The sequence below is a fragment of the Ascaphus truei genome, chromosome 6, assembly GCF_040206685.1.
Source record: "Ascaphus truei isolate aAscTru1 chromosome 6, aAscTru1.hap1, whole genome shotgun sequence".
NCBI classification, from domain to species: Eukaryota; Metazoa; Chordata; class Amphibia; order Anura; family Ascaphidae; genus Ascaphus; species Ascaphus truei.
Window position 1 is genome coordinate 8806376 of NC_134488.1, and position 144179 is coordinate 8950554.

Here is a 144179-nt window from a genome sequence, read left to right on the forward strand (position 1 = left end):
GCGGAATGTAAACAAAGCAGAGGGATACCGGCACCCCATAAAGGGGCCTGTATCTCGGGAAGCAAGGGGTCCCCAGACCTACAACCAAAGCGGTTCAGCTCCAGAGACCCCCTGCACATCTACACTATGAATAAAAATGTATTTTAAATGTATTTATTTATATTCATGTATTTATTTATTTATTTAGATTTTTTATTAATTGTGCTGCTGTGTGTGATTTTTTTATTGTGGGTAGCGGAGGTGGGTGAAGGGGGTATTAGCCCCAACGGTGGTTGTTTAGGGCTTGCGGGGGGGTAGCGGGTGCACTTAACCCCTTCACGACCGTAGCGGTATTAACTGCTACGGTCGTGAAGGGGTTAAGTGCACTCGCAACCCCCCCGCAAGTCCTAAACTCACACCAAGGGCCAAATACCCCCTTCACCCACCCCCACTACCCACAATAAAGCGGGCACGGTGGGTTAACCCCTTCATTGCCTTAGCGGCAATCAGCTATGTTAATGAAGCAGCATTTCTGTATTTTTAATAATATTGTGCAGGAGCAGGGGGTCCCCTGAGCTTTGATTTGTGGCTCAGGGAACCCCCTGCTCACTGTACAATATTAATAAAAATACAGTCATGCTGCTTCGTTACCGTAGCACATAGCCGCAAAGGTAAGGAACGAGTGTTTATTTATATATGTGTTTTATTCATACTGTAGATGTGCAGAAGGTCTCCGGAGCTTAACCGCTGTGGTTTTAGGTCCGGGGACCCCCTGCTTCCCGAGATACAGGCCCCTTTAGGGGGTGCCGGTATCCCTCTGCTTTGTTTACATGCCGCGGTCACATGATCGGGACCTTTAAATGCAGAGGGATACCGGCACCTCATAAAGGGGTCTGAATCTCGGGAAGCAGGGGGTCCCCGGACCTGAAACCAACGTAGTTCAGCTTCGGAGACCCCCTGCACATCTACACTATGAATAAAAATGTATTTTAAATACTTTTTAATGTGCCGATGTTTGCGCAGAGAGAGCAGCGGTTCTCTCTCTGCTGCAAACACATCTCGCCAGGGGACGGCCTATAGTATCATTGATGTGCACATACAGTACTGTATGTGTATGTTAGGGGTTATTGGGGTTGTTGTTATACAGTATATACTGTATATATACAGTATATACTGCATTACAATTCATGAATTTCTCGGCTTCAAAGACAACAGTTTGCAAACGCCCCCATGAGTTTTTACACGGCATTGCAGTATTGCAGCCAGCGGGAATAAAATGCTTAAATCGTAGCCGCGAAAATAACACAATACACCCCGGGAGAAAACGACACAAAACCGCAGATAACCGGGATAATCTGACATTCGCGGAGCTAGCCGAGTTAGAATAAAGTTGGTCGCCACTATAGAGATAGATCTCTTACAGGGAATGAGTGTGTTAATTAACACAAGAAAACAGCGCGGCTCCCATAGCGTAATTATGTAAATGATTTTAATATAGGCCCAATGCCCAGATTACGGCTACTCACAATGTAGAAATAAAAACAAGCAAGGGTCTCAATTAGTCAGGAACTTCACCCGTTATTCCATCACGAACTCCAGGTCCACGTGAGGAAGTCGCATGCTGCGACGAAACGCGTAGGGCAAAGCTGAGGTCTCTCTCTATTGATGTGGACTCACTAACTGTACTGCAAGCACACTGCCAGTATTGAAGATACCCATTAACATCTTCCTGGAACCACTTGGACATGGTGCACTGCATGCTGGAAGTTCTACACCCCCGGGACTGATATCACGAGACTTCAACCAGGAAGTGAATCAGTGTGGACGCACACTCCTGGCTCCGTGGCGGAGGTTCAGCGGTATCACCACACGTGGACCCGGTGTTCGTGACGGAGTAATGGGTGAAGTTCCTGACTAATTGAGACCCTTGCTTGTTTTTATTTCTACATTGTGAGTGGCCATAATCTGGGCATTGGGCCTATATTAAAATCATTTACAGAATTACGCTATGGGAGCCGCGCTGTTTTCTTGTGTTGCAGTGTGAAGAAGAAAGTGGAGTTTCTGAAGACTGGCAGCGGCGTCCCAATAGCACTGATTCCGGCTCCATCTGCTCCAGGGAGAGTTGTGGGGCAATTTTTCTATCCTATTTTTTACCTTTATATTTTTTACTTCTGTTATTTTAATCTATCATCATTGTTCCCTATTTGTATTCCCAGGTCTGTCTGTCCTATTTGTCAGTGTTTGTGGTTTGTGTAGTTTGTCATTGTGGTCACCCCAACAGCAAATTCATCACACACTTTATTAACAATTATCACTCACCCACGCCACATAACGACGCAGCCAAGTGAGCGCAGCAGATCATTTTCTTTATATATATATATATATATATATATATATATATATATATATATATATATATATATATATACACACACACACATCAAATAAAAAAACAACCCTCCCCAAGCCCCCCAATACATATAAAATTTCCCCCAAGCCCCCCAATACATATAAAATTTTCCACAAGCCCCCCAATACATATAAAAATTCCCCCAAGCCCCCCAATACATATTTAAAAAAAAGACTTACCTTGTGGATGATCAGGCTGGGTCCAGTGGATGCCGGTAGGGTTGGGGGGGAAGGTGGATGCCATGGGGGGGGATTGAGGAGCCAGCTGGATGAGGCTGGGGAGGGCTGCTGCTGCAGGGCTGGCCCGGTGCTGCAGGGAGGGGGGGGGCAATGCGCAGGGGGTGCCCGGTCCTCCAGGTAGGGGGGGGGGGCGATGCTTCAGCCTGCAGGGGTGGCCCGGCGCTGCAGGGGGTGGGCAATGCGTAGGGGGTGGCCCAATGGTGGGGGGGCGATGCTGCGGGGGGGGGTGATGCGCATGGGCTGACCCGGTGCTGCAAGGGGGGGCCATGCTGGGGGGGCCATGCTGTGGGGGGCCCTCTCTGTCCGGTGAGCCGTAAGATTAGGCCAGCTGCTGACTTCCGGCGCTGCCGATAGGGAGACACGACATTTTTTTTTTTTTTTAGTTTAACTGGTGCTCGGCCGCGCAGGCTGCCCAGGTGGCCGGGCCCCCCTGACTCACGGGGCCCAGGACGCCAGTATCCTTTGTCCCCCCCTCTTGGCGGCCCTGCAACCAGGACGGTATGTGTTGAACTCTAAGTTCATACCACCAGTAAAAAAAACCTCTGTACAGGTTTATATGAACATGGTTAAAAATGATGTTAACAAATTTTTAAAAACACGTCATAGGACATATCACAACCTTACACGGGAAGAAGAGAGCTGCTTAAAAACGCTGAAGGAAAACCCTAACATAATAATTAAAAAGGCAGACAAAGGGGGAGCCTTGGTTCTGCAGAATTATGAACAATATAGAACTGAAGCCCTTAGACAGCTGGGGGATGCTAGATGTTACACTCTACATCAGCATGACCCCACTAAGATTTATCAGCAAGAGATTAATAACATACTATCATTGGGGAACTCGTGGATCTCAGAGTCAGAATTGGATTTTCTGACAATGAGTAATCCTCAACGTCCTGTACTGTATTTGTTGCCAAAAATACATAAGAGTCTCCACAATCCCCCTGGTAGGCCTATTATATCGCTACTAATTCTATAAACCAGCCTTTGGCTGTTTTTGTTGATCAGTTCCTACAACCTATTGTTATGCAGGGTCGTGCTTACATCAGAGACACATTTGACTTCTTAGACAAGATCAGAGCATTATCTGTGCAGGACAAAAAGATCCTACTGGTGACAATGGATGTCACCAGTTTATATACCATTATCCCCCATATTGAGGGGATTGATGTAGTTAGAGGATTCCTTGAAGAAAAACATACTACGCAGCCACCCATTGATTTCATCATTTTATTGCTACACTTTGTGTTACACAAAAATTACTTTAAGTATGAAAACAGCTTTTACTTGCAAACCAATGGGACAGCAATGTAGCGCCCTCTTATGCCTATCAATATATGGCTGATTTTGAAAATAGGTACATCTACAACACCGTGTAGCTCAGGTAGAATCAATATTGTGAGTAAATTTACAACGGCCAGTAGATTCATAAAAGACAGCATCAATAGGCATTGGGGGCTTCTACAGCAGGATGAATCATTAAACACGGTATGTAGGGAGAAACCGAGATTTGCATATCAAAGGGGACGTAATATCAAGGATATCCTGATCTCTGCGGATGATAAAAAATATTATAATACATCACACTTCTTGAAGCCTAAACCAGGGTGTTATAAATGCTATGGATGCAATATATGTAATAGTCTAAACACTGGGGAGGATTTTTGTCACCCTAGAAGTGGGCGGAAATACAAAACCAACCAGAGAATTACATGTACTACTACCAACGTCATCTATACTATTAAATGCCCATGTGGACTAGTATACATTGGTAAGACGAATAGAATGCTCAAAACACATTTTATCGAACACAGTAGCAAAATTAATGCCAAAAAAGAGGAGACCGCATTGATTAGACACTGTACTGAGTTTCATCACACGGTGGCATCATTGAAAGTGATGGGTATTGACCAGGTACAGAAGACCTTTTCTGGGTCAGATAAAGACACTGCCCTTTTGCAAAGAGGAGCGTTTTGGACATTGACGCTTGATACCTTGTATCCAAGGGGTCTTAATGACTTAATCTCCCTAAATAGCTTTCTAAGCATTAGATGATGAGAGTGTATACATCTGCTTTAATTTGAGTTGTTATGGGATGTTGTGGGTGTTAAGTATTCACTACATGATATTATTGGAACATATATATTGTCTTTTGACTGTGGGATGCTGCTGTTGCTGCTGACTTTCTTCACATTGTGTCTCCAAAAAATGTTCATTAGCATTTTGCCTTTGCCTCTGTTTCCTCCTCTACCTGCACCCCTCTTCAATATATTTTATATATTAAGGGAGATTTAGGGTGTTATTGCATGTGTTTTTAATACCGGACTCTCACTGTGGTCCTTTCTCTTCTCTCCTATGCTCCTCAACTTGTCCACTGCCAAATCAACTTCACAGACCCCAAGTATGATATCGCATGAAAAAGAAAAAAGTACTGGGACTGTAATACACATGCGCGAAGTAAAGACATTTTGCATACACGTCTCCATGACGACGGGCATGAGAATTAAAGATAAGGACACCATGGGACAGACGGGCCAATCAGAGACCACGCAATTGCGTAATAACGTAATCTGGAAGGAAACGGGACCTGGATGTGCGCATCCGCACGCGCCTGGATGGGATACCTAGATCTCCAGCTGCGGAAGCATCGCGAGATGTAAGGACCAATCGGGAGGTGGGACTGCCAAATGATGACGTCACTCAGAAGCGACGTGGGCCCAGATGTGCGCGCGCATGAGCATTGGACTGAGAGACTCATGTGGGAGAAACCGGATGATTTTAAGTAATTTCACCTGGGTGTGGGGTTATTAATAGTGGACATTTTGTATTTTGTATTCACTTGAGAAAGACCACTTAGCTGGTTGAAACGTTGTATATATGAGATAATAAATTTCTTTTTTGAGCAAATCCATAGTGCCCTGGAACTTTCCTTTTTTGCTTATCTTGGAGTTTTCACAGACAGGGACTCCCCTGGACCAGGAGTACCGGTAACAGCGAGTATCTGAATGTATTTCATGGTGTGCAGCATTATACTTGTACGTATTTCTCTGGAAATTTGGCATGGGACATACGGACTAGTTTGGCTGCGTGAACCCGGGTGACTCAGAATCCAGGATCCCTCCTCCGGGCCTCACTGAGCAGGCCCTTTCTTCGACTAGTATATGCATATGGTGCAGATGGTAGCACTGTTAGTGACGAGCAGGTGGTAGCTTGGTTGCTGTTAGTGAGGAGCAGGTAGGTAGCTGGGTGACAGTTAGAAGGGGAAGCAGGGGCAATAGGGAGAGGCAGGTCGTTTCTGAGCTGACACATCCCAATAGATTTGCCGTGTTGAGTAAAGATATTGGGAATGTCGGGGCAGAAATGGCAAGGCTGGGGGAGACTAATTCCTCTAGCAGCCAGGGGAATAGTTCCTCCAGCACAGTGGGGACTCAGGATGCTCAGATGCAAAGAAAGATTGTGGTGGTAGGGGACTCCATTATTAGGAAGGTAGATAGGTCAATCTGTTGCCGTGACCGCATGAACCGAACAGTTTGTTGTCTCCCGGGTTCTCAAGTTCGGCACATTGCGGATCGGGTAGACAGATTGTTGGGGGGGGGGGGGCTGGGATTGACCCGGCTGTCTTGGTACACGTTGGCACCAATGACAAAGTTAGTGCCTAAAGAATGATTACAGGGATCTAGGCCAAAAGCTTAAGGCAAGGACCTCCAAGGTAGTATTTTCTGAAATACTACCAGTGCCATGCGCTACCGCAGGGAGACAGTCAGAGATCAGGGAGGTTAATGCATGGCTAAGAAAGTGGTGTAGGAAGGAGGGGTTTGGGTTTTTAGAGCACTGGGACTCCTTTTCTGAGAGGTGCCATCTATATTCTAGGGATGGATTGCACCTCAATGAAGAGGGATCTTCTGTGCTGGGGGGAGAATACTAAAAAGGTTGGAGGAGATTTTAAACTAGGATGGAGGGGGGAGGGGAATGAAACAGATAATGAACTAAATGGAATAGATGAGGATACAAGGTGGTATGGAGGTAGAATGGGGGAAAGTGCGAGTTTGACAAGCAGTGAGACACCAATAGTAAATACAGATAATACTAGAAAACTTCTAAATACTAAACCAAGTGGGTGCAGAAAGGAAGGAGCAGATAAGATAATAGTACAGGCTGAAAAAAACTTAAATACATGCTTGCTAATGCAGGAAGCCTGACAGATAAAATGGAGGAGCTTGAATTAATAGCTGCAAGGGAGCAGTATGATATCATAGGCATTACTGAAACATGGTGGGATGAAACTCATGACTGGGCAGTTAATTTAGAGGGTTATTCCCTTTTTCGGAAGGATCGAACAAATAGAAGGGGAGGTGGAGTATGTTAATATTTTTAACCGGATCTAAAACCTATTATAGGAGATGATGTTTATGAAGGGAATGATGAAAATGTAGAGACCTTGTGGATAGAAATTAGCAGTGGACGTAAAGGTATAAAGAAAATGTTTGTGGAAAAATGCTATAAACCACCAAATATCTGTGAGTTTCAGGAAGCTAAAATACTTTTGCAAATGGAGAAGTCATCAAAATTGGGTCATGTTTGCATAATGGGGGATTTTAATTATCCAGACATAGACTGGGGCAATGAGATTAGCATTACAACAAAAGGAAACAGTTTTTTTTTGGGGTGCTTAAAGACAATTATATGACCCAAATTATTGAGGAACCAACCAGGAGAGGGGCCGTACTGGATTTGGTCATATCAAACAATGTAGAAGTAATAACAAATAATCAAGTCCTTGAACATTTGGGTAACAGTGATCATAACATGGTCTCTTTTGAAATAAATGATCAAAAAACAGATTACTTGGGTTCAACAAAGACCTTAAACTTTAGAAAGGCACATTTTAATAAACTGAGGTCTAATCTACAAGTACTGCTGCGGCCAAGTTTATTCGAGCATTTGCCCGTTCTTGGCCGCAGCAGTAGCCTGGCGCGCGCCCGAAAGTGACGGGCGCGCGCCGAAGCAGCGGAAGAGCGCCCTCCGATCGGGGCGCTCTCCCTACCGCTGCCGGGTCCGCCGGGTCCCCCGGAACCCCCTGCCGCCGTCCCGCGATCGCGGGACACCAGGGCTCCCTCGGGGAGCCCCTGGACGCGCGTGCAGGGGGCGCACGCTCCCGAAGACGCGTGACCGCGCGTCTATGACGCGTGACCGCGCGTCTATGACGCGCGGCACGCCGAGGGGCGGCCACTAGCAAGCCGGGAAATCTCCCGGCTTGCGGTACCGGCCACACTCTAATAAAGTGTGTCGGTAGTGTAATACATTGGGATGATGTTTTTGCAGGGAAAAAAGTTAGAAAAGCACACTTATCATTGTATACCCTTGGGTAATAAGTATAAAAGAAATAAGTCAAAACCAATGTGGCTAAATAAACAGGTAGGGGAGGAAATGGACAAGAAGAGGAAGGCGTTTAGATTCTTTAAGTCAGAAGGGACGGAGACATTGTATCAGAATTATAAGGAATGTAACAAAAATTGCAAAAGGGCAATCAAATTAGCAAAAATGGATAATGAAAAAAGGATTTCAATAGAAAGTAAGGTCAACCCTAAAATGTTCTTTAAGTACCTTAATAACAAAAAAATGAGAAAAGAAAAAATAGGACCCTTTCATTGTGAGAAGGGCAGGCAGATTATTGGAGATAAGGAAAAAGCAGAGGTATTAAACAAATTTGTTGCCTCTGTGTTTACCAGGGAAGAATCAGGTTCAATAGTAGTGCCGCAGGAGGAAGCCACAACCTCCATATTAATGAACAATTGGATAACTGAGGAAGAAATTCATAAGCTGCTTGAAAAAATTAAAGTAAATAAGGCACCTGGCCCCGATGGCATACATCCAAGAGTTCTCAAGGAGTTAAGCTCAGTAATAGCAAAACCATTATATTTAATATTCAAGGACTCCATTTCCACAGGCTCAGTACCACAAGATTGGCGTAAAGCAGATGTGGTGCCTATATTTAAAAAGGGAGCTAGATCACCAGTGGGAAATTACAGACCTGTAAGCCTGACTTCAATAGTAGGGAAACTACTTGAAGGTTTAATACGGGATAATATTCAGGAATACCTACTGTAAAGGAAAACAAAATTATTAGTAATACTGTAGTCAGCATGGATTTATGAAGGATAGATCTTGCCAAACTAACCTTAATTGTTTCTTTGAGGAGGTAAGTAGGAATTTAGACCAGGGTAATGCAGTTGATGTGGTCTACTTAGATTTTGCAAAGGCTTTTGATACGGTTCCACACAAGAGGTTGGTGTACAAAATAAAGAAAATTGGACTCAGTAATAATATATGCACCTGGATTGAAAACTGGTTAAAGGACAGACAACAGAGGGTTGTCATAAATGGAACTTTTTCAGGTTGGGCTAAAGTCGTGAGTGGAGTACCTCAGGGATCGGTTCTGGGTCCCCTGCTTTTTAACTTGTTTATTCATGATCTTGAGGTTGGCATTGAGAGCAAAGTCTCCATCTTTGCTGATGATACCAAATTGTGTAAGGTAATAGAATCAGAGTAGGATGTAATTTCTCTTCAGAAGGACTTGGAGAGACTGGAAACGTGGGCAGGTAAATGGCAGATGAGGTTTAATACAGATAAATGTAAGGTTATGCATTTGGGATGCAAGAATAAACAGGCAAATTACAAATGAAGTGGGGATAAATTGTGGGAATCCTTGATGGAGAAGGATTTAGGAGTGCTTGTAGACAGTAGGCTTAGCAATAGTGCCCAAAGTCATGCAGTAGCTGCAAAGGCAAACAAGATCTTATCTTGCATCAAACGGGCAATGGATGGAAGGGAAGTAAACATAATTATGCCCCTTTACAAAGCATTAGTAAGACCACACCATGAATATGGAGTACAATTTTGGGCACCAATCCTAAATAAAGACATTATGGAACTAGAGAGAGTACAAAGAAGAGCCACCAAATTAATAAAGGGGATGGACAATCTAATTTATGAGGAGAGACTAGCTAAATTAGATTTATTTACATTAGAAAAGAGGCGCTTAAGAGGGGATATGATAACTACATACGAATATATTCGGGGACAATACAAGGAGCTTTCAAAATAAATTTTCATCCCAAGGGCAGTACAAAGGACTCGGGGCATCCCTTAAGGTTGGAGGAAAGGAGATTTCACCAGCAACAAAGGAAAGGGTTATTTACAGTAAGGGCAGTTAAAATATGGAATTCATTACCCATGGAGACTGTGGTGGCAGATACAATAGATTTGTTCAAAAAAAGGTTTAGAAGGGAAAGGTATACAGGGATATACCAAATAAGTATACATGGGAAGGATGTTGATCCAGGGATTAATCAGATTGCCAATTCTTGGAGTCAGGAAGGAATTTATTTTTCCCCTTATGGGACATCATTGGATGATATGACTCTGGGGGTTTCTGTTTGCCTTCCTCTGGATCAATAAGTAAGTATAGATATAGGATAAAGTTTCTGTTGTCTAAATTTAGCATAGGTTGAACTTGATGGACGTACGTCTTTTTTCAACCTCATCTACTATGTAACTATGTAACTATGTACGGTCCAGACCAGGCAGCCATTACTTTGTTCTGCCGAGTGGGCTTCAGAACAAGTACCTGCTGTTCGAGGATGAATTATCTGCTACGGGCGTTTTGATCGTACCGAGCTTTCTGCTTGGTCTGAACCTCCCTGAGATTAGCCTGTGCCAACCCATAACTATTTCTAACCGGTCCCTGAGATCAACACAGATGCATCAGTATTGGCAGTCTCCCCTTCCCATCCCTCCCGGAATAAGTCAAGAGGTCCCCATATCCTGCGACCATATAGCAGCTCGAAGGGAGAGAACCCAGTAGATTCTTGCGGCACCTCTCGGTACGCAAACAGCAAATGCTGCAAATTAATCTACCAATCGTTTCCTTCAGCTTCTTTAAAAGCTCGAAGCATCTACTTCAGTTTACCATTAAACCTCTCACATAGACCGTTAGTCTGGGGGTGGTAAGGGGTCGTGCGCTGGTGCTTCACCCCGTACGCATCCCAGACACTGTAACAATTCATTCATGAATTGCGACAACTGATCAGTTAGAATCTCACTAGGGAAACCTACTGTAGTGAAAATGACTAACAACGCTTTTGATACTGCACTAGCATCAATGGTGGCAAGTGCCTCAGGGTGCCTGGTAGCAAAATCTACCACCGTGAGAATATAACACTTGCCAGACCAACTGGGGATTGTGACGGTGAAGGGTTTAACCAGGCATATAATAAAGGTCAAGCCCACTTGGTTAACCCTGACCACGTGTTAGGGCCTTAGAGTTTCAGCTCTGGGACCAAGATGTAAAAAATGTATTCCTGCAACTGTATACTGATTTTGCGACATTAAATAATTATGGGATTTTTGCCTTTACTGGGATGCTGGAATCGGGAGATTTCTAGGCTATAAGTTTCAGGGTGGGTTTGGCAGAGAATGTCTTTGCAGAATGTGTCTATGTAGCGGGGTTCCAGATTTAGGCGATACCCAAAAAGTTGTATCCGGAGATTGAGCGATATCTTTAGATACAGCTAAGCGCATTACTCCGCCAACCTCTGACCCTTCCAGACAAGGTAAATGGGTATGAAGGGGTAAAAAGATATCTCCAGGTAAACACAGAGTCCTTAGTATAGCATGGGCTCCCCAGTATAGTAGAAGTACCCACGTACATGCCCAGGTATAGTGAACCTAGCTAGGTTATAAAGTTGAGCAGGTTTTAAATTGTCTGAAAATTTAAAAGTATTTTTCTCATGTGTGCCAGGAATGAGGCTAGTGATTTGTAGGGAATATACACTCACTCAATTCATGACACCAGAATAGGAACTCATAACTTTTAGCACACAGAAGACAGGACACAATATATTTTATTAAATGGGTATAGTTTAATGTGTATATATTTTGATAACCTGTAAATGAAAGGTGGGATTTCAAGTCATGGCTACCAGGCTCGGTGTCTATGCGTCTGCGAGACAGCCGGGACTTGAAAGCCTCAGAGATCCCAGTGGTGTGAACTCTTTTGTTAGCAAGGAGGGCTAACTGGAGTACTGATATCCTCAGTTCAAAGGGTCCCTGTAACCTAGCCCCAGACTTAGTGGCATTGAGCCGGTGGGGGGTTTTGAATAGTGAGTGGGCAAGATTGCGGTTTGTGCACAGGCTCTCTCACTGTTCTGAAGCCATAGGTGCCAGCTTTCACAAACCTGGCAAAGTGTGTGAGTGGTTGGAGTTTAAATTCCCACGCCACTGGTTGGCGGGCAAGCGGTGGGACAGCCTGTCCCAATGTTTATAAGACAGCTCTTTGCCCTCCCAGAACTCTCTCTGCTGTTGTTCTTTCTTGGGTGTTCCATGTGTTCCCAAGTGATTCCAGAAGTCCAATTTGCCATAAGGCCAAGAACGGGTTGGACCGGGTCCAGAGACGCCTTGCTGCGATTGCAAGGAGGAAGGCTGCAGGACTTTTAAACCGGAATGTTTTCTAAGTCCCCACTTCATCACTGAACTGTTTTAAAGACTTTATTTTAACTAGGAAAGTCAGTTTGTCAACCCCAGAAAGTGTATCTTTTTCTGTCTATTGTAATTCAATGTGTGTTTGCCTTTTCTATGGAATAAATTACAATTTATTTTACTTATTGGCTTTGCTCAATGATATGATCCTGGTATAAAGGTGTAGTTAGTCAAAGAATGTTCAGTCCGCGCTCTTGCTTCCTTTGGACGTAGAAAAGTAATTTCTCCCCTTTCCTCTTGCAGCTCCTGTGGTTTGGAGTGTCTTCCCCCACTCCAAAGATAGACCCCGGCGGTAGACTCCGTTGGCAGTACAAGATAACCAAGAAAAAAGCACAGGTGCGCACCAAGGTAAGGGTATAATAATATAATGTAGTAACAATAATGTGAAAACTTACATATAATAAAAACTTAGTTAATCTCCAGGTCTCAGCAAAACCCTCACCTGCCAGGCTCTACCATGGATCAGGTAATTGGGCAATGTCTAGTTCCTTTTAGATTACAGTCCCGCGCGCTGGGGCTGACTCTAGGGCACTCACTGCGGTTTCACCTCCGCATGTATCAGCGTGGTGTGAGATGCAGTGCGCATGTGTGGAAAAAGAAGCCCCCTGTTGCTGTCCAAGGATGCCTGTTCGTTGAGGGATCGCGACCGGAGTAAAAACACTTGTGTGTAAACCAGCCACCATGATGAGGGTGAGCTGTTAGCACAATTTGCGACGTGTTTCGTATAACTTGTATACTTATTCAGGCGTAAGCCTTTTTTTAAATTTTTTTTAAAGGTGTTGCTAGCCTGGTCTCCCGTGACAGGGATCATGAGGGGTCCCACTATGTCCATAGCTACCCTCTGGAAAGGTTCCCCAATTACCAGTAGTGGGTTCAGGGGTGCCTTCATATGATCACCCGTTTTACCCACTCGCTGGCAGGCATCACAGGACCAGAAAATATCTGCCACAGCCCCTGATGCCCCTTGCCAGTAGTAACGCTGCAACAGCCGGGCTTTCATCCAAGTGACCCCCTGATACCCTGCTAGTGGTATGGAGTGGGCTACCTTTAACAACTGTTGCCTATACTCCCTCGGTACCACTAACTGTATTCTACCTGTCCAAACTCTATCTGGAGCTGTAGAACCCTGATCTCTATATAAGAGCACACGGTGCCATGAGTACTGATCTGACCTACTGTCCGAGGCAGACTCGGACGCCCGGAGTCTCATACCCTCCAAGCTGGGCAGCTCTCACCGCATCCCTAAACTGTGCCCCTAATTCTGGCCACTCGCCCTTAGTCTCTAAGTCAGTGGGGAAGGGGTACAGGTAAAGGGGAAGGTAAGTCAGCACACTGTCGCGACTAAGTCTGGCTTACCTACCTGGTCTCCTCTGAGACCCCTGGAACTGTTGGTTCCAAATGCAGTGGGACAGAGAAATCCTCAGGTGCAACTCCTGGTAATCACTGTAACGGGAGCCAGTTCTGCCGTAAAAACACACGTAACATACCCCAGGTCATTGCCAAGGAGAACCTCAGCATCTAACTCGGGCAACACCCCCACCTCCCTCATGCCTAGCCCAGCACCCCAATCCAGGAACAACCGGGCAAGTTGGATGGATCGCGGTCCACCATACGGCATGGTTACTTGCATCCCTGTGCCCGGGAGCAAATCCTCTGGCCGGACCATATCAGGTCGGACCAGAGTAACAGTAGCACTGGAGTCGAGCAAGCCGGCTGCTTGGTGATCTCCAATGGTCACTGTGCGTAAATGCTTCTGCCGGACATCGTTGGATTGCAACCCGACTGGCGCAATCTGATGTCCTGCTGTCTCCTTTGCTGGTCCTCTGGTGGCAAGTGTAGATTCCTCCGTCGAAGTCCGTTGCTGGGCTGGTTGGACAGCTGCACTTGGCTCCTCTAGGGTTGCCAGTCGCACATGGGCCAGTTTTGCAGCTGGAGTGCGTTGCCCCTACTGGGGTCTCATGCTTGAATTCTGCAGCTTTGGGTGTGCTTCCCTCAGCTGCAGCCTTGCTCTTCCACTGCGGCGGGCTTTTGGCTCCCCTGGCCAAAGTGGCCGTCTCCTGGATAGCCCCTTTTTTTTGCATCAATGCCCGGCTGGTGACAAATTCACCTGCCATTCTAGCAGCCTCCACATAAGTCTTTAGTTTGTGGTCAAAGACCCATTTCCTCACATTCAAGGGACACGGCTGAAAAAATTGTTCCTGAAATATTAAGTCCAGCAACAAGTGGTACTTAGTAGCACTATACCCCTCCACCCACTAAGTCCCATGCAAAGCCAGACGAGACGCAAACCACATGTAAGAGTCTGAGTGGTGCTTTCCCTCTGAGCGGAACTTGCCGCGGTATGCTTCTGGAGCGAGGGCATACTGGGTAAGTAGCAGGGATTTAACTTGTCCATAATCATTGTCATCATCGTCGGGAATAGCCTGGAAGGTCTACTTGGACGCGCTGGACAATAACAGATTTAGCCGGAACACCCAGTCCTGTTCTGGCACTTTGTAACGGTGACACTGGCTTTCAAAGTTCTTTAAAAACCTGTCAAGTTTATTGGTGCCATCCACAAATTTGCCAAAGCTGTGGTGGTCCACTCAGGGGGGTGTCTTGCTCCCCATTAACCAGGTTGGAGCGCAGGGCTGATGTCCCTTGTGTGGCTGCAAGCAGCCGGACCCTTTCATCCAGGGTAGCCCCCTCTCCCCATGAGGCAAGATGTGCAGCAATTCCAGGGGTGGAGAGTCCGGTAGCCACTAGGGCCACCACTGCTGCACTCCCTCGAACTGTTCCCCCCACAATGTCCATGTGGATGCCCGATCCCTCCCCATGTCCTTCCTCCACCACCGGGGCTGGAATGACGTCCTGCGCCCCGGGATGGCTTTTGACAACTGCAACTGTAGCTGGGGGTGTCCCCCTCGGGTGAAGCAATGCTTGCTTCGTGAGCTTCTAAGTCCTCCTCAAGCAAGGTCTTTGACCAACCGTCCATCGGTAACCCATAGCTCTCACATCGGGCAACAATCTTGGCTCGGTCCCACGACTGCTTCCGGCCTGAACGTCTGTGTATGTTCACCTGATGGCACTGAGCTAAGTGACAATGAGAACCTGTGTTTTCTCTGCCTTGTAAAACGTGTGTATGTTACCACTTGGTTTGGGAGCTCGCAATTTTCGAGTCTCCCTCTATGTTTTAAGACCCCGCAGGATTCTAAAACATAGGCTCAATGATCATCCCACCTCTGCCACCAGTAAATAAGAGTATCGCGGGAGACCAGGCAATTACACCTTTAAACCGGGATCATTCATTGAGCAAAACCAAGGAGTAAAACAAATTGTCCTTTATTCCATTGAAACAGACGGACACACAGTGGATTACAATTATACAGAGGGAAACACACTTACTGGGGGATCAGAGCTAAAAAAACCTAACCTTTCCTAACTCAGATAGTCCTTAAAACAAAGTCTTTGATTGACCGGGATGTACCCGCAAAAGTCCTGGATCTCAACTCGGCATGCGTTACCAGACGCAACTGCTATATCTGCTCCGGAGATTCCAAAATCACTTGACCAAGAGATACTGCTGCGGCTCATCGGAGTCTAACACATCGCCGTTTTTTCCCTGGCTTTTTCCTGGAATGCGACGCACTTCACCTGGAGCATGACGCATTCATTTTGACTTCTCAGCCACGGGTCATGCGCGGTTGATGCGCGATTGATGCGTTTATTGAGAATGGTTCGGATTTAATAGGTTGTAATTCTTCGCGTGTCCGCCAGATGGCAGATATTCATGAATTGTAATGCGCATGCGCTTCAGTAATGTGTCGACTTGCAGGTGTTTCGTTTAAAAAAGATACCACAGTGATCCATTGTAACTTGGCCTTGAGACTGAAGGAAGAGGTTGCAAAAATGTATCAATTTAGGCTTTTCATATTAAAGAACGACAAAGACCAGTTTCGGTTACAGTATTCTCCAGAGACCCGCCGCCCGCCATGAGTGTTCAAGTGCAGCCCGTTTTCCAAAAACCCGACAGAAGTTACGCCTATTTGATATGGGCCGCGATTAATGCAACAGATGATAAGATGGCAACAGTTGTTCAAATTTAGCAGTATTTTATCGAAAACTATGACTTTTACAAATTTTCGCCAGCTCCTCATACGTGGAAGCGTGCAATAAGGAAAAGGTTATGTAGCGATCTCTGTTTTTGTCGTATTGAGCCACAATTTGTTGGAGGGTATTGGTGTGTATCACCGGCTTTTTCCTGTATCTATGATCATGCAGACGGCAAAAATCGAAGGGTCGTGTTAAAACCAACTAAGAAACGACAGTCGCTGCCAAGCAATGCACCAGCACCGGCTTCCAATAACGGTCCCACCGTCAGTGACAACCCTGAGCCTGAGCCGGATTTCGCGTGCAGTTTCGATCAAGCTTGCATGTACCTAAGCAATTTCCAGCCTCATCAGCTGACTACAGGTGGATTAGTCCCGCTGCAAACCATCAACGTGGATGATCAAGAACACTGGACTGGTAGTGGACCGGCGCCGGCACCAGCTGAATGGGAAATTCTATGGTGAGTATTGTTGCCGTATTATTTTCTTTGTTTTTTTTATTTTGACAATACAGTATCAATATCGGTGCAATTCAAAAGTCAAGCGATTCTCCTGTAAGCAATATCATTGGCTGAGCGGCTTCTACAGTACTGTACTGCAGATACTGAACAATTGGTGGAACGCTAGGCGCATGCGCATTGGAACCTTCTTGAAACGCATATGCGTGTCATTACATCGATGGTAGGCGCATGCGCATGTGAACAGGAGACGCCCCCCGAGAAAATTATTGGTGGGACTGGCTGGGAACTTCTTTAGACCATTACAGTAAAACTTTTCTTTTTGTTTTTCCTCAGAAAAGAAAGTGGCTAATGGAGGGATTTCGATGGATAATATCGCTTTGTGTAACAATGCCTGCACATTGCTGAATAGGATTTAAAAACCCACGTACCGGAGTCTACAGTTTAGTGGCCGTTGTTATTGATTAGGATAGAATACTGTACCTGAAACAGTATGCTGATGTTTTCCGGCCGCACAGTATACAATACTTTTTTATAAACAGTATACTGTGTAATAAACCCGAAAAAATAAAAACTATGCATTTATTCTACATGTATCGCAGTACTGTACACACATTATGTGTCTTCTACAGTATACAGTGCCAGTACATCCAGTACAGTACAGTACAGTATGTGTCTACCATTTTTTTTAATACTCATACTGAGCATGCCTACAGTATACAGTGCAGTATGCCTCGACATTCTAGAAACACTGTATTTTGTTACAGTAGCAAAGGAGCCAATGGAACAATGTAAAAAAATCAACATGTTCTTTTATTGGTGGAGTAAGTACAAAAACATTTATTTACAAATACTGTACAATGTAGAAACATTTTAAGTGCACAGCAATTCAAAACATCAACAGGTGTATGTTTTATTGCTACAGTATTGAAAACATTTATGTATAGAAAGTAAAAACATTTACAGTCAGTCAGTATGGTTTACAATCACATGTTTTAAAAACAAATTCTTTATTCATAAAATATACAAAACGCAACATCTCCTTTATTAAAGTCAAAACATATACAGTGGGATTGTGTGCAAAACAGTCTGCACCAGTACAGTCCTCGAGGGCAGCAGACAGGCCCGGTTTTCAGGACAACCTTGAAAACCGTGCCTGTTTGCGGCCCTCAGGGACTGGAATTGAGCAGGTCCTGTGTGTGTGTACAGCAAGTTAAAACATTTCTGTATAAATACAAGTTAAAAAAACACACAACAACATCTCCTTTATATAAGTACAGCAGGTCAAAACATGTACAATACAGTTCAGCACAACAGAGTGGTCTTACCTGTGATGAAAAAAAATCTTTATTCATAAAATACAGTATACAAAACGCAACATCTCCTTTATTAAAGAAACATACAGTATACAGAACAGTGGGATGGTGTGCAAAACAGTCAGTCAGGCCTGCACCAGTACAGTCCTCGAGGGCAGCAGACAGGCCCGGTTTTCAGGACAACCTTGAAAACCGTGCCTGTTTGCGGCCCTCAGGGACTGGAATTGTGCAGGTCCTGTGTGTGTGTGTACAGCAAGTTAAAGCAGTAAGTTAAATACAGTACAGCAGGTCAAAACATCTCCTTTATTTAAGTTCAGCAGGTCAAAACATGTACAGCACAGTTCAGCACAACAGTATGGTCTTACAGTTCCCGTGATTAAACCATAAAGTCCACCACATTGTCCGTCCATGGTCGATTCCTTGCATGGCGCAAAACGCCATTAATGCAGTCTCGAACGCCTTTCATTACAAGATCTGTAATTAGATAAAAGCGCCGCATTTCATCCCGAATGTTCTTTCTTAAATTGTCAGGAAGCGCCTTTTTTATGCGATTTCCGTCGTAGTTCACTCTGAAGGCCCAGTCGCAGTACGAGTAGGGAACATGGTGCTTAAAAAGTAACAAGGCATACTTGTGGGGTGCACCAGCACTCATCACCCTATACTTCTCCCTGAGCACCGGTGGCAGATCGCACAGTGTGATGTCGGGCACCGTATCGATACTAGCGAATGTAGGTCTTCTGCGAGCGGGTATGCTTGAGGCGACGGGCGGTGGTAGGTTGTCTGGGAGGAAGCTTTCCTCCGGTCTTGGTCACCATGTTGTCTCCTGGTGTGGTCTTGACGGGGTTGTCATGTCCTCCTCAACGGCATACACGTACACTACATCTTCTGGTGGAGGGGGTGCGCTTGGTGATTGAAGGGGGTCGATGCTCACATTCATCACATCCATGTCACCCCCTGCTCCGGCGTCGGGAAAACAGGGGCATTAACACCGGGCAAATGATGTATACCCGCTATGTCAGCCTCTATCTTCTCCATCCTTCGGTCCATCCGTTGATCCATATCTAGCATCCGTTGATCCATATGTATCATCCGTTGATCGATATGTAGCATCCGTTGCTCCACATTTAACATGGTCTCCAGAAGCAAATCTATCTTTGCTAGCACAATAGAGTTCCCGGGGAGATCCACACTTATCCCATTCAGCATCAGGTCTAACGAGCTGCTTCTTGTGCATGGCGTGTGGACATCTGGGTGGATAGGTGCAACGGAGGATGAGATGGGGGTTCCATGGAGAGAAGCGACAGCGACGTCGAAGAAGGGTGGAGGAGGTTACCTGTGGATATCCGGTAGAGGAGAAGCAGCAGCGTCGTCGAAGAGGGATGGAGAAAGTGACCTTTGGGTTTCCGGGCGAGAAGCAGAGTCGTCTAAGAGCAAAGGAGAAAGTAACCCGTGGATTTCAGAGGCGGCAGCGTCGTCGGATAGAACCGGAGAAGATGGCCTGTGGGTTTCTGGGAGGGCGGCGGCAGCGTCGAGGACGAAGAGTGGAGAAGACGGGCTGAAGATTTCCGGGACAGCGTGGCAGAGTCGTCGAAGCGTATGTGAGGAAGTGGTCTGCGGATTCGATGGGTTGGCTGCCAATCGTTTTGCGTCGAGAGTACATATATATATTATACATTACAGTATATATTATTAAATAATATTCTTATAAATGTGCATTATTCATGTTTCTCCATGTTTTACAAATGTTTTCTAAATGTTTATCCAATTTCAATCTGCCAAAAGAACTTAATAAAGACTGCATTATGTATTATTCATGATTATTTTTATATTTGTATTTTTTGGTTCCTGATAAAATAAAATAAATATTTATTCACATTCCTGCTAATCATAGTCATTGACAACAACCCAACCCCCCCCACCCCTACAGTACACCAATGAATAAGAATGAATGACAAAACAACATGAATCAGTTAATGTTTTTTTTAACTCTCAATTCTCACAATGCTGTGCAAATTGGATTTACATTTCAAAATCGAGAAGGGATTTTCCAAAGCGTTACCGTAAACAAAGCCTCAAAGGGTTGGGGGGTGGGGGTTGGGGTGCTTACACGCAGGCGCACTGAGGCTTTGTAGCTCGGCTATGGACGGATTAAGAACACAATGGCAATATTCAGAAAATTAACAACTCTGTGGAGAGAGGGGGTTGGGTGACTCATGCGCAGTAAGCAGCAAGCTCCCATCTCTAAAAGGATTAGAGTGCACACAGGCGCAGTGAGGCGTTTGATGCTCGGCTAGGGATGGATTAAAAACACAATGACTAACTAACTTCAGAAAATTAATGACTGTGGAGGTGTCTGTCGATAAGAGTTTGTGTGTGCGTGGGGGAGGGATGAAGGATTAGTCGTGCAGCAGTTCAAAGAAATAACATACTGTACTGTAGAGTACAGTAATTTCAAAAGGCAGTTCATCATAATACTGTAATTTGGTCCCTACACCCCCCAAATACAGAACATAAAAAGCACACAAATCAATCATGTGCAGGGAAACGCACAGATTTAATATCGTAATATCAAGATTGTTTTTGCAGGCTTGTGGATAAAATAACAGTTAAAAAATCATAATTACATTTTTTTTTTTGGGGCACTCAAGCAAGCAGTGGTGGGTGAAGTTACAGGCGCATGAGCAGGAATAAACTAGCTCCCATCCGAAAGAGGATTACACACAGGCGCATAGAGAGGTGATGCTCTGTGCAAATCAAATTTGAGAAGGGATTTTCCAAAGCGTTGCCATAAACAAAGCCTCAAAATTCCCATCTCAAAGAGAATTACACGCAGGCGCAGTGAGGCTTTGTAGCTCGGCTATGGACGGATTCAGAACACAATGGCAAGATTCAGTAAATTAACGACTCTGTGGAGATGGGGGGTTGGGTGACTCATGCGCAGTAAGCAGCTCCCTTCTCAAAAAGGATTACACGCAGGCGCAGTGAGGCTTTGTAGCTCGGCTATGGACGGATTAAGAACACAATGGCAAGATTCAGTAAATTAACGACTCTGTGGAGAGGGGGGGTTGGGTCACTCATGTGCAGTAAGCACCTCCCATCTCAAAAAGGATTACACGCAGGCGCACTGAGGCTCTGTAGCTTGGCTATGGATGGATTCAGAACACAATGGCAAGATTCAGTAAATTAATGACTGTGGAGAGAGGGGGGTTGGGTAACTCATGCGCAGTAAGCAGCTCCCTTCTCAAAAAGGATTACACGCAGGCGCAGTGAGGCTTTGTAGCTCGGCTATGGACGGATTAAGAACACAATGGCAAGATTCAGTAAATTAACGACTCTGTGGAGAGGGGGGGTTGGGTCACTCATGTGCAGTAAGCAGCTCCCATCTCAAAAAGGATTACACACAGGTGCAGTGAGGCTTTGTAGCTCGGCTATGGACGGATTAAGAACACAATGGCAAGATTCAGAAAATGAAAGATTCCGTGGAATTTCAAATCCTTGAGTTGGCGTTCGTGGGGGAGGGGGCTACAGGTACAGCTGCATGAAGTTCAAAGCTAAAGACATACTTTAATTTCAAAAGGCAGTTCATCATAATAATACACCCCCAAATACAGTACGTAAAAAGCACACAAATCAACCATGTGCAGTCAAATGCACAGGGTCGTAGTCAAAATCTACAGCACAGATAGAATATCGTAATACAGTAAGATGGTTTTTGCAGGCTTGTGGAGAAAAATAAAAACAAAATTACAATAAAAAAAAATGTAAATTTTTTTTGGGGTCACTCATTCAGGCAAGCAAGCAGTGGTGGGCGAAGTTACAGGCGCATGCGCAGTAAATTCCTGCTGTCAAGCAGGAATGTGATTGAAACCAGACACACGTTCAAAGAAAGTGACCTTTTGGTTTTCCGGGCGAGAAGCAGAGTCGTCTAAGAACAAAGGAGAAAGTGACCCGTGGATTTCAGAGGCGGCAGCGTCGTCGGATAGAACCGGAGAAGATGGCCTGTGGGTTTCTGGGAGGGCGGTGGCAGCGTCAAGGATGAAGGGTGGAGAAGACGGGCTGAAGATTTCCGGGACAGCGTCGGCAGAGTCGTCGAAGTGTATGTGAGGAAGTGGTCTGCGGATTCGATGGGTTGGCTGCCAATAATTTTGCGTCGAGAGTACATCACCATATATCTTCTTGACATAATAAGGCTGACGTCTATGAAAACCCTTAGCCTTTGGGGTCAGCAGAAGGTTTTCTTTATTGGCCTTAGCCTGTCGCTTTTGCCTTGGCGTGGAAACGGCAACCGCCTTTCGCTTTTTCTGCATGACAAGCACAGCAGAGGCGAGTGGGTTCCTGCGTCCGTAGAATCGGGGTTGCTCCATGGAAGCAGGTGGCACAATGCATTATCTGGACAAGGGCAAGTTCAGATAAAGATCATCGAGTGGTGGGCTATGCAAAGTGTGTAACCTTATATGCATGGCAGCGAGGTGTTGAAAGTGGGCGTACTCTAATGTGAGTCATTACCGTATAAATACACCATCCATTTTGTGGATTCACTGCACTTTGAATACACATCGACTAAACATCGAATATACATTCTTGTGTTTGTATTTCTTTCTACTCGCAGCAATGGTTGTTAAAAAGATTTCAAAGGATCTCAGCATGCGAATTAAGGAGATGTACACGAGCGGACACCAAATTGCTGCTATCCAAAGCTGATTAGCTACTTCTGGCCTCGCTGTGCCAGCAACCACCGTGAGCTATCATGCACATGGAAAAAACAGAGAACGCAAAAGGGCACTGTTACGCCGGAGTAGCCTGCAGACCAGACCTGTCCCTAGAACTGAGGTGGCAGGTATGAAGACACACACTGACAGAGCGAGGGACGTGTCCGGGTTGTGGTATTAGATGGTGCCAGGCAAGATGGGGTGTATTGCGTGAATACTTGCCGGTACCGTTTTCCCAGAAGAATGGTCATTGCTGTTACCGAGTTCAGGGGTAGGAGACGTATGGAGGGATCGATTTGAGTGTCGTGGTCGAAGGGAGCCAGAAGGTACGTAAACAGGAACAATCCGAAGTCGAGAGCCAAAGGGGGTAGTCTGCCAAGCCGCGTCAAAACCGAGAGAAACAAAGAACTGTGAAACACCCATACAAAAACTATGACGAGCAAGGAAGCACAGAACAGAGAGGGTATATAAAGCTGGAACAGCCAACCAGGAGACGGGGCGTGCCTGGAGGAGCCCAGGGAGCTTCAGTGCATTGGATGCTGTTCTTAGAACCCAGGTGACACTCAGCAAGAGCCAGATTGTAACCGTGTGATGTTTGGGGGCGGAGCCTGAGTGGGGATAAGTTCAAGGGCTTTTGTGTGTGCACTGTAAGTCCGACGTGTGCATGAGAGGAAGCAACGTGGGGTGCGCACGTGCGTGCGGGGCGGCGATTCTACGCCGACGGCTGCGGCGCAGTGCGTGGAGGAAGAACCTCGTGGAGCGTCCCACCATGCCGAGGGGTAAGTGATGAAGCTGAAGGGGGCTTGCGTAGTTGTAGTGGAAGGGTCTGAGCAGTGTATGGAGAGAGCCGTGAGCTCCGCCTGAGGCGCTGTGTGCTCACATTCCTAACAGTACCCCTGTATTCAGGATCGGACTCAGGACGATCCAAGAACGGCTTGTCCGGAAATTTCCTCCTAAAAGTCTTCAGGAGGCTGGGCGCATGGATGTCTTTGAGCGGAACCCAAGACCTCTCCTCGGGTCCAAAACCCCTCCAGTGGACCGAAAACTGAAGCTGCCCCCTGGAGATGCGGGAGTCCAGTAAGGCTTGTACCTCGTATTCCTCGTTATTGAGTACCGTGACTGGATCTGTCTTGCTGGTCTGTTTAGAAAAGAAACGATTGGCAATGTGGGGTTTTAATAGCGAGGCATGAAAAACGTCTGGGATCCTCATGGAGGGTGGTAGTTTAAGGCAAAACGCCACTGGGTTAATCTGCTCCACGACGGGAAAGGGTCCCCAAAACCTAGGAGCCAGTTTAGGGGAAGGGACTCTCAAGCGGATGTTTCTTGATGAGAGCCATACTAAATCCCCTGGCTTGTAGTTGGGTGCCGGCCGACGGTGGCGATTAGCCTGAAGTCTAGCAGTATCGGCGGCCTTGTGGAGAGACTTTTGTACCTTGGACCAAATGTCTTTGAGAGTGGAAATCCGTTCGTCTACCCCAGAAGCCAGATTGGAAATGGGTAGGTGGGGAGGGTGAAACCCATAATTGACAAAAAATGGAGATTCTCGGGTGGATTCACTTCGGGCCGAATTGACCGCGTACTCTGCCCACGGGAGGAGTTGGGACCAATCGTCCTGGGAATCGGAGATGAAACATCTGAGGTATTTTTCCAGCGACTGGTTAGTTCTCTCTGTCTGTCCATTGGACTGGGGGTGGTATGCAGAGGAGAAGGAAGGGACAATTCCCAGTCTTTTAGTGAAGGTCCTCCAGAACTTGGAGACGAACTGGGATCCTCTGTCAGAGACAATGGAAGACGGAATGCCATGGATCCTAAAGATATGCTCGGAGAAAATGGCTGCTAGGGCGGGAGAGGTGGGCAGTCCCTTGAGGGGAATGAAGTGGGCCATCTTCGAAAACCTATCTACCACAACTAAAATGGTGTTGAAGCCCCTAGACCTAGGGAGGTCGACTATGAAATCCATGTAGATATGGGACCATGGACGAGCAGGCACTGGCAATGGGAGGAGAAGTCCCTGAGGACTCTGTGGAAGTGTCTTGTTCTGGGCGCATACAGGACAGGCGCGAGTGTATTCTGCAATGTCTTTAGACATACTGGGCCACCATAAGTTCCGACGAATTAAGTCTAACGTCCTTCTGAAGCCCGGGTGACCTGCAGGTTTAGAAGAGTGTCCCAATCTAGGACCTCTGGAATGAATCTGGGCGAGACGAAGAGCCTGTTAGAGGGGATCGCCGTGTTTGAAGGGATCTGTTGCTGGTCCCTTTTGATCTTGTCTAGCGATTTGAAGGTGGAAGTAGCCAAAATTCTTTCGGGAGCTAGGATAGGTTCCAAAGTTGCCTCAGGCCTGTCTTCCGAGGAGTATTGTCTGGACAACGCATCTGCCTTCATGTTCTTCGTTCCCGGGATATAGGATAGGGGATAGTTGAAGCGAGAAAAAAAGAGTGCCCAGCGAGCTTGTCGAGTACCGAGGCGACGTGCTCCTTCGATATAAAGTACATTTTTGTGGTCTGTTAAAATAGAAAATGGCTCCCTTGACCCTTCCAACAGATGTCTCCACTCTTGTAGTGCCATTTTAACGGCCAATAACTCTCTGTTGCCAACATCGTAATTCCTCTCAGCGGAGGAGAATTTCTTGGAGAAATACGCACAAGGGTGAAGTTTATCCTGGGGCGAGTACCTCTGATAGTACAGCCCCTGCACCGCAGTCCGATGCATCAACTTCTATTACAAAGGGAAGATCCGTGTTGGGGTGGCGCAGGATCGGTGCCATGACGAATGCCTCTTTAAGGGCCTGGAAGGCGGAGATAGCTTCGGCGGACCAGACAGAAGGGTCAGCCCCTTTCCTAGTCAACGCCGTGATGGGGGCCACTAGAGTGGAGAAATTGCGAATGAACTTCCGATAGTAGTTCGCAAATCCTAAAAAGCGCTGGATAGCCTTGAGAGTCTCTGGTCTGGGCCATTCCGTTGACGAGGTACTCATAATGCCCACAGCGGGTGTTGAAAGCCGTCTTCCACTCGTCACCCTGCCTGATGCGGACCAAGTTGTAAGCCCCACGGAGATCCAATTTGGAAAATATCTTAGCCCCACGCAGTTTATTGAAGAGTTCCGTGATCAAGGGGAGAGGATAGCGGTTCTTGATGGTGATACTGTTCAAGCCCCGGTAATCAATACATGGCCTCAGAGTACCATCCTTTTTCTTCACGAAGAAGAACCCTGCTCCCGCCGGGGAACTGGAGGGCCATATGAATCCTTTCTCAAGATTCTCCTTTATGTAGCCTTCCATGGGTAAGTCTTGGACTTGGGCAAGGTGTATCCTGGGACCAAATCGATGGGGCAATCATAGGACCGATGAGGAGGCAATTGTTCTGAGCGGACCTTGTTAAAGACCTCGTGGAAAGGGTGGTACACAGGGGGAAGAATGGAGTCCTGAGTCATTGTGTTAGCCAAGAGTTTGGGAGACTACCCTGACCTCGGTTTCCAGGTGATGGGGGTAGGTGAGACCCAGTCAATTGGAGGGTTGTTCTTCTGCAACCAAGGTAGGCCAAGGGTTACCGGTGTACCTGGGGCGTGGATGGCGTCAAGGACCAGGGTCTCGCTGTGGGAGTAGGTAGATAGGAGGAGAGGTACAGTCTGTAGCGAGATAACGGCTGGAGACAGCGAACGACCGTCAATCCCAACCAAGGCAATAGGTTGGGCCTTCTTCACCAAAGGTATCCGGTTCTGTTTGGCGAAATGAGGTCTACATAGTTTCCTCCAGCACCGGAGTCGATAAAGGCAGCAGTAGATGTGCGGAACTCAGCGCCTCCGAGAGAAATAGGAATCGTAAGTTTCTTAGGCAGTGCCTCCTTGGGGAGGGGATGAGAAGAGATAACACCCAGTGAGAGCCCCTCCATACTCACTGAGTGTTCCCATTTCCCGGACGCAGAGGGCATGCAGGGACCAGATGTTCAGGGGATCCACAGTAGAAACAGAGTCCGCCGGCGTAGCGGTGTTGTCATAGTGGATTCCGGATCTGTTTCACCCCTAATTGCATTGGCTCGGGAGGCTCCAGTGCCAGCTGCTGCGAATGAGGCGGTCTAGGAACCAGAGGAGAGTTGGGGAAGGGTGCTTGAAAGGTTAGTGGCCGGGCATGCTGATGCTCCGAGCGTCGTACCTGGATGCGTTGATCAATGAGTACGGCCAAGTCGATGAGCGCCTCCAATTGGTCTGGCCTGGGTTGCCAAGCAAGCTCGTCCTTGATGGACTCCGAGAGACCTTGCCAGAAGACGGAGACGAGCGGCTCTTGTCCCCAGTTCGTCTCGGCGGCGAGCGTGCAAAATTCCACTGCATACTGTGTCACCGATCTTCGCCCCTGAGTTATCTGGAGGAGGGAAACAGACGCCATCTCCCGGCGTGCAGGGGAATCAAAGACTTGTCGGAACTCACCCTTGAAGGCTAGGTAGTCTTGTGTCAGGTCCGGGTGCAAATCCCAGACTGGCGAGGCCCATGCCAGCGTGCTGCCCGTCAGTAGGTTGTACACGTAGGCTACCTTCTTCCGGCCGGTGTCGTACTGAAGGGGTGCCATTTCAAATTGAACCTCGCACTGGTTAAGGAAACCTCTGCACTCCTGCGGGTTGCCAGCGTACGGCTTGGGAGGCGGTATTTTCACGTCCTGACTGCTGGGTCTGACTGGTTCTGCAGCCTGTAGAGGAGAAAGAGGAACAGGTGCTTCCGGTACCAGAGCCGAAAGTTTGGCCATTTGGCGTGTTAGGGCCACAATCTGATCGGCCATGGCCTGGTTTTGCTGTATCAGTGTAGAGATTGCTTGCCTCAGTTCGGTCTGGTCTGCGTCTTGTGGGCTCGTCATAATGTTACGCCGGAGTAGCCCGCAGACCAGACCTGTCCCTAGAACTGAGGTGGCAGGTATGAATACACACACCGACAGAGCGAGGGACGTGTCCGGGTTGTGGTATTAGATGGTGCCAGGCCAGATGGGGTGTATTGCGTGAATACTTGCCGGTACCGTTTTCCCAGAAGAATGGCCGTTGCCGAGATCAGGGGTAGGAGACGTATGGAGGGATCGAGATGAGTGCCGTGGTCGAAGGGAGCCAGAAGGTACGTAAACAGGAACAATCCGAAGTCGAGAGCCAAAGGGGGTAGTCTGCCATGTCGCGTCAAAACCGAGAGAAACAAAGAACAAGCACTGTGAAACACCCATACAAAAACTATGACGAGCATGGAAGCACAGAACAGAGAGGGTATGTAAAGCTGGAACAGCCAACCAGGAGAGGGGGCGTGCCTGGAGGAGCCCAGGGAGCTTCAGTGCATTGGATGCTGTTCTTAGAACCCAGGTGACACTCAGCAAGAGCCAGATTGTAACCGTGAGGTGTTTGGGGGCGGAGCCTGAGTGGGGATAAGTTCAAGGGCTTTTGTGTGTGCACTGTAAGTCCGACGTGTGCATGAAAGGAAGCAACGTGGGGTGCGCACGTGCGTGCGGGGCGGAGATTCCGCGCTGACGGCTGTGGCGCAGAGCGTGGAGGAAGAACCTCATGGAATGTCCCACCATGCCGAGGGGTAAGTGATGAAGCTGAACGGGGCTTGCGTGGTTGTAGTGGAAGGGTCTGAGCAGGGTTAGGAGAGAGCCGTGAGCTCCGCCTGAGGCACTGTGTGCTCACATTCCTAACAGGCACCAAGGGTAACTAACGCATAAGTATATTTATAACACTTTAAAAAAAATTAGATCCAAAAATGTACTGTACATCTACAGTACTGTATCTAATATTTTTGTTATTTCTGTAGATTTATATTACTGTACAACAGTATATATATTTTGTATATTTATATTTATATTACAACAGTATACTGTACTGTATATATTTTGTATATTTATATTTAGATTAAAACAGTATATGTATTTTGTATATTCATATTTATATTACAACAGGATGTAGTGGAGAGAAACCTCTCTCTAACCCCTGGTTGGTAAAAGCGTGCTGCCTAGGGATGTAGAAAATAGAAAAGAATGTGTACCAAAGAAGGCACACTGAAGAATCCCCTTATAGGCGCACCGCAGACCTTTATAGTATAGACGGTCAGGGGTGGATGTAGTAAGTAGTGTAAACTTTAATAGACAACTGTGTAAATGTGTAATAAAAAGGTGTATAGTGCAATACCATACACTAAGCTAAAAGATAGACAGTGACGTCTATACAGCTCTGCCAAACCCCTCACTGAGCTCTATAGTTCAGGTCTAAGTAGTAACGTAACTACACAGAGTACCTGTTATTCTATAAGTCACATGCTCTGTGGTACAGGTAGGTATATGTGATCAGGTATTGAAATAGATATACTCAGTAAGATCACTATTGGTAATATCCTTAGGTTTCTACTGGAGGTGTACAGTAGATAATGAAGTATGTAATCAAGGTAATAGGTAATGAAACAGCTCTGTCCACAGACAGAGATAACAGACACCTGGGGCTGTGTAGTATTAGTACCGTTTGTTAAAGAATCAGTGGGCAGAAACAGAGAATAATTCTCCAAAATCTGAAATATTATATGATATTGATTCTAATAATGCCAGTAAACTGAGGTGTTGTTAAGTGATCCTGTTAAGTATACTATCCTGTCATATATGCATTCATAGATATATAAGTAGAAGTGCTCCTCAAATAGCTAGTACAGAGGGTAGTGTTGATGGTGTGCGGTAAGATAGGTACTCCTAAAATAGCTTTGTAGACAGGGGATTAGTAAACCAAAAATATCTTTTCCCTCGGTGACACAGAAAATGTAGTGACACTGTGTCTATACAGTATACCCACGGAGTATGTTAGTCCGCGCATGCGTCGTGCGCAGTGCTCAGTGTGTCCCTGGGATATTTTTATGAATTTGAGCTGCGCATGCGCCGAAGCCGTGTACTATCCTGTTAGTTCTCCGCGGCTGGTGCAGAGGTAGGTGGCAAGCACATTGAGCACTGGGTTTAATGTGCTAGGTTCAATGGTGGTATAGGATATACGTATAGTTAATCGTTATAGTTCAATGTTAAGATGCCAAGAGGCAGCATGCCAAATAATGCTCGTGTGATCCGAGCTGCGCATGCGTCACAGACGGAGGTTTGAAAGCTCCAGTAGTACCCCAAGGGGAGCAGAATGCGCATGCTCCCGGACGGGGCTATACTTATGGTGTACGATATATATAGACAATAGTATGAGGGAGGGACACAGTTCAAGATATATTTAGTTGGGTAAAGTTATAACCACTTCGCAGTAGGGCTGTTGGCTGTAGCGATGTTATAGACGGTGGATCCCCTACACTCTGGGCGGAAGTTGATCAGCTGTTAGTAATGCATATGTAGCCCGATGTATTATGGTGATTTGTGCACTTCAGCCAAAACAAGAGTGTAGATACACTTAATCTACAGTGATCCTGTTAAGTATACTATCCTGTCATATATGCATTCATAGATATATAAGTAGAAGTGCTCCTCAAATAGCTAGTACAGAGGGTAGTGTTGATGGTGTGCGGTAAGATAGGTACTCCTAAAATAGCTTTGTAGACAGGGGATTAGTAAACCAAAAATATCTTTTCCCTCGGTGACACAGAAAATGTAGTGACACTGTGTCTATACAGTATACCCACGAAGTATGTTAGTCCGCGCATGCGTCGTGCGCAGTGCTCAGTGTGTCCCTGGGATATTTTTATGAATTTGAGCTGCGCATGCGCCGAAGCCGCGTACTATCCTGTTAGTTCTCCGCGGCTGGTGCAGAGGTAGGTGGCAAGCACATTGAGCACTGGGTTTAATGTGCTAGGTTCAATGGTGGTATAGGATATACGTATAGTTAATCGTTATAGTTCAATGTTAAGATGCCAAGAGGCAGCATGCCAAATAATGCTCGTGTGATCCGAGCTGCGCATGCGTCACAGACGGAGGTTTGAAAGCTCCAGTAGTACCCCAAGGGGAGCAGAATGCGCATGCGCCCGGACGGGGCTATACTTATGGTGTACGATATATATAGACAATAGTATGAGGGAGGGACACAGTTCAAGATATATTTAGTTGGGTAAAGTTATATCACTTAGCAGTAGGGCTGCCTACTTCCTGAGATACAGGCCCCATTATGGGGTGCCTGTATCCCTCTAGTCCCGCGGTCACGTGACCCACAATTTTAACATGGCGGGGATACCGGCATCCCATAACGGGGCCTGTAACTCGGGAAGTAGGGGGTCCCCAGACCTGAAATCAACTTTGTTCAGCTCAGGAGACCCCCTGCTCACGCACACTATGAATAAAAATAAAATGTAAGCAGCTTCATTACCTTAGCAGCTACCGCTAAGGTAAGGATTTTTTATTTGGAGGGGGGGGGGTTTATACTAGTGTGGGGGAGAAGGGGGTCTTCCGAGCTAAACAATGTTGATTTCAGCCTTTGGGGAACCCTTACTTCCCAAGATACAGGCCCTGTTATGGGGTGCCGGTATCCCTCTGCATTGTTTAGATTCGATCCCACAGGATTTTAACATGGCGGGTGTACCGGCACCCCATAACGGGGCCTGTAACTCGGGAAGTAGGGGGTCCCCGGACCTTAAATCAATGTGGTTCAGCTCCGGAGACCCCCTGCTACAAAACTGTAATATTAGAATTTTAATAAAACCCCCGCGATCGCCTGTGAGATGCGCGCAGTTAGAGTGACTGATTCAGACTCTCTTACTGCGCGTCTATTACACAAAGGCAGACGCCAGTAGCATTCACACAGCAGGGGTCCCTGCTTTGGGCATCTAATGCAATGCGGTCATTTCTTTAAACACAGCGAACTTTGTCCCCGTTGTGAACACGGTTTCCCGCATTAATTACCGCGTTAAGTGTTCGAATAACGGCCGCTGCATCAGTAAGTCCCTCATCCCCTAGGATCTACTGAAAAGACGCGCAGGTTCATTTTCAGAGCTCCTAGACCTTCCTATAAAAAGTTTTAATAAAAGTTGCTTCAAATAATGCTTAGGTTCATTTTCAGGGTTGCTTCAATTGTACCGAAGCTGGACTTAGAAATAATTTTACTCTCGCAACCTTATACATAGTTGGATATACCTCGAACCCCTATACCAGGTCCAGGGGTTTGGGACATACCATGCGAGACTCCCCCTAAACCAGGGAGCCCTGACTATACCCAGGATGCACAAATCACTATGCCCCTTTTTACCTTTCTGGTCTGTGCTGAAGCAGGGACTCCTGGAGGTGAGCTGCAAGAACTTTTTAGGGTAGGAGTTTGACCGGAGCATTGTGCTTCAATGTAGCTGAGAATCTGATTCCTGGGTACATCTTTGGGATATCCGGTAACTCGGGACCCCCGCTACTGTACATAGCCACAATCTGTAAAGACTTTCTCCATCAAACCCACCAAGAAACTCATAGCCTCGCAATCTCTGCTTGCTGGTACTCCTGGAAAGGCAAAAACACAAAAAAACTTTATTGTCGCATATTCTCATACAATACATAGTAGTACATACATGACAGCTAGGTCCAAGAGCTGACACTCTAGGACCCCACCACGTGACTATGGGGCAACCTAGAGGGTTTGAACTTTATTAGTGAGGCTGTTTACCCCCTCACCATCACAGGCCATAGAGTCAGGTTAGCAATACTATAATACTATATTTAATAGTGGAGCCAATTAATGCTTTTTTTTGTTTGGTCTACTGATGTTAAATAGAGGTTAAACTAGGATGAATGTTCTTGTACTCAATCAATATGACTTTATTTCACAGTAGGTTAATTTAAAAGGTTAGGGCTCCAGGACATTAACAGCTGCATGAAGCTGTTTGTCAAGAATACATTTGCATTTACCTTCAGCTAAAAATAAGAGAACCCCATCCTTGCAGAGAGAACCGCAGCTGCTTTGATTTATTAATATTACCTTCCCCAGCAGGCATTATCTGGATCCACTGAAAATGTTTGCAAAATGGTTAACTGTTAAATCCTTTAGATCAAGGGACAACATTTACATAGCAGGTTTAGTAACAGCATTTCCAGACCATAACCTCTTCCACTCTCTGAGCATGTTATTATCACATGATGTGTGGATGGTTACATTTCTAATCTTGTATACACTTTATTGCTCTGATGACTGTGGAGTTACTGCAAAGCCTTCAGACACATTTGGTCCATGTAAATAGGCCAATGTAAGGTCCAAATGAGTGAGACTTCAGTTACCATTTAGTAAACATGGCACCGTGCCCGGGAATCAGCAAAGCGTGATCCACATTATGGCGTCCATATTGGCGATATCAGCTATTTACTTTGATGGCAGGTATTGCTTAATGCTCTTTGATGGCTCCCGTCTATGCATCATGAAGACACCTTTATCCATTACTTCTTCATACTGCAGTACTCCCTGATATTTTTATTATATATGTCTATTGGAAGTATATAAAATTATAGGAAGAAATTTGCTACGTAATAATTAATATATTATTTCTAGGGAGAAATTTAAGATTTTTCAAGTTCTTTGCTCTGTTTATCTCGCATATTTTTGGAGAGTAGTTCCACCTCTAATTCTCTTTACTTCGTATCTTGCATCTGTGTATATCATTTGTTGAGAGACAGTGAATTGATTTTATAACTATTTATTTAATTAGATAGCTTTGGTTTCTTTCTAACCTCTCAAGTAGATCTGTGTATGGAGGCTCATACAAAAGAGAGAAAACTAGCCAAGGAGTTGATGGTGGTTTCTAAAATTTGCTAGCAGCCAGCTGAGAGAACACCTGGGATTTTATAGTCAAAGATGAAGCTGAAATTGATTAGCCTTCTTCAGGAGGGCATACAGCGAGCCCCTTCATGCCAAAAACATGTGTTAGTCTTCAAAATGTATTTATTTTTGGTACATACACCAGGCTAATATCAGTTGCTCTACATATTTCAAGATAGCCAAACCTTGGAGACATGGAGTCTGCAAACATCTTCTTTTAAAATGAAGGATGGTTTGCGAGTTCTAAATTCGAACATCTGGAACTTCGAAGTTTGCTCGGAAGCTTGAAAACAATCTTTAGAACGAACTTTAGAATAAGAGCAAAATTTGAGCCAAAAACAAGTCTCATCCTCAGATGAATTGCTTTTGGGGGGGAGAAGGGCGGAGGAGGGGAGGGGGTGGCCAAAACAAAACATTAAACATTTAGAATCAAAAGAAAAAACAACCTTTATTAAATATATCTTTATTATAGACATTTTAAAATAACATTTTAGTTTTTTTTTAAGGTAAGTGTTGTTTCTCACACAGAGATACCAACTTCTCAACAAAGGAAAGAGGGACACTTGCGATTATTGTAAGCTTGCTGTTGCCAAGTGCATTTTTTGTTACTGTGGCCACCATTGCACAATGTCCTGTAAATCTTAGTAAATCTAATTTAACCCCCCATCTAAACAAAGAACACATTATAATGAATAAATACAACTGCTGTCTTATTTATTTTTGTGTAAAATGACGGTGGACAAATATTGGATTCTATATTGATATATTTAGATTTCTATGTTATAGCCCAATTACTAAATATGTACATATTTTACCATAGTTACTGAATGGGGGGGAGGGATCTGCGGTTGTTGAGAAAAAGGGTGGATGGTTTTGCGGTTGTTAACCAGAAGGGTGAGGGGTTCTGCAGTTGTTGAGTGGAAGGGTTGGGGGTTCCGTGGTTGTTGAGTGGAAGAGTGGGGGGTTCTGCGGTTGCTGAGTTAAAGCATCGAGGGTTCCACAGTTGTTGAGCTGAAGGGTGGGGGGGTTCCGCGGTTGTTGAGTGAAAGGTTAGGGGGTGTTCTACATTTGCAGAGAGAGGGAGGGAGCGCTACTACTGCCAGGAGTGACCGCAGAAGTTCTAATGTAATCGGCCAGGCCCGTTCCACCCCAGTGCAAGGGGGACAAGTCCTGACTCTCCCCCTGTTGGCAACCCTAGCTCTGTAACCTATTTAAAGAACAGGTTCACCTTCTCACACTATTCCGCAAAAAACTAATTCAAATACACAACAATAGTACCCACGGTGATCTACTAGGTCAACATAAGTTAAAACTAATTAAAGCATAAATCTTCAGTGAACTGGATTAAAACTTTAAATGGCATTGCAGAGAGATTTCATTTCTTCACGGATCTGTGGTTCTCTGCAGCACTCAAGGCATTAATACGTTTTTCTCAAATAACATAACTTTCCTTTTGCTGTTACCAGGATCGGGTACGTTACATCCCCTGGTAGATTCAATTTTTTAAACTGACAAATGGGAATTAGTTCAACATTCTTCATTCTGCCCCCTGCTGTGAGTGTGCGCTTTTGGGAAGCAGTGTACAGTAGCTTGTAGATCCCTCAGTATCTCTGCCTTTATGAGTCAAACTTTCAGTCCTAATTTTAAAACGTATATAATATATCTTAAAGTAGTAATTTTTTATTAAAAAATAGTTATTTTTGTCACTTGAAGTGGATGATCCTGTTTGCTTTAGACCATGTTTTCCATATCTTTGTGCCAATTGTCATTCCCAGATACTGAGTCAAAAAACTAGTGACAGGTACTCTACTGTACTGTATATTAAACTGCTCACTAGTGACTACTATGAAAACGACTGTGTGCATGCATATGAGCAACAAAGTTTCGACTTGCAATATCAGAGCTATATAACATCTCTGACTATTTTGTAAATGTGTGAGTGTGCATATTCAAACCTATAGATATTGTGTTTAACCCCTGGGTTAAAATTACCAGCTGTATGTCTATGGTTCTGTTGTGTATAGGTGCCTTTGAGGCTCATTCTATATGTGCTGATGTGGCCAATCGGGCTGTTTTCAACCAAAATTCCCCATTGACTTCAACTGGGAATTTTGGACAAAAACAGCCTGTGTCTATTTGCTGTGTCTGACTCCTTTTAACTACATAAGTCAAGGAATAGTTGTGTAACGGTATTTCTGGCCCGGCCTGACCCACCCAATCTCACATTGGCCCCTGTGGTCTAACCGGTCCCCATTACAGTGTGGTAGTGTCTGGTGGTGCACCTGTTGGCAATAGGACTCCTGAGTCTCCCACATGATGGTGTGTGGGGAGGACCGTTCAGACAGGCAGCTGAGGTAGTGTGCTGAGTCTCACCTAGTTCCAGTGCAGCGCCTCCACCTCATCAGGGTCCCTGCGTCCGCATGGGGATGGTCCTGGTGAGGAACTCCTCGGTGGTGCAACCTCCTGTGTAATCATACTCTCACACACAGGGGTCTTTCTGATCAGCTCCATCTTTATTGTACTGGTGGGCATAGCTGCCCTCCACAATGCGGTGTACTTAGCCAATCATTTTCCAGCCGCTTCCCTTTGGTAGGTATGTCTCCTAGATTAGGGATTCACTGCTCTGTGCCCGGTCCCTGGACACAGACTCCTAAATCAGCTACTATAGCATAACTGTTAACTATTCTCCGAACTCTGCAATATCTCTACTCCTGATAGAACGGGAACGCTGCAAAAACCTTGCAAGAACTAACTGTTAGTCACAGTGCTGTGTCTTATGTACTCTGGGGGCTGACACAACTCTGACATCACCAACCAGGGAGTCAGAGTCTGTGACCACTCCCATAGCTACACAGGACACCTCACCAGGGTGCGAGGGAAAACCTCCATGATTACTGCTGGCATGCCCACACTTACCAGGCCTTGCTGCCAGCAGGAGAGATGACTGTAGGCATTTTACATGACCGCTACATTCTCCCCCCGGTGAATCCCATCGTCCTCGCTGGGACCTAAATTTGTATACCTCTTTCCAGGAAGCACTGTAACAGAAAACATAATCAACATCACACGATTCAAATACAGTATACATGAATACAGTCATCCGCCAAGCCCGCCCCGACCAGCAGCCACGGACCCGCGTAATGCGCAGTACCACCTAAAAATAGTGACAGGGGTCCGGCTTCCTTACTTCCCTACCCCCCATATCTAGAACTGTAACTGAGTAATGCCGTGTTAATCCCCTCTCGGGCCTATATGTTACCTTGTGTTTGTGGATATTTCTTCCAATGGCCCATATGCGGATTAAGTGCTCTATCCGTTCCTCGGCCTTCTTCCCCACCACATCATTCCCCTTACTGACTAAGTGCATCTCAATATTTTCCCTGAGCCACCTATCCCTGTTCTCCTCTATTTCGTCCATTAGTGGCTCAGGGACATATGGGTACTCCAACCCGTGGGATGACTTGTAACGAGCCATTATGGCCCGTTCGGCCCTACTGATCCTAGTCAGGTCCGCCCTACCTGCCCTCCCTGGTAGCACCCATGATAGGGGTTCATCAGGGTCCACGGGGTCTGACAAGATGCTGGGACCCATAGGTTCTATCTCCCTATGCTCTATTTGCAGCCACCGCTCTTGCAACTCTCTGTCCCTCTGCTCAGGTGTAAACTCTCCCACAGCCCACCAGTAATCCACTACATCTTCTCGCCGGATGAGGAACCGAGTGCGGTCCATCCAGGCGGAGTATCCTTCGAATAGTGGGGCCCACCAACGGGTCTCTCTAAATTTATTTGACCCCCTTGACTCCCTATCATCTTCAAGGGAAAATACCCCCGACGACCGTTACAGACCACCTAGAAGATCCCGGGGCCTCTTTCACCGTCGCAGGAACTGCAGGGGGCAACCACCGGCCTACCGCGGCCTTGCCCAACTCTCCCCCTCCCCTGGAGATACCTTCCGTAGCGCAACTGCGCTGTCTTTCCCCAGTCCATCTCACCTCCTCTTCTGAGGGTATGTCCACTGATTCCAGGCTAGGCGGGGAACCCGGGGACCGTGTGACAGGGGTAGGGGTTTTAGCTAGGGCATGGGGTTGGGCATACGGATGGGGTAGCGATTGCCACGGGGCTGCGACCCGTTCCCGGCTGTCCGTAGATATTTCAAAGGATGATACTTCACCCTCCTCAGTCCTCAGATCGCCCGTCCAGCTTCTGAGCCGTCTTTGACTGAGCCTCTGATTGAGCCACCTGTGCTGAAGCTGGGATATCCAGAAAACTTGACCTGTTGGGGGGACATGAGGACTGGAGTTCAGCACCCCTGGGTTAAAATTACCAGCTATATGTCTGTGGCTCTGCGGTTTGTAGACAGTTTGGTATATTTATATCCTACAACTTCCAGACATAAATAAAACTCACAGTAATCTCTTCAAATAGAAAGACTCTTCATCCTTCCTAATCCCCAAATCTCCTCGGAGGAATTCTCGCTGAGTCCTGAATCTCTTTCCCTGTTCACAAAATGCCAGCTCACTAACGCCAGGTTCAAGGGGAAACAGGTTCCTAGTCAGCAGTATTATGCAAGACGTGGCCTCGTGGTCCAGCGTGGGGAGGATTGTTGACACGGTTGTTTTCCTTTTTCCTTCCAGCTATTTGGCCCACATTTAAGCAGTTATATTCCATAACACAGGGGTGCTCAACTTCAGTCATCAAGCCGCCCACCCCTCCCGACAGGTCAGGTTTCCAGGATATCCCAGGTTCAGCACAGAAGGTTCAATCAGAGGCTTTATCATAGACTGATTGAGCCACCTGTGCTGAAGCAGGGATATCCTGAAAACCTGACCTATTGGAGAAGCTTGAGGACTATAGTTGAGCAGCCCTGCCATAACACGTGTTAGCGAACAGGCGGTCCCGGAAGGCACTTGGAAATAAGAAGGAGCTAATGATGAAAACAAAGAATGTATATGCATGAATGAATTCTTGATAATAAATGGCAAACTTTGATATGGCATTTCGACTGATTTGGGATTCGTATCCCTATTAGAAGTGAAACACCCACACAAAATCAAGTTAGGACTAAGCACATCATGTGAAAAACGCCCAATTACAAGTACTGCAATATTGATTTCCCTCGACAACAGAACAACTTGAAATTCTAGTGACTTTTTTCATTTATAGGATTCCTACTGTATCAGACTCTATGGCCACAATCCTCTGCTTGTCTCACCCTCTCTGTATTTTGGTTTTCCATCCCAAATGAGGACATTGACATAATCAGACTGGAATTAAAGCGTCATTTTATTATATTCTGCAATGTTGTTCTATCCCAGGTAGTAGGGAGTTCTTGGGAGTATATGAAAGGCTTTCAGGAAACGTGTGTCCATTCACATTCCTGAAAGGCTTTCATATACTTCCAAGAACTCCCTACTACCTGAGATAGAACAATTCAGTAATTCTCACTACATTTAGGGAGAGAACATTGTCTATTAGTCTGTTTCAAATGGGTTCAAGTGGCTAGTCATTTGTTTTGATTCACTAATTGGATTATATTTTAGAAGTATTTATGCAGATGCTATAAAAACATAAATGGAGATTACATTTTCATCACTGCTTTTGCCCACATAATTTTATCATGTGCATTAGATCTGCCAAAAAATGTTGTACTGTGTCGAAACTACTCTCCAGTGTCCACAAGGTGGCAGCCATGCTTGATTTTCTCTCTGCAGTATGAATATTAGGAAAGTGAACGTTTGTGCGGTTATGTCAGGCCTGCATTCTGAAGTGCTACAAATAATTGAAGTATTGTGCAACATACAGATTTCAAGATTTTTGCATCAATTTATTATCTTTCATTATACAACTTCAATAGGGCTTTATGACCACCGTCAATGTATCAAGCAGACTATATTAATGACATACAACACAAGTGATTTATTATTGCTTGCTTTAGCGATTTTAACTTTTTCCCAGGTTTGATGCAATGGGTTTCGGATGACCAATTCACACAAATAGAATAATGACAATACATATTACATTTTTTATTGCATGTTTTCATAGACTGTGTTTAGCAGGGTACTATCAGCGGTTCATTCCCAACTACTCGGAAGTTGCATCCCCATTAACGGACCTCACAAAAAAGTGAGACCCTACACAAGTGGTATGGTCAAGGGAGTGTCAGAGAGCCTTCGAGGACATAAAAAGGTGTCTATCAGAGGGTCCCATCCTTAGAAGCCCAGACTTCAACAGGCCTTTTGTAGTTCAAACCGATGCATCAGAGATAGGGCTAGGGGCAGTGTTGTCACAACAGTTTGAGGGAGTGGAACATCCGATCCTTCTTCTGAGTAGGAAATTGTTCCCGAGGGAAAAAAACTACTCAGTGATTGAGAAGGAGTGCCTCGCAGTAAAGTGGGCAATCGAGGCTTTGAGGCATTACCTGGTAGGAGTCCATTTTACTCTGGTGACGGGCCATGCTCCATTAAAGTGGTTAAATAGCATGAAGGACTCCAATGCTAGATTGACCAGGTGGTATATGACCCTCCAACCCTTCTCATTTGAGATTCAGCACAGGCCTGGAAAAGAAAGTGCAAATGCTGACTTCTTTTCTATAGAAGGGGTGGAGGATCGGGCTTCAGCCGTGCGTGGGCCCAGCCACACACTAACAGGGGAAGAATGTGACAGGGTGAATGAACGTCACCAGCCATATGCCTGGAAAACCTATGTTTAGGCTTGCAGTGCAGCAGTGACGAGGTTAAGTTGAGAAGGGCTGCTAATTAGTCTGCCATGGCAACTTGACATCATTCATTTAAGTATTTGGAATCAGTACATCATTCTTAACTCACTAAATCACTAAATTGATGCACTGCTTAGCGGATCACTACATTGATCACATACTGCACCGACACACTTTATTCGAGCAAATACCCAGTATGTACCTGGCAGATACCTGGAATGCGCCGCTCCTCACCTCTGACAAGCCCCGTTGCGTTTGCCTTCCCAGCCATGGTTCATGCCTGGCTGACGGGCGGCTGATCTGTTAAATGATAATGATTAGGATTTAATAGGCTGCAATGCTTCGCGTGTCTACCAGATGGCATAAATTCATGAATTGTAATGCAGTATATATATATATATATACTGTGCAGTATTGCAGCCAGCGGGAATAAAATGCTTCAATCCCTGCCTGGAAAATACCTCAATGCACTCGGGCAGAAAACAGTCACAAACCTCAATACACCTGGGTATACCCGAATTCGTGGGACTAGCCGAGCTCGAATAAAGTGTGTCGCCAGTGTACATCTTATAGAGTCCTATAAGAAGTTGTGGTGTTACAGTAAAAAAAAAGTGCTGTCGCACAGGCACAACAATGTAAGCCGAGTGATCAATAATCATGAGTGTTTCTAATTTCTTTATTTGAAAGTTGATATTTCTATTAAAGACAAATGCCGCTTGGGGAGTTTGGATCGCACACAGTCCTATTTTCAAGAAGAAAAAAAAAGAATTAGCTAGCTCTGCTTTAACTGCTCCTTTCCCACATAATTAATAGTTTTTCAACATATATCATTAAGTGTTTCATTTACAATTTATATGAACACTTTAAAAAATATATAGTGTTAAATTCTTACATTTTTAGTATTTCTCCTAAAAGTAATCTTATAAGACGGACAGCTGTTTTAAAATCAGAATAAATAAAGTGGGCAAAGATACAGTATGTGCATTTATTGAATCAATACTCCCATGTTACAGCTTCATAAACACATGCTTGTGTTAGCTACTTAAGTAAAACGCGTAAATAGAGCACATTGCACGGCAAAGTACTGAAATCCCATTTGGGACAGTGGAGGTTAAAAAACAATCGTAGCCCTCAAATGCAACAACATATTTGGGATGTTGCGTGTGTTTAATCCATCACCCGCTTAGCAAGAATGAGGAGTCCTAAACAGGCACTACTGTTGCAATAGGGCCATATGGGAACTTTGGCCACTTTCCAAAAGACTACCATAGTAAAGAGGCCCTGTGGTATACTTTGCTGGGTATTTTGTTTACAATGGAAAAGTACTAAAGACATAAACTTTAAGAAGCGTCGCCAAAACTGTTTGTGCTTCTGGATGGGTGAGGGATTTTTTTTACTTAAGCATTAGGCATATTACATTGTATATATTGTGTACCTTGTTCCTTAATTATGTATTCCTTAATTAAGAATCTTTCAGAACTCTCCAATTGAAAAACAAAAGGCAATAAAAACGTAACCCCGAAAAGCATAAGAAGATATTTGATGTAATATATAATATAATACATACTTATTTTATTAGGACCTACAGTAGTTGCAAGACATTGGCTGGAAAGCCAGAGGGGCCTTCAATGTGCAGGTTTCTCTGCTGCTGAAGAGGTTAGTGAGCTAAGAATGCTCCAGTAATTCCAATGATCTGGGCTTACTCATAAGACATTTCTCTGGAGCTGAGAACTGCTAGAGGGTTTGTCAGAGAATTATGTGATTAGGCCAAAACAGCAGTAACAAAGAAAAGGTTTCTTTACTTTAAGGGCAGTTAAAATGCAGAATTCAATATCCAGGGAGACAGTGATGGCAGATACAATAGATATCTTTTTAAAAAAAACACTGGACACCTTTTTAGAAAGGAAAGGTATACAGTGATATACCAAAAAAAGTAAACATGGGAAGGATGTTGATCCAGGGAGAAATCTGATTGCCAATATTTGGAGTCAGGAAGGAATTTATTTTTCCCCTTATGAGCTATTATTGGATGATGTTTCACTAGGGATTTTTTGTTTGCCTTCCTCTGGATCAATATACTGTACTGTAAGTACAAATATAGGGTAAAGTATCTGTCATCTAAATTTAGCATAGGTTGAACTTTATGGACATATGTCTTTTTTCAACCTCATCAACGATTTAATTATGTAATAAAGGCAATTTCTAAAAAAATAAAAATGAACTGTCTGAGTGGGACTGTGGCATTAAAGCTGCAACCCCACATAGTTAGCCAGTTGAATTTCTTAGAGGAATGCAGAGCTTTTTGTCACTCCCAGTGTTTTATTTACCCTTATGCTCCCCTATCCTTATTGGAGAACCAATAAAGCTACGATGAGGTGGGGGACTCTGGCTGCACAAGCACTTGTTGAACACACACTAATATCAAACAAAAAGGACTAGCCAGAGGAACTGAAACCCCTCCCAAGTCTAACTTTTAAAAATAAATAAATAATACTCATAGGTTTAAAATTTGGATAAAAATGGTATCAATTAACCAGGTGAGATCCGTTAAACATTTCATGTAATTAGTTCACTTTGGTCCTAAGAGGGATAACTCTTTTAAATGGGATGAAAGAATACTTTTGTTAGGTGCTGTACTACATAGAAAATGACTGCAACCCAATCCTATTTTTATGCAGTTTTTTATATTGGAAAATGATTATGGTAATGAAAGACTAGGTTGACAAAGCTGCATCAAGAAATAAAAGCACTAGCCAAACAATTAAATAAATAAAAGCACTAGCCAACCAATTAAATAAATAAAAGCACTAGCCAACCAATTAAATAAATAAATGAAAGCATCTAGTGCTAGTCTAGTAATCTAGTAATGGGTTGGCTAGTGCTTTTATTTATTTAATTGGGGTATTTAGGTGCTTGTGTATATCTTTTATTATTGTGTATTTTTGGCCTTCATGCTTTTTTATTAGGGTGAACATTGACTGCTATAGTGGCCTATCATGCCCATATTATATGGGTATGATGTACCACTATGTCAATCAATGGGTAGAAGATAATAGTTATTTTGCCCATTACTGTACTGTATGTGTTGGGGGGGTGTATTTATTTCAATGTATTGCAAAAAAATTTCCACAGGATTGGTACCGCAGGCCAGAGGGGACACCACCCGAGGTCCCACAGACACACGCAGCGACTACCTTAGGACCCCCGGACACATGCGGGGATCAACTGAGGGCCCACAGACACCCATGCCCTTGGACCCACAGACACCCGCTGAGGTCACCCATGGCCTCTAGTATCAATCATGTGGGAGTAGAGGAGGTGGGTATTAGTGTTTATTGTGGGTACTGGTGGTGGGTGAAGGGGGTATTTGGCCCTTGGTGGGTAGTGGGGAGGAGCTAACCCCTTAATTGCCTTAGTGGTTAGCCCATAAGGTAATGAATTTGCCTGTAAATGCATTTTTATTGGATGGGATTCATGCCGGGGTCTCTGGTGCTGATATTAATAGATATCAGCTCTGGAGAACCCTGACATCAATCCGATGCAGGAATTTTTTTTTTTTTGTTCTAAGTCCTGTCTCGCTGCCTCTCAGCAGCTTCTCACCAGCATCACACCAACCTTTCCTGGCATGAGGCTTTTTGGAGAAACTCGCCATTCTAGAGCCACGATTAGCCTCGATAACCTAATCGTGGCAACTAGAATTGCACGAGTTTCAGAACCTGCCAAGAAGTGGCTTATCGCTGCTCACATGCGATTTTTTTATGATAGGAGTAAAACACAAAAAAGACTGACCGGCGCTTCCTTGTGTAATACTACAGCACCACCTAATGGTGGATAAAATACAGAGCAAATGCTGGAAAATATATATACATAAAACAAATACAATGTCAAGTAAACAAGTCTAATGACCACTCAACCTCATGAGGGAAAGCCACGATCCTCTAGAAAGCCAGGTACACGAGAGATGAGGGAGTGTGTCATAGATTGACACAATGGTGATGGCAGTTGCTTGAAGTAGTGAGCTGCCAGGTAGCCAAGCTTGAGTAGATAGGGAAGAAGCAGGGTAGGGAGGGAAAACAAGAAGGGGCTGATGGTGTGGTAAATTACAAAACACCTTTAATACATGCAAACATATTAAAAGCCCCCCTGAGGGCGTACTCACACTTTGTACAACCACTCAGGGCACGTAAGGGTATCTTTACAGCGATATGCTGTCCGGTGTGCGTTTATTTTGTCTCTGTCTTCCGCTGGCGGTCCCCACAAGCGGCCGGTGGGGTTTTCGCGCGGTTTGACTGAAGTCGGCGTCTGACGTCACGATGTACCGGGAATTAAGTTCCTCCTCCTCTTCCACTCAACGCGTTTCACAAGATAGGGTTAACTTGCTTCGTCAGGAGTGTAACAGTTTCTCCCCTTTCTACTCTTAAATATACATCACTGGTCTCCTATTGGCTAGTAGGAAAACCAGAGCACATTTACAGAATAAGCTGATTCTACACACAGGTATGAGGCTCAATGAAATTCAATGAGACCACAAATAAAGAAAACATAGCGAGCGGTCATCCAATATAGAAACACATGTTCACAACAATTTAAACGTAAAATCTGCACAATATGTAACTATCTTTCTGATTAAAATTGCAATAAATCCATCAACAATGACCTAACTTCTCCTTTAGTATACATAGTCAACTAAAAAGCTATTATAGTTATACCTGCAACACCTCACTTCAATACACGGACTATATATACAGTCCCCCTCCCCATTGGGTAATGGCAAAAATACATCATAGGTTAAGAAGTGTATATAAAATATATGTCAATACATAAAAATATTCATAAAAATATTCATAAAAATATTAAAAAATACCGAAATATCTAATAAATACTACCCTCTCTTACATAAACAACATAATTCAGACGACCGATAATCATGTTCCCTATAGACTAACTAAAAAGGGGTCCAGGATGTCCAAAGTCTTCGTTCCCTCAAAAGAAATGTATAAGAGAGAACATAGTCAGTGTAATAAAATCATCTCGTTCTACAATCAAACAGTACCTCTATCTTCAATTCTTTTGGTACATTTAAGATGCAAACAAGTTCAATATGGAATGCAACAGATGACTAATATATCTGGGGTTAAACTATGCAGACTTTTGGTCAGCTGAGACCACTTAAAAAAGGAAAAAAGACAAAAAGAAAAAATATATATATAACAAAAAATATATATTAAAAAAAATATATATATTACGAAAAAGTCAGGGACATAAAAAAATCTAAATATAAAAATATAAAAATGTGAATATACCAAAAGGATAGAGCTGAGGTTATATACAGCATCACAGACTGCACCATGGGGATTCTGATTCTAATAGAGGTTTTGAGACCAAAAACTACTACCCAGAATAACATTCTTATCATAAGAACACACCCAGTTCTATATCTATATTAAGACCATTACGAACTAATGTTTTTAATCGGTGTATCCAGAAAGTTTCTTTCTTGGTAAGCTGGATATTCCTGTTTCCACCTCTCCAATGTATTGGGATCTGTTCAATTCCTTTGTATGTTAGTCCTACAGCATCACCTTGATGGAAATCATTGAAGTGTTAGATACACTGGGGCCTATGCAATAAGCTCCGTTAATTAGTGCTGAAATGGGTTATATCGCTCTGCCGCAAAAGGCTGAAACCATAAGCGCTATTCACTAAGGTTGTTTGGCGCGTTTACGGCCTGCCTTGCCCAAAATGGCCATAGCGCGCGATCACCTTCTCCCCTCCCTGATATCGTGCTTAAAGTTATTTAGCACGATAACTATTATAAACAAAGCAGCCTGTAAGAACTGCATGGAGATGCTGCGTCTCAATGCACGGCTCTTACACGCGATCGTGCTGTACAAATATGATTTTTAATACTAGTGTACATGAGCAGGGGGTCTCCTGAGCTGAACCGCTTTGGTTTCAGGTCCGAGAATCCCCTACTTCAGGAGATACAGGCCCCGTTATGTGGTGCCGGTATCCCCTGCAGAATTTAAATGTCCCGGTCACCGCTACAGTCATTAAGGGGTTAAGCCACCCTGACCCGATACCCACCCTTCACCCATTTATTTATACACATATATATATATATATAATTTAATATATACATATATATTATAATATATATACACACACTGTATATGCATGATTAACCAATATACAAATAAATACTGTACATAGCCAAATACAGATCTCTCCAAATATCAAACAGCACCAAGCAAAATCAATATCTAAGAAATTCAATTACAAACACTGAATTTGACAATGTGTACATGATACAATTAATCTGTGCATCATGTATACTATTTCAACCAATGTTCCAAATCAAATACACTAATCCAAACAAGATACAAATACAATCATTAAAGAAAAACAAAGCATCAACACAATTAAAGTACCATCAATTAATCCAATCAACAATCAATTACAATCCAAATCAATTACACACTTCAAATCCTACAAGCAAACCATTGTGAAAAATAATCTATGTCAAAGTAACTATCACACTAAATTTATTTTCCAAAAATAAGCCAATAAAATAATCTATAGCAACCAGCCTTTAAATAAACATTTGCGGAGGTCACGTGACGACGGGGAGGTGAATGGCTACTTAGTACCTGAGCTCAATTCCCACCGGCACTAGTTATTTAAATAACTACAGCAAAATCGCGACAACAGCAACACAATCAGCAGTAAAGAATCTCTAAATATATCAGGATGGCATCTAACAAAGCAGTCCGAAGAAAAACTCAGACAGTCTCTACTTATTTAAAAAAAAGGGGAGGCAGCACAGGGAGAAAGGCCTGAATCCCCTGCACAACCCATCATGGCAGACCCTGAGGGAGAAAATGCAACTACTACATCGGTCGACCTGGAGGTAATGAGGCGCAAGGATATGAAAGCCTTCTGCGCTGAAATGAAGCAATTTTTTAAAACGGAACTTTGGGCTCTCAGGAAAGATATTGATGCCCTAGGTGAACTGACAAATTCCCTAAAGGCTAAATCTGTTGACACTGTCACTGCACAGGCACAAACCCAGAAACAAGTGACTAAGCTGGGGGACCAGGTCAGGTTCCTAGAGGAAAAGATCGAGGACTCTGAAAACAGGGACAAAAGAAGTAATATTCGTTTAAGGGGGGTCCCTGAGTCTGTCACCGATCCGGAGGAATTTGCCACCAAGTGGCTGGAACAACTCTTCCCTGACAAGATGGACCATGAGCTTCTGTTACACAGATGTCATTGCGCCCTTAGAGGGAGACCCCAGACAGGGGATCCCCCAAGAGACATTGTTATCAGGTTCCACCATAACCGCACAAAAAAGAGGTCTGCAAGATCTCACGGGACACTAAACATATGGAGTTTGATCAAGTGAGATTCCAGGTGTTCCAAGACCTGTCCCCTGCCACATTGGACAAAAGAAAATCCCTAGCCTCCATTACAAAGATTCTGAGGGACCAGCAGATAAGGTACCGGTGGCTATTCCCATGTGCACTGATGGTGCTGCGGAACGGGATAGCTCATACCTTGAGATGCCTGGAGGACGGCGAGGGATTCCTCGGCAAGCTGGGAGCAGTGGAGGTTCCGCAGGCATCCCCACGAGCAGAGGCAGGAGATGCGGACGCACCCTTGCCCACGTGGAGCAAAGTGGGGGCTCATCGATCAGCTGCAGGGGAAACGGGAGCAGCGGTCGGCCCACAACTGAGTCCTCACCCCATCCAGCGGGCTGCATGGCTTCACCCAGAAGGAGGCATCAAAAACGCATCCTCCGGTGACCCAGCTATCCCCCAGATCCTACGGTTGCCCTTTTGGTCTCGAGCGGGTCCGACGCTGACTTTTGGAGGGCAGCCATCTTACCTCGATCCTCCCCCATGCTCGGCGGGAACGGCTCTGGCTTTCGCGGGCTTTGCCGCTGACGTCACTGTCAGGCGACGAGCCAGGAGCCGTTCGCTCACGAGAAGACGGCGCGGCCCATGTGACGCTGCACGCACGGCGGGGAGACTCTGCCCAGGAGGCAAAAGGAATCCACAGCTGTGTGAGGACTAAAGACACTCACAGAAGAGTGGGGGGGGGAGGACGGAAGGGTGGGGGAGGTTGACCCACATCACATCACATTACATACACATACACATGGCAACCCCAAAGCACTGTGTCAGCTATTATAGAGCAGGATGCATGCAGGGGTGAAGGTACATGGCTATATGATATATAAGCCATAGTCTAGCTGGGTTATGTACATCCAAGTTTGTAAGTTGTGTGTGCTATGTGCTGTATGTGTTCTGCATGCTGGGTGTATGGGTATGGACATGTAAATATGCATTCTCTGTGGTATATAGGTGTGTTGTGTACATGGTACCCTTAGGGCTCAGGATGAATACATACAGATATGCTTCTGTATGCATGTACATACGGTTACATGGTTACATAGACACATAATAATTCACACTCCATAGATTCAGTTTACTTGACACCATCCGACGTTGAGCCCTCCCCAATAAAGTTTCAATGAGGCTATGTCTGTTATATGGTATAGAATATATGTTGCATCTGTTGTATATGTTTTAGGTTATATATGTTATTTATGGTTCATATGTTGTATAGGGTTAATAGGTTAAATATGTTAATTATAGGATTATAACTGGATTCATTCAAATGCTGGGTATATATATATATATATATATATATATATATAGACATACTGTATAGATATATGGATATGCACTCATTATAACTTATGTACTGCTGTAAGTCGTTATGAAGTTAAAAATCGCGCTGAAATTTAAGGTTAAGTTGGTTATCAGTTCTGCGCCGGTGGGATTCACCCACGACGTCGTACATGGGTTCCTCACATAGGTTCAGTCCCGGGAAGGAAAAGCCGGCCGTTTCGGAAGGTTGGGCATAACAACCTGCCCTTTGTGCATCAGAGTCCCACTCGGGGGACCCCGAGGGGAGCTCTGTTTTTTCTATTATTTTTTTTCATTATTACAAAGTTGTTTAATTTATGTTTTGAAATTTGCTTTACCCCTTATGTGTTTTCCCTTGTACTGTCTCCTTTTTCCTCCCTACCCCTCCCAATCCTTTCTCCATCCGGACGGGGAAGGTGCCGACCTGGACGGGACACAAGAACTCTGCGGGATGGCAACACCAAAAACGTCCGCCAGCTGACCAAGAGACAAAGTGGACAGGGTGAGTCATCAAACGTTAGCTTGTTACACTTCTCACATATTAAGTGATGCGTTAACCCTTCTATCACATAACGTTAAGGGCTTTAATAGCCCAACCAAGAGAAAAATAGCTTTCACTGACTATAAAAGAAAACAAGGTTAAGGTGAGATAAGGTGCTCAAAAGTATCCTATACACAGGAAAGAGGGGAGTACATTCTGGATATTGAATTGTATTAATGCATACATTTGAGTATCAAAATTGGGGCACCAGATACCCTGAAGGTCGGGGTAGGTAGTCCAAAGACAGCCTCCTCTACCTCATTGGGTTGGCCCTGAGTACTCACTGTATTATCAATCTTGATAAAGTGCTAGACACGAAACACGTAGAAGGGTTGCATCCCTTGATTTTATGATGCTTCATTAAAGATTACACATTTTTGGCCAGACCTGTTCTTCTTTTGGATCGCGGTGCGCTGCATCACTCTCTACATTGCTATAAAAGAAAACACGCAGATGTCCTAATGTTACAGGAGACTAATTTTAGCAAGACCAATGCACCTAAATTCCTATACAAAGACTATGCCCAGTTCTACCTTTCCTCCGCTCCGGTTAAAAACCGTGGGGTGGCCATCTTGTTCCATAATAAAATCCCATTTGTAGCCCAAACTATTAAAAGAGATGCAGAGAGACGCTTTGCTATCCTAGTGGGCACGATACGGGAGCAATGCATCACAATAGCCACAATCTATGCCCCTTGCGAGCAGGACGCAGCCTTCTTTGAAGACTTTTTTCATACTCTACGCGCCTTTGCGAAGGGCGGTGTAATACTCGCAGGGGATATCAACATGGTCATGCAACCATATGGGCACGGTACATAAAAAAGCGGGGACCTCTTTACGCAAGGCCCTCAAAGACAACCAACTGACTGACATATGGAGAGAACTACACACGACTGATAGGGACTATATGTTCTATTCCCATCCTCATGGCTCCTACAGCAGAATCGATTACTTTTTCATCTCTTGCCAACTGGTTCCTCTGGTCTCCCAAGCTGGGATCCATGATATTTCATGGTCTGACCATGCACCGATAGAGCTAAGGTGTGAACACATCCGAACAGGCAGACCAGGAGCGAACTGGAAGCTCAACGAATCAATCCTAAAAATCCCTGAGATTTATGAGACGATAAAGGAAGAAATAGTTAAATTTTTCCACACAAACACAGGCTCTGTAGATTCCCAGTTTGTATTATGGGAGGCTCACAAAGCGACGCTGAGGGGCATACTAATTAGCACCACAGCTAGGAGAAAACGGGAAAGGGACTCTAAAATTATGAAGCTTCAATCGAGATTACACTCCCTTACATCACACCATAAGAGTAACCCAGACCCTCAAATCCTACAAGAATTGAACGATACCAAAATTGAATTGAACATGTTGTTGACGTCCAGGGCAGATAACTCGCTGAGTTGGTCTAAGAGGAAATTTTACGAAAAAGCAAACAGGCCGGATACTATGCTGGCTCGAGCGTTAAGAGACAGACAAGTGAAGTTTAATATCCAAGCTATACCCTTAAAATCAGGCACCCCCACGGCCAATCCTAAGAAAATAGTAGAAGAATTTGGTTCGTTCTACGAAACATTATATAATGGAGAGATAGTGGCACACAATGCTAAAATGAGCGAGAAGCTGAGAGATTTCTTAGCCAGCTCAAAACTCGGGAGATTGACAGAGGCAGAGAGAGAGGCCATGGGTGCGGATTTCTCTATAGAGGAGGTGTCACAAGCCATTAAGGAACTCAAACCCTCAAAAGCCCCAGAGCCAGATGGCTTCTCGGGGATATACTATAAGAAATTTGCCAAAGTAGTAGCCCCTAGATTGCTCCACGTGTTCAATGCAATATTAGCAGGAGCCCCCATCCCCAGAGAGATGTTACAGGGTAATACAGTACATCAGGGCTTTCCATCTCTCCCCTTCCAAATTAAGAGTGGCACGAGACAGGGATGTCCATTATCCCCTCTTCTGTTCGCTCTATGTATAGAACCACTGGCGGCGCAAATTAGAGGCAACCCGAACATCTCAGGGTTAAATGCATATTCTCAAACACATAAAGCGGCCCTGTACGCAGATGATATCCTACTAATTATCTCAAAGCCCCTCACCTCCTTGCCAAACCTATTGGATTTATTGGACAGATTCTCGAACATTTCGGGATTTAAAATAAATCAAGCTAAATCTGAAGACCTCAACATCAATCTCCCTAGACACGTAGAGAAGTTATTGCAACTGAATTTTAACTTCCACTGGCAACAGAAATATATAAAATATCTAGGAGTCCACATAACCAAGAACATCAAAGACATTTACAATGCAAATTACCCCAAACTAATTCGGACGTTGATACAGTAGCTGACCTCCATAAATGGTCCTCTATACACTACCGACACACTTTATTAAAGTGTGGCCGGTACCGCAAGCCGGGAGATTTCCCGGCTTGCTAGTGGCCGCCCCTCGGCGTGCGGCGCGGTCACGCGTCTTCGGGAGCGTGCGCCCCCTGCACGCGCGTCCAGGGGCTCCCCGAGGGAGCCCTGGTGTCCCGCGATCGCGGGACAGCGGCAGGGGGTTCCGGGGGACCCGGCGGACCCGGCAGCGGTAGGGAGAGCACCCCGATCGGAGGGCGCTCTTCCGCTGCTTCGGCGCGCGCCCGTCACTCTCGGGCGCGCGCCAGGCTACTGCTGCGGCCAAGAACGGGCAAATGCTCGAATAAACTTGGCCGCAGCAGTACGAATATCCTGGATAGGTAGGATACATAGCGTCAAAATGAACCTACTCCCCCGTATCCTATACCTTTTCCAGACGTTACCAGTGCCACTCAGAGTGAAGGATTTGCTCTCACTTCAGTCTGAAATCTCTAAATTTATCTGGGGAGGGAAAAAAATCGAGAGTCAACAAATTAAATATGAAAAGATCTGTCCTAGCGGGGGGCCTAGCGGTACCCTGCCTGCTCTCATACTATAAGGCGGCTCAATTAAGCCAAATTGTTCAATGGCAATCCAATCCACATCTAAAACAGTGGGTGGAATTAGAGAGATTGCTGCCTGCGCTCCTTTAAAATTACGCAACTTGATTTGGCTACCTAAAACAGCACGACGATCTGCTGACATGCCGCTTTCCTCAATGACCAACTCATTGTCTATCTGGGAGGCTAATAAGACTAAATATTCCCTCACAACGAGTAATTCTTCAATAGCCCCAATTTGGAACAATCCCAAGTTCGCTCCTAGCCTACTAGAGGGAGATGCATCAATGTGGAAACAAAAAGGTTACGTATGGATCAAAGATCTGGAGGGATACAATAGAAAGATTAAAACGTTTGCTCACGTCAGGCTAGAAAAAGATATACCCCACTCAGAATTTTTTAGGTACCTCCAGCTCTGAGCATTTTATAACAAATTTTCCCCATACCCCCCCTTGACAACATTTGAAAAGCTCTGTCTGGCAGAGACCGACACAAAGGGACTCACATCACAACTGTACAAGGAAGTAGTTTATTCTGCTAGCTCTAGACAACAACCATCGTCATTTAGAACCCAATGGGAAAGAGACCTGGGAGAGACATTAGAAGACGACGAGTGGAACACTTTATACCTGGCCACGGCAAAAAGCTCCATATGTACCACACTCAAGGAGAACGCATATAAGGTTCTAATGCGGTGGTACCGCCCCCCAAATAAATTAGCCAAGTTCGTGCCTGGATCCACACACTGCTATGCCCCATGCAGTGTGTAGGTTCGGCCGATCTGTTACATATGCTGTGGTCTTGCCCGCGGATCCCCCACTATGGGAAGAAATCAGGAATTGGATACAGAGGGTCTTCGACCTCACTATTCCCCCAGACCCATGGCTATTCCTCTTGAATAGACCACTAACGGCCCGGTTCAAAGCAAACAATAAACTAATAGCACATTTTGCAATAGCCACGCGGAGCGAGATCGCAGCACTATGGAAACGAAATTCCAAGTATCCCAAAGATTCGAAATCGAATGTGGATTATCTGCCAGATGGAAAAGTTGGCGAGTCTAGTTAACAGCACTCGCACCAAATATCTCAAAGTATGGACGCCTTGGTTGGCGCAGACGGATATCCCCGGGGTTGAGAGGAACACAATCTGGCTATGATAGATGCAGATGCGTTCTCCTTTAGGAATGGAAACTCAGCTCACAACGACTACGCAGACAAATAGACAGCCTACAGAGGTGATAAACTGGAGAGGTCGCAACCCACGAAGAGCCTTACCAGGAGCAGTCCACGCCGCCCCTTACTCCCTCCATACCCCCTCCTCTTTTTTTTTTATGTTTTTGGTTTTGTCAATTTGAATTAATTGTATTATGTGAATTATGTTATTATCTTTACTAGCCCACCCAAAACAACCCGGTAAAGTAGGGCCCGAAAAACCGGGATATATCTCACGAACTGACATACGGTACTGTCTATAGTGGAGATCAACACTAAGAATGTATGTAATGTATACCGTATTTTGTATCACTTGATTGGAAAAAATGCAATAAAATCTAAGTTACAAAAAATAAATAAACATTTGCAAAAATGAAATGTACATTGGGACATGGTTAGCACTTATGCGCTGACCCGTGCTGAGCCGTGCTGAGCCGTGCTGAGCCGTGCTGCTGCAATGAGAGCGGCTTTAGCAGGGGCTTGCGCACGCGTCAGCACACTTGGGGAAGAGTGTGTCTGACGGCGTTTTGAAATCTCCCCGCTTGCCGGAGCGCTGGGCCGGTCACGTGAGCGGTTCGCCCAATGAGGGCGAACCAGCTCCGTGACGTCACTGGCCCGCCCCCGTCCCACCCTCGGCCCATTCCCTGATGGCGCGCTGTGTAAGGCCAGGGAAAGCACCGCTTTCCCTGAGCCTCAGCACGTTTGGAGGCACTATGTCCCAGGCCTTAGAAACACATTTTTACACAAAGCAGCAAATTGCAATTCCAAAAAACATAAAACAAGGCAAGCCAAAAAGTTTTTATTATACCTGTATGTATGTCCATCTATAGTTTACAGACATAAATACAGGTGCAATAAAAGAGCATCAAAAACAATTGAATCACAATAAAAATCAACATACAATACAACCACTGATTTGTCCTGTACGTATGTATATCCATAGTGATATACATAAATTCAGGGCAAATAAATGGACATAAAAAAAAGGAACGTCAGGAAAAAAATTCCAAAAAACCTGTAAAATAAAAATAAAATACATTTATTTTGTTTACTTACCATTAGATTAACCAGTCACAGAAATCAAGGGGAACCGGAAGCACTGGAGCAGCTAATCAAACAACAGGAACCAGGTAACCATAAAATAAAAAAACCATTACAATCCACAAGTGTCTGTATCTTCTTTCTTCAATTTGTAATCCATAGTGGGGGTCTTCTCCATCTTCTTCTGTCTTCTTCCGGGGTCTTCTTATCTTCACCTGCCACGCCCTAGTCTTCTTTCTTCCATAGGAGGTCTTTCCTCCTCAGCATCTAGCTTCAAAATGAGACGACATAGGCTTTTATAGGCCTATGACGTCACATTTTCATCATATTGTTCTCACGGTCCTGATTGGGCCGTGAAAACCATGTGCTTTGTTCGACAAAAAAAAAATGATGACGTCATTTAAAGGCAATGAAAACACAGCCAATCAGAATGGCTGTGCTTCAATTGCCTTTAAGATGACGTCATGAAAAGAAAGATGGCCGGACTCACATGGTACGGTAGCCAATCAGAGCGTGGGGAATACATCCCAACTCTGATTGGCTCAAGTACCATGTGACAGGCTTTCAATAACGTCACATCCGTTCTCCCCAAAGCCTCTGTCACATGGTCTACTTGAGTCAATCAGAGTTGGGATGGAGTTCCCACGCTCTGATTGGCTACCGTACCAAGTGAGGTTTTTAAGTGATAAAAACAGTTAGACTACAGTTAATATATATATATAGTTAATATACTCACTTTCTTCATGCAAGACCAATAACCAATAACCTCAGCTGATATGACATGGATCTAATTGCATTCTCTTCACAGGTATGTTCCTGATGTTGAAACCCTGTGTATAAGGCTGAATCTGGCCTTGTTGAATTGATATATAAGTATGTTCCTGATGTTGAAACCCTGTGTATAAGACTGAATCTGGCCTTGTTGAATTGATATATAAGTATGTTCCTGATGTTGAAACCCTGTGTATAAGACTGAATCTGGCCTTGTTGAATTGATATATAAGTATGTTCCTGATGTTGAAACCCTGTGTATAAGACTGAATCTGGCCTTGTTGAATTGATATATAAGTATGTTCCTGATGTTGAAACCCTGTGTATAAGACTGAATCTGGCCATGTTGAATTGATATAAGTATGTTCCTGATGTTGAAACCCTGTGTATAAGACTGAATCTGGCCTTGTTGAATTGATATATAAGTATGTTCCTGAGGTTGAAACCCTGTGTATAAGACTGAATCTGGCCTTGTTGAATTGATATATAAGTATGTTCCTGATGTTGAAACCCTGTGTATAAGACTGAATCTGGCCTTGTTGAATTGATATATAAGTATGTTCCTGATGTTGAAACCTTGTGTATAAGACTGAATCTGGCCTTGTTGAATTGATATATAAGTATGTTCCTGATGTTGAAACCCTGTGTATAAGACTGAATCTGGCCATGTTGAATTGATATAAGTATGTTCCTGATGTTGAAACCCTGTGTATAAGACTGAATCTGGCCTTGTTGAATTGATATATAAGTATGTTCCTGATGTTGAAACCCTGTGTATAAGACTGAATCTGGCCTTGTTGAATTGATATATAAGTATGTTCCTGATGTTGAAACCCTGTGTATAAGACTGAATCTGGCCTTGTTGAATTGATATATAAGTATGTTCCTGATGTTGAAACCCTGTGTATAAGACTGAATCTGGCCTTGTTGAATTGATATATAAGTTAGTATGTTTGAATGTAAAAAGTATTTTTTTTATTTTTTCCTCTTAACTCTGTGCTGTTAATTGACCAAATGGAACAAGCTGACTGATTGGGGAGGGGGAGGGTCATGTGACTGTTTTTTGTGTATAATACTAACACCTTTGCTGCATTGGGCAGGAACAGCATTAGGCAGTGAGGCATTTAAAGTGAGGTTTTTAAGTAATAAAAACAGTTAGACTACAGTTTGACTAGAGGTGACTGGGGACTGGATCTACTGCGCACTCTTTTACTCAAGACAACAAACGGTAAGCTATTCAGATCACACTATGATCCCATGCTTGTTAGCCTGCATAGTTTAACCCCCCACCCCTTTACAACTTCTTTCACTGCAGCCTCTCCCAAAACTGACTGCACAAAACACTGAAACCCTAAATTGACCCTAGCATTGCAATGCAGCAAAACACTTGAAAAGGTACAGGCCCACCCCTGCTGTTTAGTCTGCACACACTCACTCTGCTCACAACAGCTCCTTGCAGCACTGCCTACCTCTGGCATCATGAACCTGCTATGTCTTCTAACTTTTTTCTTTCTCCTGGCCTCATGGAGATGTTACTCCCTCTATCCACTACAAACTCCTCCATCCTGGCCCACACCCAACATCACCATACACCCTGGACTACTCAAAAGCCTTGCACTATCTACTGAATGTTGGTGGAGAACTCTAAAAACCAGCACACCAACCACTGCTCACTCTAATGGAAAACACCACAAATTTACAACTTGCAAACAACTACCCAAATTTCTACTCATACTATTACTCTCTCTAGCAGGTGATGTTGAAACTAACCCAGGTCCTCCCATTTCAGCTCTGTCCCATGCCCCTGAGAATTCCACCTTTAAATTCCAAAAAGGGCTATCTGTCGCCCATATAAACATCCGGAGCCTGCTGCCCAAACTGGATAAACTAAGGGCATGGTGCCTTATGCATAAACCCAAAGCCATCGTTCTTACAGAAACATGGCTATCCTCTAAAACCCCTGATGCAAATATCGCCATTCAGGGATACTCCATTTTTAGGAGAGATAGGTAAAAGAGAGGAGGAGGGGTGTTATTTTATATTGCAGACACCTTACAATTTACACTGTTACATTGCCCACCAAGTCCACCCTCTTTTGAAACTCTAGTTGGCAAAATCTGCCTCCCCTTTTCTAAGCCCATCTTGCTTGCTGGCATCTACCGCCCCCCTAAAGCCCCTCTACAATCCTTGACTGATATCACCCAATTTCTTGCCTCCATTTCCTCTCTGAATGAGAAGAGTGAGCTGCTAGTTCTAGGGGATTTCAACTTCAATTGGCTTGACCCTAAAAACCACAAAATCCAGATACAACTCAAGTCATTTAACCTATCGCAACTCATTTCCTAACCCACACGAATAAACCTGAAGTCGCATAACCATTCCTTGCTAGACTGGATTCTCTCCTCAAACCCCAGCAGAATCCAATCCTCTGGCATCCTTCCTTATATTTTCAGTGACCATGCAATAGTGTACTGTGTAAGGAAAATTAAACCGCCCCATTCAAGCCCTAAAGTTCTCCTCACTAGAACATTTAAAAACTTTAACCCACAACAGTTTCTGGATGACCTTACCAACTGCCCATGGCACAGAATCGATTTAATTCCCGACCCTGATTCTGCGCCCGACTATTTCCAATCCGAGTTCTTAAAACTCTGCGATACCCATGCTCCACTACGCAAAATAAGGGTACGGGGGGCCCACCTTCCATGGGTTACACCTGACCTTATAGCACTCTACCAGTTCAGGGATGCCTTGTGGAAAAGCTACAAAGTAACTGGCACTACCAAGGATCTCAATCACTACAGATGCCTGCGGAACGTGTGCACAAGGCAAACAAGGTATGCAAAGGCACAATATTACTATGACAATCTCCACCAAAATACATCAAATCCAGCTAACTTCTGGAAGGTTATCAACAATATATTCCAGGCTCCTAACCATCAACAACCAAGTAATATCACTAAGGGGGATATTACTCTGACAAACCCCACTGACATTGCAAATGCATTCAATGATTACTTTGAGGGGTGTGCCATTAGTGAAACGCAGCACAAACCCCAAACATGAATCTCATCCTGGGAGTATCCCTACAGTCCCACCCCCTCCCAACACTGCCCACAATTTTCAATTTAGCCCAGTATCTGAAGAGGAGATTACACAATTACACAAGCGCTCCTCAAACTAAAACTAAGCAGCCAATGTGGACCCGACTTACTACAATCTAGGTTCCTACGACTTGGTGCCCCAGCCATTGCCAAACCAATTGCGTCCATAGTCAACTCTATCCTGTCTGCAGGCCATATCCCTAAGACCTGGAAAACTGCCAGAGTTGTCCCAATCTTCAAAAGTGGGGACAAAAACACTGTCTCAAACTACAGGCCAATCTCCCTTCTCCCAATCCTCTCCAAAGTCATGGAAAAATGTGTCCACTCCCAATTAAGCGATTTCTACACCAAGACAAATTTCCCTAGCCAATTCCAGTCTGGGTTTCGTCCCAAACACTCCACCGTAACTACCCTGCTAAAAGTTTGCAATGAAATCCAGTGTGGAATGGAACGGGGACAACTCACTGGTGCAGTATTCCTAGATTTTGCAAAGGCTTTTGACACAGTTGATCATGTTATCCTGCTTAACAAACTCCAGAGCTCTGGAATAGGGAAACATGCTTTAAACTGGTTTCAGTCCTACCTATCAGGAAGATCCCAACATGTGTCCATCTCAGGCTCTAACTCCAACCCCCTGGATATCACCTGTGGTGTCCCGCAAGGCTCTGTTCTGGGGCCCCTACTCTTCTCAGTGTTCATTAATGATCTTCCCACAGCTTGTAAGGAAGCCTCAATACACATGTATGCAGATGACACAATCATGTATGCACACAGCCATAGCCTCTCTGACCTTCAACACATACTTCAGTCTGACTTTTTGAGACTCGAAAACTGGATTTCCCAAAACAAACTGTTTTTAAACACTGACAAGACTGTAACAATGGTATTTGGGACCAAGACTAAATTTGTAAAGCTTCCAGTGACTGAGCTCCTGATTAGAACCAACGATAAAACCACCCTAACACCTGTCAGTAGTTTTAAATACCTGGGCTTATGGTTTGACTCCCACTTAACATTCGGGATGCACATTGATACCCTGACAACCAAGACCTATGCCAAACTAGGGGTACTTTACAGGAACAAATCCTCCCTAAGTCTCCTGGTCAGAAAGCGTATTGCACAGCAGATGCTAATGCCAATTATTGACTATGGAGACATAGTATATGGCTCGGCTCCTCAAACCCACCTTAGCAAACTTGACACCCTCTACAATTCAATTTGTCGTTTTGTTCTCCAATGCAACTACAACACACATCACTGCGAAATGCTCAAAGAACTAGATTGGTCATCACTAGAGTCTAGGCGCAAAGTTCACCTTTCCTGTCTCACCCTCAAATACTTTCTGGGCAAGCTACCCAGCTACCTGAACAAGCTCCTCACCCCTACCACATGCAGTACCTATCACCTGAGATCAGACTCCAAAAGACTGTTCATGGTCCCAAGACTCAACAAAGTATCCGGACGTTCCTCCTTCTCCTTCCGTGCACCCCAAAACTGGAACAACCTACCAGAGACTCTCATATCCACCACCAGCTTAAGTTCTTTCAAATCTAAGGCTGTCTCACACTTTAATCTTGTCTGTAACTGTTTCATACGCTCATAATATATATTTTCTTTAACTGTGCATGCAATGTCTCGTATATAATGTATACCTTGTTCATTTATGTAACTGTATTTGTAACCATGTATTATTTTGTTTTACTCTGTGCCCAGGACATACTTGAAAACGAGAGGTAACTCTCAATGTATTACTTCCTGGTAAAATATTTTCTAAATAAATAATAAATAAATGTGAGGCCGGCCATCTTTCCCTTTTTCCTCTTTTCTTCCTCCTTTTTTTTCTTACCCACGTTTATTATCAGTATTTCACTGTTTAACTTTGTTGCTCTTGCATTTTTTATATTATAATAATGCATATTTGAATGGAGAAGTGATTACTATTGTATGGTAAGGAAATGGAGGGTACTGATGAGGGGGGGTGGCCTAGTGGTAGGCATCCGATCTGCATTTGGTAGCCCTTGTGTTCATTCATTTGGTGGGTACTGTGAGGACTCGGGGGCCACGTCGGTCGCAGCGTGACCTCCCCTCACCTCTGTCCACACCAGCGGCTGTGCGGCCCCGTCCTCGCCGCTCCCACCCGGCCTCTGTGGTGGTGGGGCTTCCCCATCCTCCCCATCACGCTGCCGCTGGCCCGCGCGCGGCTGGTGCTTGGGTGCCTGCCGTTGCTCCTGCGCGCGCATCCCCTGCGCATACCAGCACCAGCTAATTTAGTGAAGCCACGCCCCCGCCCATACGCTGGTTACTAGTTAACCCTAACCCTTACCATCTGGCAGTCTATTATGGAGACCAATCCTGGACTGCTCCTAGGGCTCCTCAAGGCCTGCCTCTGTTACCCATTGGTCAGCCACAGTACTTAATGCCTGTTCTGCCTCTCTCACACTGCTCAACATAGTCTCTGCTACAGACATCTATTCTGGCTCTCCCTTTGTCTTCGTGCATTCAGGTAGTGACCCGGCTTGGCAGACGTGCTTATCTGGCTCTGGATCCCGGCTCCCTCTTGACCCAGCAGCTTCTTCCATCCCTCGACCTCAGCTTGGACCTCAACCTTCCGGATCTCTCTCTCCCCGACCTTAGCTCACGGCAACGACTTCGCCTCTTCAGTACCAGTATGGGCAAGTATTGCTACACCTGTTCACACCTGGCCTGGCAACGCCAAAAACACCACACTCCGGACACGCTCCTTCTGCTGCGGGTGCGTGCACATATACGTCCCCACCTCAGTATAAGGGACGAGTCTGGTCTGCGGGCAGCACCGGCGTAACAGGCACATCGGAGTCTCTTGGGGGCAGTCTCCGTGTCACTGGCCTCCTCCCTCTTCAGTGCCTGTGACGTAGCGACGTTCTGACATAGCCGATGCTCGCGCATGCGCATTCGTGAGGTAGAGTGGGCCGTGCCTGGGGGTATGACGCTGATGACGATGGCCTCCGTTACTAGGCGGAGGGCGGCCGCCGAGCGTCATAGTTACACAGATTCGGAACCGTCTTTCCACGATATGCGGCTCGTGGGATTGGTGCAGTCATGGGACAGTTGCATGCTGGGTAAGAATGTTTTTTTTGGCGCGAAATTCTCTATTACGAATTGTGTATAAAATGTTTGTGTTTTTAAAATCAGGTAACTCCTTGATAAAGTGCCTACAAGCACGAAACGCTTAGGAGGGCTGTGCTCTTGCCGTTTTTTAATGCAGTTTCAATAAAATTGATTTTTTATTTGCTACAACCTGTTTTTTGTTGCTGTGCACCATACAATATATTTTCTCATAACTTCCAAATGAATGGGAAGTTATACACGCATGCGCATTAATAATCAACAAGGTAACAGGTCCCAACCAAAGAGAATTACACGCAGGCACAGAACTGTGAGAGCAGGCTCGGGAAGATTAATGGAACGCTGCTCTGTGTACTGTATAATACAGACATTGAATTGCTGTTGGATTTTTATGACAACAACTTGCGAACGCCCACTTGAGTTTCTCGACGGTATTGCAGGCAACGCTAAAATGCCCTTTTCTGACCCGGACAAAACGATAAACAAGCCGCGTGTTTAAGTCGGCACGATTCAGATAAATTACGCGCCATCGATTGGGTATTCCGATCTACACACTGCGTTAAATGTTCGAATAACGGTCGTCCCATCAGTAGATATAGAACTGGGTGTGTTCTTATGATAAGAATGTTATTCTGGGTAGTAGTTTTTTTTCTCGAAACCTCTACTACAATCTGAATCCCCATGGTGCAGTCTGTGATGCTGTATATAACCTCAGCTCTATCCTTTTGGTATATTCACATTTTTATATATTTTTTTTTAACAATCTTTTTTCCTTTATTGGAGACAGATAAAAGTTGGTACATTCAGGGGTTACAATCAGTACAGTATTTAACAATCGGATAGGATTAAGTTGACTTGGTTGTGTTCTATGGAGACAGTCTCAATAAAGCCTTTTCTCAGTTTTATGTTAAAAAAGAGATGGGTAGGGGGAGACTCAGGTTGGGGGGGGATAGATGGGAACGACAAAAGATGGGTTGGGGGGGGGCAAGTTTCGGGGAGGGTCGGAGGAGGGGGGGGGGAGGCGTTGGGGAGTTCCTCTCTTATTGTCAGTGCCGGGGGGTAAGTGAGGGGAGATGGGTTATTTTATGTAGTTGGGTCTAGTCTGGTGTCGAGATTCCTAGACTTATCCATGGTTCCCAGGTGTTGTGGAATTGTGGCATTTTTTGCCTGAGCATTGCTGTTAGCCTTTCCATGCTCATGACTAGGTTTATTCTGTTTACTACTGTCCTTCGTGAGGGTGCTTTCAGTTGTTTCCAGGCTGCTGCAACTGTACATCTCGCGGCCGTGAGTATGGCCGACATCAGTCTGGCCTCGGGGGCCGGGATGTCCTCCATTGGGCTGCCCAGCACGTATGTCAGAGGGTCCAGCGGGACCTCCAGGCCCAGGGTCTCGTCTAGCAAGCTCTGGATTCTAGTCCAGAATTTCTGGATTTCGGGGCATGTCCACCATATGTGGGCCATGTCCCCTTTCTGTCCACATCCCCTCCAGCACAGGTCCGATGCACCGGGGAAGATCTGGCTCAGTCTACTCGGGGTCAGGTACCATTGAAATAGTATTTTGTATATGTTTTCTTTTGTTACTGGGCAGATTGAAGTTTTGGGGGCTGCCTCCCAGATGTCCTCCCACTCCTCGAGGTCTAGGGGTACACCCAGGTCTATACACCATTTTTGCATATAGGCATGTGTGGGCGAGGGGAGGGAATTTTCAATTATTCTGTAAATTGACGTAATTAGTCCCTTCTGGTATTCTCTCACTTGGCAGAGGGACTCAAATTTGGTTATGAGGGGGAATTTTGAGGACGCGGACAGAGCTCTGAGAAAGTGTCGTAGCTGTAGGAATGCAAAAATGGGGAGGTGGGGGGCCGCTAATTTGTTTTTGAGCTCCTGGAAGGACAGAGCTTCATTATTCTCCAGCAGATCCGCTACCGTGCTAATATGAAGGTCCTGAAATAGACCGATTTGGGCTTGGGTGCATCCCGGAGGCAATTCAGGGTTCCCAAGTATGGGGGTGAGTTGGGAGGGGGGAGAAGTTAGGCCATATTTCCATCTGTTTTTGGACCAGATAGACCACGTGCATTTCATTGCACCTAACTCAAATTTCCGGGGAGGTTTTCCTTTATATTCTGGGGACCATAGCAATATAGGGAGGGGGAGAGGGGATATATAGCTAGCCTCCATTTCTAACCAGCAGGTTGTACTCGGGGGGCTGTTCCAGACTACTGCTTGTCTGAGCTGGGTCGCGTGGTAATATCTGACCACATCTGGTACCCCTAGTCCACCCCTCGTTTTAGCTGCTAAGAGCACTGACCTCGGGACTCGGGGTTTCCGATACTTCCATATAAATTGCATTATTTGCTTTTGAATATCCTTTAGGTCGGCTAACGGTATTGGGATTGGGAGGGTTTGGAAATAGTATAACAGTCGGGGAAGGATATTCATTTTAGCGGAGACGATTCTGCCGAACCAGGAGATCTGGTATGTATTCCATGTCTCTAGGTCTCTCTTGATTTGACTAAATAGGGGGGGATAGTTTGTTTTATATAGCATGGAGTACTTTTTAGTGATTTTTATTCCTAGGTATTTTATATGGGACAAGTTCCATCTATATTTGTAGTTTGATTGGAGAAGTTTCCATGTGGCTTCTGGGAGGGATATATTCAGTGCCTCAGATTTGTCCCTGTTTATCTTGTAGTCTGAGGCCTGACTAAATTCATCTAATAATTTGTGGAGATTGGGCAGGGAGATATGTGGGTTAGCTAGGGTCAGAATGACGTCGTCCGCGAAAAGGGATATTTTGTAGTTTTTGTCAGCTATAGTTACACCTGTGATGTTCGGGTCTGCTCTAACTTGGGCCGCCAGAGGTTCTATTGATATTGCGAATAGCAAGGGGGATAGGGGGCAGCCCTGTCTGGTTCCGTTTCTAATGTGGATCGGACTGGATTGTCCTCCTGGTAATTTTAAGTATGCCGTGGGGTTCTGGTAGAGTGCTCTGACCCCCTCTAGAAACGGGCCTGAGAAGCCGAATTTGAGCAGGGTTTTGTCTAGGAAGGTCCATTTGATCCGATCAAAGGCCTTCTCGGCGTCTAGACTGAGGATCATGGCTTGAAGTTTGTTGAGATGCACGTGGTCAATGATATTAATAATCTTGCGGGTGTTATCAGAGGCCTGTCTTCCTGACACAAATCCCACTTGGTCTATATGAATTAGTCTGGGGAGAATAGGGTTTAACCGGTTTGCTAGGATGTTGCTAAAGCGTTTCAGGTCTGTGTTAAGCAGGGAGATTGGTCTGTAGCTACCGCATTGCAGCGGGTCCCTTCCTTCCTTGTGTATAATTCCTAGGTTGGCAGCTGTAATTGTGCCTGGGATCGGGGCTCCTTCTAGGAAAGAGTTGAACATATCGAGTAGAAAGGGGGAGAGCGGCATGCTAAATTTTTTATAATAGGCGTTTGAGAAACCGTCTGGACCAGGGGTTTTGGCTATCTTAAGGGTGCTTATGGCTTGTGCCAATTCCTCCTGGGTGATCTTACCATTTAGGGCTTTGAGTTCCTCTTCCGTGAGAGATGGTAGATTACATCTTGCTAAAAATTGCGACATATAGTCTACGTCTACTGGGTCTTGGTTGGGGGGGTGGAGATTGTAGAGATCTGTATAATATTTTGCAAATTCTTGGGCTATTTCTTTTTCGATGTAAGTGGTGTGGCCTCCTTTAGTGTGGATTCTAGTAATTTGGCCCCTTGTTTTTATGCCCCGAAGTTTTGATGCTAATAGTTTATCAGCTTTGTTGCCTTTGTCATAAAACTTCTGGTTGGACAATTTAAGTTTTCTCTCCACCTCCTCTAATTGGGATTGTCTTAGTTCGGTCCTAGTTTTTTCAAGTATTCTGAGTAGTTTCTTGGAGGGTGACTTTTTATGCTGGTGTTCCAAGGTAGTTATTTTTTCAGTTAGCTCTTTTTGCATTTTTAGTTTCTGCTTTTTTTTATAAGATGCTAGGGAGATTAGATCCCCTCTGATTTGAGCTTTGTGGGCTTCCCACAGTGTTGACGCTAGGGGGACTGACCCTTTGTTTTGTTCAAAGAACATATTTAGTTTGTGTCGAATCGTATCTACTGTTTGGGGGTCGTTCAGTAAGGTATCATTAAGTTTCCAATTATAGGAGGTGTGTTTCACAAACGGGAGAGTTAGGGTCAAATCTATCGGGGCATGGTCAGACCACGTTATTGGTCCTATATTGGAGTGGGAGGACGCCTGGAGGACATTTGTGGAACCTATGAAATAGTCGATCCGCGAGTATGATTGGTGCGGCCGAGAAGAACGTATAGTCCCTCTGGCCGACGTGCTGGGCCCTCCAAATATCTGTGAGGGAGAAACTTTTTAAGACCTCTCTAAGTTTTGTCGCTTTTTGTTGGGTCTGGGCTACATATTGGGTGGACGGTTGGGTGGTTCTATCCTGATCTGGGGATAGGGCCATGTTGAAATCGCCAACTATGAGCAACGAAGCTAGAGCTGATTGATCAAGGGAGTCTAGCCTTGGGAAGAGATTTGTGTTCTCTAGTTTGAGGAGCTTTGTGGAGGTGGGGGGGGGGAGGACAGGGAAGGGTGGGGGAGGTGAGACGGTTGGGGGGGAGGGAGCGGGAGGGTGGGGAAGTGGGGTGGGGGGGTGTGAGGGGGGGGAGGGGAAGGAAAAGGGTGGGGCAGGGGAATGGGACGTTAGGGTGCAGGGGAGATCAGGGATATCTCCCATGATTTCCTCGCAGTTCCCTTCGTAATGATATGTCCTTTATAGGTTTGCATTACTAGGCACCTGTGTTTAAAGTGCTTATCAGACGCCTGTTTCACTCTGTCTTAGCCATTGCCATGATGGAGTGGGGAAGGGGGGGGGGCGGGGTAGGGGGGGGAGGGGAGGGGGTGGGGTAGGGGGGGGAAGTGGAGGGAGGGGGGAAAGGCTGTGAAGTAATCAGGCTGGGTGGGGGGTGATGGGGGGGTAGTGGGGAAGAGGAGGAGTGTGGGGGGGGAGGGGGAGAAGGGAGGGGGGAGAGGATGTGGAGTAGGCGGGCTGGGTGGGTGGCAGTGGGGGGTAGGGGGGGGAGGGGTTGTAGGGGGGGGAGGAGAGAGCTTGGGGTTTAATGACCTGTTCCATTTCATCTACACATTTCACTGCAGTGCACTATACAGACTAATGGGTTACATTGCTAGACACAGGTAAGCGCAGAAAGGAAAATCACCACCATGTTAAATTCCAGACTTTCATTCCCTCGTTATTTCTCTTTTTTTGTCAGAGAGGAACTTCAATCTCACAATATTTGAGAAATACATTTTGACCGGGTATGGGTGTGCATATGCTGTATTTAAGAGCCCGTTGCTCTGAATGCTTATCCTGATAGGGGAACCGGGGGGAGTAGGAGGGGGGGGGGGGAAAGGCAAGGAAGGGGGGTAGGTGGGGGGGGGAGCTGGCTTATCTCTCTAGGCGTAGGTAAATTTTTCAACTTATGGGAAATCTTTTTGGCCGTTTGTGAGTGCTGTAAACCCTTGTTATGAGTGTTTGTTACTCATTCTTTAACCAACTGTGGGTCTTTGTCGCCCATTACTAGGCATTATATCGGTTGCGAATTCTGTTCTTTCAGGGGGCGGGGGGGAGGGGGCAAGGGGAGACATCTGGACACACATTTGGGTTTGCATATCACGTTGTTAGGGCATCTCCTATATGCGGCAGTTCGCGACCCCATGAGGGGTCAATTGAGTTCTTGCCATTGATCGGGGCCTCAGCAGTTCTAGGGTCCCAGGTGTATCGGGGGGGAGGACAGGGGGGGGAGGGGCACTTGGGTGAACATCCACGGTACCTTTAGGGGTTGTCGGAGGGGGGGGGAGTGGGGGTGAGGAGGTGAGGGTGTTATTTTCATACGACCTGTCTCTTGGTGGTTTCAGCTTGGGAGGGAGGAGAGGGGGAGGATTCCCTTGCCCAAAAGGAGTTCAGGGGGCCGGCGGCCCTGTCCACGCGGGCGCCTCTGTGCTGGGTCTCCTGGCTTTCGGGATGAATGGCCGGGGGGGAGAAATAGTATGAGGGGGGGAGGTAGGGGGGGGGGCTTCTTTTTCTCTTTTTTTTTTTTTCCCCCCCTCCTTTCCCCCCCCCCCCCCCTCGGTGGAATTGCGCCATTGCGCACGTGCGGGCCTTGTCGTCCTGATCTTGGGACTCGTTCCTCGGAGCTGATGACGTTAGCGACTTCTCCCTGTCCCATGGTGGGCCCGTTGGCGGATGAATCTACTTTGCTATCTCAGCGGAGATAGGCCCGTCATCTGCTGGCTTATGCTGGGGCTCCGGACGGCTCGGCTCGGGGCGGGCAAGGTAAGGATAGGGGAGGGGGGGGGAGTGAGGGGTGGGGGGGAGGCCAATAGGGAGTGGGGGGAAGGGGAGGCTTGGGGGGGGGGGGAGAGTGGGGGAGGGGGGGGAGAGTGGGGGGGGGGCCGGGGGGGACTGGGTTCTAGGGGGGAGGGGGATGGGGGAAATTCCCGGTGCTTGTGGTAAGGAGGGTTGAAAGAGGGTAGTGCTGGAGGGATAGACTAAGTGGGGCGAGAGGTCAGTGTGGTATGGAGGTTTGGTTGAAGCACGCGGGTCAGCCATCTTGTTCTTGCGAGGCAGGCTTTGTTGCTCCCTGGGTCTTTTGGCTGGCGATTCGTTCCGACGCTCTTGGTGTTTCCGCCGGGTCTGCTCGTAGTGCTCTGGGGGGGCTTCTCTCTCTCTCCCCGTCTCTTCGGCTGGGGACTCCTATCGCCTCGAGGAACTCCTTGATGTCGTCAGGATCGGTGATGGTGAAGAACCGCCCGTTCCTCGGGACAACGAGCTTGAAGGGGAAGCCCCAGCGGTAGGGGATTCCGCGATCCCTGAGAATTGCCGTGAGGGGTTTCATCCCTTGTCTTTTCAGGACGGTCCATCTGGAGAGGTCGTTGAATACTTGAATCGTGTAAGTATCCATTTTGATGCCGCCGTCCCTTCTCGCAGCTGCAGAGATCTTTTCTTTCACCGTGTATGTGTGGAACTTCATAATGACATCCCTTGGGCGCTTTGGGTCTGGCGATTTAGGGCCAAGGGCTCTGTGCGCCCTGTCGAGTTGGAGCTCGTGTTCTGTGAGGTCAGGTACCAGCTTTAAGAAGACGTTTTTGAGGTAAGTTGGTAGTGATTCTGGGGGGACTGTCTCGGGGATACCTCTGAACCGCAGGTTCTGCCTGCGGTCCCTATTTTCGTGGTCTTCAATGGTGGATTTTAGCTCGGCAATTTCGTGGCCCATTCGCGCCATGTCATCCTCCAAGTTTGAGTGGGAGTCTGCTATCGTTGCCATTTTCGCCTCCACTTCGTCTGCCCGTGAGTTCAATTTATTCACATCCTCTCTAATGTCCTTTAAAACCTTCTCGAGGTCTTGAGTGAAACCTTTCCGCATTCTGAGGAGTAGGGCTTCAAAGAAAGCCGGGTTGAGCTCTTGCTGTTGTGCAGGACTGTGCTGGGGCATATCGGCCGCCTCCGCGGCGTCCTCGTGCTCTTCGTCGCCATCTTGGATGTTTGCTGCCAGCTCCATCTGTCTCTGTGCTGGGTGGAAGAACTTAGTTACAGGGTTCTGCGATTTCCTTTGGTTCCTCCCCGTCATGCCTGGGTACCTTAGGGAGGCTGTTAAACACTTTTGGGGGAAATTCGTTCGGTTTGGAGTGCTGTTCTAATAGCATTCTGGGGTGGGTGTCGGGAGTTCTCCTTTTACCCGTCCATTCACGGAGGATGGTGGGTTGTGGCACTCTGAGGCTCAGGCAGTAGGGCCAAATTTTTGGCAATTGGGACAGGCAGCCGTGTACCCCTTTAAGGGGAGATATTCCTTTAAGATGGCCGCTTCCTCCTCTGCAGCCACGTGGTGGGACCAGCAGTACCTTCAGTGAGAGGGTACTCTCCCTGTGCTCTCCCCTGCCGGGATCGCCTGATGGGGTATGGAGGTAAATTTATTGATTGTCTCGGGGGGGGGGGGGGGGCACGCGGGGACCGCAGCGGAGTGTTGCTGCTCAGGCTTCCTCGTGGGGCTATGGGAGGCTGCCGCAGACGCGCCTCAGTCACCGCTCACAGGGAGATCGGGCACCGCAGGACACCCGGAGCTTAGCTCCACCGCCCCTCCTACCTCCCGCTCCGCTTCTCCCGACGGCTCCTCCGATTTTGTGTGTGGGGCAGGGGGAGACTTCCACCGGGGGTCGGGGCTCCCAGGAGGCCTCTCAGAGCGCCGGCAAGCCCACTACAAATGTCAGGAAAAGGTGAGTCCTGTGCGCAGCTAGTCTTTGGGGTTCTGGGCTGTGAGGTTTGGGGGGGGATTTGTTTATTTTAATGCTGTATCTTAGTTTATTCGTTGGAGGGGCAAGTCTCTCAGGCAGCCATTCCTCGTGACGTCACAGGAAGTCTCCACATTTTTATATTTTGATATTGATATTTTCATTCCATATTGAACTTGTTTGCATCTTAAATGTACCAAAAGAATTGAAGATAGAGGTACTGTTTGAGTATAGAACGAGATGATTTTATTACACTGACTATGTTCTCTCTTATACATTTCTTTTGAGGGAACGAAGACTTTGGACATCCTGAACCCCTTTTTTGTTAGTCTATTGGGAACATGATTATCGGCCGTCTGAATTATGTTGTTTACGTAAGAGAGGGTAGTATTTATTAGATATTTCGGTATTTTTGAATATTTTAATGAATATTTTTATGTATTGATATATATTTTATATACACTTCTTAACCTGTGATGTATTTTTGCCATTACCCAATGGGGAGGGGGACTGTATATATAGCCCGTGTATTGAAGTGAGGTGTTGCAGGTATAACTACAATAGCTTTTTAGTTGACTATGTATACTAAAGGAGAAGTTAGGTCATTGTTGATGGATTTATTGCAATTTTAATCATGAAGATAGTTACATATTGTGCAGATTTTACGTTTAAATTGTTGTGAACATGTGTTTCTATATTGGATGACCGCTCGCTATGTTATCTTTATTTGTGGTCTCATTGAATTTCATTGAGCCTCATACCTGTGTGTAGAATCAGCTGATTCTGTAAATGTGCTCTGGTTTTCCAATTGGCCAATAGGAGACCAGTGATGTATATTTAAGAGTAGACAGGGGAGAAACTGTTACACTCCTGACGAAGCAAGTTAACCCTATCTTGTGAAACGCGTTGAGTGGAAGAGGAGAGGAGGAACTTAATTCCCGGTACATCGTGTCGTCAGACGCCGACTTCAGTCAAACCGCGCGAGAACCCCACCGGCCGCTTGTGGGGACCGGACGAACTAAACGCACACCGGACAGCATATCGCTGTAAAGATACCCTTACGTGCCCCGAGTGGTAGTACGAAGTGTGAGTACGCCCTCAGGGGGGCTTTTAATATGTTTGCATGTATTAAAGGTGTTTTGTAATTTACCACACCATCAGCCCCTTCTTGTTTTCCCTCCCTACCCTGCTTCTTCCCTATCTACTCAAGCTTGGCTACCTGGCAGCTCACTACTTCAAGCAACTGCCATCACCATTGTGTCAGTCTATGACACACTCCCTCATCTCTCGTGTACCTGATTTTTTTATAATGGCTGAAATTTTTGACGATTCATGCCTTGATCGGCCACTTATCGTGGCTTACTGAATAGCAGTAGGCATTTTGGCCGATAAGTGCTTAATAAGTGGCTTATCAACGCTTATAGCATAGGCCCCAATATCTCTTAAGAACTTCATATTGTCTAATAAAGGTTACTACAACCCACAAAAACAATAAAGCCACAGGAACTCTACTGTCAATTTTCCAAATTGACAAACGGGGTTCATTTGATAATAGGTAGTTTATTTCACATGTATGATCATACTCATTCAAAAGTCTACAAGAATCTCTCTGCCAGGGAGTGTCCAGGCAGTAACCTTTATACATTTTTGGTTCCTTTATCTAAACTGTTACTATAGTACAGAGAGAACTCAAATGAGATGGGTTCAAAGCACCCCACTATTTGCACTCATTACCAAAGTACACAAATAGATTCTCCTTTATGCCAAAGAGTCAGATCCCTTACAGGGAAATGTGAGCGACGAAAACAAAAAAGTTTTATTACATAGATAATTATTCACTCAATAGTTAAAATTATAAAATTCCCCACGGAGGAGTGGTGGAGAAAAGAGAAGGGATTTTTATACTGAATTGCTACATTAGGGTCAGTAGTCAGAAAAAATCCCTTTCTTCCCCTGCGGTTTATAGAGTCATGCGGTATCCACTGTCTATTGACAGTGGGAGTGTTAGTACATTCAATGGCAGATGGGTAATGGTATATAGCAATCTATTATTGCCTGTTGTCAAAATATAGCTTATAAAGAAAAACCTGGCGCCAAATAGTCAGTGGAATGTCCTGTACTCCTCAAGGGATCCGCACACTTGCTCGACAGACCATGCAAAGAAAAGAACACAAACAAACAAAAATCATAGCGCAACACTGTAGGGTAAGCAGTACTGCACTAATACACACAAACAGTTAAGAATCCTAGCGATTATTAAAATAATTATTTATTAAAAAGAACTATGCCAAGACCGACAATGGCAAATACAAGGAACCGCAGGTCATCCGGAGCACAAAAATTGGAGCCCTACTTACATACAGCAAGGTTCAAGCTCGCATGGTAGGAACAAGTCCTAGGTAGAGATGATCTCCCTGGCGGGTGATGCCTCTGCTCCACTGCGGCTCAGACACCAGTCAGTCCTTACGATGGTAACCGGAACAGCTCCGGCCGTGGGGGCTGGTGTGTGGGGTCCACAGCTCTGCACCGCGTGTAGACACACGCCTCACTTCCTCCTACGGAGCAACAGGAAGTCTCTGCGCGCCCGCGCGCGATAGTGCCCGTTGCCTTAAAGGAACAGCTGGCAGGCTGAAGGGAAAGTTGGGCTCCAAGGCCAAATGTCCTTAAACGTCCAAAGTCAGTCAAATAGTGGCTGTGCCACTAGCCCTACGCGTTTCGTAGATGTCATTCTGAGGAAGTAGAGACTTCCTGTTGCTCCGTAGGAGGAAGTGAGGCGTGTGTCTACACGCGGTGCAGAGCTGTGGACCCCGCACACCAGCCCCCACGACCGGAGCTGTTCCGGTTACCATCGTAAGGACTGACTGGTGTCTGAGCCGCAGTGGAGCAGAGGCATCACCCGCCAGGGAGATCATCTCTACCGAGGACTTGTTCCTACCATGCGAGCTTGAACCTTGCTGTATGTAAGTAGGGCTCCAATTTTTGTGCTCCGGATGACCTGCGGTTCCTTGTATTTGCCATTGTCGGTCTTGGCATAGTTCTTTTTAATAAATAATTATTTTAATAATCGCTAGGATTCTTAACTGTTTGTGTGTATTAGTGCAGTACTGCTTACCCTACAGTGTTGCGCTATGATTTTTGTTTGTTTGTGTTCTTTTCTTTGCATGGTCTGTCGAGCAAGTGTGCGGATCCCTTGAGGAGTACAGGACATTCCACTGACTATTTGGCGCCAGGTTTTTCTTTATTTTGGTTTATTCTGTTAGTACTGGCAGTATCACCGGGCAGCCATCCTTTATTATAAGTTTTTTAATATCACACTGTGTATTACACTTTAGCGCTAGTTCACATTTTTTTCTTCACCAAAATATAGCTTATACCAAACCACGGATTTCCCTTATTGGGACAGTCTTATTACCCAGGATTTACCAAGAGATTATTGACGTGTACATTGTACCTCATAGGATACTGAATTAGCAGTTTATGTCAAAACTGCTCTATAGTGTGGATATATCATAATACAGCAGCCAACAGGGTGTACATTCCCAGGTAAAGATATATGACTGTCAAGGTAAGTTATTAACCCTGTCTATAACACGTGATCTTAGTAGAGAGTAAACCAACAATATGTTACCGAATCATAGCATCTCTCTGTCATATTCAAAATACACATACATAGCCTGTTCATTTATACCAAGGTTGTTACAGCCACTAATAGTGTAGATAAATACACAACAACACCGGGTTACAGCGAACCCGAGAGGTGGACAAATGGTATACAAGCCGTGTATTGCTGATCTGCATCAACCGCATGAACCGCCACTCCTGTGTGACATCACTCTCGCGACATCCTATTCAGCCCAACATATGTTTCGCGCGTTCTACACGCTTCTTCAGGGAGAGGAGTCTACTCATCAAAACCTGACGTCCGTATTTATGTGAAGGTCTGTACTCTGATTGGCTGGTCAGGAGTAAATCATCTTATTTGAATAACTGTAATTGTTTAACCCTGTCAGACCGGGTCTATTCAGGTGACATATTGCCATGGACAAACTTATTTATAGTATTGGGATCCCCTACTTACATGTCACTCTCCAAACGATATGTTTTGGTTTGTTTTCTGTGTGCCTTTAGATGTCGTTTTTACCCAAATTTAATGCCTCAATATTCAGCTTGTGCATCATTCATCATATATTCATGGTGTAGGAGTGTATGAACAGTTAATATGATCCGCCCCTAGGGTCAATACGGATCTTGTCTGTATTAACCACTGTATACCCGGATCCCCAGAGTATATAGATAAATAATCCAAAAAAAGAATTTAGGTATATAAGGTTAGATAGAACGGAATCACTGTCTTGATCTATGATACGGATATACCCTGAGTAAAAGGCACTACTAAGTTCTTGTAATTGATGTTATACGTTAGATGCCTAAATTCCCTCAGTGATATTCCCTAATATAGCAAGGCTTGATTTGGTAATTGCTATAGGTATGCAGAATACATAAACCCTTCATTCAATCCAAGGGGTGACTGGGCCTGCAGTAAGAATATCCATCGACACTCCCGCTGGAGCAGTATTTTGTCCCAGTCACCACCTCGTGGGCTGCGCTGTATATGTTCAATTGCTGTGAAGCTCATAACATTTTGATTCCCTTGATGATGTTCAATGATGTGTCTAGCTAGGGGTGTGTCAACAGAATTTCTGACGTGCCTATGTGTTCTAGTACATGTGTCTTGATTGGTCTGTGTGTTTTTCCTACATACCTTTTACCGCATTCACAAGTCATTAGATATATAACTCCACATGTCTGGCAGCTAATGAACACTTTTATTTGGAAAGTTGTTGTTTGTGTGAGGTTCGAAAAGGATTTAGTAGTCCTCATGAATGGGCACGCCTTACATCTCATGCATTTAAAATAGCCTTTTGGTTTTTCTCCCAAACAGGTCTTATTTGGCTGTGACTGGAAATGGCTGCGTACCAGTCTGTCTTTGATGTTACCACTCCGTCTGCAGCACATGTTGCTCTGTAGTTATCTGTTTGGCTGTTACAACCTTAGTGTCTGTAACAACCTTGGTATAAATGAACAGGCTATGTATGTGTATTTTGGATATGACAGAGAGATGCTATGATTCGGTAACATATTGTTGGTTTACTCTCTACTAAGATCACGTGTTATAGACAGGATTAATAACTTACCTTGACAGTCATATATCTTTGACTAAAAAGGAGGGAGAGTAGGGTCAAAAAGGTGCACTCAAATGCTGAATTATGAAAAATAGAAATGGACTTTATTAACAAAGAGTATAAAAAACACAAAAGACAGACCCACACAAATCACATGTCAGATCGCTATGCGACACAACGTAAAAACATCAAAGAGGTACAATTGGTCTGATAAGAGCCAAAGCAGGGTAACAATATATCATTACAAATATAACATAACAGAACTAGGGGAAAAATATTTCTCCCCAAGTAATGTTTACTGAGATCAGCCGATCCAGAACAAGAGTAGCAATGAATATAAATGGTAAGTAGATACAGACCACAAGAAAAAGATTGGATATATATTGTAGTAAATATACATAAACCTCTTAATGATGATGAGAGATAGTTAGGCACATAGCTAGAAATACATAAAGTTGTGACCCTTAAATGTGCTGTAAATCAGCTGAATAAAGTGATGCCCAAATTGAGCTGCACATGTAAGATAAGTAGCAGCAGTGGTAGATCTATAAAGTGCACTGGTAGCGCTCATATAAAGTCCCCTGAGATGCAGAGCTCAAAAATAATGAGCAGTGGTGGTGTGTGAATAACACAGGGACATAGAGCACTGCTGTGTGTGGTGTGCACAAAGCACTGAGGAAATCCAGTGATAAATACCAGCGTTACTCAGTTAGGCAGCAGGAGAATCAGATGATAAAGACCAAAGTCTTGCAGTGGGACATCAGCAGTAAAACGGAGGAAAGTCTCACGCAGTATGGTAAGGCACACGGGTCACAGGATGGAGGGGTGCTGTCACAGCTCTGCTCCTACGGCCGTTTCGCCAAAAAGGCTTCTTCCGGGAGCATACAGTGTCAGCATAAACAAACACTCTTAAAGGGCTCCGTTTTCCCGCCAAAAGTTCACTCGTGACCAACAGCCAATAAGAAATTCTGAAAAATAGAACCGTGTCAGCTGTTGCTATGTGGAAGTGAGCAGAACTTTGGAGGCAGTAATCCTTAAAGAGACAGACATAAAAAGACACAGGAAGTGGCATAATGTGATTAAAAATCAGCATAATTGCTAAGCAGAGTGTTGTAAAGCAAGGAGGCATGAATAAAAATATAAGTAAAGCTAATTTGAAGAGTGATTAAATTGACAATATCTTGAAGAATGTCCAATGAAATGGCATTATACTAAGTATACTAACAAACTTGCTCCTAACTTATAATCAGATAAGTCTCGATTAAATTTACCCTTTTTCATCAATTCGATTTCATCTTCATATTTATCGAGTTCAATTTCAATTGTATCAAAAACACTTTTATCCATATATTCCATATCCTTACGTAAAGAATCAATTGCAGATGTAGTTTCTGTGAGACTTGCCTCATCATTAACAATTAATGTATTGATAAGTTCAACAGAACAGGTGTTAAGAGCACATTCCCAGCGTTCTTTCAGACCAGGGTCATTAAAGGCGAATGATGGAAAAGTTTGTATTCTGAGCCCTCTAGGTATCATTTTATAATCTAAATAATTACATAGGGCTATTTTATTCCACCAGACTCTTAATCTTTTCCTCATTAATAACGTAAGTTCCCTGATTTGATCCTGGTCTGAAGTCACACTGGGATGCTGTGTCAAATCCACAATATTATCAGTAATAGAGAAAATCCTTGCAGCATTAGCAAGACGCTTAGACTCTTTGCCAGCAAAGTCCATTGTACAATGGAAAGGGTAAATTTGATCGAGACTTATCTGATTATAAGTTAGGTAAAGTTTATAAATGGAGCCATTCCAAACCAGGCTACCGCAAGAAAAAGAGGAATCTCAAATCAGGAACCTCTGTATCAGCATGATCTACTACCTCAGAAATGGACTCCTCTGATTGTGACACAGTGAATCCAGCATCTACGGCAACGGGATCAGTTCCTTTTTTATACCAAGGACCAATGGGCACAGGAGGAGGAGGACGAGGCGGGGGAGCAAGAAGCCTAAGGGACAGGGACCAGTTTGGTTACAAGTTCCAGAGGGGCAAGCATCAACGGAAGTAAAACCCCTTGCTGTCGTTAATCTATCTGAAACAACGCTCAGTCCAATTCAGATCCAAGTGTTAGAACGTGGCTTATCGTTTGCTCCCACACACTATTGTGACGCTTTTGAATGGATTAAGGATGTCCAACTTTTTTGCAGGAAACTTCTGCTTCACAAGCATTTCCTTAAAGTACCTACTGAGGAGGAATTATTAGAATCTGGGAAAGTTATTTCATCCTTAGGTTCCCTGCCGTCCCTGCAAGATTCAGATGTGGTGATCCCTGATACCAATGAACTCGGTCCTGTGTCTAACTTCAAGGCAAAATCTGTCTTCTGCCCTCCTATCCAGGCAGTATCACAGGTGGAGGTATTTTCCAACATGGTAATCCGTGATATTAATGATTTATCTGATTTTGCAGGTTCAAGTAACATTTCTAGGCAAGAATGGTTAGCAATTAAAGAACTTCAATCTCTGCCAGACATAATAATTAAGCCTTCCGATAAGGGGGGCAATATTGTTTTATGGCCTAGAAGGTTATATGAAGCGGAGGCATTCAAACAGCTTCGTAACAAACAGTGTTACAGGGAATTGCAGGGTGACCCTACCACCAAGTTCAAGGAAGAGCTTGACGCTCTGGTTCATGAGGCATTGACTGAGGGTGTAATTACTAGACGTCATTATGACGGTCTAATTACTAAGTACCCAATTACACCGACATTATATCTTCTGCCCAAGATCCACAAAAACCTCTCCCACCCCCCAGGAAGACCAATCGTATCAGGTATAGGAGGGCTATGTGAGCCCATAAGCCGTTTCATTGATGCATTTTTACGCTCATCTGTAGAAACTTTACCTTCGTATCTCAGGGACAGCATGGATATACTCTCAAGGCTTGATAACGTGTTTGTTGACAACGACACTATATTAGCCACCTGTGACGTTGAAACGTTATATACTTGTATCCGCCATGAAGATGGCATCTTTGCCACAAAATTCTTTATATCCATGCTGAACCTGAGTACAAATTTAACAAATACATTAATACATCTCCTGGATTTTGTACTAAGACATAATTATTTTTTATTTAAAAATACTTATTATTTACAGATCAGAGGAACGGCTATGGGTGCAACATGTGCGCCCTCCTATGCGAATCTTTTCCTGGGGTGGTGGGAACGTGAAGAGGTCTTTTCTGAAGCCAATAGTGAGTACACGTCCCATCTGCTGTTGTGGTTGAGATACATCGATGATATTTTCATTCTATGGCAGGGCACTGCATTAATGTTGCAACAGTTCATCGATGTTCTCAATCACAACAGCATTAACATCAGGCTCACCTACACCTCGAGTACTACTAATGTTAAATATCTTGACCTCAGTATTAGCATCGCCTCTGATGGTCGTGTAGTGACTGACATTTTCCGTAAAACGACATCTTGTAACACCCTACTGCACGCCAGCAGCTTTCATCCTGCTCATCAGATAAGGGGCATCCCCAATGGCGAATTTATCAGACTTCGCCGTAATTGCTCAACTATGGAGACATTTAATACCCAATCCATAGATATGAGCAAAAGATTTAAGGCAAGGGGTTATAGCCAATCGGCCATAAAACGGGGTCTTAACAACAGTCAAAAACTAAACAGACAAACTCTACTGCAACCTAAACCTAAACCAACACCAACTAAAACAATAAGGTTCATTGGAACTTACAATAATAAATGGAAAAGTCTCAAAAACATCCTTCAAAAACACTGGGACATACTTTTGGCAGATCAAGATCTCCGGGCTATTCTGGGTGACAGAGTTAGCCTCACTAGTAGGAGAGCACCTAACCTAAAGAACCTGCTGGTCAGGAGTCATTACACTACCCCTCCAAAAGTTACTTTCCTCAATCAAGTAAGCTTAAAAGGTTTCTACAAATGTGGACATTGTTCCGCGTGTAGACACATGAAGCAGACTGATGTCTTTCATAACTCAAAAGGCACCAGAAACTTCAGAATCTTTTATTTTCTAAACTGTAAATCCAAGAATGTCATCTACCATCTGAACTGTCTCTGCGGTCTGATTTACATTGGCATGACCACCAGGGAATTTCGTGTAAGGGTTTTGGAGCACACACGTAACATTAAAAATGCAACTAAAGACCTGGCGTGCTTCAAAAAAATCACCAGTGTGGCACGCCATTTTCGTGATGTGCACAACTCTGACCCCTCATCCCTGGTGGCCTTTGCCATTGATAAAATCAACATAGGTATCCGCGGCGGTAATGTGGAGCAGCTCCTACTGCAAAAAGAATGCAGATGGATAGTTCAATTAGGGACCATGATTCCAACTGGATTAAATGATTACCTCAGTTTTGCAATGTTCCTTTAGCTTTTCACTCATTTAGAGACTCTGTCTTGTTTTATGTAACTTACCCTGTTTTCCCTAGAAATCTTTTATTAAGTCTCAATCACAGCTTATGGTTCATCTCTCCTTTGATCCTCCATATTTTATGTCTCTGTGTAGTATTGTCAATACTTGGTATCTAACTTAGTATAATGCCATTTCATTGGACATTCTTCAAGATATTGTCAATTTAATCACTCTTCAAATTAGCTTTACTTATATTTTTATTCATGCCTCCTTGCTTTACAACACTCTGCTTAGCAATTATGCTGATTTTTAATCACATTATGCCACTTCCTGTGTCTTTTTATGTCTGTCTCTTTAAGGATTACTGCCTCCAAAGTTCTGCTCACTTCCACATAGCAACAGCTGACACGGTTCTATTTTTCAGAATTTCTTATTGGCTGTTGGTCACGAGTGAACTTTTGGCGGGAAAACGGAGCCCTTTAAGAGTGTTTGTTTATGCTGACACTGTATGCTCCCGGAAGAAGCCTTTTTGGCGAAACGGCCGTAGGAACAGAGCTGTGACAGCACCCCTCTGTCCTGTGACCAGTGTGCCTTAACATACTGCGTGAGACTTTCCTCCGTTTTACTGCTGATGTCCCACTGCAAGACTTTGGTCTTTATCATCTGATTCTCCTGCTGCCTGACTGAGTAACGCTGGTATTTATCACTGGATTTCCTCAGTGCTTTGTGCACACCACACACAGCAGTGCTCTATGTCCCTGTGTTATTCACACACCACCACTGCTCATTATTTTTGAGCTCTGTATCTCAGGGGACTTTATATGAGCGCTACCAGTGCACTTTATAGATCTACCACTGCTGCTACTTATCTTACATGTGCAGCTCAATTTGGGCATCACTTTATTCAGCTGATTTACAGCACATTTAAGGGTCACAACTTTATGTATTTCTAGCTATGTGCCTTACTATCTCTCATCATCATTAAGAGGTTTATGTATATTTACTACAATATATATCCAATCTTTTTCTTGTGGTCTGTATCTACTTACCATTTATATTCATTGCTACTCTTGTTCTGGATCGGCCGATCTCAGTAAACATTACTTGGGGAGAAATATTTTTCCCCTAGTTCTGTTATGTTATATTTGTAATGATATATTGTTACCCTGCTTTGGCTCTTATCAGACCAATTGTACCTCTTTGATGTTTTTACGTTGTGTCGCATAGCGATCTGACATGTGATTTGTGTGGGTCTGTCTTTTGTGTTTTTTATACTCTTTGTTAATAAAGTCCATTTCTATTTTTCATAATTCAGCATTTGAGTGCACCTTTTTGACCCTACTCTCCCTCCTTTTTAGTCATATTATTCCTTTGGGTCGGTAGCACCACCAGAGGGTTACCTTTTACCTTGACCTCTGGTTAACTGATTATTTAATCACACAAGGGTGATTTGATTGCGGCATCTATTGTGTGTTCCAGTCATATATCTTTACCTGGGAATGTACACCCTGTTGGCTGCTGTATTATGATATATCCACACTATGGAGCAGTTTTGACATAAACTGCTAATTCAGTATCCTATGAGGTACAATGTACACGTCAAGAATCTCTTGGTAAATCCTGGGTAATAAGACTGTCCCAATAAGGGAAATCCGTGGTTTGGTATAAGCTATAATTTGACAACAGGCAATAATAGATTGCTATATACCATTACCCATCTGCCATTGAATGTACTAACACTCCCACTGTCAATAGACAGTGGATACCGCATGACTCTATAAACCGCAGGGGAAGAAAGGGATTTTTTCTGACTACTGACCCTAATGTAGCAATTCAGTATAAAAATCCCTTCTCTTTTCTCCACCACTCCTCCATGGGGAATTTTATAATTTTAACTATTGAGTGTATAATTATCTATGTAATAAAACTTTTTTGTTTTCGTCGCTCACAGTTCCCTGAAAGAGATCTGACTCTTTGGTATAAAGGAGAATCTATTTGTGTACTTTGGTAATGATTGCAAATAGTGGGGTGCTTTGAACTCATCTCCTTTGAATTCTCTCTGTTCTGTATACATTGTTTACCTCCCTTGCACCTACCTTTTTACAATTACGTAGGACTAAGATTATATAGGCGAGCAGTTATACCAATTTATTCTAAACTGTTACTTGACAGATTGCACTAACCACTCCTTAATTCTTAAACCAATCATCTTACCGCTCATTAAACTTGGTTTGAACTGGCCTCAAACAGCCATGAATAGGTGCTTGGTACACACTATCACAAGAATATGTGCGTTACTTTAGTCACAGTCGTAAAACTACTTAGAAGCGAAATCACCCATTTACACACCACATACACATTCCTTCACACAAAATGGATACTGAAAACGACAGATCACAAAATGGAAACTGAACATCACTTTCAATCCTTCTCGTCAGACCCCCTCAGTCCATTTCAATAATATATCAACAGTATCTTAATTTCAGCAATATTATTTCGTCACTACGCATTGATTATTTTCAAGGTTGACCATATTCAGCCTCTGAAAATAGTATTGCCAAAAAATATGGGATGATTGCACAACAATGAAATGTAATCAGCAGGCCCCAAGAAAATGCACTCACTCACTCTCCATAGTCAAGTGCATTGTTTCACCTGGCGGAAGGTAATAGCCCTGATCTGACTGACAGCCATTGTATGTATACATGTGTAGTCTCAGGATATAAGGCAGCTTTCTGTCCAATTTATAACAGAAAGTGCAGATATTGTGTGGATGTGATCCACCCCACAGATTCATAGTCACTAAGGCTGGTAGATAGGAAATCCATACCAGACTTTACAATGGTTCTGGTTTCCCTCACCTGCTCTTCTAATTCTGCAACAGAAATATTTTGCAGTGAGGTTTGCTGCTTCAGTCTCTCTCCTAGAGCCTGGGAGGAAAACTGCTGCTCCCCAGTATCCAGTTCGGGGTAGATGGCCCCCTCACATGTTGCAGGATCTGAGGATCTAATGGGACGCTGTTCCCACAGTTAAGTACTTAATGTTATCTCTGTGTGTTATTTTAAGTTGGTAATTGGCTTAGCCAGCCAATATTGCAGATAGGGCTATGCATGTGAGTTAGACTCCTGACAGGAGTAGATGTTATTTTTATTAGTTTGTTTTGACTTAAAGTGACGGTGTTTAAAAATATGTAGTGTCACTAATGGAAGAATAAACCACTGAAGGTTGAGGGCTGAGTGTCTCTTGTGTGTATACACGTGTTTGTCCCCCTTTTATACAAACCAAACCCTAGAAGACTGTGTCTCGAAGAGCCTTAAAGAGCCATAAAGAGCTACATAAAGGAAGCAGTTGCCACAGTATGTATGTATGTACAGTATGCATGGTCCAGATGAAGCCTTCACCCAGTTTATGGTGGACCAAGACCCATGTTGGTGGTTGTGTCCAGCACAGCATACTCTGTACAACTGTACTGCACCGACACACTTTATTCGAGCAAATACCCAGTATGTACCTGGCAGATACCTGGAATGCGCCGCTCCTCACCTCTGACAAGCCCCGTTGTGTTTGCCTTCCCAGCCTGGGTTCATGCCTGGCTGACGGGCGGCTGATCTGTTAAATGATAATGATTAGGATTTAATAGGCTGCAATGCTTCGCGTGTCTACCAGATGGCATAAATTCATGAATTGTAATGCAGTATATATATATATACTGTGCAGTATTGCAGCCAGCGGGAATAAAATGCTTCAATCCCTGCTTGGAAAATACCTCAATGCACTCGGGCAGAAAACAGTCACAAACCTCAATACACCCGGGTATACCCGAATTCGTGGGACTAGCCGATCTCGAATAAAGTGTGTCGCCAGTGTAAACAGACCAATAATGAACCTTATATTGCTCCAAATTAGGATTAACATCTAGCACAGCAACTCGACACGACCAAAGGAGCAGTATTTACATTTTGGTGAATGACCGAGAGATACTGGAGATGAGAGACATGTCCTAGTTATCAAGTTTCCACATGGGGCTACAATATGGAAGTAAAAGCAGATGCAAACGTCTAACTGCAGTAGATGATTTTTGCTACAACAATGATCTAGATTGAAGGAGAGAAAACCGCGAAGGGAGAGGAGTGGAAAGAAATTCAGTGAATACTGAGCAGCAGGGGTCGGAATAGTGGAATATGCAACCTAACCATACTACGGATGAGAATCAAAAACACCTCTTTAAAATCTGGTTGGAGACGACATAGTAGTGGAAATCTACCAGCAATGATCGGAATGGTAAGATGTGTAACCAAAGCATGCTGCTGCAGGTTGTATAGGGAAGCATCAAATAGCTATTAGAGTTTTAAAAGGTGAATAAGCGGTACTGAACACAACAGTGGATAATTACAACTTGCTACACACTCCATTTCTATTTCTTTTTGAACTTGAGAACATTATATAAGACGTTATCTATAATTATGGACAATGATGCCTATTAAGAGTTTGCTGTGGATCATACATGGCTCTGGACATGTAAGACTACATATAGTATTTTATATCATATTTTACTGCTTGGAATGGTACATTTGGTCGCGGCCATTTCTCCACGAGAAAATCACGCCTGCATTTGCTCCCACACCGACCCTACGCCGCTGTCAATCCACCGCTGGAATCCCCACTACCGGTCGCTTTTAACATTACTTGTTAGGGTAACGGTTAAATTAAGGGTTTCTAATGCTTAGCGTAGGGGGTTATTTTAAGGGTTTTAGCGGTTATGGAAGGGAGTTTTATGGTAAGAATTTAGGGTAAGGGGTTTTAGGGTAAGGGCTTAGAGTAGGGGGCTTAGGCACTTACATTAGCGGCAAAGTGGGCGGGGGCGCAATGAGCGAAGGGCCGGTCGGTCATTTGGTTGCGGCGAAGCAGCCGCAAACAAATATACTAGACCGTTTCCTAGACCGCCATCTTATATTCTTCTACAGTATGTTAAGCACTTCAGATGAATGTACGGTATTGGTATGTCCGGGGAATATAATACATTACCTATTTATGTATTCAGCACAAGCACTTTACACATTTTTGTATATTGCCCAATTTTTTTGGCTAAAAATTGTTAATAATAATAATAATAATAATAATATATATATATTTAAACCTTTGAAATTGTTGTCATTATATTTTTACGGTAATATTATCTATATAGAAAACTGGGTCCTATACAAGTGGGGACTTGGGGTTTTGTTATTTTATTCTACTCAGAGTTATATTTTCTTTGTACTGTACTACGATTTTATATATTTTTAAAATATAATAAATAAAAGTTAGGTTTTAATTATTTTTTGTGAAAGAGGATTTCTGACTTTACCTGTTTTTTTTAAGTGAAACTTCTTAGCTGGCGGTTGCTCATCGGAAAATCTCATGTGGTATATTGGATTGAGTTGCGACTTCCTATGAAACAAAAGTAGCATACTGTGTATGTGCAGACTGGGGTAGCAGAAGGGGGCACAAGTTCTCTGCACAGACCTCAGACTCGCTCTCCTCTGCGATCCTGAGAAACGAGGACAATTGGGGTTTGGCTAGCCATTGGTCTGGTATTTGGTTCCTTCAAGAGCGACTCCCTTCCCACTAGGGAGAGTATTTTGGCTCTTTTGTAGGATCATGTCCCCTTCGTATAAGGAGGTGTTTCTGTTTGGGGGGACCTGAACGGCGCTCCAGTGGGTTGGGGGGGAGAGGGAGAGAGGGGACAGGGTAAAGGCCTGCCGGGACAGAACCGACAGGAAGAGATAGTATGAAAGGAGGGCCAGAAGTGGTCCTCTAAAGGTAGTACCAGTGATACTGACCGGCGTTTGGGCTTAAAGCCCAATGGGAGGGGTCCGTTGACTCCTGAATGGGGGTGCAAGGGGGGGGGGGGGTTCGCAGACTCAGAAAGACTTTATGGGTTGTATCCTTCCATGGGTACACTAGGGGGGTGTGGTTGTTTCTTGTTGGGGGCGGCCAGAGAGGACATGTAAAAGAAGGTGGAATGGAGGAGGAGAGCGGGGGAAGGGAAGAGGCTGGTTGGAAGGGAGGGTTAGGCATGTGGGGGGGGGAGGGTAGGTGTGAGGGGGGGAGGGTAGGTGTGAGGGGGGGAGGGTAGGTGTGTGGGGGGGAGGGTAGGTGTGTGGGGGAGGGGAGGGGGTGGAGAGAGGAACTGGGAGGGGATGGTGGGTGCGTTCCTTTGTGTTTGACAGTCATGCTCCTTGTGAAAGGGGGAGGGGGGAAGGGTGAGGGGGAAGGGGGTTCTTTGATTCTCCTCACGTCATGAGACCGTATATCATTTTTAAATTTCCGGACCCTGGGGGGGGGGGGGGGAGGAGGATGGGAGGTGGGGAGGAGGGGGAAGGATGGAAAAACTAGTCTCTACTCGCTATGTTCTAGGCACCAACCCTCTAAATGGTGGAGGTTGTGTCCCGTGTGAATGTGTGGGTTATGTAGACTAGTAGCTTTGGGTGAGGGGGAGGGGGAGGGGTGGGGTGTAGTGGTTAACAGGTTCAATACATGATCCCCATCTTGATACATACTTTCTCAGGTTACGTCAAACATGTTATTGCATCATCAACTTATAGTGCAAGTGCATTATTCCAGTCCTGCATCACTTTACGTTTTTAGGCAAAGCTACAAATGACAATTTGAAACCTTAGGTTCCCTCTCCCGGGCGGGGTAGAGAGGGGGCCCTTCATACCTATAACGTTACAGTTCAACTGTTAATGGAGCACATAAACATTGCGGTGGTATTCCTCTTAGTTCACATACTGGAAATATCGTGGAGAGTTCAGGCTGGCGTAGCCACCAGAGCAGATGTATGGGAATTAGGTCCCAGTTGTATGCAGGGGGTATAGTGCCTTGATGTCCTGCGCCTAGTGAGGGGGATGGGGGGGAGGTGGGTGTGGGGGGGACAGGGGGAGTGGGGGGTGGGGACGGGGGGGGTTAGGGAGGTGGGGAAGGGGAGAGGGGAGGTGGGGAAGGGGAGGGTGGTGGGGAAGGGGAGGGTGGGGGGAGGGTGGAGGGGAGGTTAGGGGGAGGTTAGGGGGAGGGTGGGGGGGAGTGGTCAACCAGTTCAAAACATGTTCACCATCTTGATGCATACTTTCTTAGGTAACAGTCAAACATATTATGGAATCATCAGCTTATAGTGGGGGTGCTTTTTGCAAATCCTCCGCCCCTTCACATTTTTAGACAAAGATACAGATACCAGTTTGAGACATTTGGTACTCTCTCCCTGGTAGGGTAGAGAGGGGGGTCCATCATTCACATAACGTAGCGGCTCAGCTATTAATGGAGCACATAAACATTGCAGTGGTATTCCTCCTAGTTCACATACTGGAAATATCGTGGGGAGGTCAGGCTGGCGTAGCCACCAGAGCAGATGTATGGGGATTAGGTCTCAGTTGTATGCAGGTGATAGAGTGTCTTGATGTCCTGCGCACAATGAGGGGGATGGGGGGGAGGTGGGTTTGGGGGGCGGGATGGGGGGAGTAGGGAGTGGGGACGGAGGGGGGGGGGTAGGGAGGTGGGGAAGGGGAGGGGGGTGGTGGGGAAGGGGAAGGTGGGGGAGGGGGGGTGTGGGGGAGGGGGGTGGGGGGGAGTGGTCAACCAATTCAAAACATGTTCACCATCTTGGTGCATACTTTCTTAGGTAACAGTCAAACATATTATGGAATCATCAATTTATAGTGGGGGTGCTTTTTGCAAATCCTGTGCCCCTTCACGTTTTTGGGCAAAGATACAGATAACAGTTTGAGGCATTTGGTTCTCTCTCCCGGGTAGGGTGGAGAGGGGGCCCTTCACTCACATAGCGTAACGGTTCAACTGTTAATGGAGCACGTAAACATTGCGGTGATATTCCTCTTAGATCACATACTGGGAATACCTTGGGTGGGTCAGGCTAGCATAGCCACCCGAGCGGAGGTATGGTGACTGGGTCTCAGTTGTGTGGACGGGGTATAGTGCCTTGATATCCTGCTTACAGTGAGGGGGATGGGGGGATGGGGGGGTAGGTGTGGGGGGGGGAGAGTAGGGGGAGGGACGGGGGGGTAGGGAGAGGGGGGGGGTATGTGGGGTGATTATGATCGCTATCTGGGTGTGGATATGGGCCTGTTTCAACGGGGCCTATGGGGGCCTTCTGATTCTTCCCCAACCGTTAATTAAGTTCGCCCGGGGGGTAGGCTCAACTGCCCGGTCTCTTAGCGTCTGCTTCGCTACTCCCTCGTTCGAGAGCGGTCTCCGGACCCATGCAGGGGGGGGGGGGGGCAAGGAGGGTGGAGAATTACTCACAGTTCGGATGCTTCCGTTTTGTTGTCTCTCGCCCACCCCCTCCCCCCGCACCAAGCGAGATCCAGGCTCTTCAGACCGCAAAGGCCTCCCGGCCGCCGCGACAACACCCTGGAGGGCAACAACAACTTGGGCAACTTTTCAAACTGGGCTTGCTAAGGGGTCGGTGTCTGTAACTGAGGACCTCCCCTTGCTAACTTTCAACAGGCTCGTGGATTCCGCTGCCGCTGGGTTTCCTCTCCGGATCCGTAGGCTGTTCTCCCCGCAGGTCTGGCGATGCTTGTGCGGAGTCGAGCAGCTCGGCGCGGCAAGTGTTGGGTGAGCAGAACGACGCTTGACTGTCATCTCAGCGCCTGTTTGTTTTCAGGCGTGCTGAAGCCTCTCTTCTTCCCGGCTCGTTGTTATCATCTGGCTCCTCTCTCTGTGCTGGGGTCCGTTGTCGCTCGGGTGCCCATGAGGCTGGTGGAGTCAGTCCCAGGGCCCGCACATATGGATCCATATCTTCCGGGAATCTGATCATCAGATATTTGCCTTTGTGGTTTGCTGTTAGTTTGAAGGGGAATCCCCAACGATATCTTATGTCATTTTCCCGGAGGAAGGTTGTTAGGGGTTTCATCTCCCTTCTGCGGATCACCGTTGTCCTGGACAGGTCGCTGAATAGTTGGAGCTGTTCCTCCATGAAGGTAAGCGATTCTTTTCCTCTGCATGCTACGAGTATGCTTTCTTTGGTGGTGTAGCTATGCAGTTTCACAATCACATCGCGCCTTCTGCTCGGGTCTTCTGATCTGGGCCCCAGAGCCCTGTGGGCCCGATCTATTTCAAGGTCTCTGTCCTCCAGGGATCCGCAAATGAACTTAAATAGGTCGAGTAGGTATGGGCGGAGGAGGCCAGGAAGAACCGGTTCAGGGATATTTTGGATGCGCAGATTCTGCCTTCTATCCCGGTTCTCCTGGTCCTCTAATCCGTCTCTGATCCATTGGAGTTCTTCTTTTAGTTTAAAGATCTCTTCCTCCGCTCCGGTTTGGCGTAGGTGGGTCTCCTCCATTTTACTTTCTAGCGTGGTGATCTTTTCTGCTAGGCCATTTATCTCCTGTTTGAGGTCGTGGACCGCTGATTTTATCTCTGACTGTAGGGAGGTATACAGCTTAGTGTGCATCGCCGCCATCAGCTCCTCCATGTAGGTTCTAGTGAGAGGTTCCTCTGAAGCGGAGGTCTCTTTAGAACGGGGTGTTTTCCCCTGTGTAGCCGGTTCTCCTCGTGCGCCGCCGCCATCTTGTTTTTACGGCTGCGGCTCGGGGCTCTTCTGTTGCGGCGAAAAGTACTTTGAGACCGCTTGGGTCACAGGCCTCTTCTGTTGCCTGGACATTCTCAAGTTGTTACCCCAGCCGGGGAGCTGCAAATCAGTTTAAATTATTAGGTGAAAGGGTGCTTTTGTCTGCTGTTAATCAGGAGAGTCTGCAGAGCTCCCGAATTACACCTCCATGTCGGGTGACGACACCGGAAGCCTCCGGTATTTATTTATTTAAATGTATAGGACAGGTTTATTTATTTTAAATACAGGGTTGTTTCCTTAGGTCTGCGGGGACCTCTGGAGACCACCTGAAGACCCCCAATGCCCACGGGTACCAGGTTGTGGACCTACGGGGGACACCTGCAGGGATGAACCGAGGGCCCCCCAGCTATGGGGGCCCGCAGACCCTTAGAGACAACCCGAGGTCCCCAGACCCCCGTGGGAACCACCCGAGGACCCTCAGACACCTGTGGGGCTGACCCAGGGACCCTCATTGGGGAGACCCCATTTGTGGCCCACAGTAACCCGTGGGGACCACCTGGAGGCCTACAGCACCTGGAGGGGACCACCTGCAGGCCTCCAGACCCTGGAGTACTGGTACACTGTGGGGCCTGCGGACACCCACCAGGACCACTGGGGACTCTCGTGGATCTGGGGTATTAACCCTGAATATAAAAGAATAAATCATGTATTTATGGGGGGGCACAGGGGGTGGGTTATGTATTGTTTATTAAATATAGTGATGTTTATTGTTGGTGGCGGGGGAAGGGAGTATTGTCCCCAAGCCAGGGTGGGTAGGCCTCCCGGTGGCTGAGGGTGGTTAGGCCTCACTGGGTGGATAGGGGGGGAGGGTGTTTAGGCGAGTGGTGGGTGAGGGTGTGTTTTGCCCATTACTATACTGTATGTGTTAAGGGGCTGGGGGGGAGTATTTATTTATAAGTATTTATGTGTTTTTTAATAATTTTTTGGGGGTACAGAATTGGTACTGCAGGCAAGCGTGGACACCTGCGGGGAACACCCGAGGGCCACCGCCAGCCTATAGTATCATTGCTGTGCATCCCAAAAATTACCTATATGTTCTGTATATTTGGCGGGTTTAGGTTTTGTTGGTGTTATATATATATATATGGTGTCACGATTGTGCTCGCTACAAACCAGGACCGGACCGCGGGGCTGAGGCTGGTTTATGAAATCACAGCCTTAGACCGCGCAGACTGGTCCAGAATGCACAGTTCATAGTCAAACAGGCCGGGTTCAGGACTGGAGATAACAGCATAGTCGTTGGACGAGCCAGAGTCGGGATAGGAGATATCCGGGTAGTCGTAGTCCAAGCAGGGAGTCGGCAACAGGAAATCAAGCTGTTCTTTTTGCTTCAGCGCAATCGCTGCAGGTCGGGAACGAGGTTTGCGAGAGTGGCGTTCACGACCCATGGCGCCGGTCTAGCAGAGGGAAGACTGACCGCAATGGGCACATCGCCAGGCAGCACTGGTAACCCTGTGTACAGCGCAAAAGTAAGCAGGTCTCTAAGAACCAGGAACTCAGCATAGCAGCAGCAGGCCTGAAGGAAACTGGACGAGTACAACGAACTGGAACAAAAACAGAGAGATACGTAACGAGAGAACAAGCCAGGGCTTGTGGCAGAAACACATGTAACATCCCATAAGGATCTATGCTCGGCAGAGATGGATTGTGGGAATGCAGTACTTAAAGGCCAGCGGGCCAATCCCGGGAGGAGGATGTGAGGGCACTGCTCCAATGACTGAGCCCAAGGTGGGACTGCAGTCATAGCATGCACAGCTGCTGTAGATACCACGGGGAGTGTTCCAGGACTGCACAGGTCTGCAAGACAAGGTTAGCAGTAAACTGAGGTGTGGATTCCTTACAGTACCCCCCCCCCTTCAGGTGAGACCTCAGGGCGAACATAACCACTCCTAGAGTTGGGGGACCTGGAATTGTTCCGGAATTGTCTAGGATGGAGAGTAGAGCTGTGGTCCAGAGACTCGTGGGCACTCATTGGTCTCGGAGACATGGAGTTATTCCTAAATTGTTTTAGGCGAGCAGGGCATCCGTAATCCAGCAGTTCATTGGCGAGTACAAACTTAGGTTAGGAAAGTGGTGGTAGAGAAATTATTGGTACGTGGCTCGCCACGCGAAATGGCTTGGAAATCCAAGGCTGTGAAGAACCAGGGGGTTCCGGAGCAGAAACGGCAGAAGGGCCCCTGCTGGGAGCCCAGTCCCTAGTAATGGTACCAAAGTTCAGGACAAGAGGCACCAATAGTTGAAAGAGTATATCAGGGCGACCTTCCGGACAGACAAAGTCTTTGCTGACATCAGCACGTGGGAATTTGAGAGGGTCTTCTCCTCCAGAGGTTTTCCGGGTAGCGGTCAGCGAGGGTATAGGGTGGGTGGATGCATTGCCAGGTATGGGTATAGTAGATGACAAGGTGAACAGTAAACCAGGCTTAGGGACCGAAATCTTGAGGTGCGAACTGAGTATTTCCAACACAGAGGACACAGGCACAACAGAAGGTTCCGTGAGGGATAACCATGGATTCGGTGAGGCAGAGAAGCAATTAGTAGTGGAGCGCCCAAATACTGTTGAACGCTCAGAGAGAGACAGTATAGTCTGTGATCTCCACTTCCCAGAGTCCAAGCCAGAGACAATAGGGAGAGAAACCCTATAGTTAAAGTCATACTGAGGTACTTCAGGGGCCACCGAATGGTCCGTGAAAAGAAACTGCCCTCGCACACCGGGGATTTGGAGCGCGGCAAGGGTTACTTCGGATATGGCACCAGAGTCCGGTGAAGGTATACTGGGCCTTGCAGAGATTTGAACCACCGCATGAGCGGATTACGTGCTGAAACGAACTCCAAGGGCATCGTACTTGTCATAGGAGTGGGAGTAGGCTCTGGAGCTTTAATATCTGGAACTTGACAATCAGGCAGTGCAGGGGCAGCGGAGGGAGGGGAGCTAGTGTCTGGAGCTGGAGGCTCAGAATCTGTAACAGGGACATCTGGCACTGCAGGGACACTGGTAGAAAGAGAACTAGCGTCTGAAGCTGATGCCTGGGAATCAGTGACGGGTACTGCGGAAGTTAGAGGGTCAATAAACGGTAAGTTGGAACGGGGAAAACTCTTAATAGCAGAAACATTAGATGGAAAAAGAGTTTTATCAAAAACTGCAAGGGCCCTAACTGGGGTACTTGTCATGACAAAATCAGAAATAGGTATGTTTACTAGTGCAAAAATTCTGATAACGGAACTGCTAGCCAGTGATGTGGGTGTCTGGGTTTCACTAATAAGATAATCAGATACTGTAGAAAGTGACTTAGGACTAATCACGGAAGTTCTAAGTTTGCAGGATATGTGTGAGAAGGTACCCTTTAACACAGGGGTTTTAATCTTAGCCCTGAGTAACCCAAGAGTTGCTGGAACACATTTAGATGCAGTGCTAAAGGACTGAGGTTTAGCAAGTGAAGGAAGACAAAATAGCTAAGATTTATACATGTAGTGTAATGTAATGTAGGCAGGGTGGTTTCTGACTGTACTAAGGGGGTGACAACAGATACGCTGATCTCTGGAGGGGTTACTTGGGAAGGAGTGTCTGGGAAATCAGAAAAGACTTGGTACACACAAATAGACAGACAGAGCCCCTGGTGGTAGCACTCTATTCCAAATTGATATGGTGATTTATTAAAATAACTTTATTAATGATAATAACGTTAAAATATTGGGGTCTAAAATAAGGATTAAATATTCCAAGTGTGTGCGTCTCTATTGGATAGATGTGTCCAGAAGAGTGTACATAATTGGGTTAATGTCCAGTGTTTGGGTAGATCACTGGCCCTAGTGTTCCTCGTGTAGAGTGAATTGACTAGAGTACTGTTTGATTGTCAGCAGTTTGAGCCACATATGCAGTGCCCCAGTATATTATACTAGTTGGTGCTCTTAGGTATGGGACCTATGCTGTGCTATTGTGTGATGGCATAAAGCATATTAAAGTTGTTGTATTAAACAAAACTTGGTCAAAGTGCACCTGTTATATGTTTCCGTCACCTCCCTATACAATAGATGGTATGTTGAATAGGGTGTATGGTGCTAGGTACATAAACATCTATGGCTGTTGATGTCTGAAGTAGCTGTATACTAGTATTGATCAAACTTATACTGTTGTGTAGTGTGGCACTGCTACAACTATGTTCTAGATAGATACCAAGTTAATAGCTGAGTAGTGTACCTTTTGGGGTTGTATATCGGTCAAATGACAGACCTGTTCCCATTTGGCACAGTGCTTTGCATGTGTGGTTGTATTCTGGCACTCTAGAGGTTAAATGCTGGTTTGGTATGCCTATTGCTAAATCGTATTATACCCTATGAGCTGCTTGCTGTATCAGGGAATAGCATTGTGGCATCCTAACATAATAGATTATACAGTGTTGTGCCAGATGTAATGGTTGCCTTTATTTGAATGTGACTATTGAGTCCATTGGGACCCTAATAGTCCTTTAATGTGCACTGGAGGCGCCACGCTGACTCTTAGTATCTTTGAGTCAGTGTATATGAACTCGAGCACCTCCGCGTGCACGTGGTCACGTGCTTGCCGACGCGCGCGTTTCGCGAATGCTTTCTCAAGGCTGGATAGTCAGTGGGATTCCTATGTCAGAGCAAGGTATTTATAGCTCTTGGATTAACCTAAAGTAACCCCATTGGCTGTTCGCGCATGCTCTCTATGAGGCTAGTATGTGTCTGAGATTGAATTCAGCTCCGTGTCTCACTGAATATGTGGCACTTAGAAAATATTGAGGCATGCTGGTTTATTGCTTCCTGCTTGTGATGTTTAACAGAATGTCAGTTAATATGTTTATAGTTGCTTGCACTGTTGTGACACCATGTTTTTTGTGTATCAATAAATAAATTCAATATTATTTGTGTTTGCCTGGTTTGTGAATAGTGCACTTGTTTGGTCAATCATTTCATGGACTTAGATTAATAAATTGTAAATTCTTTAGATGGTACAAATTGAGTCATAAGTAACTGGATCTTATTCATATTGAATAGAACTTTGGTGTTATTAGTTATAAAGGTGTGTGAATTTTATTAGTAGTTTTATATGAAGGGACTATAAACAAAACCTTCATTGAGGCCCTTAGGTGTTAATGCTTTGAGAATATAGATCCATCGAGCTTCCTTCTGTAGAAGCACAGTGTCAATGTCCCCTTTTCTCTGCCCTAGGGAGAATTGATCTATACCTGTAAACTGTATAGATTTAAGATTGCCTTGTTGACAAGAGTTAACATGCCTCGCCAGTGGGGTGTCTACATTATTCCGTATTGTGCCTAAGTGTTCCAATACCCGTTGTTGGAATTTACATTTTGTTTTGCCTATGTAGATCTTCCCACATTTGCAGAGGCCTTGGTATATCACGCCGAAGCTTTGACAAGTAATAAATTTCCTAATCTGGAACATTTTTGAGTTGTCCCAGTTTTGGAAAGTTTTAGTGGTTTGGACGTTGGAACATGCTTTGCAGTGATGGCATGAATAGCTGCCATTCGGTTTAGATGGTAGCCATGATTGCATGGGGACTTCCGTGTAGTGGCTGTGGACTAGGATGTCTTTAAGATTTTTTGCTCTTCGGCTCACCATTGATGGGTGAGCAGGAATGACTTCCTTGATGTCCTCATCTGCCTCCAAGATATGCCAATGTTTTTTGAAGATTCCCCTGGCTAAATCCCACTGTTTGTTGTACGTGCCTACAAAGCGTACCACTTTGGGTTCAATGGTTAGGTTTTTATCAGTTAGCAAGTTTGAGCGTGGAGAGTGTTTAGCTCTCTTGTATGCTGTTTTGATACTCTTGTTACTGTATCCTCTTGTTTTGAAACGTTGAGTCATGATCTTGGCCTGCGCTTCAAATTCTGCAATCGTACTGCAGTTCCTCCTGAGGCGTAGGAATTGGCCTACTGGTATTCCCCTAATTAGAGTGTTAGGGTGATGACTTGAGGCTTCTAACAGGTTGTTTGTGGCTGTGGGTTTACGATATACCGTTGTTTCTATCGAGCCATCTGTCCCTCTTATTAGTTGTAAGTCTAGGAAGCAAATGGTGTTTAGATCATACTCGAGAGTGAGGTGTAGATTAAGTACATTCCTATTTAGGATGCCAATGAATTCTTTTAGCAGCAAAGGTGTACCTTGCCACAGCATGAACACGTCATCTATGAAGCGCGTCCAGAGTATGACGTGCGACGTGTACTGTTCCATTTCTTCAGTGAAGACGTGTTTTGCCTCCCACCACCCTAAATAGAGGTTTGCATATGATGGTGCGCATTTCGTGCCCATGGCCGTCCCCTGTATTTGATGATAGATTTTAGTGTTGAAAAGGAAATAGTTCCGTGTCAGAACAAACAATATATCAATGTTAGACGATGGTGAAAATGATAGTCCTTTATTAAGTAGGCTTATGTGATCTTTGGTGAGTTCAAAATTTGAAAGATTCACTATAATGGACTGGTTTGAATTCTGGGGAGTATTTAGTATCTGTGTTGTTTCCCTCTCCTTTTGCCCTGAGTCTGTGTATTTCCGCTCCGCAAAACTCTTCCCTTTTCCTCTTCGTGTCTTCCTCTGCCTGTTGTCCCTAATAAGGCCTCTCTTTGTTGGTCTAAAAAATGTGGAACCACAGTATAATATACTGGGGCACTGCATATGTGGCTCAAACTGCTGACAATCAAACAGTACTCTAGTCAATTCACTCTACACGAGGAACACTAGGGCCAGTGATCTACCCAAACACTGGACATTAACCCAATTATGTACACTCTTCTGGACACATCTATCCAATAGAGACGCACACACTTGGAATATTTAATCCTTATTTTAGACCCCAATATTTTAACGTTATTGTCATTAATAAAGTTATTTTAATAAATCACCATATCAATTTGGAATAGAGTGCTACCACCAGGGGCTCTGTCTGTCTATTTGTGTGTACCAAGTTACATGCCCCTTACAGCACCACTCCGTGTGTAATATATCCAAGCTGAAGCGGGGGCACACCATAAGTTTCTCACTGTATGCATAGGGGTCAAGTCTACCCCCTTCCTAGCCCCCAGCTCGCATCAACAACACTATGTCTGGTTTTCTATCCACCTTGCCAAACTATCAAGAATGGCAAATTGAGTCAGATAAACTATTTTCTTCAGAAAATGTACCTTTGGAAACCATCTCCACACCCAATATCTCAAACTACTTCAATGACCTAGACAGAACACTCAAACTTCGCCTCAAGACTTGGTGGGAGGTCAGTAGCTTTGAAAACTATTTGAAAGCAGAAACTATCCCAAGGGGCCTACGAGCTAATGTAGCACCAGCCCACTATATAACTGACCCCGAATTCCATCGCTCATGGGAATTAATACTTAAACAATGTTCTATCATGCTCATGCAGCTGCTAATAGAACACCAAAGGACGAGGCTTGAAACATTTAGCTTAGAGCTAGAGACCAAATTAAAAGAGGCAGAGAAGTGGAAGGAAAATTCGAAATTTGACGAACTGGAGAAAAAGTTAGAACTAAACATATCTAAATTTACAGCAGAACTGAAAGAGAGGAAACGCAGAAAGTTTGAGAGAGATAAGAAGGATTTCAAAGAGGGAAAAATATTTAGATATAAGTTTGCCAAAAAGAACAAGTATAGAACTAAAGCAACAGACATACAAGAGTCCTCAACAGAGTGGGAAACATCAGACACAGAAGAGACAAGATTACCAAGTGGTGAAGGCACCTCAGGCTCATTCCTCACGTCCCTGGTTCCACATTTTTTAGACCAACAAAGAGAGGCCTTATCAGGGACAACAGGCAGAGGAAGACACGAAGAGGAAAAGGGAAGAGTTTTGCGGAGCGGAAATACACAGACTCAGGGCAAAAGGAGAGGGAAACAACACAGATACTAAATACTCCCCAGAATTCAAACCAGTTCATTATAGTGAATCTTTCAAATTTTGAACTCACCAAAGATCACATAAGCCTACTTAATAAAGGACTATCATTTTCACCATCGTCTAACATTGATATATTTGAATGGGTGAAGGACACGAACTTATTTAGTAGAAAATTAAAACTACACAAATTCCATCGCCTACGAGCTCAAAGAGCCAACCAGTCCCAAGACACTCTGCCCCTTAACCTCCAAGAGAGTGAAGCCATCAACGACCTCAACTCCCTATTAGAGGAGTCTAACAGGACACCAGGAGAAGGGCCGTTCACACAGCTAAGACTCAAGTCGAAGTTCTTACCTTTTGGGGATAGATTTGCCAACATAGACGTTTTCTGCGATCTAGTCACAAGAGATCTCGAGAACTTACCTAAGTTCAAGATGACTGACAATTTGAGTATCTCTGAACAACTAGCTCTGAAGGAACTAACATCAAATAAATCTATAACAATAAAACCAGCAGATAAAGGAGGCAATCTAGTCATACTTAATACCACAGATTACAAGGCTGAAAATCTGAGACTCTTGTCAGACCAAACCTGTTACGAAGTTCTGTTGAGGGACCCCACCTTTGACTATTTAACAGAACTCCGCACCATTCTGGATAAAGGACTCCTAAACAAAGTTATAACGCAAAGAGAGCATGATTTCATACTCAACAAAAACCCAAAAATTGCCACGTTCTATAGTGTTCCAAAGATACACAAACGGAGAACACCTCCACCAGGCCGCCCCATTGTGTCTGGGGTGGGAAATGTCAGTGAGAATGCTAGTAGCTATATAGATCAAGTTTTGAGACCCTTTGTGGCATCACTACCGTCTTACTTGAGAGATACTAAAGATATCCTTCAGAGACTCGAAGGTATAGTGATCACACCAGATACCATCCTAGTAAGTCTTGATGTAGAAGGGCTATACACTAGCATTCTCCACAACGTTGGCCTAGAAGCCACCAACTACTATTTACAAACTAGAGGTATGCATTTCTCCACCCATTCCAAATTTATGATAGAACTATTAAGGTTTGTTCTGACACGGAACTATTTCCTTTTCAACACTAAAATCTATCATCAAATACAGGGGACGGCCATGGGCACGAAATGCGCACCATCATATGCAAACCTCTATTTAGGGTGGTGGGAGGCAAAACACGTCTTCACTGAAGAAATGGAACAGTACACGTCGCACGTCATACTCTGGACGCGCTTCATAGATGACGTGTTCATGCTGTGGCAAGGTACACCTTTGCTGCTAAAAGAATTCATTGGCATCCTAAATAGGAATGTACTTAATCTACACCTCACTCTCGAGTATGATCTAAACACCATTTGCTTCCTAGACTTACAACTAATAAGAGGGACAGATGGCTCGATAGAAACAACGGTATATCGTAAACCCACAGCCACAAACAACCTGTTAGAAGCCTCAAGTCATCACCCTAACACTCTAATTAGGGGAATACCAGTAGGCCAATTCCTACGCCTCAGGAGGAACTGCAGTACGATTGCAGAATTTGAAGCGCAGGCCAAGATCATGACTCAACGTTTCAAAACAAGAGGATACAGTAACAAGAGTATCAAAACAGCATACAAGAGAGCTACACTACCGACACACTTTATTGAAGTGTGGTCGGTACCGCAAGCCGGGAAATCTCCCGGCTTGCTAGTGGCCGCCCCTCGGCGTGCCGCGCGTCATAGACGCGCGGTCACGCGTCATCGGGAGCGTGCGCCCCCTGCACGCGTGTCCAGGGGCTCCCCGAGGGAGCCCTGGTGTCCCGCGATCGCGGGACAGCGGCAGGGGGTTCCGGGGGACCCGGCGGACCCGGCAGCGGTAGGGAGAGCGCCCCGATCGGAGGGCGCTCTTCCGCTGCTTCGGCGTGCGCCCGTCACACTCGGGCGCGCGCCAGGCTACTGCTGCGGCACAGAACGGGCAAATGCTCGAATAAACTGTGCCGCAGCAGTAAACACTCTCCACGCTCAAACTTGCTAACTGATAAAAACCTAACCATTGAACCCAAAGTGGTACGCTTTGTAGGCACGTACAACAAACAGTGGGATTTAGCCAGGGGAATCTTCAAAAAACATTGGCATATCTTGGAGGCAGATGAGGACATCAAGGAAGTCATTCCTGCTCACCCATCAATGGTGAGCCGAAGAGCAAAAAATCTTAAAGACATCCTAGTCCACAGCCACTACACGGAAGTCCCCATGCAATCATGGCTACCATCTAAACCGAATGGCAGCTATTCATGCCATCACTGCAAAGCATGTTCCAACGTCCAAACCACTAAAACTTTCCAAAACTGGGACAACTCAAAAATGTTCCAGATTAGGAAATTTATTACTTGTCAAAGCTTCGGCGTGATATACCAAGGCCTCTGCAAATGTGGGAAGATCTACATAGGCAAAACAAAACGTAAATTCCAACAACGGGTATTGGAACACTTAGGCACAATACGGAATAATGTAGACACCCCACTGGCGAGGCATGTTAACTCTTGTCAACAAGGCAATCTTAAATCTATACAGTTTACAGGTATAGATCAATTCTCCCTAGGGCAGAGAAAAGGGGACATTGACACTGTGCTTCTACAGAAGGAAGCTCGATGGATCTATATTCTCAAAGCATTAACACCTAAGGGCCTCAATGAAGGTTTTGTTTATAGTCCCTTCATATAAAACTACTAATAAAATTCACACACCTTTATAACTAATAACACCAAAGTTCTATTCAATATGAATAAGATCCAGTTACTTATGACTCAATTTGTACCATCTAAAGAATTTACAATTTATTAATCTAAGTCCATGAAATGATTGACCAAACAAGTGCACTATTCACAAACCAGGCAAACACAAATAATATTGAATTTATTTATTGATACACAAAAAACATGGTGTCACAACAGTGCAAGCAACTATAAACATATTAACTGACATTCTGTTAAACATCACAAGCAGGAAGCAATAAACCAGCATGCCTCAATATTTTCTAAGTGCCACATATTCAGTGAGACACGGAGCTGAATTCAATCTCAGACACATACTAGCCTCATAGAGAGCATGCGCGAACAGCCAATGGGGTTACTTTAGGTTAATCCAAGAGCTATAAATACCTTGCTCTGACATAGGAATCCCACTGACTATCCAGCCTTGAGAAAGCATTCGCGAAACGCGCGCGTCGGCAAGCACGTGACCACGTGCACGCGGAGGTGCTCGAGTTCATATACACTGACTCAAAGATACTAAGAGTCAGCGTGGCACCTCCAGTGCACATTAAAGGACTATTAGGGTCCCAATGGACTCAATAGTCACATTCAAATAAAGGCAACCATTACATCTGGCACAACACTGTATAATCTATTATGTTAGGATGCCACAATGCTATTCCCTGATACAGCAAGCAGCTCATAGGGTATAATACGATTTAGCAATAGGCATACCAAACCAGCATTTAACCTCTAGAGTGCCAGAATACAACCACACATGCAAAGCACTGTGCCAAATGGGAACAGGTCTGTCATTTGACCGATATACAACCCCAAAAGGTACACTACTCAGCTATTAACTTGGTATCTATCTAAAACATAGTTATAGCAGTGCCACACTACACAACAGTATAAGTTTGATCAATACTAGTATACAGCTACTTCAGACATCAACAGCCATAGATGTTTATGTACCTAGCACCATACACCCTATTCAACATACCATCTATTGTATAGGGAGGTGACGGAAACATATAACAGGTGCACTTTGACCAAGTTTTGTTTAATACAACAACTTTAATATGCTTTATGCCATCACACAATAGCACAGCATAGGTCCCATACCTAAGAGCACCAACTAGTATAATATACTGGGGCACTGCATATGTGGCTCAAACTGCTGACAATCAAACAGTACTCTAGTCAATTCACTCTACACGAGGAACACTAGGGCCAGTGATCTACCCAAACACTGGACATTAACCCAATTATGTACACTCTTCTGGACACATCTATCCAATAGAGACGCACACACTTGGAATATTTAATCCTTATTTTAGACCCCAATATTTTAACGTTATTGTCATTAATAAAGTTATTTTAATAAATCACCATATCAATTTGGAATAGAGTGCTACCACCAGGGGCTCTGTCTGTCTATTTGTGTGTACCAAGTTACATGCCCCTTACAGCACCACTCCGTGTGTAATATATCCAAGCTGAAGCGGGGGCACACCATAAGTTTCTCAAATCAGAAAAGACTACAGATTCCATGACAAGGGAACTATGTGCTGAAGCAGGGATCTCAGCACTCTGAGTGACAGACTGGGTCAGCGAAATACCTGAGAGTGGGGATTCTGCGAACAGGCTTAGGGAAAAACCCGGTTCCTGAATATCTTTAACTGGAACCAGTATTTTAGCAGAAGTTTCAGGGGACACGGCAACGGAAACTTGAGCTGAAGCAGGGGGATTATAGTAAAGAAAATCCAACGACTCCACAAGCTTAGGAGAGTCATTCAGTGCAACCTCTGCTGTCAGACTTGGGGATTCATTCTCTGATGCTAGAAAGAATGCATTAGCCTGGGGGCAGCAAGGATTTACAGGGGTCAATGCAGATAGTACCTGAGAGTCAAAAAGAGGGAGATTTGCCTCTGAAATTGAGGATAAAAGGAGTTCCTCCTCTGGAGCCAAGGATGTGGCCTTAGCTGGTGAACAGGGGATTACCAAAGTAGGCTCATAGGGCTGACCCGCAGGGGTTAATATAGGAATGAGCTGGGGAACAGAGCTTATGGATTCTAACTTAGAATGTTGAAGCAGAAGGGATTCCTTCTCTGACATGGGGAGCACGCAGAGCTGCCTATCAGGGGTTAAAGCAGAAAAAACCTCAAGGGCAGGAGTTGGGGATTCTGAGTTAGAAAGTGAGGGTAGATTCTCAGACCCTAGGGCCGTAGCTTTTGAAACACAAGTATACTCCACGGGAACCTCACAGACCTGACAGGCAGGGGTTAACGCAGACATATCTTTGGGATTTAAGCAATGGGAGGTGCAATCAGGGCTAGAAATCATGGCAGCTTCTACCTTAGGGGGCAGTGATAGTGGGTTGGTTTGGACATTTTTTTGGAGAGGGAGGTACCCCCACAGCTTTAACAACAGGACTGACAGAAAAGGGTTTGTGAATAGTCTGTGCGTAGGCAGCAAGTAGAGGTTCACGCTCACTTATGTTCCTGTCAAATTCCAGGAATAATTTAAGGGTGGTGTCTATGGCCTGAACCAGTACCCCAAAATCCCCAGTTTCTAGTCCCGGAGTGGACCTAAGAAGGAGCAGTTGGGAGTACTGGGCTTGAAACATCTTCTTTAACTCTCTACATTCCTGAGATTTAGTCAGTATTTCTTTACGAGTCAGTCTTTCTGCAGGGGTTAACCCTTCGTACATACAAGCAAGATTTGTCGGAGGCAGTTTTTCAAACAAATACTGTTCTTCAAACAGGGACTGGTCTGCAGCCTGGGACATATTTAGGGGTTGGTAAATTTAGTTACACATTTACCAACCCCCGCAACAGCGCGGTCCGGTTTTGTGGGGCCGAGCATACTGTCACGATTGTGCTCGCCACAAACCGGGACCAGACCGCGGGGCTGAGGCTGGGTTATGAAATCACCGACCTTAGACCGCGCAGACTGGTCCGGAGTGCGCAGTTCATAGTCAAACAGGCCGGGTTCAGGACTGGAGATAACAGCATAGTTGTTGGACGAGCCAGAGTCGGGGTAGGAGATATCCGGGTAGTCGTAGTCCAAGCAGGGAGTCGGCAACAGGAAATCAAACTGGTCTTTTTGCTTCAGCGCAATCGCTGCAGGTCGGGAACGAGGTTTGCGAGAGTGGCGTTCACGACCCATGGCGCCGGTCTAGCAGAGGGAAGACTGACCGCAATGGGCACACCACCAGGCAGCACTGGTAACCCTGTGTACAGCGCAAAAGTAAGCAGGTCTCTAAGAACCAGGAACTCAGGAACTCAGCGTAGCAGCAGCAGGCCTGGAGGAAACTGGATGAGTAAAACGAACTGGAACAAAAACAGAGAGATACGTAATGAGAGAACAAGCCAGGGCTCGTGGCAGAAACACAGGTAACATCCCATAAGGATCTATGCGCAGCAGAGATGGATTGTGGGAATGCAGTACTTAAAGGCCAGCGGGCCAATCCCGGGAGGAGGGTGTGAGGGCACTGCTTCAATGACTGAGCCCAAGGTGGGACTGCAGTCATAGCATGCACAGCTGCTGTAGATACCAGGGGGGATGTTCCAGGACTGCACAGATCTGCAAGACAAGGTTAGCAGTAAACTGAGGTGTGGATTCCTTACATATATACAGTGTTCGACAAATACGCATAACCACACGCCCGTGGCGAGTGGATTTAGGCCGCTTCGAGCCGTGCTGCTGCTCTATGAATTCCCCTGCTCGCGCCATTTAAAAAAAAGTAATAATCCCCCTCCCTGATAGGTTTGACGCGGGGAAGAGGGCCAGCTGGCAGCTCTGGGTTAGCCCTTCCCCCGATCTCCTCTCCCCCTGCCCCTGATCTCCTCCCCCTCCTGCCCCTGATCTCCTCCCCCCCTGCCCCCCGATCTCCTTCCCCCCTGCCCCCGATCCCCGCTTGCTGCCCGGGGCGGGAGGTAGTCTGGGGGGGGTCCCCGCTTGCTGCCTGTGGCGGGAGGTAAGCTGAGGGGGGTCCCCGCTTGTTGCCCGGGGTGGGAGGTAGGCTGCTGCGGCAGTGGCGGTGTCCGCCTCTGGAGGGGGTGCGGCGTCCGCTTCAGGGGGGGGGGGCGCTGCGGTGCTGTGGCGGCGTCCGCTGCGGCGGCGGTGTCTGCCTTAGGGTGGGGGGTGCTGCGGCGGTGTCTGCCTCTGGAGGGGGGGGGCTGCCCCCCCCTGCCGTGCAGAGGCCCTCCTGCCGTGCGGAGGGCCCTGCTGCCATGTGTGACCACCCCCTACCTTGCAGAGGCCCTCCTGCCGTGTGGAGGGCCCACTGCCATGCAGAGGCCCCACTGCTGCCATGTGCGACCCCCCCATGCCTTGCGGGTGGGTGTGTATGAGTGACTGTGTGAGAGTAACAGTGGGTGAGTGTATGAGTGTGTTACAGTGCGTTCGTATAATATGTGGAAAAAACACAAACAGAATTATAGTGCAGTATTCCAATATGTCACTTGAAGACTGACATATGAGCCCATGACAAACACAACATACAGGACAAGACACTAATGACAAACAAGACTAACAATACAAACACTAGCAAGGCTAATATGAGTAAAAGCTAATTTGATAAATTAAAAGATTAGAAGATTTTCGGATGACTGAGAGATCGCCAGGTCCGGATGTGGTAAAAGCAGGACCCTACTCACAAGATTTCAGATGCAAGAAGGCAATAGAAGTCGATACTGGAATGGAACTGTTTCTCCTGCTGGTCTTGCTACGGAGCGTTGCTTGTGAACCCTCCTGTAGTTCCCCGCGTGTCTGGGGCGGATGGTCCGTCACTGGGGGGCGGACCTAATGGATGAGCGCTCCTGCCGTCTCAGACTTGTGTCAGCCGCGTCACTCACGTGTCTCCTTCACAAAAAGCTCTAAAAACTTCCCTACGCATTTCGTGTGCTTGCGCACACTTCCCCAGACACGCGGGGAACTACAGGAGAGTTCACAAGCAACGCTTTAGCGCTGATTTTACACCGTCTTTTTTTCTTTTGTCTAGTGTGAGACAGACTGTGTGTGTGCGTGTGTGCGTGACTGAGTGACTGTGTGTGTGTGTGTGTGTGTGTGTGTGTGTGCGTGTGTGTGTGTGTGTGTGACTGACTGTGTGTGTGCGAGTGTGTGAGTGTGTGTCTGTGAGTGTGTGTGTCTGTGACTGTGTGTGTGTCTGTGAGTGTGTGTGTCAGTGAGTGTGTGTGTCTGTGAGTGTGTGTGTCTGTGAGTGTGTGTGTCTGTGAGTGTGTGTGTCTGTGAGTGTGTGTGTCTGTGAGTGTGTGTGTCTGTGAGTGTGTGTGTCTGTGAGTGTGTGTGTGTGTCTGTGAGTGAGTGTGTGTGTCTGTGTGTGTGTGTGTGTGTGTGTGTCTGTGAGTGTGTGTGTGTGTCTGTGAGTGTGTGTGTCTGTGAGTGTGTGTGTCTGTGAGTGTGTGTGTCTGTGAGTGTGTGTGTGTGAGTGTGTGTGTGTCTGTGAGTGTATGTGTGTGTCTGTGAGTGTGTGTTTGTCTGTGAGTGTGTGTCTATGTGAGTGTGTGTGTCTGTGAGTGTGTGTCTGTGAGTGTGTGTCTGTGAGTGTGTATGTCGGTGAGTGTGTATGTCTGTGAGTGTTTGTGTGTCTGTGAGTGAGTGTGTGTGTATCTGTGAGTGTGTGTGTGTCTGTGAGTGAGTGTGTCTGTGAGTGAGTCTGTGTGTCTGTGAGTGTGTCACCCTGTCTGTCACCCTCTCCCTGTCACCCTCTCCCTGTCACCGTCTCCCTGTGTCAACCTCATCCTCTCCCTGTGTCACCCTCACCCTTTCCCTGTCATCACCCTCTCCCTGTCGCCCTCACCCATCCATGTCGCCCTCACCCTCTCCCTGTCGCCCTCACCCTTTCCCTGTCGCCCTCACCCTTTCCCTGTCGCCCTAACACTCTCCCTGTCGAGGGGGCGGGGTGGTACTGTCAGGAAGCAGGGCTCACGCAACACCTCCTTACCTGCCTCGGAGGTTGTTGCTGCCGCCCCTCTCTCCCCGCTGGTGTATCCCCGGCGTGGTGCCCGGCGATCCCGCCTGGCACTGGCTCATGCGGCCGCCATCTTGTCAGGGCGCGCGCAATAGGAGCTTACACGGCGCGTGCCTCCGGCGGTAATTTATTCACCCCTCTGGGCTTCTGGCCATGCCCCCCGTCAACAGCTGCAGTCCCGCTCCTGCCTTTACGCTCCATAGCTGAACACAGGCAATGATTACAGCCTGCACCTATCGCAAAGCGCTCCACGGCACACCCCTGCTCTATCTCCTTCTCTGATTGGTTCACCCACATTTATTACCCCTGTTCTCCCTGGGAATCATTGCTCTGCATAGCTTCTGCTAGTTTGGTTGGTTTTCGCTTGTGCTCTTCTTCTCTCGTGTACCCGGCTTGGCTTTCGACTCTCCCTCTCTTGCTCTGGACCCCGGCTTCCTCCTCACTACGCAGTCTCTCTCCGCCCCCCGATCTCAGCTCGCTCCTCTACCTCCCGGAGCTCTGGCATCCTCGATCCCTGGCTACGGCAATCACCACGATTCTTCTATCTCCGGACACGACAAGTACCTTTAGTTACCTTACTAAAGTCTCCTGGCCTGGCAGCGTATCTACCACACTCTGGACATGCTCCTCTGCTGCGGGTGCATGGTATTATACTTTCCGCCTCAGTCTAGGGACGGGTCTGCGGGCAGCACTACCGTGACAAATCCATACTTGTTCAGTCTTTTTCTAATTGTACTGTCATGAACTTTAACATTTAACATGCTAACTGAGGCCTGTAGAGTCTGAGATGTACAGTAGCGACATATCTTATTGCACTAAATACCGGCGGTATGCCGGGATCTGCCCCAGCTGCCGCCAGTAATGCACGCGCGCCGCCGCGTTCCCCCTCCTCCATCGTGTGCAATTTACACACCCTTCCGGACCCCTGTACCCCTTCTGCTCTGCCACTCTGCTTCCCCGAACCCCCGCTTACCTTAATTTCATCTCCAGGGGTGTCGGGGAAGCCTGGGGAAGCCGGGGAAGACGGGGAAGCCGGGCGCGCATGTGACTGTGACGTCACAGTGCGCCGCCACGCGCCGCGGCTACCCGCTTCCCAGCCACATACAGCCAGCGGCTTTTGCTCGAATAAGAGCTGCCGCTGCTGTAACCCTTGGGTATTCTGCAATTTCTCTGAGCATTGCACGGTCTGACCTAAGGGTGAATTTGCTGGGATGTCCACTCCTGGGAAGATTGGCAACTGTCTTGAACGTTTTCCACTTTTGAATAATCTTTCTCACTGTAGAATGATGGACTTTAAATTGTTTGGAAATGGCTTTATAACCTGTCTCAGATTGATGGGCAGCAGCAATTGCTGCTCTAAGATCATTGCTGATGTCTTTCCTCCTTGGCATTGTTAACACACACCTGAATGCTCCAGACCAGCAAACTGCAAAAAATGTGGCTTTTATAGAGGTGGTCACACTTGCTGATGATCAATTAATCAAAGGCATTTGATTAGCAGCACCTGTCTGCTATTTAGCATCTTAATTCCTATGGAAGCAGTAAGGGTGTATTTCGTTTTTCACACATAGCATCTCCACAAAGTATCCGGCCGTTCCTCCTTCTCTTACCGTGCACCCCAAAACTGGAACAATCTACACCCTCTCACTCTCACATCCACCACCAGTTTAAGTTCTTTCAAATCTAAGGCTGTCTCACATTTTAATCTGGTCTGTAACTGTTTCATACGCCTATAATATATATTTTCTTTAACTGTGCATGCAATGTCTTGTATATAATGTATACCCTGTTCATTTATGTAACTGTATTTGTAACCATGTATTATTTGTCTTAACTCTGTGCCCAGGACATACTTGAAAACGAGAGGTAACTCTCAATGTAATACTTCCTGGTAAAATATTTTATAAATAAATAAATAAATTTTGGCTTTATTTTTGTTAAATAAATCATGACACGGTGTAATTTGTCATGTGTTGTTTTTCATCTGAGGTTGTATTTACCTAATTTTAAGAACTGCTAAGGAACAGATGATCATTATTATGTCCTGATATGTAAAACCATGGAATTCAAAGAGGGTGTAGTTTCTTTTTCACACAACTGTATATATATATTGTGTTTAGGCCTTGCGGGTGGGTAGCGGGTGGGTTAACCCCTTCATTACAGTAGCGGTATTAACCGCTAAGGTAATGAAGGGGTTATGTCCACCCGCAACCCCCCCGCAAGCCCTAAACACCCACCAAGGGCCAAATACCCCCTTCACCCACCCCGCTACCCACAATAAACCTGGCACGGATGGTTAACCCCTTCATTGCCTTAGCAGTTAGCCGCTAAAGTAATGAAGTGGGCTGTAAAAATCAGGCCTTTTTCCTGCCTCGGATGCATGCTGGGGGGCTCCGGTGCTGGTATTAATGGGTATCAGCTCCGGAGACCCCCAGCATCAATCCGAGGCAGAAAAAAGGCCTGATTTTTTTCTAAGTCCCGTCCCTTCCGCCCTTGCCGATACTTCTCCCCACCAACTTGATACTTGAAGTGGCGGGACGGATTTGCGTGAAAATCTAAATTCTAGAGCGGCGAGTAGCGGCGAAACGCTGCTCGGAGCTACTAGAATTGAGCGGGTTTGAAAACCTGGTGAGTAGGCTTTTCGCCGCCTCTGCCACAAAAAAAAACCCGCCAAAACATAAGGTGCTTTTTTCGCTTTTCGCCAGCTTCTCGGGGCTTACTGAATCGTAGTAGGCATTTTTGGTGTCAAACGGGCGAAAAATGACTTTTCGCCGCCTAGTGCATGACCCCCTATGTGTTTCTTCCGCTAAGGACGAAATGCGTAGAATGCTTTGAGTAAACCCCTGTAAATATTTTGTATACCTTGTTTTATGGTGGCAATATACAATACAAGTCTGAAGGAAGTTGCAGTGTTTGGTGTTGTTTTTTTATTTTTAACACTCACTTTGTGTGCTGTGAGATGGAGGCTCCTCCCTAACATTGGGATACTGGGAGATTAGAGCAGAGCTGGTGCACCTGTTACTCCAAACAGGAGGTGTGCTGATGAGAGGAGAGAGGTTCCCAGTATACTAAGTGTAACATTGAGGCTAGTTTGGAGCTCTAGCAGGTGTGCATACAGAAGGAGATTTATGAGGGAGAGACCCTGGTGCAACTGAGTTTGGCATGTTAAAGATTGGAGTGGAACCTGTTTACCGGCTTCCCGACGTGTTCGGGGTCACATAGTATAAGAGGGGGCGACTTGGCGAAAGAACCGAGGCGCGGAGAAGCCTCAATCTGTCGGCGTAGTGGACAAGCAGCGTGGTCCCATCTCCATGAAGGTCCCCCCCCCACCACAGTGAACCAGGAGCAGGCAGCCAATTCTCTTTCCAGCACAAGCCACGGACACATGCTATATTTTCCAATATTGGAGATCAAACTCTAAGCAATAAGGTACTTTGCAAATCTGCTCCAACACAGAGACACTGAGAAGACAGAGGAATTCTCCTCTTTTACTTTTTCCACTTATTCCCATATCTGTTACATTGCCATTTGTTTTTAACATTCTATCTACAGGCATACCCCGGTTTAAGGACACTCACTTTAAGTACACTCGCGAGTAACTACATCTCGCTCAATAGGCAAACGGCAGCTCACGCATGCGCCAGTCAGCACGTCCTGAACAGCAATACCAGTTCCCTACCTGTACCGAAGCTGTGCACAAGCGGGGAGACTATAGAGCCTATTACACATGCGTTATTTACATCAGTTATGCGCGTATATGACTATTGCAGTACAATACAAGCATAGATAAGTGGAGAAAAGGTAGTGCTTCACTTTAAGTACATTTTCGCTTTACATACATGCTCCGGTCCCATTGCATACGTTAATGTGGGGTATGCCTGTATACTGTTTCTTTTCCAGATACATTGAGATATAATAGTGTCTAGTTCTGTGTCCTAGTACAGTGACCCACTATCAGTACATTTTATATCCTGTTGTCTAATAGGTTCCATTCCCTTTGGGACCTGGTTATGTTTTTGCACCAAATGCAGCATACATTATTCACCCTTTTGTTTTTGCGCACTTGATTATATATATATATATATATATATATATATATATATATATATATATATATATACAGTGCTTGACAAATCACCCAAAAATCTACTCGCCGAACCAAAAAATCTACTCGCCACCTAGTCCCGCCTCTAATCCCGCCCCCAACCCCGCCTCTAATCCCGCCCCCAGTCCCTCATTTTTAAAAAAAACAAATTCCTAGTAAGAACATTCGTTTTTGACATTAGTTTATTTATTGTATTACATTATACTACAATTAGGTGTGTGTGTGTGTGTGTGTGTGTGTGTGTGTGTGTGTGTGTGTGTGTGTGTGTATAAATGTCGAATCTAGAAAAAAAAGCCAGAATATTTAAAGCAGCAATCCCGCCTGGGATCTTACCTGATCCGCAGTCCCTCAATGTCCAGGTACCCTCATTCCCGCAATGTTATATATTGGAGGGGATGTGTTCCCTACCTGTCTTCTGGGTTAAGGGGGGGGGGGGAGTTCCGATGTCTTCAGTGTGAAGCTTGAGTCAGATCTGGAAGTAAGCAGTATAGGTTATTTCAGTGTAGTATAGAGCAGTTAAGATATATAGGGTAAATAAGATATCCAGATCCCGAGTGTGAGAGAGTGTGGGGGAGAGAGAGAGAGTGTGGGGGAGAGAGAGAGAGTGTGTGGGGGAGAGAGAGAGAGAGTGTGGGGGAGAGAGAGAGTGGGGGGGGGAGAGAGAGAGAGAGAGTGGGGGAGAGAGAGAGAGTGGGGGAGAGAGAGAGAGAAAGAGAGTGGGGGAGAGAGAGAAAGCGAGAGTGGGGGAGAGAGAGAGAGAGAAAGAGAGAGTGGGGGAGAGAGAGAGAGAGAGTGGGGGAGAGAAAGAGAGAGAGAGAGAGAGAGAGAGAGAGAGGGGGGGGAGAGAGAGAGAGAGAGGGAGAGGGGTGGGAGAGAGAGAGAGAGGGTGGGAGAGAGAGAGAGAGAGAGAGAGAGAGAGGGTGGGAGAGAGAGAGAGAGAGAGGGTGGGAGAGAGAGAGAGAGAGAGGGTGGGAGAGAGAGAGAGAGAGAGAGGGTGGGAGAGAGAGAGAGAGAGAGGGTGGGAGAGAGAGAGAGGGTGGGAGAGAGAGAGAGGGTGGGAGAGAGAGAGAGAGAGAGAGGGTGGGAGAGAGAGAGAGAGAGAGGGTGGGAGAGAGAGAGAGAGAGAGGGTGGGAGAGAGAGGGTGGGAGAGAGAGAGAGAGGGTGGGAGAGAGAGAGAGAGGGTGGGAGAGAGAGAGAGAGGGTGGGAGAGAGAGAGAGGGTGGGAGAGAGAGAGAGGGTGGGAGAGAGAGAGAGAGAGAGAGAGAGAGAGAGAGAGAGAGAGAGAGAGGGTGGGAGAGAGAGATAGGGTGGGAGAGAGAGAGAGAGGGTGGGAGAGAGAGAGAGAGAGAGAGAGAGAGAGAGGGTGGGAGAGAGAGAGAGAGGGTGGGAGAGAGAGAGGGTGGGAGAGAGAGAGAGAGAGGGTGGGAGAGAGAGAGGGTGGGAGAGAGAGAGGGTGGGAGAGAGAGAGGGTGGGAGAGAGAGAGGGTGGGAGAGAGAGAGAGGGTGGGAGAGAGAGAGAGAGAGAGAGAGAGGGTGGGAGAGAGAGAGAGAGAGAGGGTGGGAGAGAGAGAGAGAGAGAGAGAGGGTGGGAGAGAGAGAGAGAGAGAGAGGTGGGAGAGAGAGAGAGGGTGGGAGAGAGAGAGAGGGTGGGAGAGAGAGAGAGGGTGGGAGAGAGAGAGAGGGTGGGAGAGAGAGAGAGGGTGGGAGAGAGAGAGAGGGTGGGAGAGAGAGACGGATAGAGAGAGACAGAGAGACGGATAAAGAGAGACAGAGAGACGGATAGAGAGAGACAGAGAGACGGAGAGAGAGAGACTAAGGCTGGGGCCATAGAGGGGTGAGCAGTTCGGAACCGCGCTGACGCTGAGGCTCGCCTGCTGAAATCTGCGCGATTTCATGCCCATGCAGGCGAGCCAGCGGGCGCGATCGGGAGACGGGGGGAGACTGACGGAGGCGGGGCAGTGACGTCGCTGGGCCAATCCCCCGCGACGCACCGATGTCAACGTCATGGCGCCGTGACGTTGACGCTGCTCCGCGCTGATTGGATGTTTTCAGCCGACAGTGCTCTGAAAAACAGTTTTGCTGTCGGCTGAAAACTCCAGCGCCTCAGCATGCCTGCGGACGCTCGCGTGAGCCCCCTCTCAAGGCATCCTCATTGAGGATGCAGGGGCTCAGCACGGAGCGTCCGCATGGCTCAGCGCGGCCTGTCCTTCTATGGACTCGGCCAGAGAGCCAGAGAGAGAGAGAGACAGAAAAAGAGAGAGACACAGAAAAAGAGAGAGACACAGAAAAAGAGAGAGACACAGAAAAAGAGAGACACACAGAAAAAGAGAGACACACAGAAAAAGAGAGACACACAGAAAAAGAGAGACACACAGAAAAAGAGAGACACACAGAAAAAGAGAGACACAGAAAAAGAGAGACACAGAAAAAGAGAGACAGAGAGAGAATGTGAGACAAAGACAGAGAGAGTGCGAGGGCGAGAATGCGAGGGCGAGGGCGACACAGGGAGAAGGCGAGGGCGACACAGGGAGAGGGTGACACTCACAGACACACACACTCACAGACACGCAGAGACACAGACACGCAGAGACGCAGACACGCAGACACGCAGAGACGCAGACACGCAGAGACGCAGACACGCAGAGACGCAGACACGCAGAGACGCAGACACGCAGAGACGCAGACACGCAGAGACACAGACACGCAGAGACACACTCACGCAGAGACACACTCACGCAGAGACACACTCACGCAGAGACACACTCACGCAGAGACACTCACGCAGAGACACTCACGCAGAGACACACACTCACTCAGGCACACTCAGGCACACACACAGGCACACTCAGGCACACTCACTCAGAGACACACACGCAGAGACACACTCACTCAGAGACACACTCACTCAGAGACACACTCACTCAGAGACACACTCACTCAGAGACACACTCACTCAGAGACACACTCACTCAGACACTCAGAGACACACACTTACTCTGACACACACACAGACACACACACAGACACACACACACAGACACACACACACAGGCACACACACACACACAGGCACACTCACTCATGCAGAGACACACTCAGAGACACACTCACTCAGAGACACACTCACTCAGAGACACACTCACTCAGAACACTCAGAGACACACACTCGCTCTGACACACACACACACACACACACACACACACACACACACACACACACACACACACACACACACACACACACACACACACACACACACACACACACACACACACACACACACAGACACACACACACAGGCACACACACACAGGCACACACACAGACACACTCACTCACAGACACTCACTCACAGACACTCACTCACAGACAGACACAGACACTCACTCTGGCACTCACACACACACTCACCGGGTCGCACGCGGCAGCAGGCCCCTCCGCACGGCAGCAGGCCCCTCCTTAAGGCAGCAGGCCCCTCTGCACGGCAGCAGGTCCCTCCTTAAGGCAGCAGGCCCCTCCGCACGGCAGCAGGCCCCTCCTTAAGGCAGCAGGCCCCTCCGCACGGCAGCAGGCCCCTCCCCCCCCGAAGCACGCTCCCCGAACACCAAGCGGGGATCGGGGGCAGATGATTAGGGGGAGATCATGCGCAGGAGGCGCGCACGGGGGAAGCTGGGTTGGCGCTTCCCCCTCCGTTCCACGTGGGTTGCGCGCGGGGCTTGCTTTGGGCTTCCCCCTCCGTCCCGGGGAGGGAGCGGAGGGGGCTAGATTGCGCGCGGCGCTTGTTTTGGGCTTCCCCCTCCGTCCCACGTAGGGAGCGGAGGGGGGAGGGAGCGGAGGGGGCTAGATTGCGCGCGGCGCTTGTTTTGGGCTTCCCCCTCCGTCCCACGTGGGGAGCGGGGGGGGGGGGGAGGTGAGGGTGCGGGGGATTCTGGGTTGCTGGGGGGAACAGGCAGCGCAAATGGCAGGACACTCTGCTTGCCCTGTGCACGCGCGCCGGGACCAGACCACAGGATTTGCCGCCATTTTTTTTAACTTTTTTTTTAACCCAATCAGGGAGGGGGATTATTTATTTATTTATTTAAAAAAAAAAAAAAAAAAAAATTGGCATGAGCAGGGGAATTCATTGAGCTGCAGCACGGGTCGCCAGCTGCCTAAATCCACTCGCAACGGGCGACAGGTTATCATTATTTGTCGAGCACTGTATATATATATATATATATATATGTGTGTGTAGAGGTATCAGTACCGTGTTAGCCAAGCTTCAATAATCAAAAAATAAATAGATGATACCATTCTGTGGCTAACGAAATGCTTTTATTTGTGCGAGCTTTTGTATCTCGAAAGCTCGCACAAATAAAAGCATTTCGTTAGCCACAGAACGGTATCATCTATTTATTTTTTGATTATATTTATATATATATATATATATATATATATATATATATATATATATATATATATATATATATGCGCACGTGCGTATATATATATATGTACATATATACACACACACGCGTTCTAAGTCACACTTGCTTTGCATTTTGTCACAAATTATATTTTGATTTTTATCATTTTGCATGAATGAAAGATTTTAGAGAGTGACAAAATGCTAAGAAGTTTCACTTCGTACATGTGTGCTCTGCACACACACCCTTTTTTTTTTTTACCCCTTTTGAATGATTTGATCTTTCCTGTAAGCACCACCTTTGGAATTGAGAGGATATATTAAGGCTATTTCGGGTTGATCGTAATCCTTATTGAATTTATGATATAACCTCTGTATCGGGACTCTTGTAGTTTTGTTTATAGTACTTACATCGAATTCCTGAAATATATAAACATTGTTTTACACTAAGAATTCTGGGACTACTTTTTAAAACTCGCATGATTATGCAAAGATGAAAAACAAAGGGTTAAGTGCTAAATATTTCAATTTTGACTAAGACCCTTATTCGGTATGCTCTGATATTTACTTCTACAGTGGGATAATTTATACCCCTACAATTACGGTTATTACATACTACACTCTGAGTACAGCTATCTGGGTTCTAGTGTTAACTTTCGTCTCCAATATATGTATATATCCCAGCGCACCTGAGTTCAATATCCTATGTATTATGTGAGCGTTGTTTCATTCCCTAAGTTGGTTACAATCTATTTTTTGAACCAGGCTCCCCTGCGTTAAACTCAGCATTGTTGTTGTCATGAGTCATTGCCTTTACTCACTGAGCCACTCATTCATCCCTATACAGTAGCATAGGGTCAATTTAATAATACATGAAATTGTTACTCATTGTTTACTAAAATGGAGTTATTTGTTATTAGGGTGCATTAACAATGTACAGCTCAGTGAACGCATAACACATGTCCTTATTTATTAAGCTGATATACTTCAGAGTCAGTGGTATTTTCCTAGTGATCACACTGCGATCAACAGTATCTCAGTTTGCATCCGTGCATCTAAAAGAATGAGCATGCTCACTGATATAGTATGAATAAGTGGTAACAACAAAAGACAGGGGTGGTAAGTTAAATACTTCAATAATAATATTTTCTTGGTTATTTAGTTAGATCCTTTGGCCAAAGCATCATAAGCCTGCATACCACGCCAAATTATAACCGAACTTTGCAGATCCTACACTACACTGTGAACCCTCCCTTTTACCTCTGTATGAGGGGAAAGAACCGTAGTAGATCCTGTTCTTGCAGCAAAATGAAAAGACCAACAAAGTTAAAAAAGGTGAGGAGTAGTGAGCTGTGGGGGGAGGTGCCACCTACCTCCATTACAACTGTTGCCAGTCAGAAATTGATTAACACAGCTAGCTGGGAATGTGTGTGTGAATAAGTGGTAACACTGAATTGGAGCGAGGACTTCCCAGCTCTGGTATGGTTGCATGTAATTTCATATAATATATTTTTGTGTTTTCTGTATTTGTAATTTTTTTAAATATATATTTATTTATTGGTAGGCTTCAATAAATTACAATGACATCTATTTTCACATTTAACATAATTGACATGAGTTTTAACATATGCTTATTTGACGAAATAATGCAGGTTAACCTGATACAAGCGTACAATATGTCATGTGGATATACAGGATATATTTTAAAGCGATTTTTTATTTATTTATTTTTAAATTGAAGAAACTTGAACTTTGAACTTTGGCCCCCTCTTAAAATGCAAGTCTTGCGTGAAGAATGAATAACAGAGAAAAGAAAAGGGAGAAAGATCAAGATCTCAGTTATACCAACAGAGTAAATCGCATAATCAGAACTGTTTAGGATAAAATGCGTGTTTAAATGGGCGCGATTTTAAGATTTGATTTAGTAACAGAGCTTCTCACGGGTTCCACTTGTCCTTGTGAGGAATCGGGGAACGCGTCCCTTGCGACGCGTTCCCTCCTCGCTTACCTATAGTGCGGCAGCTGGCGAAGATCCGCACCCGCTCCTTCTATGCATGGTCACGGATCATGGCTCCGCCCCCTCGGACACACCGCACCTCCGCTGTGCACTGTACATGCGCATGACGGTACGCTATGAGCCCTTGTCTCCTGCAGCCTATCTTTGGTATCTGCGGAGGCTCCGCCCCCTTTCCTACTGGTTCCTGTCTCCTATAAAGGACTGCAACATCTCCAGTCCTCCTAGTTAACGGGCTTTTCCATTCCCCCTGTACCTGCTGACAGTTAGTTTAGCCTGACCCCCTTCCCTGGGTCACAAGCAGTACCCACTGTCTTTTACTTCCTGACACTGGCCTTATCCTTTTCACCTGCCCTTAACTACGAAGCACCTATAGAGAAGCACTCTCCCAACACTACATTACATCCACAAGTGCCTGTATTCACTGCTGCTTTTCTAATAAAGTGAAGGAAATATAACAGGACTTTCTGTGCTTTGGAAAGGGGCCTGAGTTGAAGCTATCTGGGTCCATTCATACCCTAGACATGACCCTGGGTCCAGAATACTCATACCCAGACCCACCAACGCTGATAAACCACCTTCTGGACATGCCCCCGCTACTGTGGGTGCATGGCATAGTCCTTCCCACATCAGTGCCGGGGTCAGGTCTCGTTTGTGGGCACATGCAAGCGTTACAGTATGCTTAGCCCAACAAACATTTACCCCCCAGAGGTGGGCCAAGCCATGACTGCCATTACGGAGCATTTCCAGTACTTAGACACACGACTTACTGAATTAACCCAGAAATTGGCCGAAGTCACCTTGTTACAAACTCAGTCTCGAATCATTAGGCCAGCAACTTTAACTGCTTCTGCCCCAATGGGAAATATGCCTCAGGAACCACGTCTGCCGACGCCCAGTCGGTACGCAGGGGAACCTCTTGGATGCAGAGGTTTTCTAAACCAATGTGACATTCAATTTGAATTAACCCCCTCTCGCTTTTCTACTGACAGATCAAAGGTGGCTTACATTATTGCTTTATTGACCGGAGATGCACTGGCGTGGGCATCCCCCATATGGGAATTGCAACCTGAACTCACTCAGAACTTTTCTTCATTCAAGAAGGAGTTTCAGCAGGTTTTTGATACCCCCGGTCGTAAGATTACTGCTGCTTCCTCCCTTTTTCATATATCACAGGGTCACCGGACTGTGGCGAGGTACGCTCTCGAATTCTGGACTGTGGCAGCAGAGACCTGCTGAAACAACGAGGCCCTGACTGCAGCTTTCTGGCAAGGCCTCTCTGAACCCCTAAAGTATCAAATGGCCGCACGTGAGAGACCTACTGCTCTGGAGGACCTGATTGCTACTTGTATAAGAGTAGACCAACGCCTCCAAGAAAGACGAAACTAACGCCATTGTCCACGTACATCTGCCACTATGTCTTTTCCTCCTACTACTTCTCATTCTTATGTTCCAGTTTCTGATACATCCGAACCCATGCAATTGGGTAGTCATCAGCTGTCTTTTGCGGAGAAACAGCGTCGGAGGATTGAAGGATTATGCCTCTACTGTGGGTTACCTGGACATGTGGCCTACCGCTGTGCCACGCGTCTGGAAACACGCCAGCACCCAATGAGGTATGAGGGAATCACATTGGGTACTGTTACTTCTCTCCCCTCTTCTATGAAAAAATTACTGAAGATACACTGGCGACACACTTTATTCGAGCTCGGCTAGTCCCACGAATTCGGGTATACCCGGGTGTATTGAGGTTTGTGACTGTTTTCTGCCCGAGTGCATTGGGTTATTTTCCAGGCAGGGATTGAAGCATTTTATTCCCGCTGACTGCAATACTGCACAGTATATATATATATATACTGCATTACAATTCATGAATTTATGCCATCTGGTAGACACGCGAAGCATTGCAGCCTATTAAATCCTAATCATTATCATTTAACAGATCAGCCGCCCGTCAGCCAGGCATGTACCCAGGCTGGGAAGGCAAACGCAACGGGGCTTGTCAGAGGTGAGGAGCGGCGCATTCCAGGTATCTGCCAGGTACATACTGGGTATTTGCTTGAATAAAGTGTGTCGGTGCAGTAATTCTTTTACCTATTATATTGGAGGGTACTGATTTTCATGTTTCTGCCTTGGCCTTTATCGATTCTGGGCTGGGGGAAACTTCATGGACAAGGACTTTGCTACCAATAATCGGATCCCATTGCTAAGGAAATCCTCACCTATAGGACTTGAAGCTATAGATGGACTTCTGCTCCAGCCAGCCTTTATCTCCCTGGAGACCGCAATCCTGATTCTTTCTACGAAGGATGGACACCGGGAACAAATATCGCTGGATGTCATCCACTCCCGATCGGTACAGGTAATCTTGGATCTTCCTTGGTTACAAATACACAATCCGGTATTTGACTGGACTGATCAACAACCGTACGATGGTCTGTTCCATACATTCCTTCATGTCCCTCTAATTCTCCCTCTCTTGCCAGCTTGGAGACTGCTGATCTCTCTAAGAGTCCCCTTCCAGAAGTTTACCACGAATTCATAGATGTTTTTGATAAGATCAGTTCTGAAATTATTCCCCCACATCGACCCTTCGATTGCCCTATAGATTTGATCCCTGGGGATGTTCTGCCTAAAGGCAAGTCTTATCCTTTGTCCCTTCCTAAGTCCCGAGCCATGTCTGAATATATTCAGGAGAATTTAAAGAAGGGCTTTATAAGGAATTCCACTTCGCAAGCTGGGGCAGGATTTTTCTTTGTAAAGAAAAAGGATGGATCCCTCTGACCCTGTATAGATAATAGGGGTTTGAATAAGATCACACTGAAAAATCGCTATCCATTACCACTCATTTCAGAATTGTTTGATCGTCTGCAAGGTGCCTCCATTTTCTCAAAGCTTGACCTCCGCGGTGCTTATAATCTAATATGCATAAAGGAAGGTGACGAATGGAAAACGGCCTTTAATACTTGGGAAGGCCATTGTGAGTATTTAGTAATGCCATTTGGACTTTGTAACGCTCCGGCAGTATTTCAAGAGTTTGTTAATGAGATTTTTTGTGATGTTCTCAATTTATTTGTCATCGTGTACCTTGATGATAGTTTAATTTTTTCTAAATCCTTGTCTGAACATATCCAGCATACCAAGCTTGTACTCTCTCGTCTTCGCCACAATCGTCTTTATGCAAAGATGGAGAAATATATGTTTCATAAAGATGCTACTTTCTTCCTTGGTTATATAATTTCAGAGAAAGGATTCGCCATGGACCCTGAGAAGTTGAAGGCGGTAGTAGATTGGCCCCAGCCCACTTCGCTTAAAGCCATCCAGCGATTTCTTGCCTTTGCCAATTATTATCGTAAGTTTATACATAAATTCTCCACGTTGGTTGCTCCTATTACTGCTTTGACCATGAAAGATTCCGATCCTATCTCCTGGCCTCCGGAGGCGTGTTTTGCGTTTGAGTCCTTAAAAAGAGCTTTTACCACCGCCCCCATTTTACATCACCCCGACACTTCTCTTCCCTTCACATTGGAGGTTGATGCCTCGGACATCGGAGCTGGGGCAGTGCTCTCTCAAAGACGTTCTTCTCAAGATCAGCTGCATCCATGTGGTTATTTTTCTAAGAAATTCTCCCCTGCCGAAATCAACTATGACGTTGTAATAGAGAACTGCTGGCAATCAAACTAGCGCTCCAAGAATGGAGACATCTCCTTGAAGGTACCGAGAAGCCTATTCTGATTCTTACGGACCACAAGAATTTATTGTATATAGAAGGCGCTCGACGCCTTGGTTCCCGTCAAGCTCGATGGGCTCTCTTTTTCCTGAAGATTTAATTATGTAATTTCTTATATTCCTGGTTCTAAGAATGTAAAAGCCGATACTCTATCTCAACAATTCATGTCTAAAGATATGTCCGATGAAGTCCCAGAGCCTATTCTTCTTCCCTCAAGATTTATCATCGCGGCCAACTCCTTCAATATCTTGGATAAAATTCTTGACGCCCAAACTCAGATTCCTGACGGCCTAGAAGTTCCCGACAGATGTCTGTACGCAGCAAATAAGTTCCTTCAAAAGATCCTGGAGTGGGGTCACGCGTCCTAGTCGGCTGGTCACCCAGGGATCAGGAGAACCACCGACTTGATTCAGCGTACCTTTTGGTGGCCAAAGATGATAAATTACATTAAGGAATTTGTTTCGTCTTGCTCCACATGTGCTCGAAATAAGTAAGTTCGGAAAAAGCCTCCTGGTCTGCTACGTCCACTTCCCATCCCAGAATGTCCTTGGTCACATCTATCCATGGATTTTATTGTGGAGCTGCCTATCTCCAATGGTATGAACACCATCTTAGTCATTGTGGACAGGTTTTCTAAACAGGCTCATTTCATTCCCCTCAAGAGCCTCCCCAACTCTGCTACTCTAGCAGACATTTATATCAGGGAGATCTTCCGTATACATGGGGTTCCTGTATCTATTGTCTCGGATCGAGGATCACAATTTGTATCAAAATTTTGGCGTGCTTTTTCCCAGAGGCTTAATATTTCTCTTCTTTTTTTCTTCCGGGTACCACCCACAAACTAACGGACAAACTGAAAGGGTCAACCGATCCTTGGAACAATACCTAAGATGTTTTATTTCAGATACACAAGATAATTGGGCAGATCTGTTGCCATGGGCCGAATTTGCACATAACTCCCTTAGAAATTAGTCCACCAAAGAGTCACCGTTCTTTATCAATTACGGCTATCATATGAATACCCTTCCTATTTCTTCTAACATTTCTGGAGTCCCTGCTGCTAATGCCAGAGTCAAAACTCTTCAAGAGTCTTGGAGGAAGATTCGGAGAACCCTCCAGGAATCCGTTCGGAGAAAGAAGAATCAGGCAGATCAACATTGCGTAGAGGCCTCCAGGTTCAAGACAGGAGACAAGGTATGGCTCTCTTCGAGGAACATCAGACTGAAGACACCTACCTTTAAATTGGCGCCCAGATTCTTGGGACCCTTCAAGATTGTGGAACGGTTAATCCTGTGGCCTATCGCCTGGATTTACCATCATCAATGAAGATCCCTTCTGTTTTTCATGTCTCTCTCTTAAAACCTGTCAAGCAGAGTCCCAGGTACCCTGATGTTCTTCCTCCTCCTCCTCCTCCTCCTCCTCCTCCTCCTCCTCCTGTACTGGTTCAAGGTCAAGAGGAATTCGAGATCCAGTTAATTATTGATTCCAGATATTCCAGGGGAAGGATACAATTCCTAGTGCACTGGAAACGCTTCGGTCCGGAGGAGCGTTCTTGGGTGCCATTCAACTAGATCCACGCTCCCGGCTTACTTAGATGGTTCCACACCAGATATCTGCAGAAGCCGTACTTGGATTGTCCGGAGTCAGATCCTCAAGGGGGGGGTACTGGGAGGAATCGGGGAACGCATCCCTTGCGGCACATTCCCTCCTCACTTAACTATAGTACTGTAGCGGCAGCTGCCGAAGATCCGCCCCCGCTGATGCACGCATCCCCGCTCCTGTTACAGAGCACGCGCGCACCCGCTCCTTCTATGCACGGTCACGGAGCATGGCTCCGCCCCCTCGGATGCGCCGCACATCCACTGTGCGCTGTACATATGCATGACGGCGCGCAACGAGCCCCAGCTGCATGGCAAGTTTAGCTATGAGCCCTTGTCTCCTGCAGCCTATCTTTGGCATCTGCGGAGGCCCCGCCTCCGCTCTGCCCCCTCTCCTACTGGTTCCTGTCTCCTATAAGGACTGCCTCTTCCTGTCATACCTTGCTAAGCATTACGAAGTGTAGCCTTGTGTGTGCCTTGTCTTGCCTTGTCTTGTGCTGTCTAGTTTCCTGCAGTTATCCCTTTGTGTACCGAACCGGCTTGTTGTGGATTCTCTCTGGCTCTTGACCCCAGGCTTACGGACTCCAACTACGTGTATCTCTCTAATCACAGACCTTTGGTTTACGGACATCAACTAAATGTACCTCCGAACCCACGGACACCGGCAAGTATCAGTTTATCCTTTCTCTCATACTCAGACCCAGCAACTCTGATAAACCACCTTCTGGACATGCCCCCGCTACTGTGGGTGCGTGGCATATTCCTTCCCACCTCAGTGCCGGGGTCAGGTCTCGTTTGTGGGCTCACGAAGCGTTACAGTCCTGCATACTGGGTTTGCTCATCCAAGAACAAGGAACTCGTTTACAAGTTCTGTGGAATTGGACTTCAGGGTTCTCTTAATACAGTATTTAATATCAGGAATTGTGAGCTGATTTAGTGCATGACATCTCCTTTCTCTGAAGCATTCAATGATTAGGTGATTCCCATCTAACACTATGGGGCCAATTTACTAAACTTTGATATGGTCAGTGCATTGCGTAGCGGGTTTGCATTTTCTTACCGCATTATAAAAAATGTGTATCAAAACGGTATTCACTAAGAAAAATCACAAGGTTTTTATAGTTCAGTAAAAAAATGTAACATCACACTACTTTGTGTTTTTTTTGCCCCCAATACTTATCGCACTACTTTTGTTTGCTTAAACTGCAGCCTAGAAGAGCTGCAGGGAGAGAGCTGCATCTCCGTGCACAGCTCTTATAGGCGATCGTGCAGTTATAATGTTAATTTTAATAAAAGAGTGTTGTAGCAGGGAGTCTCCTGAGCTGAACCACATTCATTTCAGCCTTGGGGATCCCCTGCTTCCCGAGTTGCAGGCCCCGGTATCTCCTGTGCGTTTAAATGTCCCAGTTACGTGGCCCTTCACCAACCCCTTCTACCTCCAATAAACATTAAAATACAACAACCCTACTACCCACCCCATATACCCCCAACAACTCCCCCCCCCAACACGTACAATAATGGGCAACAAATCCTATTATCCAGACATACTGTAAATAATAGTGCATTTGCCATTAAAAATAAAACAGTACCCAGCCAGCATAAAGTATATTAAAGTTGGACTTACCCTGTCAGGATGAAGGCCGTCCTCGTCTTTCTCCCCATCCTCTGTGTTCTCCGTGGGCAGCAACATTACAATACAAACTACTGGCCACAAACCCCTTAATCACTTTAGCGGTTAGTAACCGCTATTGTAATTAAGGGGTTAACCCCCACCTCCCTCCCCTCTACCCACCCGGGATTTTCATTGTAATGTATTTTGTGTTTTTTTTGTTTTTTTTAGGTCTCTAATATGGGCATTGATTGCCACAATGGCAATGAATGGGCAAGTTAAAAAAAAGTCACAAACTAAAACACATGACATATAAATAAAAACAAGATAATAAAGCCATTGATTGTGACTGTGGTAAACCATGCCCCCAATATGGGCATGGGTTGCCACAATGAAAATGAATGGGCAACCTAAAAAAAACCTCACATACAGTATAACAAAATAGAATACATTATATTACAATGAAAATAAAATTGCTAAAAAAATGCATTGATTGTCACGGTGCTTATCTATACCCAGAAAAGGGCATACATAAACACATTGGCAATCAATGGGCAACCTAAAAAAATACACAATGAAATAAAATAGAATCAATGTGTTTCTTACGTTTGCTGTATTTACCACCGTCCTTCTACGGCACCTTTTCTTGACCCATGACGCAATGCTCCTCAACAGCCGATGTTATGTTAGTACAAACGGATACACTGGCGACACACTTTATTCGAGCTTGGCTAGTCCCACGAATTCGGGTATACCCGGGTGTATTGAGGTTTGTGACTGTTTTCTGCCCGAGTGCATTGAGTTATTTTCCAAGCAGGGATTGAAGCATTTTATTCCCGCTGGCTGCAATACTGCACAGTATATATATATAAACTGCATTACAATTCATGAATTTATGCCTTCTGGTAGACACGCGAAGCATTGCAGCCTATTAAATCCTAATCATTATCATTTAACAGATCAGCCGCCCATCAGCCAGGCATGAACCCAGGCTGGGAAGGCAAATGCAACGGGGCTTGTCAGAGGTTAGGAGTGGTGCATTCCAGGTATCTGCCAGGTACATACCGGGTATTTGCTCGAATAAAGTGTGTCGGTGCAGTAGGTGTATAACAAATCAGTCATCTTCTCAGGGTAGGGCGGAAAAAACAAAGACTACCATCCATAATAATATTGCTCACGGAAGCGAAAAACATCCAAAATATATGCTTGGTAGAACATATCGAAATCATATCATATCTAAACTGAATCTCAGACTTCGGTCTGATCCGAGCTGTCTCTGGATAAATGAGTCTGGTTTCCCATACAGTAGATCTTTAAAAAGACAAAAAAACATCAAACAAGCATCGCAAAAAATAAAATCAACATGGCTGTAGTAGTGTTAAAAAGATCAAATAAAGCCTAAACAAAGGCATGAAAATGCATCAATATGCCATGGAAAACCTATGAATAACCACTTACATACAGATGTGCTGAGAAAAACACAAACCAAGATCCTGAAGCTCTAGGCCAGGGGTGGGAAAATCCAGTCCTCAAGATCCCTCAACAGGTCAGATTTTCAGAATATCCCTGTTTCAGCATAGGAAAATCAATCAGTGCCTCAGTCATGACTGAGGCACTGATTGAGCCACTGAGAGAGGGACTTAAATCCCCCATTCATTTGTACTTGCATTTGAGGGATGTAGAGAGAAATCGTAAGAATGTCCATAAAAAGTTAATTCAGGTAGTTGTAACAATTTCTATTGCATACCCAAGGCTGGCATCTGGTCCATCTTGCCTGTGTACAGTATATCATGGCCATTATATACATGCAGGCAAGATAAGCTATGCGATACCAACCTGGAAAAGGTGATATCTAAAGCCCCTCTACAGTCCCTGACTGACATCACCCAGTTTCTTGGCTCCATTTCCTCTCTGAATGAGCGTGTGCTGCTAGTTCTTTGGGGATTTCAACTTCAATTGGCTTGACTCTAAAAACCACAAAATCCAGTTACAAATCAAGTCACTTAACCTAACGCAACTCATTTCCCAAACCACACGAACAAACCTGAAATCTCACAACCATTCCTTGCTAGAGTGGATTCTCTACTCAAATCCCAGCAGAATCCATTCTTCTGGCATCTTTCCAGACATTTTCAGTGACCATGCAATAGTCTACAGTGTAAAGAAATTTAAACCGCCCAAATCAAGCCTAAAGTTCTCCACACAAGAACATTTAGAAACTTTAACCCACAACAGTTTCTGGCTGACTTAACCAACTGCCCTTGGTACAGAATCGACTTAATTCCCGACGCTGATTCTGCGCTCGACTATTTCCAATCCGAGTTCATAAAACTCTGTGATACCCATGCTCCACTACACAGAATAAGAGTACGGGCGGCTCACCTACCGTAGATTACAACTGACCTTATAGCTCTCTACCAGTTTCAGGGATGCCCTGTGGAAAAGCTACAAAGTAACTGGCACTACCAAGGATCTCAATCACTACAGATGCCTGCGGAACATGTGCACAAGGCAAACAAGGCACGCAAAAGCACAATATTACTCTGACAATCTCCTCCAGAACACATCAAACCCAGCTAACTTCTGGAAGGTTATTAACAATATATTACAGGTTTCTAACCATCAACAACCAAGTAATATCACTAAGGAGGATATTACTCTGACAAACCCCACTGACATTGCAAATGCATTCAATGATTACTTTGTGGGGTGTGCTACTAAATTATTAGCAAAACGCAACCCAAACCATAAACATGAATCTGATTCTATGAGTACCTCTAAAGCCCTACACCCTCCTAACACTGCCCACAATTTTAAAATTTTCCCAGTATCTGAAGAGGAGATTACACAAGCGCTCCTCAAATTAAAACTAAGCAGCCAATGTGGACCTCACTTACTACAATCTAAGTTCCTAAGACTTGGTGCCCCAGCAATTGCCAAACCAATTGCTTCCATAGTCAACTCTATCCTGTCTGCAGGCCATATCTCTAAGACCTGGAAAACTGCCAGAGTTGTCCCAATCTTCAAAAGTGGGGACAAAAAAACTGTCTCAAACTACAGGTCAATCTCTCTTCTCCCAATACTATCCAAAGTAATGGAAAAATGTGTCCACTCCCAATTAAGCGATTACTATACCAAGACAAATTTCCCTAGCCAATTCCAATTTGGTTTTCGCCCCAAACATGTATGCAGATGACACAATCTTATATGCACACAGCCATAGCCTCTCTGACCTTGAACACATACTTCAATCTGACTTTTTGAGACTTGAAAATTGGATTTCCCAAAAGAGGTTGTTTCTAAACACTGACATGACTGTAAAAATGGTATTTGGGACTAAGGCGAAATTTTTAAAGCTTCCAATGACTGAGCTCCAGATCAGAACCAACGCTAACACCACCCTAACTCCTGTTACTAGTTTTAAATACTTGGGCATATGGTTTGACTCCCATTTAACATTCGGGATGCACATTGATACCCTGCATGCAAAACCTATGCCAAACTAGGTGTACTTTTCAGGAACAAATCCTCCCTAAGTCTGCTGGTCAGAAAGCGTATCGCACCGCAGATGCTAATGCCAATAATAGACTACGGGGACATAGTATACGGCTCGGCACCCCAAACCCACCATAGCAAACTTGACACCCTCTACAATTCAATATGTCATTTTGTTCTCCAATGCAACTACAACACTGTAATGGGAGAGGGGGTTTGGCTAAGTATTAAAGGGGTTACACCCCATTTGGCCAACCCCTGCTCTCACTTGGGAAGCAAGGGGTATACTGGACTGCGGTCCAGTAATGTGTTTTTCCCCTGCTTCAGCAACGAAATGTATATTCCCCTGTAAAAGTGTATTGTTCTCATTCCCGTGTTTGCACCAACACATACACTGGGATTGATGCGGGAGAGAAGGGGTTAATGTTAATTCAGTGTTTATAGCCCTTTGTTCCTTTTTCCCGCCTTTTCAGGCTCCATTTTGCAGCCTCCCATAGGTCGCCATTGCAGCTCCATGCATTCCAATGGCAGATCTGGCGGTTTTGGGCCTGTTTCCAGCGATGACCAGCAGGTGGCGTCCGAGAGGCGGAGCGGCGGTTTCCCATTGTAAGTCAATGGGGCCATTGACTTCAATGGGGATTCCTCGACGCCGACCTCCAGGAACGGGTTGGCAGTCATCCAAACCGCAGACTGCAAAAGCGGATACAATGTCTTTAAAAAGAGCTTTTATCACTGAGTTCAAGTTCAATTGCAATTGGCGTGGGAACCTTAGGTTCTAGGGCACCTAGAAATAAAATTATTTGTGCCCCTAGCTCCTAGGCACCCCCACACCCGACCCCCACCGGGTCGGAGAATCCAAGACCCCTGTAAAGGGTTGAGCTCAACAGGAGGGTCGCGCCATTGACTCTAATGGCGGAGCGGAGGCCCCATTGAATCCCATGGCAGCGCTCGCCCATGCATTTCCTATGGCGGTGCCGGCCATTGATTCCAATGGGGGAAAAGTCGCGTGGCGTTAAAACGGCTAAGTCCTAAACGGTAAAATGTGTAAGTCCATATCTCCGGTTCTGTGAGGACCAGAGGGCTGGGATTTGGGTCGCATGTAGTCACTGCTCCGGCATGACTGCATGGCCATTTCCAGCCCTCTCCGAACAACCAGATGGAGTAAAAAACTGTGATTTTCCCTATAGACTTCAATGGCGGCGTTACTCCATTGAAAGGCTATGGCGGAGAAGCCCCATAGACTTCAATAGCGGAGTTGCCCCATGGAAAGTCTATGGTGGCGGAACCCATTGACTTCAACGGCGGAGTTGCTCAATTGAAAGCCCATAGTGGCGGAGCCCGTTGATTTCAATGAGAAAAGAGTGAAAAGCAGAGATTCATTTTTAAGCGGAGAATCCTGTATTAAAGTAATAAGAGTTTTAAACTGCATTTGTGTATCTCCGGTTCTGGGGGTCGCAGAGAGCTGAAACTTGGCCACCATGGAGAGTCCCTTCCGGCATGAGGGATTGGCAAGTGTCAGCCCACTGGGCCCAGCAGAACGGATTATTTTAATATGTGAATTTATTAAAGTATGAATTGTATTTTGGGTCTGGTATGAAAACTCAGAGCCCATATGTTATGTTAATGATCAGGATGGAAGACAAATGGTCAATCATAAACTCCTGATCAAAGACTCCCCCTCCCTGCTTGTGTATGCGAGCACAAAAGAATGTAGGACATGGGTACTTGATAGTAAGTGTGGTACTTCACACCTTGGACAAAGGGTATCCTGGCAAAGCCAGACTTGAAGACACCAGTCTTGTGGGAGGGGGGCTGAGGAAATAAGCCCCCTGTTTAGAATATTACCCACCCAGTGGGCAGGTATTACGATGCCCCTCAGGCGAGGTGGCAAGGAGAGATTGGGTGCAGGTAATTGTTCTCCAATGGCCTGCACTCAATAATAAAGTATAGGATTGGAATTACATATAAACCAGTGCCCATCCTATACTCTGGGTTCTTCGTGACTTTGTGTATTTTCGTGATTGTTGCATGAATTGCTAATCATGTAACCTGATTACTTCATCATTCCAACCCTAAGTAAGTGTATGTCACGCTTGTGCGAGCCCACAGGCAAGACCTGACCCCGGCACTGAGGTGGGAAGGACAATGCCACACACCCACAGTAGCGAAGGCGGGTCCAGTAGGTGGTTTGTAGCGTTGCTGGGTCTGGGTATGAAGAAAAAGGGTTAATCCAATACTCGCCAGGTTCCAAGGGTAGGAGAGGTACACGTAGTCGTTATCCGTAAGCCAGGGGTGAAGAGCCAGAGAGAATCCAAATGCAAAGCCAGGTCGGTACACGAGAGGTAACTGTAGAAAACAAAGCAAGACAGGGCTGGACAAGCCAGGCACACACAAGGCTACACAAAGTCTATGTTCAGCCAGGTATGCCAGGAAGACTCAGTCTTATATAGGAGACAGGAACCAGTAGGGGAGGGAGCGGAGGCGGGGCCTCCGCAGATACCAAGGATAGGCTTCAGGAGACAAGGGCTCATAGCAAAACTTGACACGTAGCTGGGGCTCGTTGCGCGCTGTCCTGCGCGTGCACCGTGCACAGCGGAGGTGCGGCGCGTCCCCAGGGGCGGAGCTATGCTCAGAGACTGTGCATAGAAGGAGCGGGTGCGCGCACGCTCTGTAACAGGAACGGTGATGCGCACATCAGCGGGGGGCGAATCTTCGGCAGCTGCTGCTGCAGTACTATAGGTAAGCGAGGAGGGAACGCGCCGCAAGGGACGCGCTCCCCGATTCCTCACATTACCCCCCCCTTCAGGCGAGAACTCTGGGCGAGCCATAACAGGATTAATCAGGGATCTGGGTGACATGGAATTGTTCCTGAACCCTCTGGGCATAGTGGAAGATCTGCGGCAAGGGCATTTGTCAGCGAGCACTTTCTTCAAAAGAAAAAGCAGTGGCACAGCAATCAATAGAAGGTCAGCACCCCTAGGTACAGTAGGTGAGGTTTATAGAACATCAGGTCCAAAGTCTGGGCATCCACAGAGGTCACAGTAGGCACTGAACAGCAACTGGAGAGATGCACACCGGTGCCCACGGTGGGAGCACAAGAAGCAGGGACGGACACTACAGGCAAGGTAAGAACGTCCAAAATGAGCGCTACAGTCTTAGAAGAAAGCACCAAAAAATCCGGAGAGGGCACATCAGGTACTACACAGGGAGCAATGGGTAGCGAATTTGACTTGGGAGTGGAAGTCCAAGACTCTATGGCTTCTTGAGATATTGCAGAAGAATCAGTGCAGAATAAATCTGTTTTGTACACTGGGTCCTTTGAATCAGTACAGACATTTGGTACTACTGAAAGTCCCATGAGAGACAGTCCAGAGTTCAAAGCAGCAGTTATGCAGTCTGTACTGGGTATTTGCAAAACAGCAAGGGCAAGACTAGGTACGTTTAATCCGGAATGGGTATTGGTGAAAGGTCTGCTTGTCACAGAAGTCGGTGTCTGAGAATCCACAGTAGGTATAACAGATACTATAGAAAACTTTGTGGCAAGAGACTTAGAAACAGTCAAAGGAACCTCAGACATCGCAGGTGAGTCAGGGAAACTTGATTTTAAAGCAGGAGTCTTATCATTATCGATAGCACTATCACACACTACAGGAGAGTCAGAGATAAGTGTTTCTCACATAGCAGGGAACTCAGAGACAGAGAAAGAAGACTTAGCAACTGGATCCTTAGATGCAGCAACAGGAAACTCAGACCTTGCAAAGGAACCAGAGACAGATAAGCTTATCTCTGAAGGGGTTGGTTGGGAATCAGCAAAAGAGGAACCAATTCCAATGGGAGTTACAGCAGGAGTATTAGTGACAGGCAAGTCACTTACTACATGAGAGCCAGAGGGAGGAAAACATGCTTTCACATCAGGAGCTTTGGAACTTTCACAAATTAAATCAGGAACTGCTGGAAAATCCTGGGATGCAGTAACAGGGGGCTGAAAACTTTCAAAGGAATCAGAGACAGAAAGGCTAATCTCTGAAGTGGTAGATTGTGAAGCAGCAACAGGAGAAACAATTACAGCGGGTCTCTGTGACGATCGAGAGGATTTGGCCCGGGATTAAAGGGGTTACACCCCAATTGGCCACTGTGACAGAGTCACTGACTCAGTAGGCTGTGACAGTGAAAGAGAGATCCTGCAGCCAGATCACTGAGTGTTAATCTCCACAGACAGAGAAAGCACAGTTGAAGACTGATTAAACAGGGGCTGAACTCATGAGTGAAACAAGTGCTTTAAAAAGCAGGAAGTGAAACACACACAGAGAGCTTGTTTTTCCACAGGAAGGTGGAGAGAACTCTCCCGGCTTGGAAGCCGTAGCAGCTGCTGCTGCTGCTCTGGTCCCGCAGTCCTGCGAGGAGCTCTGCTGCTGGGACCAGCTGGGACCCCAACCCAGGGTAAAGATAAAGATACAGATTGCTGCGAGGCTGGACAAAGCCTGCTCCCCGGAACCGTGTTCCTGTTTGCTGCTGGAGCAGCTATACAGATAAGACTTTATTCTTATACGTATCGGTTAACCTTTGTGTAGCATGTTTTGGGTATGACCAGATTAGCTGGCTGTCTTGTTAGTAAGGGCTCAAGAAGTGAGTTAGTTTCCCTAAAGGGAACAGGCTTTAATTTTCAAGAAAGTAGTTTCTTAAAGGGACAGTGTACCCGTACTTTATTTTGGTTGTGGCTAATAAACCACTATAGTTGAAAGTTTCCCATCATGTCTAGCGTCTTACTGACCCCGCCGCGAGGCCGTCCTGCCACAGGTGGTGTCAGAAGTGGGATGCTATGCCTCTGGGGGTCAGTAGATGAAGATGTGTTGAGACACTGAACTCAAGCGGGAAAAAAAATGATTTTTGCTGAAGCATGGAAGTTACAGCTACTGCACCGACATACTTTATTCGAGCAAATGCCCGATTTGTACCTGGCAGATACTTGGAATCCGCCGCTGCTCACCTCTTGCATGCTGCGTTGCGTTTGCCTTCCCAGCCACGGTTCATGCCTGGCTGACGGGGGATCTGATCTGTTAAATGATAACCAGAAGAATTTACTAGGCGGCAATGTTTCGTTTGTCCACCAGATGGCATAAACTCATGATAACCAGAAGAATTTACTAGGCGGCAATGTTTCGTTTGTCCACCAGATGGCATAAACTCATGACTTAAGTAATGTGTGGACTTTGCAAGTTGTTTCGTTTACTGTACCAAAAAAGATACTTTATCCCAGTACAGTATGCTACAGTATTGTAACTTGTCCTTGAGACTGAAGGAAGAGTTGCAAAAAATGTATCAATTTAGGTTTTACATACAGTACTGTATTACAGTCAATAAAGACAAAGATCATTTTCGCTTACACTACAGTATTCTACAGAGACATGAGTGTTCAAGTGGAGCCCGCATTCCAAAAACCTGACAGAAGTTATGCTTATTTGATATGGGCCGCTATTAATGCAACAGAGGATAAGATGGCAACAGTTGTTCAAATTTATCAGTATTTTATCGAAAATTATGACTTTTACAGATTTTCGCCAACTCCTCATTTGTGGAAGCGCGCAATAAGGAAAAGGTTATGTAGTGACCCCTGTTTTCACCGTATTGAGCCCCAATTTGTTGGAGGGTATTGGTGTGTGGCACCGGGTTTTTCCCGTATCTATGATAATGGAGGTGGCAAAAGGCGAAGGGTCGTGTTAAAACGAAATAAGAAGCGACAGTCCCTGCCAAGCAATGCGCCAGAACCAGAACCAGCAGCAGCACCAGCTTATCATGATGCCCTCGCCATCGGTGACAACCCTGAGATGGATTTCGCAGCCAGTTTTGATGAAGCTTGCATGTACCTAAGCGATTTCCCGCTGACTACAGGTGGGCTAGTCCCTCTGCAAACTATCGACGTGGGTGATGATGAAAGCTGGACTGGAAGTGGGCCGGCGCCGGCGCAAGCTGAATGGGAAATTCAGTAATACAGTATGGTGAGTACTATTATTTTGGTGGGGCTGGCTGGGTACTTCTTTAGGGGGCTGACCATTACTGTACATTAAAACTTTTCATTTTGTTTTTCCTCAGAAAAGAAAACGGCTAATGGGGGGATTTCGATGGATAATATTGTGCTGTACAGTACAGTATGCTGATGTTTTCCAGCCGAACAGTATACTGTGTAATAAACCCGAATAAATAAAACTATGCATTTATTCTACAGTACATGTTCAGTAAATTACTGCACATACTGTACTGGGGGCGAGATGTGTTTGCAGCAGAGAGAGATTTAATAATATTGTACAGTGAGCAGGGGGCTCCCTGAGCCAGAAATTAATGCTCAGGGAACCCCACCCCCCCTGCTCCTGATCAATATTATTAAAAAAATACACACAGCAGCCGCCAAAAAATAAATAAATAAATGACAATAAATACATTTGAAATACATTTTTATTGATAGTGTAGATGTGCAGGGGGTCTCCGGAGCTGAACCGCGTTGGTTTTAGGTCTGGGGACCTCGTGCCCCCCGAGATACAGGCCCCTTTAGGGGGTGCCGGTATCCCTCTGCGTTTAAAGGTCCCGATCACGTGACCGAGGCCTGTAAACCAAGCAGAGCAGAGGGATACCGGCACCCCCTAAAGGGGCCTGTATCTCGGGGGGCACGGGGTCCCCAGACCTGAAACCTGTGCGCTTCTGCTCTGGAGACCCTCTGCACATGTACACTATCAATAAAACACATACAATATACAGTATAAATAAACACTCGTTCTTTACCTTAGCGTCTATGCGCTATGGTAAAGAAGCATTATTTTAATAATATTGTAAAGTGAGCAGGGGGTTCCCTGAGCCAGAAATTAATGCTCAGGGAACCCCCCCCCCCCCTGCTCCTGATCAATATTATTAAAAATACGGAAAGTGCTGCGTCATTACCATAGCGGATAGCCGCTAAGGCAATGAAGGGGTTATGGCATAATAAACAATTAATACATTCAATACATATTTTTCACGTCTGTGTTAAAACTCCCTGCCTTCTCTCTAATCTATGTAAAACCCCCTCCCCCTATCCCCCTATTGTGTGTGTGCGTTAAGCTTCCCTGCAAGCTATGTAAAAAAACCTCCCCCTATTGTGTGTGTGTGTTAAATCTGCCTGGCCTGTGTTTCTGAGTGCTGAGTGCTCTGCGTTTAAAGGTCCCGATCACGTGATCGCGGCCTGTAAACCAAGCAGAGCAGAGGGATACCGGCACCCCCTAAAGGGGCCTGTATCTCGGGGGGCACGGGGTCCCCAGACCTGAAACCTGTGCGCTTCAGCTCCGGAGACCCCCTGCACATGTACACTATCAATAAAAATGTATTTCAAATGTATTTATTGTCATTTATTTATTTATTTATTTATTTAGATTTATTTATTAATTGTGCTGCTGCTGCTGCAAGTCGTAAACTCACACCAAGGGCCAAACACCCCCCTCACCCCCAATAAAAAAAATTCACGCACAGCAGCCCCACAATTAATAAATAAATCTAAATAAATAAATAAATAAAGACATGAAGAGAAATAAATATATACTGTACAGTATATACTTTGTATATATACTGTATATACACTGTATATATATATATATACAGTATACTGTACATATATACACTGTGTATATATATATATATATACAGTATATATATATATCATACAGCTATATTTGTATATATATATATATATATATATATATATATATATATATATATATATATATATATATATATATATATACAGTATATATATATATATATATATATATATATATATATATATACAGTATATATATATATATATATATATATATATATATATATATATATATATATAAACATACATACATACTGTATGTGAGTGAAAAGAGAAAAAAGTAACCCGTATGGGAGCACTCAGGTATGCAATTGATATATTTGTTTATTTATTTGACACAGTGCAAAAAGGGATGAATAAACAGTACATGATTTAAAAACACTTAAAAAAGAGGCATGGACCCTTAAACACTAATGAACAGCACTAGGGAACGACACACACTGTCAACCCTAAACATGAAAAGGATATTGACTCAAAAAACACTAGGGAGAATCAAAGTGAATCACAATAGGTTACTGGGTTCAAAGGCACCTACTGTATACAACGCTAAGAATAATGCACACTACACACCAAAAGGTAGACTTGTCAAAGTATAAATGACAGTCTCAAAGCATCACACATCTGCATTAGCATACAGTGATATAACCAATGCCTACAGCACAAATCATGTGTAGGAAAGGTGGTAAGGTGGAATGAAATCCCTAGATGTGTAGAGCAATGAAGTTAATGAATAGCATACAGTATAAAACATAACATTACAATCCACACAGTACATTGCATTTACAGTACATTGTATACTGTAAATGATGCATAGCATTAAATCTATGCACCATATACAGTACTGTACATTCTGCAAATTAATGTTAACAATATAATTGCAAGCTACTCTACCAGTAAATACTGTACAAACACTTCCAAACAAGTCAACTACAGTATTTTAACCAATCAAGTAAACCAAAATCAATATATACTGTAAGTACCAACCAGAAAAGACAATTTAAAACCAAACTAACCCTTACAATACCAAGGATTACATCTATCTAATTGTAAAAAACCTTATACATTATACACAGCATTGTTTAAAGCCCCCTCCCCCCTAATGTTTCTGTTAAACAGATTACAATGAAGGGACAGAGATATAAAGGCCTAAAGCCCCTTCCCCCCTAATGTTTCTGTTAAGCAGATTACACTGAAGGGAGAGAGATATAAAGGCCTAAAGCCCCTTCCCCCCTAATGTTTGTGTTAAACAGATTACAATGAAGGGAGAGAGATATAAAGGCCTAAAGCCCCTTCCCCCCTAATGTTTGTGTTAAACAGATTACAATGAAGGGAGAGAGATATAAAGGCCTAAAGCCTTACCTGCATTGGTAAACCCTCCCTGCATTGGTAAACCCTCCCTGCATTGATGTCGTACAGTGTACAGTATGTAAATGTGGGGAGGGGGGGGTCCAATGTGCATAATGTACTGTGAGGTCTAACCACCCTCACCCCCTACCCACATACTGTACCGTTACCCCCCCCCCCCCCATCCTGGCCATGGCCCCTCACGCACAGCAGCTCCACAATTAATAAATAAATCTAAATAAATACATGAAGAGAAATAAATATATACTTTATATATAAATGTGAGTTTATAAATAAAATAAAGAATATTATTTCTAGGGGCCCTAGAACAGACGTTCCCACGCCAATTTCGCGCTCATTGCTCTTTTTTTGCTCTTTTTTTACAATGTTGCTGGTCTTGCGGCTTTGCAGTCTGCAAGCAAAAAGCGCAAAGTGTATGAAGTCTGGGTGAGCGCTTTCCACATTTGATGCCTACGGCACCTTCCCATTTCTACACACTTCAATACCTGCACAGTTGGTAGCGCTTTCCATCCCAGCTACCATTCTGGATATTCACCTCTCACAGGCCATTCTTGCCCGAGTCTGTCCTATCAGACAGGGGCATTAACCTGTATCCACACCACCTGGACAATTTCTCTCTGTCAGAGACTTGTGCTATTTATTTTATATATTTTTGTGTAATTATTCATGCAAATTTATGCTCATTTCATATGTGGTTTTCAACATAAAGTGGCTGCTGGGCCTGATCCTAACTCATACAGTATAGCGCTTCCCTGTTTGTTTGTTTGTTTGTTTATTGCAAGCAAAAAGCAGTTTGTAGTACTGAGTGTGAGATAAATTACTGTATTTATCAGTGTTGATCAAAGAGAGTTGATCAGAAGGATTCCCCTTATATACAGTACGTAGAATTAATAAAATTGTATTATTTTCCGATATCCGCAGTGATTCTGGTCAACCTGACAGATTTTTAGTAATACAGTATACTGCAAGACCATGTGTTGTCTACCCTTTACTACAGTATACTGTACTGTATGAATGACAATAGAGTGCTGTATACTTTATAAGGGGAATCCTGCTGATCAACTCTCTTTGATCAATACTGATAAATACAGTATCATATTTATACCCCTTTAGCACCTGTCGTTCCATCCTATGCACCCATTTACTGTACAATGGTGATTGCGGTCGTATTCACGTACTTTATGTGAGATAAATTAACCAGTTCTTTTATTGCTGAAGTCGCCACAAAATACTTTTATTTACAAATACAGTACAATACAATGGTGAAACATTTCAAGTTAACAGCAATTCAAAACATCAACACACAATAATACATACTTTACAGTACTGTATACTGTACTAGTATATTTGGGCCGTGTCTTTGGGGGTTTATTCATGCAATTATTAGGGTGACCTGGCGTTGGAAATACTGACACAGTACAATCCTACAGTACAGCTACACCACCCACCCCCTCCCTTAGAGTTTTTAATCCCTCCCTGGCCAAGCATCAATCGTCTGGCTAATCCAATCCAAGCCATTGTTTTGTTAATCTGGCCCTGGGCTGTTCAGAACAGCCACTGCTTCTAAATTACTGAAAATATACAGGATAAATATACAGTGATGTGAAATAATCCTTTCTGTGGGTCTGAGAGGGTTGAAAGTCACCAGGTCCTCATACAGTAGAGTACATTCTCGAATACCTTTAGAATAAAAATACAGTATATATAAATATACAGTATAAATATTGCACAGTATACTGTAATGTTAAATAACCCATCCTGTTCTTTTTCCCTTCATACTGTAACAGTATCCTCATTGTGTCTGCGGTACAGTAGTTCATTGAGAGAGGAGAGGTTTTGTGTACATCATTACTGCTGTTTATATACTGTACATTTGACTGCACAAGCAGATTTGACGAACACAAGGCCCCCCCTCCCCCCTGGTGCACCCTTTTTCCTGGAACGACAAGAAAACAAAAACTTTGTTCAGTTACTGTACTGTACTGTATGTGCGTACTGTATTATGGTAGAACTACTGTACAGTAGGTGGCTGGTGCAGCTTTCTCTGGAAAGAAAAAAATGGAGCAGTTAGTAGGCAGTTACTGTAGTATGTCAAACTAGTCTACTGTACTGTATACTGGAACTACTGTATACTCTGACTATTGGGAAAGCTAAAATCGGTGCCATACTTACCTGTATCATACTGTACCTACTGTACAATACTACAGCACTGTACTACTTTCCTGATGCTTGTCCATTGCGCGCGATGACAATGGGCAACACAGTGGCAATATGGTCTATATATTTATTGCATCGTTCCTCGGTGAGTACATCGTTCCAAAAACTCATTATGGCTTTATACAACTCGTCCTTCTTGGAGGGTTTCGCCACTTTACGGATGTGGTCCTTCAGCTGATGCCAGACCATTTCGATCGGATTGAAGTCTGGCGATCTGTGATTGGAAAGAAAGGACAATTAGTTTAAGAGATACAGTACACAGTACAAACAGTGGGGAACATAAATGGGACACGGTCTACTGCACTTACTCCGCTGGCGTCTTCACCCAGTTGATGCCGCGCTCAAGGATATGCGCCGTCGACGCGGTGTGCTTGGGATCATTGTCCTGGTAAAAGCGATGACCATTGGGAAAGTCTTGTGTGATGTATCGCACTATCACGGGCACAATGTTGTCTTGGAAGAAATCTTTATTCATGATTCCTATAGCAAGAAAAGAAAAGTGCTCAATAGTACAGTACAGTGCATACGGTAAGGCAACACTAGTCAAGTACAGTGCATTAGGCGGCATTATATTTGAGAAATTGTACCTTCAAAGACGACAATGCATCCCGGTCCACGCCTAGAGATGGCACCCCACACATGCAGCTTCACAGGGTGTTTTGGCCGCGGCTTCAAAGTTATGCGGCCTTTTTTGTGGAACGCAAATCTTGCAAATCTCTCCAGCGACACAGTAGACTCATCAGTGAAGATGCAATCCTGGAAAGTCTCACCGCTGTCGATCCATGCCTGGGCCTGGAGCACTCTTTTGATTTTGTTTGCGTCCCGTATCATGGGGTACGCTCTGTAATGACAATGAATAAAAAATGTTAGCGTCACAGCGCAGTACAGTTTGCAAAACAACACTTTTACTTTACAGTACAGTACCTCCTGTACTGTCCACTACTAACCTCACACGTCCATATTTCCATCCAATTCTGCGTCTCATCTTCTTTATGCTGCTCTCGGATACAGTCAGATTGTGGTTTTCCTGAAGAGTGTTTTTAACCCTTAATGCGCTCCTCTCATCATTCTCCTCACTTATTCTGTCCACCAGAAGAGTAGTCTCCCTACAATGCAAAGAAATTATATTGTGTTATTAATATGCAGCAATATAAAATGTATACTGTATACTGTACATGTAATGTTGTAATATACAGTAAATATAAATATACAAAAAATGTATACTGCTGTGCTATAAATATAAATAGACAAAATATACAGTATACAGTACTGTTGTAATATAAATATACTATATAAATATACTGTTATTATATCATAATAAATACACATCATACTGTATACTGTATATTCCGTTGTCAGATAAATTGCAATATACCAAAAGTGTATACTGCTGCACAAAAAATATAAATTGACCACACATACAGTACACTACAGTATATACTGTTGTAATATAATAAATATACTATATAAATACGGTATACTGTTGTTATATCATAATAAATACACATCATATACTGTATATTCGTTGTCAGATGAATTGCAATATACCAAAAGTGTATACTGCTGCACAAAAAATATAAATTGACCACACATACAGTACACTACAGTATATACTGTTGTAATATAATAAATATACTATATAAATACGGTATACTGTAGATGTACACTACAGTTTTCTATATTTTTTTTGGTTAAGTTTTATAAATACAGTATACTTACGCATTTGTTATCTTTGGTGCCTTTTTGCGGTCTCTGTTTTTTCCTTGTGCATGATAGAACACGGTGCTTGATGGCACAACGAGGCCAGAAGCAGTTAACCAGCGCTGGATATCTGCAATTCGTTTTCCGCTCGTGTACATCTCCTTCATTCTCATGCTGAGATCCTTTGAAATCTTCTTAACAGGCATTGCTGCGAGTACTGTAGAAAGAAATACAAACACAAGAATGTGTATTCGATGTTTAGTCGATGTGTATTCAATGTGCAGTGAATCCACAAAATGGATGGTATATTTATATGTTAATGACTCACATAACAGACCACCCACTTTCAACACCTGTACCTGGCCGCCATGCATAAAAGGTTGTACACGTTGCATAGCCCACCACTTGCTGATCTTTATCTGATCCATTGTCCAGATACTGCATTGTGCCTCCCGCTTACATGGAGCAGCCCCGGTTCTATGGACGAAAGAATCATCTCACCTCTGCTGTGCCTGCCACACTGAAAAAGAGAAAGGCAGTTACCGTTTCCAAGCCAAAGGCAAAGCGACAGGCTAAGGCCAACAAAGAAAACCTTCTGCTGACCCCAAAGGCTAAGGCTTTTAAAACACGTCAGCCTTATTATGTGAAGAAGAAATACGGTACTGTGCTCGGTACGCAAGACGCATGGCAGCCAACTCACCGAATCCGCAGACCACTTCCCATAAGCTTCGACGACTCTGCTGTAGCTGTCCCGGAAATCTTCAGCCCGGCTTCTCCACCCCCATCTTCTCCGGTTCCATCTGAAGATGCTGCTGCCTCTGAAATCAACGGGTCACTGTCTCCTTTGCTCTTGGACGACTCTGCTTCTCTCCCGGAAATCCAGCGGTCACCTTCTCCATCCCTCTTCCACCACGCTGCAGCTTCTCCTGTACCGGGCATCCCCATGTCACCTCTTCCACTCTCCATCGATGCCGCTTCTCTCCAGGGAACCCCCATCTCATCCTCCGTTGCACCCATCCCCCCAGATCTCCAGATGCCATGCACAAGCAGCTCGTTGGACCGGATCCTGAATGGGCTAAGTGTGGATCTCCCCGGGAATTCTAGTGTGCTGGCAAAGCTAGATCTGCTTCTGGAGTCGGTGCTACATATGGAGCAAGGGATGCTACAAATGGAGCAGCGGCTGGATCAACGGATGCACAAGATAGAGGCAGACATAGCGGGCATACATTATTTGCTCGGTGTTAATGCCCCTGTTTCCCCGACGCTGGAGCAGGGGGGTGACATGGATGTGATGCATGGTACCTTCGACCCCCTTCCATCACCAAGCACACCCCCTCCACCAGAAGATACAGTGTACTATGCTATTGAGGAGGACATGACAACCCCGTCAAGACCATGCCAGGAGACAACCCGGCGACCACTACCGGGGGAAAGCTTCCTCCCAGACACCCTACCATTGCCCATCGCCTCAAGTACACCCGCTCCCAAAAGACCTCCTACACCCGCTCGTATACAAACAGTGCCCGACATCTCCCTGTGCGATCTGCCACCGGCACTGAGGGAGAAGTATAGGGTGAGGAGTGCTGGTATACCACACAAGTATGCCTTGATCATATTTAAACACCATGTTCCCTACACATTGTACTGCGAGTGGGTGTTCAAAGTGAACTATGATGGGAATCGCCAAAAAAATGCCCTTCCTGCCAATTTAAGGAAAAAGATTGTGGAAGAAATGCAGCGCTATTACCCTGTTACAGATCCTGTAATGAGAGGCGTTAGAGACTGCATTAATGGCGTTTTGCGCCATACAAGGCATCGGCCATGGCTGGAAAATGGGGAGGACTTTCAGTGAGACCATACTGTAATATTGTGCTGTACTGTACAGTACATGTTTTACCCTATAGTACCTGCTGTACTTAAACAAAGGATACTGAATGTTGTTGTGTGTTGCACGGTTTTTGTACTGTATTTTTAAATAAAATATCTCACACTCAGTACTACTGTACAAACTGCTTTTTGCTGCCAGACTGCAAACCCGCAAGACCAGCAACATTGTAACAAAAGAGCAATGAGCGCGCAATTGGCGTGGGAACTTCTGTTCTAAGGCCCCTATAAATAATATTCTTTATTTTATTTATAAACTCACATTTATAAACCCCGTCACCCACCCCCGCTAAACACAATAAAAAATAATCACACACCGCATCCCCGCAATAAATAAATAAATAAATACAAATAAATACATTTGAAATACATTTTTATTTATAGTGTAGATGTGCAGGGGGTCTCTGGAGCTGAACCGCACTGGTTTCAGGTCCGGGGACCCCGTGCCCCCCGAGATACAGGCCCCTTTAGGGGGTGCCGGTATCCCTCTGCGTTAAAAGCCCCGATCACGTGACCGCGGCCTGTAAACCAAGCAGAGCAGAGGGACACCGGCACTCCCTAAAGGGGCCTGTATCTCGGGGGGCACGGGGTCCCCAGACCTGAAACCTGTGCGCTTCAGCTCCGGAGACCCCCTGCACATGTACACTGTGAATAAAACACACACATCATTAAAGAATCATTCTTTAGCTTAGCGGCTATGCGCTATGGTAAAGAAGCAGCATTTCTGTCTTTTTAATAATATTGTACAGTGAGCAGGGGGTTCCCTGAGACAGAAATCTAATCTCAGGGGACCCCCTGCTCCTGCACAATATTATTAAAAGTTCAGAAACGAGGCTTCATTAGCATAGCGTATAGCCGCTAAGGTAATGAAGGGGTTAAGGCATAATAACCAATAAATACATTCAATACACTACCCACTACCCATGGCAACCTCCGCTGCTGTACAGTAAAACAGAGAAAAAAAATAACACTTTCAAAGTAATGTCCCCTAACCCCTTAATCACCATAGCGGTTATTAACCGCTACAGTCATGAAGGGGTTAACCCGCCCTCACCCACCACTCGGGACGCCTACTGTACATACCCTCCCACTCTAACCCCCCACCCCGTGAGGCCTAACCACCCTCAACCCTCACCCACTAACTACCCACAAGGGAGGCCTACCCACATACCGTTGGGGAACCCCACCCCCCACCCCCAGTCCCCGCAATCAAAACAATGCACAGCCCCACAATAAACAGCATTCTATTTATTAAATACATTACCCACCCCCTGTGCCCCCCCCCCCATAAATACAAGATTTATTCTTTTACATTTAGGGTCCATAACGCAGCCCCACGCTAGTCCCCGGTGGGCTGGCAGGGCACCTGGACAGACCTACAGTTTACCAGCAGCATTCCACAGGTTCTGGAGGCCTGCTGGTGGATCCTGCCAGCACCATGGCGCCCAGGTGGTCTCCTTGGGTCACCGTGAGCCACAATTGGGTCCCCACGGTAGGCCCAAGGATGTCTGGGAGCCCCGGGTCAAACCCACAGGTGTCTGCGGGGCCTCGGGTGGTTCCCATGGGGGTCTGGGGAACTCACTGGTGCTCACTACGGGTCCGCGGTGCCCCCACAGAAGTGGGACCACACATCGTCATGCCCGCAGACTACGGGTCCGCGGTGCCCCCACAGAAGTGGGACCACACATCATCATCCCCGCATGTGTCACCCGTGGAACCACCAGCCTGCTACCCTTTAGGATACCCGAGGATTCCCCGCGGGTGGTCTCCAGAGGTCCCACGCAAAACCACGGAAGTAACCCTGAATGTAAAAAAAATAAACCTGGCCTATACATTCAATACATACACCCTCCCCCCCAACACCTACAGTACAATAATGTGCAAAATAACTATTATCCAGATATGGATAATAGATTAATTGCCCATTATTAAAAACATTAACTAGCATATACAAATAAATAAAGTACTACTTACCTCATCAATACGAAGTGTCCGACGCCAGCGCCTTCCTTCTCTTGCCCACACAAAACATAGCCAAAACCAAGCCAATACATTGCAATTACATTCAGATATCAATTAACCCCTTAAACACCTTATCGGATAATAACCGCAAAGGTAATTAAGGGGTTAAGCCACACAGGCACGATACCCACCCTTCACCCATGAATTTGTACTGTGGCTTCATCATGCAACTATACAGTATATATATATACTGTATATATATATATACAGAGAGACAGAGAGAAAGAGAGAGAGATATATATATATACAGTATATATATATATATATATATATATATATATATATATATATATATATATATATATATACATATACACACACGTTATATACACACCCATGATAAACCAATATACAGTACAAATAAATGTAGAAGGGTTATCAAAAGCATACTGCCCTACAACCAAACACGTCTCCATACAGACACTACATTAAAATCAATTTCCTTTAAAAATCCTAACTGATCTCACAATCTACTGTACTGTATATGATCACAAACCAATGAAAAAAGTCCCATTCCAAAATGCATAAAATCTATGCACCATACTGTATACATTCTGCAAATTAATCAACGTAAACAAAAATCAATTAGCAATCATTATTTAGATCTCTAAACATTTCACACTCAATCATGAACAATGAAAC